The sequence below is a fragment of the Geotrypetes seraphini genome, chromosome 7, assembly GCF_902459505.1.
Source record: "Geotrypetes seraphini chromosome 7, aGeoSer1.1, whole genome shotgun sequence".
NCBI classification, from domain to species: Eukaryota; Metazoa; Chordata; class Amphibia; order Gymnophiona; family Dermophiidae; genus Geotrypetes; species Geotrypetes seraphini.
The window spans coordinates 139,714,023-139,819,089 of NC_047090.1; the positions used below are offsets into that span (position 1 = coordinate 139,714,023).

The following is a 105,067-nucleotide window of genomic DNA, read 5'->3' on the forward strand; positions in this document are numbered from 1 at the left end:
TCTAATCGTGTTGGTCTCTGTCTGCTTTCTGCTTTCCTCTGTCTTTTCTTAACCTTTATACCAGGGTTTTGTGTTCATTTTGTCATTTTTCTCCTGTCTTTTTCATCCCCTCTACTACATCTCTAACATTGTTTTTTTTCCTCTGTGTTCTTCAGTTTATTTTTCTCCCTCTCCATTAATTCTTACTCTGTAGTCTTCAATTTCCCTCTTTTTACTGTCTACCTACAGCTTTCTATCTCTTGTCTCACACCACACTTCTCATTTCCCTTCCTCTTATTCCCCAGTCTTTCACTAACTCTACCCTCTATCCCCTTCCATCCAGCATATCCTTTTCTCGCCCTCATCACCTTGCGCTTAGATTACTGCAACTCGCTACTCTCAGATCTGCTCTACCATCTTTCTCCCCTTCAGTCTGTCCAGAATTCAGCTGTATGACTCATATTCCTTGAGAGCCGCTATACTTGCATTGCCCCTCTCCTAAAATTGTTTAATTGGCTTCCCATTTACATAGTAACATAGTAACATAGTAGATGACGGCAGATAAAGACCCGAATGGTCCATCCAGTCTGCCCAACCTGATTCAATTTAAATTTTTTTTTTTTTTTTTTCTTCTTAGCTATTTTATGGGCGAGAATCCAAAGCTTTACCCGGTACTGTGCTTGGGTTCCAACTGCCGAAATCTCTGTTAAGACTTACTCCAGCCCATCTACACCCTCCCAGCCATTGAAGCCCTCCCCTGCCCATCCTCCTCCAAACGGCCATACACAGACACAGACCGTACAAGTCTGCCCAGTAACTGGCCTAGTTCAATCTTTAATGTTATTTTCTGATTCTAAATCTTCTGTGTTCATCCCACGCTTCTTTGAACTCAGTCACAGTTTTACTCTCCACCACCTCTCTCGGGAGCGCATTCCAGGCATCCACCACCCTCTCCGTAAAGTAGAATTTCCTAACATTGCCCCTGAATCTACCACCCCTCAACCTCAAATTATGTCCTCTGGTTTTACCATTTTCCTTTCTCTGGAGAAGATTTTGTTCTAAATACAATTCAAACTCTTCATACTGACTTATAAAATGTATTCACTCAGCTGCCCCTCTCTATCTCTCTTCACTTATCTCCCCCCCAAGGTGAGCTCCACTCAGCTGATAAGGCCTTCCTATCTGTGCCCTTCTCTACTAACCCCAGACTCCGTCCCTTCTATCTTTCTGTCTATATATCTGGAACAAACTGCCTGAATCCCTAAGGCGTGCTCCTTCGCTGACAGTGTTTAAGTTAAAAGCCCACATCTTCAGCTCCTAACTCGTCTCAACTTGGGTTCTATATCCACAATACCCCATTCCATCCCCCAAAGCAGCAACGGTAGCAGTCCTGAACAGACAACCCCCCTCTGTCCCTCTATACCAGGGGTAGGGAACTCCGGTCCTCGAGAGCCATATTCCAGTCGGGTTTTCAGGATTTCCCCAATGAATATGCATTGAAAGCAGTGCATGCGAATAGATCTCATGCATATTCATTGGGGAAATCCTGAAAACCCGACAAATACAGCTCTCGAGGACCGGAGTTCCTACCCCTGCTCTATACAGTCCCTGAAGCAGCAGAGGCAGTACTGTAAACAGGCTGCTCGTGGCCAGCCCCAGCAGGGCCTTTCCTCTGTTGCATCACTTCTGACACGCAGAGGAAAGACCCTGCCGGGGCTGGCCGCGAGCAGCCTATTTACAACGCTGCCTCTGCTGTCCGGCTGCCACTGCTGCTTTGGGTGAAGGAGGGGGGGGGGGGTCCAGGAGGCCAGATACGCATGGAGGGAGGTACACCAGAAGTGTGTGGGGTGAGGGTCCAGCAGGGTAAAGAGCAGGGGGAGGGGAGTTGGTTGGATGCTGGACCTATAAGTGAGGGGGAAAGAAGGGAAGGGAGACAAAACAAAACTACTTTTAGAGTATCTCAGCAACCAGAAAGCATGAATTTTAACATTGTATTAGCAATTTAGCATGGATTGATCTTACCTGCTGTCCTCTCCTCCATGGGTCCCATTCCAGGCTAGTTCTGCCCGATTCAGGGAAAAATTTTCAAATTGATTCGATTTGGCCTATTGAATTGATTTTTTTGATTCGCTTTTCCTACCCAATCAGACACTTTTCAGCTACCTATCAAATTTTCATCTCTCCCGTTGCCCATCTCATTCCTTCCTCAGCCCTCCATTCCCTTTCATCTTCAATGTACTTCCATTACCATATTTCTACCCTTTGTTATATCTATCCTCTTATCCATTTCCTTGCCACCCTCTCCTTGAGGTTCTACCATTCTCAGCATCTTCCTTCCTCTATCCTTATAACCAAACATCCTCTCCTCCTCGCCCTCATAGCCTGACAACTCTCTATCTCTTCCTTGCTGCATTCTTCCACTCTCTTCCCTCATTCCCATTTCTAGACATCTCTCCATTTTGCTCCTAGATCCATCTCCCTCCTTCTCTTCCACCTTCATAGATTACAATTAATTCAGAATACTGCTGCAAAGCTGATCTTTAAAAAATGTAAATTTAACCATGTGACCCCTTTGCTTCAGAGTCTTCATTGGCTCCCAGTTTATTTTAGAATTCAATTTAATTGTGCTTATTTCTTTTAAAATCTTCTTATTCCTTTATTTTGGAATGTTTACTGATTCTCCTTTGCAAGAGGTATCCAACAATTTAAATTCTCCCTTCCTTCTAAAAAAGGGATTAAAGGAGTCAACATCTTCAGTCAATCTTTGGTCTTTAAATTCTCTCAACTCAAATGATTCCCTTTTTTTTTTTTTTAGGAGTTCCAGTTCATTTAAATTTTTTCATAAATCTTTAAAAATTACTCTATTTGCCAAACATTTTGAAAATTAATTCTTTTGAAATTTTGCTATTATCTTCTACTTATCATTTGTAAATCATTCCCTGTTTATTTAATTGCTGTAAACCAAGTTGAGCCTTCTCAGAAAGACTTGGTATACAAACTTAGGCTTTAGTTTAGTTTTTTTTCTCTTCTTCTTTTCACCACTAACAATGTAACTTTACCCCCCTCCCCTCTTCTCTAACCCCACTTTCATGTTTGTTTATTGTATAATGTCTTCAATGTTCACTTCCCCTCCTTTTTATAAGTATTACTCTTCTTATTTTATCATATCATTGTAAACCGGCTAGATACCTGTTGATGGTCAGTATATTAAAAATCAATAAACTTAAAATTTTAGTATCTCTCTCGCCCTCATCTACTCACCTGTCCAAAATCTCTCTATTCCCCTCCATGCACCATCTCTCCCTTCTTCCCCTCCGTTATGTGCAATTTCATCCTCTCCCCTCACCATGCATGTCTCCCTCTCCTCCCCCTGTGCCACCATCTTTCCTGCCTCTCGCCCTCCCCTCCCCCGTGCTGCCAACTTTCCTTCCTCTTACCTCTTCCCTCTTCCCTTCCCAACCACCCTGAAGTTCCTTTCACCCCTTCCCTCTCTCCTGTGCCATCAAATGTCCTTTGTCTTGTCTCTCCCTGTGCCACCAGCTTTCCTTCCTGAAGTTCTTTTCATCCCTCTTGCCACCAACTTTCCTTCCTCTTACCCCTTCCCTCCCCCTGTGCCACCAGCTTTCCTTCCTGAAGTTCTTTTCATTCCTTCCATCCCTCTTGCCACCAACTTTCCTTCCTCTTACTCCTTCCCTCTCCCGTGCCACAAACTTTCCTTTCTCTCCTCCAGGTTTGCTTCTACAGGTTGTGGTATCGGCAGTGACTCTCACTTGCTGCCTACCGCTAACCCAGAAGTCTCCCCTCTGCCGCGGAAAGACTTCCTGGGTCAGTGGCAGGCAAAGTGTGGGAATTGCTGCTGATACTACTACATCGTAAGATCAGATTGCTTCTGGCCTGCCTGCTAGGGCTTCCCTCTGCCGTGTCATCAGTGATGTAGAAGAGGGAATGCCCCAGTGCGCAGGCCAGGAGCAGCCTATTCACCACTGCTTTTATGAGGCCCAACAATTAAGATCTCATGCGGGGGGGGGGGGTCAATTGGCAGGTTGCGGCCTGCCACACAGCTGTACCCTGCCGCCACCCCCTGCCTAAAGGTTGAAACCCGGGCAAATAGGAGAGCTGCCTGGAGGCCCTGATAGACTTCCAAAAGGAGGACATGTCTGGGGAAATCCAGACATTTGGTAACCCTAATTATGGCTGTAAGATGGACTTGGGGGGGATGTTATGAACTGGACTTTTTTTGGGCACTTAGATGTTTTTATGAAAATGCCCCCTTTTTGTTCTTTGCAAAGCAATACAACTTTCCAGATTTACAAGTTGAACACACTACTTGAAAAATATCACTCACCCTCATTAGGATGGATCACCCATAAAATTTTTGAGAAAGCAGTGATTTGTCTTTTAGGAGGCCTCGTTCTCTGAAAGTATTTATTTATTTGTTTGTTCATTTTTCTATACCGTTCTCCCAGGAGAGCTCAGAATGGTTTACATGAATTTATTCAGGTACTAAAGCATTTTTCCCTATCTGTCCTGATGGGCTCACAATCTATCTAATGTACCTGGGGCAATGAGGGGATTAACTGACTTGCCCAGGGTCACAAGGCATAGCATGGGTTTGAACTCACAACCCCAGGGTGTTGAGGCTGTGCCACACTCTTCCCCCAGCTGATGATTCTGGTTTTCTGACTCATCTAAGATAATTACATTTTCTTCCTGCATGCCAAATTTGGTCAATTTTCATTCTTTTTTTTAGTGAGTTTTTAAATTTTATTTTTTATAATATTCCATTTGTTGGAAAGCATAAAGAACACTGAAGGTGATGAGCAAGAGCCATTTTGTTATTGGCTACTATTTAAGGAAAAGCACTGAAGAATTAGCAATCCTATCAACCAGTAGATCTGTTCAGCTAAACCTTTTGTTCCTGCCATTATTCCATGGAAAAACCATCCAGTTGGCTCATTCACTCAGTCTCTGTAAAACAAGTGACCCTATTGGCTTACTTGTCTCTTAGCAACTTCTTGTTGTTAAGTCAGGTGATTAGGAAGGACAATGCAGGCTGCTGCAGGAACAGGCATTGGCTCAAGGTAAATCTCTGAAAAGTTACAACTACTCTTCTGGTACAATAAGGCTGGTAGTGCTAATGTCTCTGGGTGTACTGGAATTTAATATAGTAACCCCTTGTGACGTGCAATTAGAAAGTATGTTCCTTGCAACAACTATTACACACGTAGAAAGAATATAGTCATATATCATCATGTTACAATATCCTCATTGAGAGCGTAGTTATTACTGTTCCCGTTCACCTAAGCCAATCAAGATTTTCAGGATATCCACTGAATATGCATGAGAGAGATTTGCATATAATGGAGCCACTGCTCTAATCTGGGGGGGGACAGGCAAGCTCTGCTGGACTTCAGGTAATCTGCCTGTGTCTAGCAATTGAAAATATTGAAACACCATCTCCCACTGGCAATAATGCAATTGGAGGACTCCACCACAACATCGAGGGTAGCTACCATGGTTCCCTTTTGCTATAATAGTGTAGTTGTGAAATTTTACTTGTGTATGAAATAAGCAAGACCTTTTCCTTGTGAACAACTTGAGTTGATTTAGTTATTGCAGGACTTTCTCCTATTTATTTTGACGGGGTCTGAGCCCGCCAGCCTGGCAAAGGCCATCCCTTCATCACCTGCACAAAGTCCAGCTCCATAGAGTGCCAATAAGGAAATATACTTGAAATGTAGAAATTCTCTTATGCAAATAGCTTCTGAGCCATAATCATTGTCCAAACATAAAAAAGGTTTATTTCTTTTCACATATCAAAAACAGGTCTTTCTTCAACCATCTCATGGCCAACAATACCAGACAATCCAAGGCACTAATTTACTATTCAAACAGTTCAGTCTTTTCCAGCTTAGAAAAATAAAATAGAAAAACTGTGCCAACAGCTCCAGTTTATGGGTTGCTGCTGCTTTGTTAGTCCTGATCAATTGGTTCTCAAAGAGACTGTTGACTACCTAAATACTCGTGAGCACACAACAGTGAACTTCAAAGAGTAATTAAGATAATAATATAATTTAATTTAGTAAAGGAGTGCCCTCAGTGTGATAAAACAGCGAAAGGAGCAATGCTCCTGCGCTCAAATCATGAGACAAGGACAACCAGTCCCTGCCCCCACACCATCATAGGGTACTTCCAAGGTGTGTGAAATAAATCAATAAGTGCCAAAAGTGCCAAAAATAAAGCACAAAGCAACACACATGAGTGAAGACAGACAACAGTCTCTTAGAGAACCTCCCCCAAAAAACAACTCCCACAAGAATCAAAAATGCCGACTTAGCTGGAAATGAGTGGTGAAACGGACTCCCAAAAGCAAGAAAGTCCACCAGAAAAGTAGGTCAACCAGGCATGGTTTCGGGAAAAACTCCCTTCCTCAGGAACCAGAATAACTAACTCTGAAGACCATCGAGCTGGCTGGGGGAAAGCGGAGATAACTAAGAAGAGCGCAACTGTGCACTAAAAGGACAAGACAGGAAACGCCATCCAACAGAACAACCAATCAGCAACCCAGAAAGGCAGAACAAATGTCAAACTATCATATGCCACTCCATACTCTCGTTCAGACCGGCTGGTTGTACAGCTTGCAATTGGAAGATCCAAAATTGGGTTGGGTGGTATATGTTATCATTTGCCCCTGTGACCTTATTTACGTGGGCCGAACCAGCAGACAAGTCAGGACAAGGTTGGTTGAGCACAAAAGCAGGATTCGTATGTCTATTAGATCTGCTCCCCTTGTGCCTCATTGTATTGAAAGTAGTCATACTTTTGCTGATTTATCCTGGTTCGTCCTGGAGCAATTACCAAGGGATTTTAGAGGGGACAAGATGTTTCAACTTACCCTCCGTGAGCAATTATTAGTTGGAAGGGATTTATTTTCCCTGCTGCAGATCTTGCTGCACACAGCTCTACTGGCATCTCCTCTTTCATTAACCCTTTGGTTACTCTCTTCTACTGCTGAGGAATTATAGACAGTTTTACTAGTAGCCTTAGGGAAGGAATAATAGGGTCCCTTTGTAGAGTATGGCTTTGCTGCTGCACTGGTCCCTATCAGTTGTCCTTCTGAAGGACCAGAAACCTGTTTGCTAGGCTTTACTACTCTATTTCTCTCTCTAGGCATAGGCACTGGTTTGGTTGAACTAGAGTTAGCAGCAAGGTTTGTGGATGTGACAAGGGCTTCCCTACCACAGTATTCTACTAAACTTTAACAGCATTGAATACTAATTGTTCAGTGAGTAAGAAGAATTAGAGTATACACTTCTCCCTCCATATTCACGGGGGATGTAGGCGGACCATAGGCACACGAATATGGAAAAACCGTGATGTCATTTGCGGTTTTTAGAAAATATCGTCATTTTTATTATTGAAACCGCAAATAACTTTTCTACTGTTATTCACAGTTTTTGAAATAAGCCACTATTACTACTATTGAAATTTGCAAATTTTTATTATACTGTGCAACAACAATACCTGTACAAGCAGCGATTTCAGGGCTTGGAGCAGGCAAGCAGCGATTCCCAGTGATTCACAAAGAATTAAGGGCTTAGAACAGGCAAGTAGCAATTCAAAGAGAATTTAGGGCAAACAGCAGGCAAGCAGCGATTCCCAACAATTCCCAGCGATTGATTCACAAAGAATTAAGGGCTTAGAACAGGCAAGTAGTGATTCCCAGCGATTCACAGAGAATTAAGGGCTTGGAACAGGCAAGCAGTGATTCCCAGCAATTCAAAGAGAATTTAGGGCAAATAGCAGGCAAGCAGTGATTCCCAGCAATTTTCTCCATGCATGCTGGGAAGAAGCCTTTCTCTCTATGGCTGCTGGGAAGCAGCGATTTTGTGGGAGAAAGCATGGAAGCAGCGAATTTGTGGGAGAAAGCATAGTAGCAGTGATATTCAGAGTGAATGGTAAGCGATAAACTTTTTTTATCGGTACAGTAAAAGGAAAAAGAACTTTAATGATGATATAATTTGGGGGGCGGAGTCAGCAGCCAAATCGCAAATAAGCGAATCCGCAGATACAGAAACTGCGGATACAGAGGGAGAAATGTAGAAGCTCTACTGACCCTCTTATATAATTTGACCTTTAATTTTTAGAAGCCCAGAGTGAACTTGCAGTGGAAGGAGAAACCACTCCCCATGACTGTGAGTATCTGGTTTTCCCTTTCTTTATGATCAAAAGTACGATTTTAATCTAACCTTCCATTCCTAGAGGTAGAGAGGTATTTGAGAAAACTTCTGAGAAGTCTCAGAGATGCCTGTATACTGGATAGAGGGCCAGATTAAGTGCTACTGATGCCCTAGACACAATCCAGCAATGGTACCCCTTAACACTTTCATTGCTTAATTGAAAATACAGTAAGATTCAATAAATGCTGAGGAATATCATTATTGTACAAAACAAAGCATCATATAATGATTAGAAAAACACTGAAATTCATGTTGGATAATGGGTGTAGCATATGGGCAATAAAAGAATTAAGCGCATGGTGGCTAGGGAAATAAACTCTGTGGTACCCCTTCCCTCGGTGGCCTAAACCAGTGTTTCTCAACTCAGTCCTGGAGTACCCTCCCCCCCCCCCTTGCCAGTCAGGTTTTCAGGATATCCACAATATCCATTATAAGCAGATTTATTTCATGTATATTCATTGTGGATATCCTGAAAATCTGACTGGCAAGGGGGGTACTCCAGGACCAAGTTAAGAAACATTGGCCTAAATACATGCTTATTTTGCTTAATGGCTGGAAAGGTAAGAGGGAGGAGATATATTTGGCTGCCTAAATGGTACCCAGGAGAAAGAAGGAGCTCTAGAGCATCCCTAGAAGGAGTTTGTACAAAGGTGTCACCCAGATACCAAGAGAAAAGGAAGAAGAATCAGATGGAGCTATCAGTGGATGAGAAGGAATTCACATGGGAGGTGAGAATACAAAATGATATCTACTCCCTTCTGATGTTCACGAAGGTAACTAAGGCACTTTAACAAGAACAAATAATAAGCAAGAGGAGAAAAAAAAGACCTCAAAGCCAATAATGGCTAGGACACCACTGCTAAAGCAAGCACATAAACATGTACAAGAACACACAGAGGTCTCTTCCCAGTCCTTTTCAGACCTATGACTGGAAAGGGACCTCTGTGTGTGCTTGTACATGTTTATGTGCTTGCTTTAGCAGTGGTGTCCTAGGCTTTTTTAGCTTTGATGAGGTCTTTTTTCTCCACTTGCTTGTATTTTTTCTTGTTGAAGTGCCTTAGTTACCTTCCTGAATATCAGAAGAGAATAGATGTTTTTTGTATTGATCGAGTTTCTACTCTTACCTTTCTTTATATATTTTTAGTTGAGAATATCCCTAACCACTCATCCTAAGGTGACCCCAAGAACCAGGAAGGGACATCGAGTGTGGGAGCCGGTTTATGTTCCAAGCGCTCACAGACAGAACTGTTGTTTCTTAAATTTCTGCTTACGAAATTAGCCCTGAGACTAAACTGCTTGCTATATATCTGTTTACCCTTATGCTAAACATAGTTTCTGTAAAACACATATTCTGAAACACCAGTCCAGCCTGCTGTAGTTTTTCATAGACACTTTGTAGTCAGACTCACATTGTCTGGGCCCTGAATTAAATATCTCCTATCCCAAGGAGAATTTACTGCTGGAGCAGAGAGAATAATAGCACATAGAGAGAACACTGAGCTCTATGAATGTTGAGCCTAATTGTGTATGTTTCTTTTTTTGTTTTATGGACTGTAATGCAAATAAAAACCTTTCAATAAAAATAAAATAAATCTGACCATAAACTTAGGGCTCCTTTTACGAAGGTGCACTAGCGGTTTTATCGCACGCACCGGATTAGCACGTGCTAGCTGAAAATCTGCCACCTGCTCAAAAGGAGGCGGTAGCGGCTAGCACGCGCGGCAATTTAGCTCGCACTATTCCGCACGTTAAGGCCCTAGCGCACCTTCGTAAAAGGAGCCCTTAAACAACTAAAGCTTTAAAATTTGAAAAAAATCCAAATTATGAATAAATAAAAATATTTAAATTTTAAAAAGCATAAAAAACAACATCTGGCAAACTGGCAAAAATAGTCAAGGTCAACTATAGAAGGGGCTGCTGAAAAGTTCTCAGCCCAACCAAAAAGAAAATGATGTGGAGCCATGAAACTTAAAAAGTTATTCCACACTTCTTGACACTTTTCATTTACCCCCCCCCCCCCTTCTACAAAACTGTGATAGCAGTTTTTAGCGCAGTGAACTGTGCTGAATGGCCCATGCTGCTCCCAATGCTCATAGAGTTCTATGAGCGTCGGGAGCAGCGCAGGCCATTCAACGCGGCTCTCTGCACTACAGTTTAATAGAAGAGGGGGTTAATATCATTGAAACAAAAAGTGTCAAGAAAATTGTGGAATAACTTGTAAGTTTCACGGTTCCACATCATTCTCTTCTCAGTTGGGCTGAGAACTTTTCAGTGGCCCCTTGTAATCTGAATATACTAACAAGCTTAGGCAATAAAGAAGGCCTTGAATTTCTTCAGGAAACTCATGAGATTTCCCTAAAGCCTTAATGAATTATCCAGGAAGAGAATTCCATAGGGTAGGACCTGCTACAGCAAACATATGAAAACGTGTTTCCATCAATCACAGCGGCTTAAGAAGGGACTAGCAAGTGAATACAAGGAAATTTATATATGAGCTCTAAGCCCAACTAACCAACTTCCTAAATTCTGAGTGTTATTTTGCCACTGCAGCTGAAAAGTGTTGTTATCTTATTTCATTAAGTGCCAATTTGCAGAAATTAAATTCTATGTTTTTTGACATTGTTTCAGATCATTGATTAAACCATATCCAAGTCATTCTCTTTTTGGTTGGCCGGAGAACTTTTCAGCACTCCTTTTAAGCTTCAAAATAGAATTAATGCAAAAAAGAAATACCTCACTGTTTTAACACTCATTGAGCTAAAATAAGAATTTAAAATGTTATTTTCTAGAAGATAGGAAGCCAGAATGAGAGTATAGGATAGAAGGTAGATCAAAATTACCAGGCACTAGTTAAAATTCAGGTGGCAGGTTCTATGGAGTTCCCCATTTGAATTGTTGCTTGGGGCCCTGGTTCGCCAGGGCTGTATTTAGGGTCTGTATAAATCAGGGATCTCAAAGTCCCTCCTTGAGGGTCGCAATCCAGCCGGGTTTTCAGGATTTCTCCAATGAATATCCATTGAAAGCAGTGCATGCACAAAGATCTCATGCATATTCATTGGGGAAATCCTGAAAACCTGACGATTGCGGCCCTCAAGGAGGGACTTTGAGACCCCTGGTATAAATGGTTACATAATGTTAGCGCTCAGAAAACATCCTATATGAAGACCTGGGAGGGGGATACTGGGGAGGAATGGGAACAGATAGCTCTGCAGATTCACCATGTAGCGGTGGTGCCACAGTTGGTGGAGAATGCTATTAAGTTATTAGTGCGGTAGTATATTACACCTGTGGTGCTTAGTAAGATGTATACTTCCTGTACAGAGGCGTTATTTGGATTTTATAATATAGCCTCGCCCAAACCCAGGGGAATGTCAGCACTTATCTCCAGAGCCCTTTTGATGGGAAAAAAAGCCATCCTCACTACCTGGCTCCAGTGGCGTACCAAGGGGGGGGCGGGAGAGGCGGTCCTCCCCGGGTGCCAGCCCTGAAGGGGTGCTCCCGGCCTTGCCGTTCAGTCCCCCCACACCCCCGAAGGACCACTCGCCCCACTGACCTTCCTGCACCACCTGTGAAGCAGCAAGCAGCAGGATCGCGAGGTCAGCTATCCCTGAGCTGCTTGGGCGCTGCTTCCTGCGCCGCGGTCCCGCCCCTCCTCTGACATCAGAGGAGGGGCGGGAACGCGGCGCAGGAAGCAGCGCCTAAGCAGCGCAGGGATAGCTGACGTCGCGATCCTGCTGCGGCTGCTTCATAGGTGGTGCAGGAAGGTCAGTGGAGCGAGCGGTCCTTCGGGGGTGGTGGTGGTGGTGGTGGTGGTGGGGACTGAACGGCAAGGCCGGGAGCATAGGTAGTGCTGCTTCATAGGTGGTGCGGGGAGGCCAGGGGGGCGAGCGGTCCTTCGGGGTGGGGCGGGTGGGCAGGCAGGCAGGCAGGCATTCAAGGGGGAGGGGGGGTGACAGGCAGGCAGGCCTTCAAGGGGGGGGGAGACAGGCCTTCGGGGGGGGTGCAGACCTTCAAGGGGGAGGGACAGGCCTTCAAGGGGGGACAGGTCTACAAGGGGGTGGGCAGGCCTACAAGGGGGTGGGACAGGCCTTCAGGGGGGTGCAGGCCTTCAGGGGGGGTGCAGGCCTTCAAGGGTGGGGACAGGCCTTCAAGGGGGGGGACAGGCCTTCAAGGGGGGGGGACAGGCCTTCAAGGGGGGGGACAGGCCTTCAGGGGGGTGCAGGCCTTCGGGGGGGTGCAGACCTTCAAGGGGGGGACAGGCCTTCAAGGGGGGGACAGGCAGGCAGGCAGGTCTTCAAGGTGGGGGGACAGGCCTACAAGGGGGAGGGACAGGCCTTCAAGGGGGGGACAGGCCTACAAGGGGGTGGGACAGGCCTTCAAGGGGGGTGCAGGCCTTCAAGGGGGGCAGGCAGACCTTTAAGGGGGGACAGGCCTTTGGGGGGGACCCTGGTTTAGAAGTACACGGAGGGAAGGGGGTGTTCAAAGAGACGTGCATATGCCAAACTTTGGGGGGGGGGATGAAGAAATAATGGGTCTGAAAATAGAGGAGAGGGAGAGAAATGATGGACCATGGGATTTAGGGAGGGAAGGAACTGAAAGGGAGAGAAATTGGACACAAGGGATGGTGTGGAGGAGGGATAGAGATACTGGATAGGAGGGTAATTGGGAAAAGAAAGGGAGAGATGGTGGACTCTGGGGTGGTGGGGAAGGAGGGAGAGATGCCGGATGAAAGGGTAGTTAAGAAAAGGTGGATCTGTGGAGGGAGATGAAAAAAAGGAAAGATACCAGACTTCCTGGGGAGGGAAGGGAAATGGAAAGGGAGGACAGAGTTGGCAGATGGATGGTTAGCACGCAGAAAGAAGAAAGAAGGAGACCCTGGCAAGCAAGTTATCAGAAGAAAACCAGAGCCTTGGACCAACAAGATTTGAAATATAACCAGACAACAAAAGGTAGAAAAATTAATTTTATTTTCTGTTTTGTGATTATAATATGTCAGATTTGAAATGTGTATCCTGACAGAGCTGGTGTTGGACTGCAAACGTGAGCTAGGATTTAACAGAGAGAGGAAAAGTCCTTTTTGTTTCTTTATTTTATTTACACCACAGCGCCAGTGTGGTTAGGAGAAGCCAAAGGGGGTGAAAAAGCTATAAAACCCACCAGGAGTTTTGAAAAAAATCACCCAACTGGGCAGGAAAATCGAATTGAAAAACCAATTCAATAGGCTGAATCGAATCGAAATTTTTTTTCCTGAATCTGGCAGCATTAGTTTGCGCTACTGTCTTAGACTTTAGGACCTGGGATTGGGGAGAGATGGCATCCTCAGTACTTTATAATGCAAGTGAAACGAGGATTTGGTCAGACTTTTGAAGGGTCTGCAGAAAAAAAATATTGTATAGGCCGGGGACATGAAACAGCAGGAAATGGGAACTTTTCTTCCTTCTATTTTTGTGAATGGAAAGGCTGAGGATGTCAGAGAGTTCAGTTAAAATATGTGCTTTATAAGAAAATATAATAATGTGTTTTATAAAGTTTATAGCATAGCTGGCCTACCCAGTGAGGTGTTCCTAGTGGTGGTGGTGGCAGCGTGTCAATGTGTTGAGAGGAAGAGGTGGTCTGGGAAATTCTGCTGAGCAAACTCCGGGCCCATTTCCACCCCCCAGTTAGTCCACTCCACTCAACTGGTTCACACACTGAGTGGGTCTTTGGGTGTTGTTTTGGGATCTCTTCCAGTGGTTTATCAGTATCTCCTTCTGGTCCAAGGAAGGAAACTTTGTAATCCTTAGCATTGACCTACAGAATATGTTTGTAACAGCGCTGCTTGTGTGGCATTAGGCTATGTAGTGATCGAAAGAAAAAAACAGACCTTTGCACATTTTTGCACTATATGGTGGGAGTATGAGGAGATTCACATTTCCTGCACAGCTAAGTCCATGTGAAGTTACCTTGTGCTGTATTTGACATCTAGCAAGGTCTCTGTTTGAAAGGAAAGATCTAAACTTAAAAATGAAGTGGCCAGAAGTTATGGTAAAAGCAGATAGTGTAGCTGGTTTTAAGAAAGATTTGGACAAATTCCTGGAGGAAAAGTCCATAATCTGTTATTAAGACATGGGGGAAGTGTCTGTTTGCCCTGGATCGGTAGCATGGAATGTTGCTACTCTTTGGGTTTTGACCAGGTATTAGTATCCTGGATTGGCTACCATGAGAATGGGCTACTGGGCATGATGGACCATTGGTCTGACCCAGTTAGGCTATTCTTATGTTATGTTCTCATCTGTAGGGGCCTTTGTTTTCACTTCTTATTTTAATGTATTTTTTTTCTGGGAACTTAGTGTTTTTTATAATGGGAACAAAAATGGAAGAGAATTAATGTGTGTGGGATGAGGGGGTAACTAATTTCTTCAGCTAAATAATTCAATCCACTTCAAACAGACATAGGAGAACTCACGCACCATTCACACACCCTCCAACCAAAAACGTCAAAAGAAAAAAACTGTTCGACAACCTCCTAGCCATTCGAGCTGCAACACTTGACCCCCAACCCTACAACCAATTGACATCGATCACATACTGCAAAACCTTCAAAAAAGAAATAAAAACCCTTCTATTCAAAAAACACATAAAACCGAACTAACACAATCAGAACTGTCCCAAGCATCACCTGCAACTACTCCATATGTACTTCTGATGTCATGACAATTCAGACATAATTTATGTTATGTTATGTTTGGAATATAAGAAAATTTTCACTGCCTGTTTCTATTCTGACCATTTATTCCGTTTCATGGTAATTACAAAAAATATTTTTTTACATGGGGGGGAGGGGTGTCAAAAAATGATGGGCCCCGGGTGCCACATACCCTAGGTACGCCACTGCCTGGCTCTCCCGTGATCCCCCGTCATATGCACAATGGAGATCCCTAATGATAGTGCACGCAACACTGGAGAGACACATAGTGGGAGACTTGACTCTTGGCCCGGGTCGCAAATTTTGTCAGGTGTGGGAGCACTTCTGGCAGGACCTCACACCATGTGCTCGCAGTAGACTTTTGAATCTTTAAGATTTTATTCCCACTCTCAGCTGTTGGACTGGCCATGGAATCTTGGGGAGGGGGGGGATGGGAGGGGAACTGATTATATTGTTGAAAATGTTATTTCCTGAATGGTACTACTGTTTGTATTTGCTTCTTACTGCTGGAATAATAAAAATCATTTAAACATACTTCCTGTACAGATGAATGTTGGAGAGGGTGCAGCCAGCGGGGCACCTTTTTTCCATATGTGGTGGGAGTGCCCCAGACTTTTTGGGTACTGGACTCAAGTTTTTGGTTATATGGGGCAACTATTACAATGTCTGGTGGTAGTGAGGGCTGAAAGTGCATTACTGGGGGTGATTCCCGGAGGAGTGGATGATAATCAAGACAAGCTGGCCCGGCTGGCATTCATGGCAGCCCGGTTGGTGCTGGCTTCCTTTTGGAAGAGTCCCCAGGTGCCTACCTTCCACTGATGAGGGAAAAATTGGGGTGGGTTTATGAGAAATATAGACTTTCTGCTCTACTGACCTGTCATTGGCAGCAATTTCAGGATATCTGGGGTAGATTCCTATTGGTGGAGGGTAATAAACCATGTTGATTATGGGGGTCCTCCTGGTTTTAGTATTGCTTTACTTTATTATGTTGTGGTATAGGGCTAATAGTATTACAGGTGGGAGGTTCTATCAACTGTCTCTCGGGGGAGGGGAAGGGATAGGGGGAGGTCTTTTCTGGTTTTGTGGTGGGGGGGTCAGGGGAGATATTTCCTTGGGGGTTTCAGTACTGATGGTACTCGGGCGATTCTTGTTTCCGTGCACTGTTTATGGACTGTACATTATCCTGTGTAAGTTCTTGAAGTTGTATTTGCAGTGTTTAAATAAAGAATTACAAAAAAAATTTAAAAATCTGGTGGCAGTATTTTGAACAATCTGCAAATGGAATAAAGACTGTTAGGCATGCCTAAATATACTGAATTACAACTGGGATCTGTCAACAATGACATTTGCAAAACGATAAGAAATTAATTGAGACATCATAATACCGTAGTTTGTCTTTTCAGTACATGAAATGTTGAAAAACATTTTCTTTTTTTTATAATTCTTTATTCATTTTCAAATTTTACATGAAGTGTACAAAATATTGAATTACAACTAATGAATACACAATATCACTTTTATATCTAATACATAATATTCTAAACATATTTTTATCCCCTCTCCCTCCCCCCACCCTTCAAGTACTTTCCAATCACCCCATACATATTGTATACCATATTATAACATGTTGTGTAAAAATTATTTTCACTACCCCCCTCCATGTGTGCCACAAAGACATTGAAAAGAAGAAGAGAAATCCTACTATTCATTCACTACAATATTTTGTCAATGGCCCCCATATTTTTATAAATTCAGGATATATCCCTCTTTGTATTGCTATTGCTCTTTCCATTTTGAATATATGACAAATTGTATTCCACCAAAATGTATAATTAAGGTTACTATGATTCTTCCAGTTATTAGTTATATGCTGAATGGCAACCCCTGTCATGACTAGTAAAAGCTTATTATTTTCTGGTGAAATTTGACTTTTTTTCTCATCATCATTCCAAATAACACTGTATAATATGATATTGCTACATGATTTTCCATCAATTTGTTAATTTGTGGCCAAATTGCATTCCAAAAACTTTTAATGTAGGGACAATGATACAGTAAATGATCCAACGTCCCAGGTTCCAGATTACAGTGCCAGCATTTATTGGACTTAGACCTATCTAATTTCTGCAAACGTGTAGGGGTCCAAAAAGCTCTATGTAATAAAAAGAACCAAGTTTGTCTCATAGATGCTGACACTGTACATCTCATTCTCCAAGACCAAATTAGTGGCCATTGAGATGCAGTAATTTGATGCTTAATCTCAATGCTCCAAATGTCTCAGACCATTTTTTGGTTTTTTATTCAAATATCCAGATATTAATTTATACCACAATGCGGCTTGATGCCCTAGGAAGTCTGCTTGAAAACATAAGAACTCTAAACTATATTGATTATTCAATGTTTTCCATTCAGGGAACCCAACCTGAATGGCCTGCTTCAATTGCAACCATTTAAAACTTTGTGTTTTACTAAGACCAAATCTATGTTGCAATTGTGAAAATTCCAGCAGTTTACCTTCTGAAATAACATCATTTAGAGACCGAATGTCTGCAATAATCTAGTTCTTCCAAAGGATTTGAGCTAAATTGTGAATTGTGGCTAAATCTGAAACTACATGGGCAAGACAGAATCCTCAACCCCAAGATGTCCTGTCTGTCCAAATTAGATTGTAAACTCTTCTGAGAAGGGGCTATCTATTTAATGTTAAAATATATAGTGCCTCGTATGCCTTTCAGTGCTATAGAAATGATTAGTAGTAGTAGTAGAATCAAGCATAGTTCCAAGATTCCATACTTGAGCAGAAATAGAGATGAACCAAGTACCATTGTTAATTTGTGAAGGGAAAAGCTGGATAGATCCATCGAACAATTGGTATTTCAGTTCTAAAAAAACCGGATCATTTTAACTTTAAATATTTTCATGTTCCTGGATTATTCTAAATTTACGAGATAGATTGGTCTGGCAAAGCGTACTTCCAGTCCACAAAGGTGTCGTTTTGCTTATGTCTGCGTAGAATTACTCTTGTCTAACAGCCTGTTTAGCTAGCATAGAACCTCTCTTTTGCTCCGAACAATACACACTGCATTAGAGAAGAAGCATTAGTGGCCCCTGTTACTCCCCTCACCCCATGAACCAAGCATGTTTCTATCTTATGAAAATAAACTGTGGTGAACAGATGTTTGAAACAATATGATTGTTTGTTTATAGCTTCTGAAATCATGCTGCTGCCTCTACTGTTCCTCTCTGTGATGATGGGGTAAGTAAAGAAAGAATCAAGTTTAAAGAATCATCGTACTCGGTTTCGGAAATGCTTTTGTGGTATCACTGTTAGAAGAATGAGATGGTGGAATTTAGGGGACTCTACATTTCAGAGAATGCATATGCGATTGAGATGAGATTTTTTTTTGTAATTTGAATATAAGAAGTGGGTATGAGAAGAGATTCTTTTCTCTGTAATCTGAATATTTTCTGGGTGGTGGCTTTTGGATTGGATTCCTTTTCTATCAATGATGGAGTTTAGGGACTTATCCAGTTAGTGGACTAAAAATTGCTGATAACCAGGTAGATTCCAGCTCTACCCTGAACCAACCCAACATTAACCAACCTAGTGCCATGGCAGTCTGCTCAGATTTTCAAAGGTGCTATCTGGTTATGTGCCACTGAAAATCCAGTTATGACATAGTCAGTGAGAGATAAGCAGGTTGAAGCCTCTTCTACCCAATTATCTCCCTAAAGTCACTGGCAATAAGAACTTTCTATGTACATTCAGTGCCACTACCTAATCATATAAAGATGCTGAATATACCGTATTCTCTCTAATAATCGACTGGGCTATTATTTGAAACAATGGGTTTTTGAAGTCTAGGTGGGCCATTAATGAAAGCATCATTTCTCTCCTCCACCCTGTTCCCCTACCCAGATCTCCACTTTCCACCACCCCCCATCCCCCATGATGACCGGATCTCTCTTCTTACCTCTCCTCATGGTTATGGTACTTGGCCAGTATGAGGCCTTGAGCACTTGTACATGTTCCAAGCCTTCAAATCCCTGCACTGACCCAGTGCTAGAACTATGAGAAAAGATAAGAAAAGGGATCCAGTCATCGTGGTGTGGGGATAGAGAGTGAAGGAGAGCAGGGCTAGTTACTATGAATTCTGGGGGAGATGAGCTATTATTGGAGGAATCTAAATTTGGCTTTTAAGAAGAAATTTACAGGACTTTTCTATTCTAAAACAGAGGGGTGGACCATTATTAGAGGTGGACTAGTATTAGAGAGATTGTTGTTAGTGTCATCGACTTATGCTTGAGTCCTAGCGACTTGATGAATTACGGATCTAAAAGAAATCAGTTTTGTGCTAGTCCAGAAAGGACATCCAGCGTCATCCCTATGGTGGTTTTCAACGTGTCCAGCCATCTGATTACAGGTCGCCCTCTTCGCCTGGTTCCTTCGATCTTCCCAAACATAATGTCTTTCTCCAGTGATCTCTCTCTTCTGAAGGTGTGACCAAAATAAGACAGTCGTAACTTCATCATTTGGGCTTCAAGTAACACAGCCGGTTTGATCTCTTCCAGAATTGATTTGTTAGTTCTCCTGGCAGTCCACGGCACACCTAAAATCCTTCTCCAGCACCTTAGCTCAAATGAGTCAATCTTCTTTCTTTCTTGTTTCCGTAGCGTCCAGCTTTTGCATCCATAGCTAACCACTGAGAAAATTAACATTTTATTGAAAACCAATCAAAGTTGCCATATTCAGTTCTGACTGCAGTTTCTTGATTTTCATATACGCTCTCTATCAGCTGAGTTATATGTTTGGGTATTCCCATTTGCATTAGTTTGATATAGTTTATTGTGATCCACACAATCAAAAGCTTTGCTGTAGTTGATGAAGCAAAAGTATAAGGGGTTTTGGAATTCTTTGTTCTTCTCCAATATCCATCTAATGTTGGCAGTAATGTCTGTTGTTCCTTGACCTTTTCTAAAACCAGCCTGAACTTCGGGTAGTTCTTGCTCAATGTATGTGATTGGAGCCTTTGTTATATTATTTTCACCAATATTTTGCTGGCATGTGGAATTAATGCAATTGTTCTGTAGTTGTTACAATCCTTGGCATCACCTTTCTTTAATATAGGTATGAACAGTAATCTTTTTCAATTGGTTGACCATGTATTTTCCTTCCAAATCTGTTGACACAGTCGAGTGAGGGCCATGATAGCACCTTCTGAGCTTTTTATTCAATTGGAATACCGTTGATACCATATGACTTGATAAACTTTAATTGCTGCTATGACCTCTTCTTTTAAAATATCTGGTTCTTCTTTGGCTTCATTTTCCAATTCAATTTCCCTAATGTTATCCTCATTGTTTTGTTTATATAAATTTTCTGCATATTCTTTCCATCTCTTTTTAAAGCTTTCTGGATCATTCAATATCATTCCTTTGGCATCTTTAATCGAGGTTGGAATTTCTGCTGTAATCTCTTAATCTCCTGAAAAGCGAATCTGGTTTTTCTATTTACATGTTCTGATTCAATTTTCTGACAAATATCCTTGAGATATCGTTCTTTGTCTTGCCGAACTTGACATTGAAACACTTGGTTCATTTGTGATACTTTTCTCTATCACCAGATAGTTTTGCTTGTCTTCTTTTTTTTTTATATATCATTTTATTAGTCAACAAGAGAAACAAGCATGACATAATAATAATAATAATAACAATTTATATACCGCAGGACCGTGAAGTTCTATGCGGTTTACAATGATTAAAGATGCTACAGATTGAGTGGAATAAACAAAGTACAGACTTAGTGATTGACAGTTCTCAAGATAGTTTGTTGAGGACTAAGACTGTATAGGTTGGTTTCCTAAGTATTTCAGGAACAAATGTGTTTTGTAGGCGTTTCCTGAATTCCCTATAGGTAGTAGGCATGAGTAATTGTTCTAGGTCTTTACCCCATAGTGCTGCTTGATGTGAGAAAAGATGTTGGTGATGTCACTTTTAAATTTACAACCTCTAACCGGTGGAGAAACAAAGTTCGGGTGTGAGCTTCGCTTGTGTCTGTTGGTTGTGAAAGAGAAATGCTCTGTTATATATTTAGGGGCTAAGCCATAAAGTACCTTGAAGCAAAAACAACCAAACTTGAATTTCACACGTGCCTCCATCGGCAGCCAGTGTAGAAGTTGATAGGAAAGTGTTATGTGATCAAACTTCTTCAGTCCACAAAGTAGTCTAACCGCTGCATTTTGTACCAGTTGCAATCGCCGCAAATTCTTCTGGGGGAGTGCCAAGTAGGCAATGTTACAATAATTGAGTTGACTCAGTATTAGGGATTGTACCAGAATTCGGAATGATGAGACATCGAAATAAGCTCTGATGGACCGAAGCTTCCAGAGGGTGAGAAAGATTTTTCTAATCAAGGAGTCTACCTGGTCTTTCATGGTCAGGCTCTGGTCAAGTGTTACTCCCAATATCTTCATAGTGGGTTGAATGGGATAAACAAGGTTATTGATGCACATTGATGCTTTAGAATCAAGTGGGTGTGGTGATGCTATGAAAAAATTTGTTTTCTCTGAGTTTAGTTTTAGTCTGAATTCAGTCATCCATTGCTCCATCCGACTTCTGTTGCTTTGGGGGTGACTTCTGAGACAGAGTTAGTGAATGGGATAATTATCGTGAAGTCGTCAGTGTAGCTAAATAGTTTTATCCTCAGCTGGGACAATAAAGATATATGCAAACAGAAGCATCAGTTGAAAATACAATAGTCGTCAGCAACAGCATATAATGTACCAGCAATACAGAGAACATAGAACAAAAGAGAGGAGGAGAAGGAGCCCAACACCCTCCACCAAAAATAAATCATGTGCAGAAGCAAAAGAGTATGGGCTCACTGAACATAGCAAGCTCCCCATGCAGAAAAGAAAATAGAGGCACAAAGCTCAAAACCTCCCTCTCAGGACGATCCAACTACAAGAACATCCTGTTTCCCTTGTCGGCCCCATAAAATTTTGAATGTGTAATACCTATCCCCAATAACCCCCTACTCAAGAGGCGACACACACACACCAGGTAACGCAAACCAGACAAACAAACATGTATACTCCACGCACACTCCCCATTAAATCTCCCCCCCTATCCCCCCATGTCAGGAGACTAGAGGTAGCCACAGGAACACCCTCCACAGAGAAAAGTATGCCAGCACCTCTGGGTTAGTGGAGCGTTTATGATAGCAAAGCTCAAAACGTGCCAGTTCAGACATCTGACTTAATGTAATGTAATGTAATGTAATGTAATTTATTTCTTATATACCGCTACATCCGTTAGGTTCTAAGCGGTATACAGAAAATATACATTAAGATTAGAAATAAGAAAGGTACTTGAAAAATTCCCTTACTGTCCCGAACTTAGCCAACTTTCCAAAGGAATAGACCCAACCTGAGTCCAATATTGTAAGATCGTTCATTTAACTGTCAACAAGGTCAGATAAATCACTGCTGAGCTTCCAGCAGGGTCTGATCACCGAGAAGCAGTGTTTTATAATCCCACTCCAAGTCGCGCTGTAAGACCAATTGAAGCTGCGCAAAGGAAGAGTTCCATAAGGAGAGTTCAGGACACTCCAAGAAGGAGTGCAGTAATGTCCCAGGAGCCTGCCTGCATTTGGTACAAAGAGCCTTCCCCCACAAACCCATGCGAGCACACCTCTCTTTAGTAATTTAAGCCCTATGGAGGATTTTAAATTGGGTCGCCTGCCAAGCTGCGGATTTCACAAAAGCATGCAAGTTGTAAAAAAGCTCCAGGAATGCATCAGGGGTATAATGTGCAGCGAGGTCCTGGTTCCACATGTCCCGAAGATGGGTTAAATGCCCCTGAGAAGCGGAGGAACGAACCACCCGATACCATACCAAAAGAGAACTCTGGGAGCCTGGCACACAAAGTAAATACTCATCAAGGGGACCGCACGTCCACTCCAGGCCATACTGCTGGTGAAGACTCTGAAAATGGTGCGGGCTTGCAAGTAGGCAAAAAATTGGTGATGGGGGGATTTCCCACTGATCCTGGAATTGGGCAAACGTAGAAAAAACACCTGTGTTCCCATCAATCATGTGGGAGAGAGTCAAAGCCCCCCGAGAAGCCCAAGCAGCAAAAGGAGAATTGCCGAGGCCTGGCAGGAAACTGGGGTTATCATGCAGTTGCAAAAAGGGAGAGGCGAGGGGTGACCAGGCCTATGCCCTACGCCACCAGGCCATGCAAAAAGGTTGCAAAAACTGCAATTTAGAGGTAAAGGGCGCACACCAGCCCGCCATCCCCCCGGAGGAAAAAAACGAGCAGTCCCTGTCACCCCCTCGTGAACGAAACACAAAAGAGCTCCCACATTGTATGCTCGAATATCTGGGAGACCCAGGCCCCCCTCCATCTTAGAAAGGGTCAACTTCACATAGGCAATACACGCCGAGCAATGACACCAAAGAAAAATGGTGAAAAGAGAACGAAGTTTGCTGATATCTCGCTGTAACACCCAAAAGGGTACTGTCTGTAGGGGGTATAACAGTTTGGGCAATAGTATCATTTTAACCAAGGCCGCCCTCCCCAGCAAGGACAACGGGAAGTCTTGCCAAGCTGAACAGAGTGCTCGAATTTTGTCAATAGCAGCCAACACGTTGCACTTATACATAACCTGAGGATTCGTGTGCATGTAAATTCCAAGATATCGCATCGGTTTGTGCACTGGGGGAATCTGCAACGCAACATTCCATGGCTCCCAGTCAAGCCCCATCAGAGGTAGCAGTTCAGATTTCTCACAGTTCACTTTAAGACCTGAGAGGGTGCCAAACTCTGCCACCAAACGTAACACCACCAGCAAGTAAAGGGGGGCCTGGTCCAAAAAGAGCAAAATATCATCCACGAACAAGGTGATATGACACTCTGCACTCCCTATTTGGATACCAAGTAACTCAGGACTAGAGCGGATCTTAATGGCTAGCAGTTCGATGGTCAAGACAAACAACAGTGGAAAGAGGGGACATCCCTGGCGCATCCCCCGGCAAAGCTGAAAGGGATTCGATAAGCCACCATTAATTATAAAGTGTGCCTGCGGCTCAGTGTAGAGGCCCCTAATCCAAGTGATAAAATTCCCAGCCAGGCCATACTCTTGCAACACCCAGAAAAGGTACTGCTAGGAGATGCTATCAAAAGCCTTTTTCATATCAAGCCCAATGATCGCGTAAGTGCCACCCCCACCCTATGCTCATGAAGCGCCGTTAACGCCTTAAGGAGATTCATGGAGGCATAACGCTGAGGAACAAACCCTAACTGATCATACCCAATGAGCCGGGGCAGGAACAAATTCAGCCTAGCCACCAAAATAGAAGCCAACAACTTGACATCATGGTTTACTAACGAGATCGGGCGATAGGAACCAACCTGAGTGGGATCCTTCCCAGGTTTTGGGAGCAAAGTAATATGAGCTAAATTATACTGGAGGCCCGAAGTAGTATTGGAGAGGAAAATGAAATAGTTCCCCAAGGGCTGGGCAAGAAGATCAGGCAAGGCCAAACCCATCAGAGCCCGGAGACTTGGTAAGATTCAGCTTCTTAACCCCAGACGGACCTCCTCCAGGGATACGGGAACATGCAACTGCTCCACCTCTTACCTGGAGAGTCGCGGAAGACGATGATCCTGGAAAAATTGATCCCGTTCCCCCTCAGTGAAGTCCCTCCATGCCTAAAGAGTGCTATAGAATTCTACAAATTGCTCCCGAATTTGGGCCTCCTGAGTGAAACTCTCTCTCCGAGTATTCTTTACCATTCAAATAATTAGTTTTTTCCGATAGGGCCGTACCAGGTTTGCAAGAAGTCCACCGGGATCCCAGCAGTCAGCTGAGAACATAAGAACATAAGAAGTTGCCCCCGCTGAGTCAGACCAGAGGTCCATCTTGCTCAGCGGTCCGCTCCCGCGGCGGCCCATCAGGCCTAGTGCTTGAACAGTGATCCCTGATTAATTTTATAACTTACCTCTAATCCCATCCCTATAATCTACCTCTACTCTTATCTGTACCCCTCAATCCCTTTGTCTTCCAAGTACCTACTAAACTTACTTGCTCCACTTCATCACTTCATCATGCTTCTATTCCTTTCTCTCCTCTCTTCTACCTTCCAAAGTATTTAGATCAATGCTGTCTTGTTAAAATGTTTATTTTATTTTTATTTTTCCTCTAACTCTACTTTTCACTTCTCTATTACCCTCCAGGTGCTTTAGTTAGATTGTGAGCCTTCGGGACAGTAAGGGAATTTTTCAAGTACCTTTCTTATTTCTAATCTTAATGTATATTTTCTGTAAACCGCTTAGAACCTAACGGATGTAGCGGTATATAAGAAATAAATTACATTACATTACATTACATTACCTATCCAAAGCTTCTTTGAACCCCTGTAGCGTGCTCCTGTTTATCACATCCTCCGGTAGTGCGTTCCATGTATCCACCACCCTCTGTGTGAAAAAGAACTTCCTAGCGTTTGTTCTAAACTTCTCCCCTTTCAATTTCTCTGAGTGCCCCCTTGTACTTGTTGATCCCCTTAATTTGAAAAATCTGTCCCTGTCTATTTTTTCTATGCCCTTCATGATCTTGAAGGTTTCTATCATGTCTCCTCTAAGTCTCCACTTTTCCAGGGAGAAAAGCCCTAGCCTTTTCAGTCTGTCAGTATATGAGAGGTCCTCCATACCCTTTATTAGCTTAGTTGCTCTTCTTTGAACTCTCTCAAGTACCTCCATGTCCTTCTTGAGGTACGGCGACCAGAATTGAACACAGTACTCCAGGTGCGGGCGCACCATAGCACGATACAGTGGCAGGATGACTTCCTTCTTTCTGGTCGTGATACCCTTCTTAATGATACCCAACATTTTGTTTGCTTTCCTTGAGGCTGTTGCACACTGCGCCGACGCCTTCAATGTTGTGTCTACCATCACTCCCAGGTCTCTTTCAAGGTTGCTCACCTCTAGCGCTGATCCCCCCATTTTGTAAGTGAACATTGGGTTTTTTTTCCCTATATGTACAACTTTGCACTTCCCTATGTTGAAACTCATTTGCCATTTTTTGGCCCATTCTTCCAGTGTTGTCAGATCTTTTTGGAGATCTTCGCAGTCCTCCATGTTATTTACCTTGTGATATAGTTTGGTGTCATCCGCAAATTTAATAACCTCACATTTTGTTCCTGCCTCCAGGTCGTTAATGAATATGTTGAAAAGTAGTGGTCCCAGCACCGACCCCTGTGGAACTCCGCTCGTGACCCATTGCCAGTCTGAGTAATGGCCCTTTACTCCAACCCTCTGTTTCCTGTCCGCCAACCAGTTTTTGATCCATCGGTGGACCTCCCCTTGCACCCCGTGGTTCCATAGCTTCCTTAGAAGTCTTTCATGTGGCACCTTGTCGAAGGCTTTTTGGAAGTCAAGGTAAATGATATCTATGGATTCCCCTTTATCCACTTGGCTGGTTACCCCCTCAAAGAAGTATAATAAGTTCGTGAGGCATGACCTGCCCTTGCAGAAGCCATGCTGGCTCGACTTTAGCTGCCCATAGTTGTCGATGTGTTCCCAGATGCTGTCTTTAATCAGTGCTTCCATCATCTTTCCCGGGACCGAGGTCAAGCTCACTGGCCTATAGTTTCCTGGGTCTCCCCTTGAGCCTTTCTTGAAGATGGGCGTAACATTTGCTATTTTCCAGTCTTCCGGAATCTCTCCAGTTTTTAAGGATAGGTTGCATATTTGTCGAAGTGGTTCAGCTATTTCGTTCCTTAGTTCCTTGAGTACCCTTGGGTGAATGCCATCTGGACCTGGTGATTTGTCGCTCTTTAGCCTGTCTATCTGCCGGAGGACATCCACCTTGCTTACCTCTAGTTGAACCAGATTTTCATCCTGCTCCCCCTTTACGATCTCCTCAGGTTCCGGAATGTTGGTTGTGTCCTCCCTCGTGAAGACTGACGTGAAGAACTTATTTAGCCTGTCAGCTATCTCCTTTTCTTCTTTTACCACTCCCTTTCTGTCCCCATCATCCAGGGCAATCTTCGGGCTGAGCAGCGTTCGCGCAGGAGGTGTCTGTGCCGCCATCTTGGCAGCAGTAGAAAGGCCCTTTGAAAGCTTAGTAGGCTTCGAGGCTCGAGCCGGCATGCCTCAGAACTGAGCAAAAAAGATATAGGCTGGTAGCCCATGCAGCACCCCAGTTGCCGATGTTAGGGGTAGGCACTCAAAGAGGTATTGCAAGAAGAAAACGCTGATAAAGCAGCACCGGGGGCGGGAGAGGTGTTCTAACACATCTTACTAGGTCGAGTGCATCACGTGACCCCCCCCCCCTTGTCTTCTTTCTTCTGCTACTTTTCTGGTTTCTTTTGAGATCCAAGGTGATAGAGAGAATACAGTATATATTTTTATAAACCTTGTGGCCGGTATTTAAAAAAATATATTTGCTGCCTGGTCTAAATATTGACTCAACTATATATCCGCTTCAGATAAATGAACTCACCATCCTGTTCCATTTTTGTTTTCTGCCTGCCCCCTGTCTTCTTCCTTTCTTCTCTTATATCTGACATCGATCTCTTGTTTCAACTTTTTCTCTGTTTCTCTCAACTGCATTTTTACCTTATAGCTAGTTTTCATTCTTTATTGTTCCCCCATCTTTCTAGTACCCCATTTCTACCCTATGTACTTATTCTCTCTCTAGCTTCATGCAGCTTCTTCTGCCTTTCTTCTCTTTACCAACTTCAGCTGCTACCCTATCACTCAACCCCTTTCCACTTTTTGCTTCCCCCATTTCTACCCTCTCTCAACTCGTTTAAATCCACATCCTTTGTCTCTCACCTTTTCTGTAACCTTCTGTTTCTTTCAATTGCCTCCGAAACCATCCAGGTCCTTCAAACCATCTTCCTTTCCCATTTGTGTTTACTCAGTCTCACAGCCCTACTCATACCCTTTATTTAATAACCCAAACCACATTGTCCTAATTCCTGCTCAAATTCTTTAACACTGCTTTTCCTCTGCCTAATCCTCAAAGCCCCATTCTTCTATCCTTCCTAGACCCTTATGCATAATCCCACCTAAACCGAGAGTCCCTACATAGATTCCCAATATTCAACCAATCATAGTCTTTTCCTACTTTCCCATTCAATACTAGAATCTCTGTCTGAGTTCCTGTTCCCTTGCACCCCTATGTCCTCAGATCTACCTTCTGTTTCTTTTCCCTATTTCCTAGGTATACTTTGACCATATATATCTGTTTCCTCCCCAACACTTACACCTACATACGCCATTACTTCTCCGTCTCAGAGAATCTATCCTCCTCTCTCCCCAGCATCAGCTCCAAGTCCTTTCCTACTCCCAATCCCTAGCCCCAACATCAGACTCTTGCCTCAGCCTTAGCCCAGCACTGGCCTTCATCTCCTTCAAGTATAAGTTTATTAAAATTTGATATAACACTAATTAGTATGCTTTCTGAGTGGTGTATGTTAACCTAAAATATCAAAATACAAAACAGGAGTAAAGAAAAAGAAAAGTTACAAACTGCAATTCAAACAGAGAAATGTAAAGTCATACTCATGCACCCAGAGCAATGCCCAGGATCAACCTCCAGCCTCCTTCTAGCTCTAGCATCAACCTCCAGTCCCTTCCCCTCAGCCCCAGCATCAACATCAGTCTCCAACCTCTAGTCCCCTGCTTTATCTCCAGCCTCTGATCCTCAGCTTCAACTCCTACACATTGTGGGCATAGTGGTGGGAGCACGTTCTTCCTCTTTCAGCTGTGCTACTGCTCTTCCTTAGGCTATCCAGCAGGTTTGAAACATGAAACAAGGCATTTCCTGTTACTCTCAAGAAACAGGAAGTACCTCATCTCCTATTTCAAATCTATAAGATAGCTCAAAGTAGAAGTATAGCTGGACTTCAGGAAGGGACAATCCAATGAAGCTGACTTTTGGTGCTGCTAATCGTGAGCACCCTGAGCCATGATTACACTGGCTCAACCCTTAAACCACCCTGGGTATTTTTTATTTTGTGATGACACTCCTCTGTTTTGGTAGCATATGTACATATACCCAAATGATGTGGAGGGGAAGGGGGTATCACACAAGTAAAATACTTCCCACAACCAATGTATCTTTTCAGTTCATTTTATGTCATTTACATATTCTACAATTAAAAGAACCATATCACAGGCACTTTTTCTCAAATGGCGCTAGAGCTTTCTAGTTCTGATTTTGAGAATTCTTCAATATAAAATGTATTTGGACTGTACAAATCAAGGTAATGGCCACTTGAGTATCACAACAAGAGTTTATTCAATCTAGCAACCATTAGGTGTTTTTTTATTTAAACAACAGAAGCAATTTTAAATGGTTTTTGTATTGTTCTTCAGCTAAGGCAGAGGGTGTTTTACAGTTTTGTGCAAGCATATTTGACTATGAACCTATGCCAAAGATGATTATTTTTTTCTTTTCTAAATATTAGTGGTTCACGGTCTTCCTTGGTTTATTTTTATTTTAGATTTTAGTTGGCAAAAATGTACATACCTTTATTTCTGCTCCCTTATTAATTTTTTCCTTTTACTTCCCTTTATATTCCTTTTTCCTCTTTCCCCTTTCTCTTCTCTCTCGTTTTCTTTCCTTCTCCCCTTTCTATGAGCATCAAAACTTTTACTGCAGCAACCAGCAATAAAAAACCCTAACGCAGCTTGATAACAGGGGGCCTTAGTGTTTTCCCTTTTCCCTCTCTCCCCCTTCCTTTTACCCTTCTTTTCTATTCCTTTTTTCACCTTTTTTTCACTCTTTCCTTTTGTATTTTTTCTTGTGTTTCATATTTGGTATAGAAAATCCATATGTTGACCCTCAGTTGTGTTCCTTCTATACTTGTATATAGACTACTATCTTTACCAGGTATGATACTGCAACCATATGTTGACCCTCAGGTGTGTTCTGAGCAGCCAGGTTTGCTCATGGGTGGGTAAAATGAATATGACAAATGGCACATGACGTAAAAGGTTCCAAAATATTATTTTTTATTAATTATTCATATTAATTCTCAAAAGGTTATAACGTCACCGGGAGATCTTTACAGATGCCAAAACGCTGGCCTTCCTGACAAAGATCTCAACTCGATAATTCGTTGCTCCCCAATATGTACCTTTTGTCCTGCATTACTTGTCAGCCAATCCATTAACAGAGGTTGTCCTTAAATTTGGACAAAGAACTTCCTTTTAACATGAAAATAAAAGTTTCAGAAATCATATTTTTGTTTACATTCATTTCTGAATATGCAAAACATTTTATTATAACATAGCCAAAGAAATCTAAACCTTTAAATCTAAACCTGCTTATCTGTTTCAAGAGAACCTGCATTTGTTAAAAAGTGCTGAGAAGTTCTTGTCTCTCCCTGTCAGTACCATAGAAAGGAGGAGGGATATTCCCCCCCCCTTCTCTGAGCTTTACAAAAACTGACAGTTGCAAATTTCACTAACACACAGACTCAGAAAACCCCAGATGTTGCCTCCCAGGCTCCCTTTAAGTTTCTTTAGGTTGCAAATATATAAAATATGTTTTTCAAAACCCACTCTCAATTAGACTAGCTGAGTAAATTTTCAGGGTTTGTTATATCACAATTCTATATAAAATCTACAGACCCCATGAGTTCATAATGTATTTTATAATAACCACAAATTGCATTGAAATGTTCTTAGTGACACTCAAACTTCATCCATTAGTGTTTTAGAGCCATCAGAAGCGGCACTCCAGATATACAAAATATCAAGTTCATGGAGCTTTCTGCCGCTAATGTTTCCTCATTGGCTCATACACTATAGATTAGAATATAAGTATTAGAAATTTAAATTCTCAAATCCAGCTTATAGGCTTAAATAATTTGAATGAGACTTATCTTTAAAACCCTGGTTTAAACATTACCTAATACCGGGGACAGATAAACGCCAATACCTGCAGCACATATTTGGGAAACCCTAAATAGAGAGTGTTGCAGTGTTTGATATATATGTATTATTTATATTTTAAATTTTAATTAATGTGTAATGTTGTTATTAATATACATGGATTGATTTATATGTATTCATCTATTTTTTATATATTTGATTGATTGATTGATTTAATGTTATGCATTTGACACTTTTTGGTTCACATTAATAGGTTTTAATCCTCCTTTCTTTTATCAAATGTACCTTGTTATAATTCTTCTGCCTAATAATTTGCTTTTGTATTTTTCAGTTGTGGTTGTATTGTGACCCATGATGCAGGCAATTGTATGCCGAAACCTGGCTGTGTCGGATATTTTTATTTTTGCTACTGGTTGCTGGATTGAATAAACTCTTGTTGTGATACTCCAGTGGCCATTGCCTTGCTGTGTTTCTACTGTTTCCTCACACAAAAAAACAGTTTATCCTTCTTTTTTTGCTGCTTTGAATTGTACAGTTCATAGAAAATGTAACTCTTTTAACCTGAGATTTTTATTTATAGTTTCAGGCTCATAGAAATTGAAACTAATGCTGTAAGTATTCTTTATTTGACCATATTTATTGGGCCTTTTTAAGAGTAGAGGAGTATTCTAATCATAGAATCCTGATTGCAGTGAATACCACATACCACTCCTGTGTGTGACCCCCACCAATCAAGTACTGGTTGCATAAATAGCAGCACAATTTAACTCTAAGAGAAAGGAGAGGATGGTAGATGGCATGGTTAGGCAGACTAGAGAGGTCATATCTGCCTTCAGTTTTCTCTGTTTCTTATGAAAAAGAGACCTCAGTCACTACACCTGAATGTTATCTAATGCCCTCTATGATACAGTTATCTTTATCGGTACTCTTAAAAGCCTCTCATTTTTATTGTGTTGCTTTAAATATGTTAAGCTAAAAAGAAATCCAACACAATCTGTAGTGAGGTAGAAACACCACAAAGGAAAAATAAAGAAAAACTGCAGACAAACATACAAGATGCAGGCTATGTTTATTATATCAGTTATTGATTGTGGTTAATGTTACCACCTTTTAACAAACCAAGGGACCCGACACAGTCCGTGTTTTGATTAACACGCCTTCATCAGGGGTCCTAGGTTGACAAGGTATCAAATCAAACTGCAAACAAAAATAAACAAAAGCCTGTATAAATTGAAGATAAATGCTGATCCAAAGTCTCTGTGTGAACTTGCTACGTAGCAAAAAAAATATGTTGCCTGAAATTTCAATATGTGATAAGGTGATTTTCAATTCATTGTCACCAAATTTAAGTAACTCAAAAACTTCAGAATGCCTAATGTAAAAAACGAGCAGCACTTAAACCCAACAGGATCCATTTCATATAACTACACTGGATTTTTCAGGGCTGCAACAATTCAACATCTCATGCCAATGCTTCTTCTTTTGTCTTCAAAGGTTCTTCTTAATCTCAATGCTTAAAATAAGGTTTTATTTATTTTAAAAATGTATACACCGCCTGGAGTATCAGCGGTTTCCATGTAACAAACATACATAATAAAAAATATGAATCGTACAGTTGACAGATACACAGCATCCTAAAGCAGTAACTCTATATACTAAAAACAAAACATTACAACCTAAAAAACTTCAATATCATCCAAAAACTAATTATAAAATACGGGTTTTTGGATGATATTGAAGTTTTTTAGTTTGTAATGTTTTGTTTTTAGTATATAGAGTTACTGCTTTAGGATGCTGTGTATCTGTCAACTGTACGATTCATGTTTTTTTATTATGTATGTTTGTTTCCTGGAATCCAACCACCCTTGAAAGTGATCGATTCCTTCTCTCTTTAAATTGTGGACTTTAGTCATAGTTACTGTGTGCTTATTTTATAATTGGTATTTGTTTTCTGTATTTTGATTGTTATATTTCCTTTCAAGTATTAATTGATTTGTTAATTTGTAAAAGTAAAATTAAAAAAAAAAATCATCCAAAAACAAAATAGAACAGATGAACCAGAACAAATCCAAACAAAAGTGAATGAAAATAAACATCTACAAACAGAGTACCTATAAAGATATTGTACTGCCGAGTGCATTAGATCAGTGTTTCCCAACCAGCCAGTCGGATTTTCGGGATAACCCTAATGAATATGCATGAGAGAGATTTGCATATAATGAGGTGAAAGGCATGCAAATCTGCTCCATGCAAATTCATTAGGGCTATCCACTAATTCCACTATATATTTTTTGAGATATTGTGATCAAACTTGAATGCAGTACTTAAGGTGTGTTCACACCTAAAAAGCGATACAGAGACATTATAATATTTTCAGTCTTATTTACCATACCTTTTCTAATAATTCCTAGCATCTTGTTTGCTTTTTTGGATGCTGCCACAGTTTGAGTGGAAGGTTTTAGTGTATTGTCTACAATGACACCTAGATATTTTTCTTGGGTGATGACCCCTAAGGTGGACCCTAGCATCTGGTATCTATAATTTGGATTATTTTTCATCACTTTGCATTTGTCCACATTAAATTTCATCTGCCTGGTCTTCCAATTTCCTAAGGGCTAATTGCAATTTTTCACAGTCCACATGCGTTTTAACAACTTTGAACAGTTTAGTGTTATCTGCAAATTTAATTACCTTACTCGTCATTCCAGTTCCAGATAGAAACCTAGAAACATGATGGTAAATAAGTCCAAATTGTCCTTTCAGTCTGCTCATCCACAGGATCAGGACCATAGCCCCCCCCAAGTGCATGCTGGTGATGCACTAGGAGGAGCCTAAGGCCTCAATTGGCTCATGCTCCTAAAGCCCCTCCCTTAGGATGCACCGGGAAGGGGAGGGTAACCATTTTGAATAGGCAGTCCTTCAATGCAGGAGGGAGTGGCATCCCTCCTGCCTGATTTTTGATGAAAGGTATAGGGTGGATGTCGAGGGTGGTGGATTCTCGAGTTGGGGGGGATCTGATATAAAATCCCTCCAGCCCACTAGACAACCAGGATTTTGGGAGAGGGTGAGGGGTGATCAGAAGTCAGGGGCGCTTGATGTCAGGGGAGCCTGGTTTTGGCAGCGGGAGAGGGGCACAAAGGCAGCGGAGGGGGAGGGGTGCAGAAGTGCACCTCCATCCCAGGCAACCCCTACCCTCACTATGCCACTACCTTTATCCATATATTTATTCACATCTTCAAAGAAGTCAAACAAATTGGTGAGGCAAGATCTCCCTCAGCTGAACCCATGCTGACTCTGTCTCATTAAATCATGTTTGTTTGCATGTTCCATAATTTATTTTTTTTAACTAGTGTTTAAGCCTGTTACATTAATGGGTGCTAGAATAGATTAGTCTGATCCAGTATGGCTATTCTTCTTATGTCTTATCCCCATATTCAGGCTTCCATTTCCCCTTTTACCTTCCCTATTTCTACCTTTTTTCACCAGCTTAAAAATCTGTCCCTCCCCTCTCTCTGTCCTTCATCTCCATAGAACTCCCTTTCCCCATCAACCTTTGCTTCTGCATCTTCACTTAATCTTCTAGTTCCTATTTTCAGGCCCTTTCTCTCACATGCCCCCTTTTTAGCCCCCAGCTTTAGTCCCAGTCCTTTTTCTCTCACATCCCCTTTTGTAGCCCCCTTCTCCCACCTCCCCCTTTTTTCATCCCCAGCTCCCTACTTTCACACATTCCCTTTTTATAGCCCCCAACCCTAACCTCCTTCTCATACCTGCTCTTGTCTTCCTTTTCAGCCTCCAAATCCAGACCAAGACCCCTTCTCTCACAACTCACCTTTTGCAGTTCCAAACGCCAGCCTTCTTTTCCGAACTGTCTTCTTTTCATAGCCTCCTACAGCCTCTCTTTTCCTTAGAACCCCCCTTTAAAGCCTCCTTCCCTCACATGTCCCCTTTTTACAGCCCCATGTGTTTTTTCAGCCCCAGCTCCGAACCCCTTTTTAGTTCTCCAGCCCCCTTCTCCCATCTTTCCCTTTCAGCCTTCAGCCATAGCCCCCTTTTCTCACATGTCCCTTTAGCAGCCTCCTTCTCACACATATCCCCTTTTCTGCCCCCAGCCCCCTTCTCTTACACATTCCCATTGTCAGCTCCCAGTTCCTTTCTCTAACATGTTCCCTTTTTACAATACCGACCCCAGCTCCAGCCCCCTTCTCCCACCTACTCCTTTTTTTCAGCACCTAGTTCGCTTCTCCTATTTGACCCCTTTTGCCTCTGAAGTGTGGCTTGGACCCTGGTCCAATGAAATGAGTTCAACCCACCAGAAGACCGTTGTACATTTTTTTCACCCCCCCCATTCAAAGTCGCACTCAAACCCTTCCCCATTTCACCAATGCTCAGCAAAGTCCCAGTTGACAAAATCTTCCCTGTGCCCTCATCATCACCCCCCCCACACACACACACTAAAAATAAGTAACCCTAACATACCAAAAAAGCCCAAGACGGTTATCAGAAACGCAGCAGCAGAAAAATTTCACCCCTCTCCCAATGCCACTTCTTTTGAGAAGTGCGGACTGATTTGCGACACATTGGAATTTTGGGGATTTTTTTTTTTTTTTTACCGCTTTCTACTTCTTTGTGCCTGTTTTCTTCTCATTCCCTCCTGTTAAGCCACTGTCACATCACTGAAAGTGGAAAAAAAATCTCTCGCAAAATGCCACCTCAAAAACTTCATGTTCAGAAACTCTCTCCTCCTCTCCAATAACTTCACAAACTCTCTTTAAATTCTGGTCTCGAGATCCCTCCTGGGCTTTTCTATTGTATTGCGCATGCGGAGGCATGGAGTGTCAACCTAGTGTGCACTGTACATGCACTACTAAGGGTTTTATTATAGTGGATAATTGTTTCCACTATTTTGCCCAGCACTTAGGTCAGGCTTACGGGTCTGTAATTCCTCAGATCTTCCCTGGAACCCTTTTTAAAAATCGCAGTAAAAAGTTTTTACTACGTTAGGCACATATTAGAACCTAATGTGGCTTAGTGAAAGAGCCCCTAAGATATTCCAATAAAATATTTTGAGATATTAGAAGTTTGCATCTGGGACTGTTACAAGAAAACTGAGATATCTGGTCACCATAGTTCATAGTTTCTCAAATCTGTCCTGAGAATCCCATGACCAGTATGGTTTTCAGAATATTTAAAATGAATATGAATGAGATATATTTATGAGTGGAATCTGCGCATTCAGATCTCTCTTGCATATTCATAGTGGATATAATGAATAACCAACTGGCTCTTGCGTCCCTAGGACAGGTTTGGGAAACCCTGCACTAATGAATATTCTTTGCCTCTTTCTTTTAGGATCAGGGTGTGATACATGCTTTAGCTTTCACATAAGGGGTCTTTTTACTAAGGTGCGCTAACAGATTTAGCGTACGCTAATTGATTTAGCGCATGCTAATTGATTTAATGTGTGCTAACAATTAGCACACGCTACATGCTAACATTACATTAGTGATTTCTATTCCGCCATTACCTTGCGGTTCAAGGCGGATTACATTCAAACTAAAAACAAGAATTACATTCAAATTAAAAGGAATAGAATAAGCGATGACATATAATTTTTTAAGGTAATAAACATTGGGTAAAGAGTTACCAAAGGGAAGTGGAGGTCTTTAGGAGATAAGAATAGAGTGAAATTAAGGGTTATAGATAACGTTTGATAGATAAAAGAGTATTAGAGAGATCTAAGAGTAAATAGAGTGTTGGATATTGGGTTGGGATTGGTTGTGCTGGATAGATTTTATGTGTTTTTTGAAGAGTATGGTTTTAATATCTCTCCTGAAGGCTTTGTAGTCTGAAGTCATAGATAACAGAGTAGTGATTTGTCTGTCCAGTTTAGCTGCTTTGGAGGCTATTAGGTTGTCATAAAGTTTTTTTCGTTTGACATCTTTGGATGATGGGTGAGAGAAAAGTGAGTGGGATCTTCTGTGTCTGATTGAGGAGGATTGATTTAGTCGGCTGTTCCAGTAGGTTGGGCCCTCTCCATTGAGAGCCTTGTAAATTAAGCAGTAGAATTTGAAGTGTACTCTCGCTTCTATTGGAAGCCAGTGCGAGTCATGGTATGCCTCTGTGATATGATCATATTTTTTTAGGAAATATACAAGTCTCAGGGCTGTATTCTGTATTGTCTGCAATTGCTTCATCATGGTCGCGGGACAACGTGTCCATAGAATATAATGGGGGCATTAGCATTTAGCGCACACTAATCGTTAGTGCACGCTAAATCAGCTAGCGCACCTTAGTACAAGAGGGGGCAAGTTTCCAATCAAATTAAATCTCATTTCTCCTCTAGTTTTTTCAGAACGTACCATTAGGGACTTGAGCAAATCCAAGAACTTCTCATTCCTTTCTTATCTGTTTCCTTTCTACTGTTCTTGAGCTAATTCAGGTATTGCTGGTTTTCAATTGTGATTTGTCCCCCATATGCACATAAGTGCATCTGACTTCATCATAGGTACAGGATTTTATCAAATATATGCATACATGAGTAAAATAAAATTGCAAATCTCCCTCAGAGCAAATGTGAATATGCACATGTATTTTCCATGGGATAGCTTTAAAAGGGAAAGTACCGGTATGTACATACTTTTCCTCTGGGCAATTCATCTAACCCTTCATTATCCCAAGCACCACAATTAAATACCTAAGAGTACCTGATTACTATTCAATGTACAGTCGACCCTCCAAATTCACAGGGGTTATGTTCTTAGGACCTGTTTTACAAAGCCACGCTAGCGGCTGTTGCGCGGTAATGGCCCCGAAGCCCAGGCTTTGTAAAACAGGCTCTTAGAGTACCCATGAATTGTGAAAACCCACAAATATTTGGTGTGGTCAAAAAAATGCCTATTTTTACAGTTTAAACCCTAAATATGCCCCCCAAATAATTTAAGGTAAAATGTACATGTACTCACCAATAATGAATGATTAGTGTTAAAATTATATGTTGCCAAGAAAAAAAAGTCATTAAAATTGCGGAGGGAAAAAACGTGAATCACTGAGGCCGCAAACTCTGAACCGCGACTTTGTGGGGGGTAAACTGTATTGTAAACTGCTGTGGGTGAATCTTCTTAAATGTCTTGTTAAAATGTTTATTTTATTTTTATTTTTCCTCTAACTCTACTTTTCACTTCTCTATTACCCTCCAGGTACTTTAGTTAGATTGTGAGCCTTCGGGACAGTAAGGGAATTTTTCAAGTACCTTTCTTATTTCTAATCTTAATGTATATTTTCTGTAAACCGCTTAGAACCTAACGGATGTAGCGGTATATAAGAAATAAATTACATTACATTACATTACATTAATAAATCCCAATAAATAAATAAATAGTGCACATATATTTTTAGGTATAGTTAGAGGAGGCATTCCAAGTGATGTCATTAGCTTAAGGGATGAAATGACACACAAATTACATGTTCAAATCCACTTTATCGAGTTTCCATGAAAAAAGTGCCTGCACAGAAAGCAGGTACTAACAGGGATAGTTTATAACTGCAGCATACATTTCAAAATGAAAGAATGCACCTACGTTTGCTTTGAAAATGAATGCAAAGCCCTCATGCTTTGTACCTATGTGATCTGTTCAAAAACAGCCCCCTAAACGGGACAAGCTGAACCTCTTTTGGTATTACACTTGCATTCATGGAAGTATCCTGCTTTTTATTTGAGAACTCAACATGACATCTCCATTCATTCAATAGTATGGCCAAGACTGGCTCAGCCTCACCGTTTTGACAGGTCATTAACCCCTTCTTCTATTAAACTGCGCTAGCAGTTTTTAGCGCAGGGAGCCGTGCTGAATGGCCTGCGCTGCTTCCAACACTCATAGGAACTCTATGAGCGTCGGGAGCAGTGCGTGCCATTCAGCGTGGCTCCTTGCACGAGAAATTGCTAGTGCAGTTTAATAGAAGCCCTAAGTTGAGACAGTCCCAACCATTGAACTTTCCCTAACCCAGACCATGCCATTTGATGGCATGCCAGAAGGAACTTTTCCTCCTACTGGATCAAAGTACTTTCTTTCAGGAAGTTTTTACTGAACCTTCAGGTGTTAGCTGTCCTGCTGCCTAATACTAAAATAAGCAATTTACATATAGAATAAGGCTTTAATAGTGCACACAGTGCTCCATAGGAGGGGGAGGAGTGGCTTGCTCCCTGTGACTATCCTTCCCCTCTCTACGCGGTATTCTCTATGCAGGTAAACTAGGAAAATCTCTTCTCTTCAAAATCACAGGTCTCTGGAACGACCTTACTATCCCGTTGCGGAACCTGGGCTCTCTCCAACTATTCCACAAGCAACTGAAAACTTGGCTCTTCTCTAACATGTAATTCTATTTTCCCCCTTACTCTACCATTCTATATATAAGCTCATGTAAACCTTTTCCTTTCTCTTCTTATATTTTAAGTTCTTGTAAACCGTGCCGAGCTCCACTTCCGTGGAGAGGATGCGGTATATAAACGTAAGGTTTAGTTTAGTTTAATAATTTTTTTTTTCCTTGTGACATTTATATTTCGGAGTCCCAGACATAACAATTCTTATGAATTTATGTTTATTTTTTTTTTGCAATCTTGTGTTTTGCTTGCACAGTAAAAAGTGAGGATGAAAGGATAGTCTTTTCTTAGGAAAACATAAACTTTTTTAGAGAATCACATAAGACGGATTACAGCTCAGCTCGACATGTCCAGTTTTTTGATACATAAATAATGTGTCTTCATCAGGAGTCTATAAATTTAAAATTTAATACATCTATTTATTTTTAAAAATCCATATATTATCAACATATATAGAATTTTACTTATCTTTTTAAGATAATTTTACATATGTTGATAATATATGGATTTTTAAAAAATAAATTGATGCATTAAATTTTAAATTTATTGACTCCTGATGAAGACACATTATTTATGTGTCAAAATGCTGGCCATGTGATTCTCCAATAAAGTTCGTGTGTTCCTAAGGAAAGACTATCATTTCATTCTCACAATTTTCTGCTTGTGCATCTACTGCGTGGGATACAACTTTCCTGTTTCTTTTTGGTTGCTTGCAGAGTAGGCGATTTGTGAAAATACTCGGTCCAGAATTTGTTCCTCCTGCATTAGTGAAAATTCAGGGTGTAGTTAATCCATTTGCAAGGAGGTAAATGATTTTCTTTATTAATAGTTATTAGCTGGTTTGGGGTAAATTCTATTTATGGTGCTTAAAAAATCAGCCTGTGCTTAAGTTGTGCGTGCATCGAGTGAATTCTATAACAATGTACCTGAGTTTGAGCAACATCCACGGTCTGCCCATAATCTGCCCCAGCCATGCCCCTGTTTCAGCTGTGTGCACTGAAACTAGCGTGTACTTTTTATACTATTGCACAGGAAAATGTGTATATAACTTTTAACGAATACCAATTTCTGTTAATTGTGATGTGTTAATGGACAATTATCAGCGCCAATTAGGCCAATTCAATTAAATTGTACGCACAATTTGGGTGTGCGCACCAGATTTATGCGCACATCTTAGGCGCCATATACAGAATTTTGGGGGGGTTTGTTTTTTCTTGTTTTAAATTAGTTCAGCTGACTGTTGAAACAAAATAACCGAGATCACCATTTTATGATCTGATTTATATTTCATTTTGGGCAAAATAGATAACGTGTTTAAGTATTTGAAAGATTCTGATTTGTGGTCCCACTCAGATTCCCCATCTCCAAAGGCTCCCACTCCAGAGTATATGATGTAAGAGAGTAAGCACTCAGAAATTATAATGCGAACATTCTATGGAGCAAGGACAAGATCTGCACTCCTGCACATATTTTTTTTTTTTTTTTTAAATAAAACATACACTTATTCATACCGGCACATATATGCACAAAATTACACCTATATAAAACTTTGTTGTTGGTGCTTTCAGGTAGGCTGTTTTATAAAAAGGCACATGTGTAGGTTCATATGGTACCTCTAAAAAACAGGTGGAACATATGTCTTTTTCCTGCCCAGGCACCCTGTTATACAATTACGCTTATAAAATCTATTTATAAATGTAGGTGCAAAGTCTGCAGGTACTTTGTACCCACGGCAAGTTTCAAGTGAAAGTACACGCTTACTTTCCTTGGAAAACTACTTGCAAATCTGCAAATAATAAGTATCCACAGAATTTGTCCAAAAGCAGACATCGTACTTCCTGGGATAGAGAGGAGAGTCAATGAGCAGGGATGGAGAATGAAATGGAATTGCCATAGACTGTCTCTCTTAAGAGGCATTGCCTTCTAGAACACCTCTGTGGATAGAGTCAGGGCCGCCATCAGAAATTTCTGGGCCCCTTACTGAGCAATCCTATTGGGCCCCCTACACACCCTCTTCCATGGGCCGAATATACACATACTTTTCTCTGTCGCTGCACTCTTTGACCAAAAGATTTGTAAGCCTGCAACCACGTCAAGTTAGACTCTTTCAGAAGGGCCCTAACCTAACCTAAACTAATCTATACCTATCTATTCTAAACTAACATATGTCTTATACTGAACTAATAACAAACTAACAAACATCTGCATAATAAATAACTAATAAATAATAGTGCTAGTAGCTATAATTCACTTTTGAATGTAAAATCTCAGTTAAGGATTTCTTTTGACCTTTGTAGGCCAGAAGTAGATCACAATTGCACAATATTTTTTGTAACAAGTATTAAATGTGTTTTTATAAATACTGTAAGCTTAATAAATATATCAGAAAAAACTACACATCTGAGCGCATATCTAAACATACACATCTGAACATACACATCTGTATGATCCCATCCTCCTCAGCTTGCCTATAGCTGCATCATGCATGTTAAAAATGTACGATATGTTGATATGTGCACCTTCCTTCCTTCCTTCCCATCCATCCTCCTCAGGCTGTCCTTACACATCCACAGCTGCATGTTAATGATGATGTATATGTTATGATGATAAATAAGTGCATATGAGCACATCATTAACATGCAGCTATGGATGAATATATAATATTATGAGTGTGCACCTCTTCCTTCCCATCCTCCTCAGCATATCACATACAGCATGTTACATTACACATTGTGTAATGTAACATGCTGTATGTGACATGCTAAGGAGGATGGGAAGGAAGAGGTGCACACTCATAACATCATTATATATTCATGAATCAATCTGATAATCATCACCACCAGGCTGTGTGTGTTATGGGATGGAGGAAGAAAGGTGCATGGGATGGAGGAAGAAAGGTGCATGTTTAAATTGATCACTGCCTTACTGGTTCTGCAGCTCCTCGTGCTGCTCCTCTCGTCCTGTCCTCCTAGAGACGTGGTGACGTCATCCGGCCGACCCGCTCTCGCAGATTCAGTGGCAGGCAAGTGGCAGGCACCCTAAGCCCAAGCCAATCGGAGTGGAGACAGGGCGGGCCTTGGTGAAGGAGTCAGGAGACGAGAGGCACGCACCTAGTATATCGCCGGCTGCGGCCGCGGGCCAGGTAGATGGATCCACTTTTGTCCGGGGGGGTGCTATCAGGAAATCGGCAGGGGACAAAAAAAAGTATGACAGCAGTGTTTATTGTTGTGCACAGCAGAAGCATAATACAGGAATTTGTGCTATGGTGGCCTAGGACCCTGGGGTAGAGAGTTGCGCGGGGACAGAAATCCCTCCCGTCCCCGCCAAAGTCCCACCCGTCCTCCCCGTCCCCGCGAGGAATCCCTCCGTCCCCACCTGTTCCCACGAGGAATCCCCTCCATCCCCGCCCGTCCCCGTGAGGAATCCCCTCCGTCCCCACCCATCCCTATAAACTACAGAAATAGTTATTTCATTTAATTATGTTACTGAATTAAAAGCTCTGGTAGAAACCCATTTAAAAATAAGCAAAAAGACTTTATTAATTTGGAAATATTAATTGGGAAGAACACATACTTTGTAAACGGGTTTCTACCAGAGCCTCTAATGTTTATAAATTTTTATCAACACAACTAATATACTACTTTATCCTGAAGCAAAAAAAAGAATTTTTTTCCTACCTTTGTTGCCTGGTTTCTGCTTTCCTCATGTTCTCATTTAATTCCTTCCATCCACTGTCTCTCTTCTTTCTGCGTCTTCCATTTGCTCTGTTACTGTGCCTCTCCCTTTCTCCCCCCTCCAAAATTGGTCTGGCATCCATCTTCTTCCCTCCGCTCCCCCCATAGTCTGGCATTTCTGTCTTCTTCCCTGCCAGTGTCTTCTCCCCACTCTCTCTTCCCCATTTCCTTTCAGCGTCCTTCTCCCCCCTCTGTCTTCCCCATGTGCTTTCAGCGTCCTTCTCCCTCCCCTGTCTTCCCCATGCCCTTTCAGCGTCCTTCTCCCCACATCTTCCCATGTCCTTTCAGCGTCCTTCTCCACCCATTTGTCTTCCCCATGTCCTTTCATGGTCCTTCTCCCCCCTCTGTCTTCCCCATGTGCTTTCAGTGTCCTTCTCCCCCCTGTCTTCCCCATGTCCTTTCAGGGTCCTTCTCCCCCCTCTGTCTTCCCCATGTGCTTTCAGCGTCCTTCTCCCCCCCCTCCCGTCTTCCCAATGTCCTTTCAGCATCCTTCTTCACCCCTTTGTCTTCCCCATGTCCTTTCAGCGTCCTTCTCCACCCCTTTGTCTTCCCCATGTGCTTTCAGCATCCTTGTCTCCCCTCCCGTCTTCCCCATGTCCTTTCAGCATCCTTCTTCACCCCTTTGTCTTCCCCATGTCCTTTCAGTGTCCTTCTCCACCCCTTTGTCTTCCCCAGTGCTTTCAGCGGCCTTCTCCCCCCTCAGTTTTACCCATTTCCCTTAAGCGTCTTTTCTTCTCCACTCCACCTTTTCTCCCTTTCTCCCTCCCTGCCCCTTACCTTTGTGGCGCTTCCCCACCCGACCAACAACAGAACAGGCCCGGTCGGACAAACCTCCCTGCCCTGTAACTGCGAATCTAAATTACTTTCTTACAGCAGCTGGAGTATTGAAGCTGCTGTAAGAAGGTAATTTAGATTCGCTGCTACAGGGCAGGGAAGTTTGTCGGCCGGGCCTGTTGTCGGTCGGTCGGGGGAAGTGCCACAAGGCTAAGGGGACCTGACCGGCTGTGCACACTCCCCCCCACGGCTGCACCCAGGGCGGACTGCCCCCCCCCCCCTTCGGTACACGACTGCCTTTTCCCTAACTGCCTTGCCGCAAGCAGCCGACCGGAAGTCTTCCCGATGTCAGCGCTAACGTCGGAGGAAGGGAGGGCTTTGCTTAAGCCCTCCCTCCGACATCAGCGCTGACATCGGGAAGACTTCCATTTGGCTGTGTGCTGCGGCAAGGCAGTAAGAAGAAGGAGAGGAGACTATGCTTGCGACCCTGGGGGAGCCCGGGCCCCCTGTCAGCTCCGGGCCCCTGAATGCAGGACTGGTAGTACTGCCCTGATGGCGGCCCTGGATAGAGTTGCCAGATTTTCCAATCGGAAAATCCAGACCCCCCTAAACCTGCGCCTAGGCCCACCCATCCCTGCCCCTAGTCTTGCCCTAGCCCCTCCCCCACTGACTGCTCTTGTCAGGCAGGGAGGAAGTCTGCGCATGCGTGTGATATCATGACGCAGCATCCACATATGCGCGGACTTCCTCCCTACCCGACGCAATGTGAGGATGCTTTTCAAAACTCGTGTCCGTGGAAATCTGGACATCTGGTAACCCTATCTATGGATTATAGGAATGTAACACAGCAAACACACACACAGGATGCGAGTTGGGAAGGAGGCGCTGCCAGTGGCTAGCTCCAAGTTCCTTTTATTATGCTTCTAAGCTAATGACATTATAGTAACTCCCTCATTTACACAACTAATGATTGGTTGATACAAAGGTACATGCTTTTACATCGTGATCACCCTCCCTTTACCTTGTGCTTTTACCTCGTGATCACCCTCCAACTCAGCACTTAGACAAGGGCCTGATTAACACGTGGACAGAACCTGAGTCTTTGCACATATGCAATGCAATGCCTGTCAGCTGATGTCCTTTCCAAATAAGGACAGCTTAAATAAGATAAGGGTTAACATGTGACAGGGGTCTTGTGACAAGAGGGGAGGGGGGAATGCCTCAGCATTCTGTCACAAGGTGCTAACATTTTCCTTTGCTTAGAATGGCTGCGTGGCAAGAAAGGAGAGGGAATGAGAAAGGATTAATACAGTACTTTTTTCACAGGGCCTTAGATCAGTGTGCTGACCTTGCCCTGGTTCATAACTGCATCCCTTCAATGGATCATGTGCACTTCCATGTTCTCTTTCAAATCACTCCCTGGTCATCTGTTTCCATATGAGGAGTAGGTGGACATGCACCTAGAAAGTCTGTTTTTTACCTCACCAGCCAGTAATAGCCATGTCAGACCTTCGAGATCTAAACTAATATGTTTTGCTTTTCATTGTTTTATGCCTTCTTCTTTTTACAAATAACTGGTTTTCATATCTCTTCTAGAATTCATATAACTTTCGAGAAAGATAATGAAAATTTTATCTTCCACATGAGCATTCGATTTGACGAAAAAAAGAATGTAGTTGTTATTAATTCGCAAACAAATGGTACCTGGGGAGAAGAAGAGAGGGTGTTGTCTTACTTTCCATTTGCGCCTTCCCAAGGTTTTGAGGTAAATTAAATTTAAAACAGAATTTTGAATTAAGCTCTGATTGATGATTATAGCAATGGAATTGTAGAACTGAAATGTAACACAGTAACAAGATAGCAGAAAAAGACCTTCACGGTCCATCCAGTCTGCCCAAAAAGGTGGCCAGGTCATCCATGTTTCAATGCTGGTTGTGAAGTCATCAATCATGATGGGGATGATATGTGGTGTATTGCTGAAAGTATTCAGGTTATTAGTCAAGATGCCTTCCCTTCCCTCCAAAGCTGCACAGTTCCCCAAATCTCAATATATAACAATAAAATGATCAATATACTGGAGTTGTCAAATCTTGACCTGTCTCTTGCTACTTGTGGGACACAGACCATACAAATCAATCCGGCATTGGGCTCTGTTCCCCATGCTGTATTTTCTTTGTCTCTCGCCAAATGACAAATACAAGTGAACCTTACTACTTACGTTATAATAGGCATCCCACAGCATAAGCTTCTCAGATATCACTGTTGCTCCATAATTTGGACACTGCTCCAACTATATAATCAATCCCAGAGGTTAGTCAAATAATTTTACACATAAATAGTAGCAGAACATAGAAACATGATATCAGATAAAGGCCAAATGGCCTATCCACAGTAACCATTATCTCTTCCTTTTTTTAAGAGATCCTATGTGTCTATCCCAGGCTTTCTTGACAATCAGAGATAATTTTTAGCAGCATTATATGGATACCAAAACTGAAAATTGATAGATAGTAGACGTGGAGGGACATTTTCGTTATGACATCTATGTCCAACTTTGAATGTTTTGTGAAGCACATCCCAAAATAGGGTAGAGGAAATATCTATTTTTGAAATGCAAGACACCCATCTTTTTTTTTTTTTTTTCTCAAAAATGACCTTTCCAGATATGTTTGCCCTTATTGCATCTATCTTTTTTGGCCATTTTCAAAAAACAAAATGTCCAAATGAAAGACATACAAAGCAAGCTGTTTGCATGTAGGAGTGGCCAGCATTGTTAGTACACTGGCCAAACAGACATGTCAGAAGAACAGTGGGCCACCCAAGTGGGCACTACAGTGAACTTCACATAAAGGCTCTCAGGGTACAAATCTAACAGAACACCCTTACATTGTATGAGGAGCCCTCCAAAACTCACCCCAAACCAACTGTACCCAACTGTCTAACTCACCGACAGCCCTTATACCTGCAGGTATCACCTATATCTCAGTAAAGTAGATTTTGGTGGGCTCACACTTTTCACCACAAGTGTACAAGTTAGGGCAGCATATGGGCCTGGGTTCCCTTCTATGGAGTTCACTGTACTGACCACCAGGCTACTCCAGACACTTGTTTGATGCTCTAATAGGACTGGCCATTACATCTGTTGCTGTCAGACAGACAGATATATACTATTTCATTCTGATATTGGGGGGGATGGGAGGAGGTTATGCCCTTATTCCTCCAGTGGTCATCTGATCAGTTTAGGTACCTTTTTGGCCCTTATTCATTTTTAAAACAGGTCTAGTTCCAAACATCTAAATGGTGCCCTAGACATTTTGTGAAATGTTCAATTATCATTGCAAAACTTCCAAGCCCTAATCTTGCTTTAATTCCATCTAAAACGCCCCCTTGAGATTTAGACACAAATGGTGTTTCAAAAATGGCGATTTGGCTATTTTAAAAATGCTACTTTGTCATTTTTTGGATGTCTCTATGTTTTCAAATTGAGCCCCTTAGTCATATGAAAGGTAATTCTGTAATAGGGTGCTTGGTAAGAGCCTATTCTCTTAAGGAAAGTAGGTGCCTATCTTCCTTCATAAAATACTTGCTTAACCAGACATATATGAGCATAAGGAATATTGACACTGTATAAATGCATATTTATGTATTTGTTTATTTTATATACCACCTTCCAAATGAAGGTGATTTACAATACAAAGTTCGGTTTAATGCAACAAAACTAAACATTAACATGAAACTAGAACTAGACTAAATGACTAAGAAAATAAAACCAAAAAAAAGGAAGGGGAATGAGTTGCACAACAATAAATTTCCAAAACTCTGTTTAACCACAACACAGAGGGGAAGGTCAAATATAATAATTATAAAAATTTACAAATTCCAAAATTCCTATATGGCCTCCAAAATACCACCTTACACCACAAGCCAGCAACTTTACCCACAAGAAGAAAAAAGACCATGCACATTTTCTGGATGCTTCCTTTGCCTTGAGAAAACCTGGAAAAGATTCTACTAACACTGCCACACCTCTGGAACCAATTACCACCGCACATCAGATTACTAGAAGGACTGTTGAACTTCAGGAAGGCAATAAAAACTCACCTCTTCCTCTAACCCAGTGACAGTGAGGGTGAGAGGTGCCCAGGGCAGTGGTGCCCCTCCCCTGCCCTCTTCTCCTCCTGCCCCCATCTGCTTCTTTCCCACCTGTTCCTGCCATGTGTGTGTGCGTCTTAGGTACGGGTCCAGGAAGTGACATCAGAGAAAGAGCCGACGCTGACATGAGCGGCAGGTTGGGTTGAGGGTTTCTGGTCATGCCAGGAACATTATAATATCAGTGGTGCAGCTGATGAGAGAAACCCAATCTATCCAAATCAGAAAGGCCTCAACGACTTGATCACCAAGTCCAATATCGAGCTGTTGACGTCTAGGCTCAAGAAGTGGAACTTATTGGATGAAAGTGTGCAAGTCACAGATAGAGAGAGTGTCACCAAGCTTTTTCTACCTTCTTCACCCATCAAGATGGATTCTGCTTCTGCCACAATGAGACCAGTCTGTTTGAGGCAATTGAAATCACCTGCAACTCAAAAGAGTGGCATCTCTTCATTGACAGTTCATCCTGGAGCATCAAAGTCATGTTGCTCCATAACAGGAACAAGTACCCATCTCTTCCATTGGCCCAGTCAGTACACCTCAAAGAAGATTACAACAGCATCAAACCTTACTAGATGCCTTAAAGTATGATGAATACAGTTGGGAGACTTCAAAATGGTGGCATTCCTAATGGGTCTCCAAGGCAGTTTTACCCAAGTTTCCCTGTTATCTTTGCCTTTGGGACAGCAGGAACACAAAGGCGCACTACCATAGGCAGGACTGGCCACAGCAGTCTGTGGGGAGAAACAATGTCAGATGGAAGCCACTGATGGACCCTCAGAAGGTATTGATGCCACCACTGCACATCAAATTGGGCCTAATGAAACAATTTGTCAGAGCTCTAGATAAGGAGTTGGCAACCTTAAAATACCTTCAAGACATCTTCTCTAATCTGTCTGAGGCAAAGGTCAAAGCTGGTATCTTCAATGGATCATAGATAAAGAAGATCTTGGAGTATATGGAATCTCCCAAGAAGCTAACTAGGAAGGAGAATGCAACTTGGAAACAGCTTTGTTGTAGTGGTTTAGGACTTCCTGGGCAATCACGAGGCCGAAAACTACATGGAGCTGGTTGAGAATCTGATGAAGAATTATAGTAAAATTTGCTGTAGGAGGTCTCTCAAAATCCATGTCCTTGATGCTCATCTTGAGAAATTCAAGGAGAGTATGGGAGCATACTCAGAGGGGCAAGGTGAGCATTTCCGCTACTAAGGACAATATACTCCCCTCTTACAAATCCATAGTGTGGTTTTTAGTACCAGCCGCGGCAGTAACAGCTCCTACGCTCACAGAATTCCTATGAGCATTGGAGCTATTACCACCGTGGCTGGCGCTAAAAACTGTGTTATGGTTTTGTGAAAGGGGGGGGATAATGAGAACATGATGGGAGACTACGGCTGGGGGCTGATTTATGAAAGTGACTTACAATATAATCATAAACCTTGAAAAACTCACTTCTAAATCTTTTGTGGTCATTTTTATATAACTTCAATATATGCTAATTGTGATTGACGTTGCTTTTTATGACTTTATAAGAATGAAAACATGAAAATTCTGAATTTGCACATTTTAAATAGCTAAATTGTAAAATTTGACTATCCTAGTCATAAAAACAAAGTTTTATGAAAATAACAGACATTTTCTATACTTTTTAGGCATGAGCAATTAGGAAATTATACTTATTGCCCAGGAACAAAAATTGTGTTACATAGACAGCCATATCTCCAATTTACTGATTTCAGCACCAAACTACAGAACCTTCAGGAGGGAAATAAAAACCAGGCTGTTCAAGAAATATGTCAAGCCAAACTCCTGATACAACCAATATCCTCACTCCAACACCAGACTCCAAATGTTCCAACCAATAACTTCTCTGTAATCTTCTGGAAATGACCAGAATTTCTTCCTTTTGTAACCCACCTAGAACCGCAAGGTATTGGTGGAATAAAAGACACTAATGTAATAGTGTAATCAGTTCCCTAAATCTTGTTAAAAATGTTTGTGAAAAGTAGCAAAGTTTCAAAAATTATTTGTGCAAAAATTGTGTACTTTGAATAGTCATAATATCTGGCTATGGATGTCTTCATCTTAGAATTTGGAACAGTTGGTCTGAATCATACTGTATTGTGGTGTCTGTGTACCTGTCTTTTTACTGCTGAATGTTAAAATGAGCCCACTTTGTATAATTTTAGATGGAAATTCAATATGAAGAGAAGTATTTCAACGTTACAGTAAATGATCAATTATTGCTAGAGTTTGATATTCGTGATCCAACACCAGTAGAGATCAACAAATTGATTGTGGAGGGGGATGTCCTTGTTTCCGAAATGCGTGTTGAGACTTTGCCAGGAGAAACAAATAAAGAGTGTGAAGAACTATCCTTAACTGTATGAAGTCAAAGTACCATAATCTGTGGAAAGTTTATTCTCAAAGTAAGGAGTCACAGATTGTACATAGAAGCCATATATTTCAAGGCAAAAATAAATGTACTTTACAGGAACTAGCATTCAGAACATTATTAATAGTTCTCTATTCAGCTAAAGCTTTGCAATGTGAAACATCTGGGTTCTTGCTCCAGAGTAGTGCCAGTCAAACTAATGAAGGGGTGGTCTATTCTAGGGAAGCAGCCCAATAACAGCAGATCCTCAGGATTTGGAGGGATGTATAAAAGCTGTATTCAGAGTGTTGCTCAGGTCTTCTTTCTTTCCTTCCTGTAGGGAGAAGTCACTATGGAGCTCATTTTGGAAAAAGAAAAACATCCACAAAGCAACATAAAGGGGCAGATGGAGGGTTTTCTCACCAAACCCTTCCAATTCACTATTTTCAAAACCCATTTTCCAGATGGACTTTTATGGTGGTTGGCCGCAGTGTATCTGAATCAGAAGGGGGAATGTTAGGTGAGACAAGGGCGGGCTTATGAATTGGATGTTTCTCTGTAATAATTTAACATTTTTAGAAAACATCCAGGGCACAATTTGGCTGTTTGGGGCTAGACTTTTTTTTACAGTGAATAAGTGCCAAAAAGTTGCCCAAACTGACCAGATGAGTAATGGAGAGAGAAAAGCATGCCCTCCCCCCCCACACACACATACATACACTTCTCCCATGGTCAATGACTCTCTCCCACTCCCCCAAATATGTGAATGAAATAATACGTGTGCCTGTATAAAAGCGTCAGATGTTATGGCCAGTCCTAGTAGAGAAGCAAGATGGTTCCAGGCCCAAAGCCCATTCTAACTACTACACTTATGGTGGAAGATGTGAGCCTTCCAAATTCCACCAAATCTGACTACCTACATCTAAGTGATACCAGCAGGCATAAGTGCTATTGGTGTGGTGTTCAGTTGGGTCCATCAGGTTTTGGAGCATTCACCATACACTATAAGGGGATTATGGTGATATGCATACCTGGGCCTTTTTATATGAAGTTCCCCCTAGGGTGCCCCACTATTCTGCTGGGATGTCTGTGGGGCCAATCTACTAAAATTATAGGCCCGTCTTACATCCTAATAGCTTTTTTTGTGCGCATTTTCTTTTGGATGTATGTTTGTTTCTTTGTTTTTTTAAAAATATTTTTATTGAACAAATTTTTAATATTACAAACATACACTCCAAACAGAACAACAGTACAAAGTCAACAGCAGACAATGCAAGGACCTCTGTGTTGATCTTTCACGGAGGCCTAAAAGACCCAAAACACCCCCCCCTGCCAGAAAAACCCACCCAGCCCAAACCCCTCCCCCCAGCACTCCAATGTCAAAAGTTCAGGAGAGAACTTCTGGCTCTGTGGGACAGGCCTTCCCACACAGGGGCCCAAATTCTCTGAAATTTCCTCCAGGGACCAGGGCCACCCTTGTACATCCAAGTATTCAAATTTCAATAAGGTAACATTTCATTTCTCCACATCATTACCATAGGTGCCTCATGTTGACGCCACAACACAAGAATACATTTTCTGGCCAATAAGGATTCTTTGTGTAACAGCAAATTACCCCCTCTGGACAAGCCCAATGTAATAACTTGGGGAAAAAACTAAAATATCCGCCCGCAGAGGAATCCGCTTACTCAATATAGTTTGTAAGTACAAAGCAACAAAAGACCAAAAGGTCTGAAGTCGGTCAAGGACCAAAACATATGAAGCAGGCCTGCCGGGGTGGACTGGCACTTAGGACACCAGGCATGGGATGCAAACCCATAGGCCCGATATGGAGACATATACAGCCACAGAAAAAACTTGTATTGCTGTTCCTGCAAAACTATAGAATGAGTCAGTCGAGGCAGATGTTTCATAAGAAGGCGGAGGCCCTCCCCTGTGACTTGCTCAGAGGGAGACAAATCCTGGTTCCACACAGCTGCCAGTGTTCCCGCTAAGCTGCGCTGGGGTGCGCTGGCGCACAAAATATTACCTCGCAGCGCACAAGTTTCTCGTCACAGCGCACACAGTGTAGAGCACAGTTCTTCAACCGCCGGTCCGCAAACAAAATCTTGCCGGTCCGCGAAGGATTCGGTCCCCGCCGCAACGAAAGGCCGGCGTCAGCTGACTTGCAACTTCCTGTTGTAGTCGCTGTGCCAGGACTCCTGCCTTCGCCGGGACTCCTGCCTTCCACCGCGTTTGCCTCCTGCCTTGTCTCCGCACCTCCAGACCAGCAGCGGCAGCTGTGTATGCTTTTAACTTCGGCACAGAGCTGCCCCTAATCAATAGTTTAGCGCGGTTTCATAAGGCAGCCTCGGGGCCTTTGCTAGGCCGGTCCACATCGCATCATCGAAGCGGGCCGGCTATCAAAGGCCCCGAGGCTGCCTCATGAAACCGCGCTAAACTATTGATTAGGGGCAGCTCTGTGCCGAAGTTAAAAGCATACAGAGCTGCCGCTGCTGGTCTGAACTCTTGGGCCGCTGAAGGAGGGCAAAAAGCAGCTGTCCTGGAGGTTTCCCTTCCTCTCGCCTTTACAGGTTCCTTTTTTCCACCTTTTTTTTTTTCCTTCAAACGGCAACGGGCCCCAGCATCGACATCAATCAAGTAAGTTCCACTGTCAATCAAGCGGTTCTGCTTGGCCAAAGCTTCCCCTGTGACATGAGCCACCCTCAGGGGAAGAAAGTGACCCACAAAGGTGAGGGGAAGGGGGGCAGATGATGGAAGTTGGGGGGGGGGAGAGAGAGAGAGAGAGAGAGAAGGGGCAGATGATGGAATGGAGGAGATGAGAGAGAGAGAGAAGGGGACAGATGATGGAAGTGAGAAGAAGGGAGAGAGAGCAGAAGGCAGATGGATGTCAGTTGAGAAGGGAGAGCAGATGCTGAATGGAAGTGGGGAAAGAACACATACTGGATGGAAGGAGGAGATAAATAAAGGGGGAAGAAAATAGTAAGATAATGGAGGGGTGAGGGAAAGGGGTGACAAGCTGTGTGTAGACACAGTGAAAAGAGGGAAACGGGACTAAATAGTAAGAAAGAATTTAATTTAGATGGAGGCAGAAAATAGAGAAGGAAGACCAGAGAAGAAAAGGGAAGAGAGAGGCAGAGAATGATCAGATCTGAGTGGAGGAAATGAGAAGAGAGATATGCTAAAAACCACAGGGGGGAGGGAAGGATAGAGATGCAGTTATTTTGAAGCTACACTGTTAAGTTAATATGCTGTTGGTAGAGTTGCAGTGGCATCCTAAACATATTTCTGGCAAGCCAACTGTATATGGTGACATTATTAGAAGATGACTGTGTGAAACTTTAGGGAACTTGGATGCCAATTCAGTTTTTGGAAGCCAAAGGAAAACATACATTTTTTGTATGCTATACTGTATGTTTGGCTCGTTTCTACTTCATTTTTGTTCTTGCCTTTTCGTTTTGTCTTCCTTCCACCATCTCTTATCTGCCTTCCTTATCATCCTTTTCAATGTGATTTGGCAGCTCCTGTCAATCATAGGCTGGCTGTGCAAGATTGCTAATTCTAGATGCCTGGGTGACCTAATGCCTGTGCATGTGATTTTCTGTTTTTGTGTTTAAAACATTTTGCTGAAAGCACAACAGTGCAAAAGAGTAAAACAGATTTTATGCTGTTTATTCTAGGAATAAGCAGTGGCTTTCCTAAGTCCATCTTAATAATGTCAATGCAGATTTTTTAAGGAAATTATCCAAATCTTTTTTAATTACATGTTGAATGAAAAATATTTTCCCAGGTTTGTTTTAAATCTACTACTTAAAAGCTTTATTGCATGCCCCTTTACTCCTAGTATATATTTATTTTTATTTTTTATTTTTTAGTATATATATATTTATCTTTTGGCATGGCCCATCAGTTATAGCATTTGCTACATGATGGGCCATGCCAAAAGATAAATGTAGCATTTGCTACATGAATTGATTTTTTGTCACGTATGGTTAAGGGGGCTGGAGGAGTTGCCGTACAGCGAAAGATTAGAGAAACTGGGCCTCTTCTCCCTTGAGCAGAGGAGATTGAGAGGGGACATGATAGAAACATTCAAGGTACTGAAGGGAATAGACTTAGTAGCTAAGGCAGGGAGAACGAGAGGGCACTCTCTAAAGTTGAAAGGGGATAGATTCCATACAAACGTAAGGAAGTTCTGTGGTAGAAAGCAACATATTTATTTGGCTCATAACTTGCTGGCGCCCGATATTTTTAGCTCACAGTGAAAAAAGTTTGCTCACAACACCCGCCCGCTTAGAGGGAACACTGGCCTGCCACCCCCTCATAGTCCCAGGGAGCACTAAAACTCCCCAAACTGGTTTGATGGAAAGACAAACTAGTCCTGGTCCATGCGAGATAGAGTCAGAGTCTCACTCACTATATCCGCCCATGTCGTCATTCAAAGTGGAACATCTAGAGAGAGAATGTAGTGAGAGACTTGACGATAGTAAAGCCAATCAGTGGCCTCCAGGATTTCCGCCACTTGCAAGTCCTGAAAAGAATGAGGCACTCCCTCCATGCGTCACCACATCATGCACCATAACAAAGTCCCCGAGTACTCCAACACTGTAAGTACCTCTTTGAAGCATCAGAGTCTAGATTCTCAATTACCCCAGAGGGGCAGCAAAACGTGGATGTAAATGGCGAATGCATATGCTTGTACAACCATTGCCAACATTTGTCGCATGGATCGCAACAAAGGATGACTTCTAGTAGGAAAAATTCGGTGTGTGGGCGCATCGCATGAAGATAATAGAGCAGATGAGTAGGTGCCATCAATTATCGTTCAAGAGTGACAGGAGTGTAATGTTGGGTATTTTTTATCCAGTCAATCAGGTGTCTAAGAAGGCAGGCTATATTGTATTGCCTCAGGTCCGGCAGTACTAGTCCCCCCCCCCCCCCCTACAGGCAGAGACAGTTGAGTAAGCATCATGCGGGGCTTTCTATTATTCCAGAGAAATTTGCACAATACAGAGTGATATGTACCAATGTCCTTATTAGTAATATACATAGGAAAAGTCTGCATTACATACACCCACTGGGGAAACAGAACCATTTTAAAGAGCGCTATATGCCCCCTCAATGACAGTGGAAAACGGTTCCACAGACCGAAAAGGTCTCTGGTTCTCCCCATTAACAGTGAAATTTTCTCGGTAAGCCTGAGCTAAATGACAAGTAATATAAACCCCCAAATATTTTAGTTTATGTGCTACCTTTAGCAAAGGGAAGGGGTGAGACCAATCCGCGTAAGCATACCCACCAATGGCCAGAGCCTCCGACTTATCCAGATTAAATTCGAAACCAGACACCTCCCCATGAATCCCAATCAACTGCAAGACCTGCAGGAGAGACCAGCCTGGCCGAGTCAGCAATAGTAAGATATCATCCGCAAATGCCAGACAACGCACCTCCTCCTGCCCCACAGACAATCCCGAGACCAACCCATCCTCTCGAATCCGTCGCAACAAAGGCTCCAAAGAAATAATAAACAATAAAGGGAGAGGGGACAGGCCTGGTGGGTACCATGCTCCACAGAAAAAATAAGCTGAAACCAGACCATTAACACCACCACCGAGCTAGGATATGTGTACAAGAGGAGGACCATATCCAGGAAAGGACCCCCAACCCAAATACCGCAAATAAATAGTCCCAATCCACACAATCAAAATGTTTTACAGGCGTCAAGACTGATCATAAAAGCTGGAAGAGAATGAGTAGCACTATGGCCCAAAGCCACCAACACCTTTCGAACATTCCAGACCGTCTGCCTCCCTCGGACAAAACCAACCTGATCAGGGTCAATTAACTCAGGCAGTAAAACAGAAAGACGATTGGCCAAGATTTTAGCCCAAAGTTTCAATTCATAGTTAATCAATTAAATGGGACGATAAGAATCCACGAAGGCCGGGTTCTTACCAGGTTTAGGAATCAACACAACATGTGCGCGATTAGCATGGATAGGAAAAGCCCCCTGAGACATCACCCTAGAGAAATAGGCCTCCAAGGGGCCCTCAATATGATCCAGCAAAATTTTATAAAATTCCGAAGAGAAACCATTAGGTCCAGAGGCCTTCACAAGCGGAAAGTCCCAAATAACCTGCTGAATTTCCAAAGCCGTGACAGGAGCATGCAACGCCTCACCCGTGTCCCCCAAAACCCGAGGCAAGTGCAAAGAGTCCAAATAGAAGGCTGTGGACACCTGACGACGATGACCTCCCAGAATAGAAGTCCTAAAAGTGACGATAAAAAAATCTCAGTAAGCCGGTCCTGGTCTGTAATAAAGGACTGATTATGCCAAAGCCCCTTACAAAAATGAGGGCCCTGCCAGGGGTGGACCATCCTTGCCAACAATTTGCCTGAACAATTCCCATATCTATAATATCGGTGTTTAAAAAATTGGCGGGATTTTAGAACCTGAAGAGAGTCCATATCCACTAAACTTCTAGAAGCAGCCCATTTACGCTTACAAACTGCAATGTTGCGATGTAAATATAACAATTCCCGCGAATAGGCTTTCCACTTCCAGGCCACATAGGCAATGGTTCTCCCCCTGGAGAACCGCCTTTGCAGCTTCCCATAAAAGCAAGGGATCTGATGTCAATGGAGCATTGTCCAACAAGTAATTGTTCCCAACATTTAAGAATATGCTCCCTGTAAATTCGGTATCCCAATAGAGATAACGAGGAAATCTCCACTTACCCGCGAGGCCCCAAATTGAGCACCCTTAACTTCCACCCACACAGGAACATGATCAGATACAGTAGGGGTCCCAAGCTCTGCTCGAGTCACCTGAGGAAGAAAAGAAGAAGACATCAAGACATAGTCTATGTGAGACATAGTGGGATGAGCCCGAGCCACAAGGGTGAAATCTTTATCCACTGGATGGTAAAGCCGCCAAACATCTACCAAATCCAACACCTGATAAAACTGGGCAAAGCCCTGCGCCGGTCGAAATCAGAGTGAGAAGCCCCTCCAAAACAATCCATATCAGGGTCAAAACCACATTAAAATCACCAAACATCAGAAGAGGAAGATTTGGAAAGGTAGCACATAAACCAATAATCTGTTGGAAAAAGTCCATATTAAAGACATTTGGAGCATAAACATTAGCAATCACCAATTCTTGTCCCTGGACCTCCAGGTGAAGAAACAGGTACCCTCCCCCCAGAGTCAGTAACAACCCTATGAACAGTATAAGGAAGATATTAACTTAATAGGATTGCCCTCCCGCGCTATGGGTAGTGCCCGTGAAATAGTAGACCTCTTTAATCCAACCCCGAACCAATTTGTCATGTTCCCCATCAGATAAGTGAGTTTCCTGAAGACAAGCAATATGCATATGTTGTTTTTTAAAAAGTTGTAATATTTTGGAGCGCTTCACTGGCAAGTTGATACCCACTACATTCCACGAACAGTCTTGTAATGCGGAATCAGCCAGTATCAAACCACCAAAGGACAAAAAGCAGATACCAAGACAGGTACAAAGGGGTCCAATACCCAGCTCTCACCAGACCCCCCCTGACCAGCAGACCCACAATAAACCCCTGCAGTTCCTCCCAAGACAACCAAACCCGGACACTGGAGTGCAAACCCCCCTCCCCCAAACCCCACAAACCTCCAGGGCCCAACCACAAGGGGTCCCCTAACACACACCCTTCCCAACAGTTACCCCAAAAAACCTAACTTCATAGCAAACGTCCCAACCTCACCCCCACACATAGAAAACTCAGCCAATTGCCCAAAGCTACAAGAGCACCCCATCACCCCAACCATCACATGCTCTATTCATTCAAAACTGCTCACCAGCACCAACCAGCCACTCATGTATACAAACCAATTAGCATACAAGCAAGAACATCAGTGGCTCACCATCCATACCATACCATACCAACCACTGCCAGTCCACCATAATGGGAGCCAACCAAAAGTCAAGGGTCCCCAGTAGAGAAAGCTACTGTCTCCGGCCGCCTGCGACAGTCCACCTGGGAGGGGGGGCCACCACAATACCCAGCGTGGAGACAAAAGCAAGGGCCTCACTGGGAGATTCAAAGGTTTGTGCTTTGCCCTCCTGTTGGATCCGAAGGCGAGCAAGGTAGAGGAGAGCAAACTTCACTTTATTGTCAAAAAGCGTGGAACAGATGGGGGTGAATTCCTTCCTCCACGCCGCCACCAAAGGTGAGTAGTCTTGGAAACACAGAATTTTTTGATTTTCGTGGCGCAATCCTGTGCCTGCCCGGATCGCCTGTAGAATCGCAGTTTTATGGGCAAAGTTTAAGATTTTAAAGATTACCACATGGGGTCAGGATCCCTTGGGGCCCTTAGGCCCCAGCCAATGAGCGCATTCCACTCGAAGCTTCCCCAAGCGGGGATCCAGAGAAATGGACTGGGGGAGCCACACGTCTAAAAACCCAATCAACTCTGCGTCAGCAATATATTCAGGCAGCCCTCCCAACCTCAAATTATTTAGGCGGGCTCTGTTGTCCAAATCATCCACCTTTTGCGTCAGCTGGGCAATCTGCTTCTCCATACTGGCAGTGCTGGAGTCCAAGGGAGAAAGCTGATCTTCCATAGCAGTCACCCGGGCCTGAGTCTTATCAAGCTCCAGTCCCATGCTGTCCAGCCTTTCATGAGCCGTGTTGATCTTGTCAAAGAACTGTTGCAGCTTTTTGTCGATAGCAGTCTCCACCACCACCGCTATTTCCGCCATGAGGTCGGTTGTCCACAGGGGGTTAGCTGCAGGGCCCGAAGGACTGGGAACAGATGCCATCTTAGGCTCAAGGGGCTTACCGCGCTCCCACTCCCTGCGGATCGGTTTAGACGCCATAAATAGCCTGGGGAGCTAAAAAAAAACAGGCAGCACCAGCAAGAAACAATCTCTTCACTGGCACCACCAACACTGCGGCAGTATTGTGGTTTGTAGCAGACAATTAGGGGGTCGAGGACGGGAGCAGAGCCTCTCAGCGTCTTCACAGCTGCATGACTTCACCAGAAGTTCTGTGTGGTTTTTTTTATGGTTCAAAGAGATAGACAGACCAAGGACAAGCACAACTAAGAAATGGGTGATTTTCAAAACAAAAAGACAGACTTTCTGTTTTGAAAATGATCGTTCACAACTTGGTTTTTGTGTGTGTTCCGCATAATTTCAAACTCAAATTTGGATGTCATATCAAAAATGCCCCTCCATGTAAAAAGGTAGTGGAAAAAATTGGAATGTTTCTTACCCTGGGACACATCAGGACCTTAGCCTTTCATTCATTTTTTTTTTTTAATTATTTTATTTCTATTATTCAACAAAATTTTATAAGAATACATCTTGTTACAATAAACACAGGAAAGAAAAACAATACAGAAGTATTACAGATTCATACTTATAAAAATAAATAAATTTCCTTTCTTAGACCACTATAGTAGGGGGATGGTCAATCAAAACTTTTTTGAGAGAAATTTAAAGAGCCTTTCATTCAAGAGGCTAAAGGGAAGAGGTGAGAAAGAAGGGAAAGGCCAAAAGTGGAGTCAGCTCCCAGGAGAAAAGAGGAAGTCTGAAAACTAGCTGAACCTAAGGACACAAGAAAGGTAATTCTATAAGCTGGTATCTAGTTTATAGAATAACACTTACACATGTAATTGGCACCAAGTGCTAGGAACTATTCAATAAACAGTTTGGTAATATTCAGCCCATGGTGGTAAGTGGCATCAGCCACAAGGTTGGACTAACCCCAAATCAATACTGGGGCTTGTGCAGCCATCAGCATTGCCTTTTAGAAAAGGAGTGAGAACTATACTGTTTGGGAGAGTAGATAAGTAAGTTGGTTCATGTATTGCAGGCAGCTTCTTTTAACTTACTGCATTTCCACCAAAAGAGTAGAACAATATAACAGTATAACAGTAGGTTATATAAGTATATAAGGGCTCTTTTTAAAATTATTATTTATTGTTTGTTATCATTTTATTATGTATGTTTTTATGTAACCCACTCAGAACTGTAGATGTAGCAGGATATAATTAAAAAAATAAATAAATAAATAAATAAACATCTGGGTATGTGTGTTGACCTAGAAGTTAACCAGGCACTGGAGCCTGGTTAACTTGGCACATAATGTTAGAATGCGTTTTGCCATCCTATTTGCAATTACTTAGGTGGTTAGCAGACCAACTATCGCTACTAACGAGCTAAATTATGGCTCTGCCCAAACTTCACTACCAGATCCTAGTCACTTAGGGAATGGCTAGTTAATAGAGATATTCAGTAGCATACCTCATTAAATGCCACTGAATACTGGTGGCTAGCCAACTCAGCGGGTTAATTGGGCAGGTCCTTTCTCCTGCCTGGTAAACCCCTTTGAATATCAGGCCCAGTGTGCCTAAATCACAACTGTCAGGGGATATACATGTGGGCAGGGCATGGACGTGTCACCAAGCGATGCAGTTAACTTATAGAATACACATTGGGGTGATACTGAATGGCCACTTGTCCTTCTCCACCCACATCTCGCAGGTAGTCTCCACCTCCTTGTACTACCTGCGCCAACTATGAAGGATCAAGCCTTACCTCTCCAGACCTGACTTAGCCCAGCTCATCTATGCCTATGTACTCTCTAGAATGGACTACTGCAACTCTCTATTAATGGCATCACCAAGAAAGAACTCAAATACTTCCAGCAAGTCCAAAATGCAGCGATCCACCTCCTATATGGCCTCAACTACTGTGACCCCACCTCACTGGCTCTCCATGTGGAACATTGGCTACCTGTCAAAACATGCTGCATATTCAAGGCTCTGATAATACCTCACAAAAGATTCCACAATATAACATCCAAACTACACCAGTACACCCCCAACTGCCCCCTCTGCTCTGCAGCAGAGAGACGATTATGCATCCTCCAGGTAAGATCTCTCCAGATGGAAATGCCTCATAAGCGCTCCTATAGCCACTTTATCCTTCAGCTTTGAAACTAGCTGCCTGAACAGATAAGATCACAGAACTCACTGATGACATTCCTAAGAGCAGTAAAGACCCTCCTCTTCAGCTAAGCGGACACCAGCAGACCGACTTCTCTTTAATTCATTCCTCATGTACTCCATATTTTATGACCAGTCATGTCCTTAATATACTGTAAATGTCTTTTTTTGTAACCCGTTCTGAGTTTCCGGGAGGATGGGAAAAAAAATTGAAATAATAAATAAACATTGCACGGCTCACTTTTATGAGCCCATTCTCACGGTGGCCAATCCGGGTCACTAGTACCTGGCCAAAACCCAAAGTGTAGCAAAAATTCCATGCTACCAATCCAGGGCAAGCAGTGGCTTCCCCTATCATGTCCTCCAAAAGCATCTCCACCTTCTCTGTTTCTTTCTACTACCTGCCATCTATCATTTCCTCCTTCTCTGTCTCTCTCTACCACCTGGCATCCAGCATCTCTGTCTTTCCCACCCTCCTCCACCACAATCCATTATTTCCCCTCTTATCTCTCCTGCCACCCAGCATATCCTTTCTTGTCTTACTCTCTCCCCCTGCCATCCATCATCCCCTCTTTTCTCTCTCCATACTCCACCAACCATTATCTACTGTTTCTCTCCCCTGCCCTGCCGCATTGCTCCTGCCTGTGTGTCTCTGCACTGAGCATACAACATTGCCCCTCTCTCTCTTTCCTCCCATCGCCCCCTGCAGCATTCAGCATTGTCCTTATCTCTTTCTCTCTCCTTACAACTAGCATTGCTCTGTCAGTTCACCCCATACAATATTGTCTTTCTTGCCCCTCTAACATTTCCTCTGTCCCCCTTCATCATCCAGCTTTGCCTATCTCTCCCCCGGCATGCAGCACTAAAGCCAACCTCTCTACCCCCCCCCCAACTATTCAACATTGTCTCTGCCTATCTTTCTTTCCCCCATCCAGCATTACTCCTCTTTCTCCCTTCCCCATGCAGTATTTCTCCTCTCTGCTGTTTCTCAGTCTCTCCAGCCCATCCAATATTATCTCTCTCCCTTATCCAGTATTATTGCCCTGTATTCTCCTATCTTTTTCCTCTCCCCTCTTGAATGGGGTGCCTATGCTCTCTGGCTCTTCCCCCCTTCCCCTCCCTTAGCTCTTGAAGCATCCTATTTCTCCTACGTTATAAGAATCCACACCACAATTGCTTATATAGCATCTATTCTAACTTCCAGCAAAATGTATGATTCTGCAATTCAGATGTTGCTATTTCTGTCATCAAAGCCCACAAATATTAGGCTGGAGGTTCTACATCATTCTCCCAAAGCTTCAATAACTTCTTTACCAACAATACTGCCATCTGTATAAACCATACAGTCTGGTTTAGATAAGAACATAAGAATAGCCTTACTGGGTCAGACCAATGGTCCATCAAGCCCAGTAGCCCGTTCTCACTTTTTAACTTGTCGATTTGGCTCAGGACATCTTCCAGATTCACCGAGATTTTCAGTTCCTCCACATCATCACCCTTGAAAACCATTTCCGGTTCAGGTAGATATCTTACATATTCTTCCATAAAGACCGAAGCAAAGAATTCATTCAGTCTTTCCACTATGACCTTATCCTCCCTGAAGATCCCTTTCATTCCTTGGTCATCCAACGGTCCCCATAGATTCCTTCCACAGGTTTTCTACTTCTGATGTACCTAAAAAAAATTGCTATGAGTTTTTTGCCTCTTTTGTAAGTTTCTCTTCATATTCTTTCTAGCTGTCTTTATCAATGCTTTGCATCTAACTTGCCAGTGCTTGTGTTTCTTCTTATTTTCTTTATTCGGATCCTTTTTCCATTCTTTAAAGGATATTTTTTTGGCTCTAATAACCTCTTTCACTTCACCTTTTAACCATGCCGGCTCTCGTTTCCTCTTCTTTCCACCTTTGCTGATATGTGGATGTCTGGACTTCCACAAAGGTATTTTTAAATTACATCCATGAATGGTTTACAGTCCTAACCTTTGCAACTGATCCTTTTAGCTTCTTTTTAACCATTTTCCTCATTTTATCATAGTCGCCCTTTCGAAAATGAAACGCCCCTACAGTAGATTTCTTTTGCGACGTTACTTCTGGTATCAGCTCAAATTCTATCATGTTATGATCACTGTTTCCCAGCGGACCCAACACAGTTAACTCCCATACCAAGTCTTGCATTCCACTAAGGACCAAATCTAAAATAGCACCCCCTCTTGTCAGTTCCCAGACCAGTTGCCCCAAGAAGCAGTCATTTATGACATCTAGGAATTTTACCTCCCTAGCACTCCCCGATGTAACATTTAACCAGTCAATGTTGGGGTAATTGAAATCAAAGAAAAAGCAAAAATTATGCTTAACACAATAACGATCACTCCACTGACCACTATGTAGTACAATATAGGGTGAGAGAGAAACGCAGTATTTTGCACTAAGCTAAACATATTTATATGCTGTGTTTAGCTTAGTGCAAAATACTGCATTTCTCTTTCACCCTATATTGTACTACATAGTGGTCAGTGGAGTGATCTTTATTGTGTTAAGCATAATTTTTGCTTTTTCTTTGATAATTGAATTATGCTCTATTGAAATCACCCATTATTATAGTGTTGCCCATTTCTCCAGCTTTCCTAATCTCTGAAAACATTTCTTCATCTGTCTGCTCATTTGGTCAAGGGGGACGGTAGTATAATGCCCTATTGGAAACCATAGGAGGGACCTACCTAGACACTACCAGGTCTACCCACTGTACTCATACAAAGACCCGCTCATTCACTTAACACACAAACAACAAGAAAAAAAGTGGAGAAAAAACCTCAGTTCATCTTCATATGGCAAAAAAACTCCTCTTATAAACAACCATTAAGCAAGGTTCAAAATGTATCAGTTCACTCAGCAGTGAGAAACACTATAGAAGCCCTCGTAGGAACCACCTCAAAAAAATCTAGCACGTCAAATAACAAAACTTCAAAAAATGTGAGTAAAGCAAGCAGCACATATATGAGTCTCAAACACAGTCAATGGTAAGCAGGAAAAAACAAACACTTAGCTGCAGACGGTGTCCAGGCTGTCTTCCATGCATCCAAAAAGTGCAAGCCTGCCTGGCCCCGCAGCCACTCTCCTGACGGGGAAACCTCTGTTTCGCTGAGCTGCGTCAGGGGAATGATTCCAGCCTACTCCACCAGCAACTGTAGAGACTTACCATTGACTGCTTACCATTGAATGTGTTTCAGACTCATATGTACTGCTTGCTTTACTCACATTTTTTGAAGTTTTGTTATTTGGCGTGCTAGATTTTTTTGAGGGTGGTTCCTACGAGGGCTACTATAGTGTTTCTCACTGCTGAGTGAACTGATACATTTTGGACCTTGCTTAATGGTTGTTTATAAGTGGAGTTTTTGCCATATGAAGATGAACTAGGCATTTTCTCAACTTTTCTTTCTTGTTGTTTGTGTGTTAAGTGAATGAGCGGGTCTTTGTATGAGATACAGTGGGTAGACCTGGTAGTGTCTGGGTAGAGTCCCTCCTATGGTTTCCAATAGGGCATAATTCATTAGTTTTAGGAGTTTTGTATGTCCTTCCTGAGATTTGTTTTGGACAGTAGTATAACCCAACCTTTATATTCCTTCCCTTCACACATGGAATTTTCTATCCATAAGGATTCCACACAGCTATCTATGTCATGCAGAATGTTTATTTTATTTGATTCAAATTCCGTCTTTAACATATAGCGCAACCCCCCCTCCAATTTGATCCACTCTATCCATGCGATATAATTTGTACCTAGGTAACACAGCGTCCTATTGACTGTCCTCCTTCCACCAGGTCTCCGAGATGCCTATTATATATATCTCATCATTCAGTGCTATATACTCTAACTCTCCTATTTTATTTTTTAGGCTTCCAGCATTTGCATACAAACACTTTAAATTGTGTTTTTTCCTTGCAACTACAGGCTTATGAGAAGACAAGGAAAAATTTGAGTCTTTTACTCTGCCTTTCAAACCCGCCTGGCTATCTTTCACTATTATATGGAACCTCTCTACCGGGACTCCCTAAATATCCTGTTTTCAATAGTATCCTCCAAGGATACCTCACTCTGAACCATCCGCTCCCGGGCGACTGTCGGCTTTTGATCCTGTAGCAGCATCTTCTTCCCCAGAAAGCTAAAGGGGCAATAGCATCAGGTCAGGTTACATCACCCCAGACTTAGTAAAAAATAAATAAAATAAAAAGAGTGAGTGTCAAGGCCACTTTTTTCCTTTTGCATATTGCTGCAGCATGTGTAACAGCCTCATGTGTAATCATTTGAATGCAACATGCAGCCATGTATGGCATGCAAATTAAACCCACACTCAACCTCATTACCCCACATTTTGTACGAGGCTGAGACCAGTAGCTTTGTGCATCAGCCCCAGAGTGCTATAATCCCATTCAGTAGTCACCCTAGGACAGCAGTCTCAAACTCAAACCCTTTGTAGGGCCACATTTTTGATTTGTAGATACTTGGATGGCTGCAGAAAAAATAGTTAATGTCTTATTAAAGAAATTACAACTTTGCATGAGGTAAAATTCGTTATAGTTTATAAATCTTTCCTTAATTGCTTCTGATAATTTCAGTTATACACAGCTGAAAGCAGTGCAACATGCAGAAAGTGAAGTTTAGTTAGTTTTTTCACTTTCTGCATGTTGCACTGCTTTCAGCTGTGTATAGCTGAAATTATCAGAAGCAATTAAGGAAAGATTTCTAAACTATAGTTTTTACCTCATGCAAAATTCTGATTTAGATTCTAATCTAAAGTATCAACTGCAAGAGACAAGATTTTGGTGTAGTCCTCTAGTCTTTTTTTGTAGAGGGGAGAATCAAAATCCAACTTGTGCCTGGAAAACTTGTGCCTTAAGTGTCCAGTGGTCACATCCACAACCGCCTTCAGCTCTCACCTCCTCCAACACCGGACATATACACAAGCTGCACTGCCTTCAATGGTTACCCTACGTTCTGGAACGTTGTCCGCCTCACTGCTGTAAACTCACGCAAGCGCTTTCCTGCGTCTGTACGTGATTGTCCTCTCCACTCCACCTCACAATCGCGTACAGACACAGGAAAACACTTGTATGAGGTTACAGCAGTGAAGCGGGCAACGTTCCAGAACAATAGTAACATACCGAGGGCTTCAAAATAGTACCTGGTGGGCCACATGTGGCCTCCGGGCTGCGAGTTTTGAGACCACTGCCTTAGGAACATTTCTAATGCCTCAGGGCTCTGGACTATAAACCCGCCAGCTTGGAACAATCTAAAAACTGAGTGAATTGCTTCGTGTGTATACAGAGCCAGGGCAAGGGTGGTAAGTATCCTAGACAAACTCTCAGCCTTATCCCCTTGCCCACATTAACTTTTAGGCCTGTAGTCTGGAGCAGCACCACCCCCTCCCCTCAAGATTTTAATATTGTATCCTTACCCTTTTTCCTTTTGTTTCAACGTTCCGTTTAATAGTTGCTTTTAGTTTGTCCATTCCCCTGACTTTTAATGAATTTTTATAATTCTTTAAGATGTAAACCGCCTTGGTACTTAAAGCGGCATATCAAGTTATAATAAACTTGAAAATTGAAACTTACAGTACAAACTCCAACATACAGAAGCTGAAGGACGATACTGAATGAGTCAGATGCTCTTGCTAGAGCTGTATTGAGTCCGGTTACAATTGACACAAAATACAGCCATAAAAATTATTGCAAAAGAAGAAAAAATTTGATCATGTCACTCCACTGCTAAAATCCGCTCATTGGCTACCAATCCCACACCGTATCATTTATAAGATAGCACTTCTCTCTTTAAATCTTTAGACACTAAAGAACTGGCCTTTATTCATAAACTCCTTATCCCGCATGAACCTACACGAGTCCTAAGAGCCTCCTTGCAGTACCTTCTCCATATACCATCATTGAAAATTATTGGCTCTCGTCGGGCTACTTCCTTCGCATGTATATTAGGGAGGAGAAAATTTAGCCAAATTTAAGGGAAATTTAAAGACTTACCTTTTCCAGGATGCATATGACTCCTAAATAGATCTTAAATATGGTCAGATTTCTTTGATAAGTCTAACTGCCTCCCCTTCCTATTGTGGTCTCCCTTTTTTTGTATTCTTTTCTTTAAATTTGTAGTTCTCCCACCTTTCCTACCTGTTTCTGTTAATCAAATGTTTGTTCAGTGGAAATCTGTCAAATTATGCCTCCCTCCTTTTAATATAACTTGTAAACCGCTTAGAAATCTTGATTTGCGTCTAATCAAAATGTTAATAAACTTTAAACTTGTTATGGTATTTTCCTTTAGTAAAAAGTGGTTTATAGAAATGACACCTCTCTGTGTTTCTATGCAGTAAATCCCTTTACTTTGCACTCCAAGGAAGCAAAGCACAGTCACTTTTTATAGATCTTGCATGTAGTTACATGAGCAGACATGATCCTTTGACTGAAAGGTGGGGCGAGCATTACTCATACAAAAACATAGTTAATCAGTATCAGGAAAACCATCAATTTGCTGTTATCCAACATTTGTTATTCCAGCCACATACGGTGGATTAAACTACACATCTAGAAAGCAATTATCATGGTGAGCATGTTTTGAAGAATATTTGTGCAAACACAACATCAGGCACTGTGATTTCTTGGGCTGCATCATATCACTATCGGTTAAAATCCTGTGATCCTGGTAAAACTGTAAAACAGTTTGTAGCATTCCAGCCATACTGGAAAAAGTTAAGAATAAAGGCACTCCTCTAAAAAGATTAACAACCTTGTACACATAAGCCAGGGGTAGGGAACTCCGGTCCTCGAGAGCCGTATTCCAGTCGGGTTTTCAGGATTGCCCCAATGAATATGCATTGAAAGCAGTGCATGCAAATAGATCTCATGCATATTCATTGGGGAAATCCTGAAAACCTGACTGGAATACGGCTCTCGAGGACCGGAGTTCCCTACCCCTGACATAAGCATTAGACTTCTCATATATATATATAATTCAAAGGCTGAATATGCTCAGAGACAGAGGAAAAAACAAGGGGTATTTACCCCAAGAATATTGACTTACCACCCAATCATCGCATATGCTTAAAGTGCCTTTCAAACACCTTTGAGTGCTGTATATCACAATGTAATTATTTTTTTTAAATGTTCAGTTAGACTGCAGGGGTAGGGAACTCCTGTCCTCGAGAGCCGTATTCCAGTCGGGTTTTCAGGATTTCCCCAATGAACATGCATGAGATCTATTTGCATGCACTGCTTTCAATGCATATTCATTGGGGATATCCTGAAAACCCGACTGGAATACGGCTCTCGAGGACTGGAGTTCCCTACCCCTGAGTTAGAATGACAAGACACTTATGGCTCCTTTCACTAAGCCATGTTAGGGCATTAACGTGCGGAATAGCGCGCGCTAGACGCTAATGCCAGCATTGAGCTGGCGTTCGTTCTAGCCGCGTAGCGTGGGTTTAGCGTGTGCTAAAATACTGCGTGCGCTGAAAACACTAACGCAGCTTAGTAAAAGGAGCCCTTAGCTTTGTCAAAGGTACATATATGGGAAGTCTAATGCTTATACGCACAAGGTTGTTAATCTTTATTCTTGATATTCAACCAGTTTGGTGCACCCTCAGTCACAAACAGTGATTCATTTTTTTCCCCATTGATATTTATACTGGAGAAGGTTGGCAGACTGTGGAGCTGATGCGTGCAAATTATAGAATAATGAGAGTTGCACATATAACTTAATTTAATAATGATCTGCTAATCGACATTAACCACCAATTATTGGCTAAATTGATATTAATTGATGCTAATTGCATTAATTAGCTGCTATTGCTAAGCATGATACTGGCTTTCAGGATTCTGCATATTTATTGATTCATTCATTTATTCAGCCCGTCTTCCCAAAGAGCCCAGAATGGGTACAGGAGAACCTATACAGCATAGTCAAGATAAGACATGTTCGGAAAGCTAGTGCACAAAACCATAGCATGCAACGCAAAGGGGTGTGGACCTGGAGGGGGCAAGGGAAGGGCAGGGGGCATGCCCAGCACTTTTGCGCATAGGTTATAGAATACTAGCAGTTACACATCTATAGGGCTAGTCTTAGCAATTGTGGGGCCCTGTGCGAACAAGTTTGGTGGCCCCACCCTCAAGATTCGAAATGAACCACCACCTATGTTCTGTTGTCTGCCCCTCTGTCAGAACCATCCTTCCCCCCCCCACATTCCAGCATCTCCCCTTCTTTCTAACTACATTTCCCCCCCCCCACACACACACTCACACATTTTACTTAAACATTATCTCTCTTTGAGACTAAGCTCACCAGCAGCTGCAATGATTTACCTGTGCCACTGGGGGCCAGTCCTAGAAGTATCCCTTTACAGCAGTGGTCTCAAACTCAAACCTTTTTGCAGGGGCCACATTTTGGATTTGGAGGTACTTGGAGGGCCGCAGAAAAAATAGTTAATGTTTTATTAAAGAAAGACAATTTTGCATGAGGTAAAACTCTTTATAGTTTATAAATCATCCCCCACCCCACCCCGAAAACCTGCATGTTCCCCCACTTCTTTGCAACGTCCTCACAGCTTCCCTCCTGGCCTCCCAGTCTTAATTTCAGCTAATTACCGCAGCATGCAGAGAGGATCTCCGGTTCTGTAGCGTTCTTTGCAGGCTGCCATCGGCCTCCGCAGCACGTTCCCTCTGTCGTGGTCCTGCCCCTCCTCTGACGTCAGGGGCAGGATCGCTGCAGAGCGAACATGCTGCTGAGGATGATGGCAGCCTGCAAGGATTGCTACAGCACCGGCAATCCTCTCTGCAGGTTGTGGTAATTATCTAAAGGTAAGAGCGGGAAGCTGGAGGACGCTGCAAAGAGCGGGCAGCACTAGTACAGACAGCGGGCTGCAAAATAGTACCTGGTGGGCCGCATGTGGCTCCCGGGCCATGAGTTTGAGACCACTGCTTTACAGCATCTCTCCCTTGTAGAAACAGGAAGTTACATCAGAGGGGTGGGATGTGTAGGGGAAAAGTTCCAGAACCAGCCTCCAGCAGTGTAGGTGAATTGCTGCTGCCAGCAAGCTATAGATTCAGGAAGAGACACCATTTAAAGGTACAATATATAGGGGGGAGAGAAAGAGGGAAAGATGCCAGACCATGTGAAAGGAGGAGCCCAGAGAGGGGCAGACACTAGACCCCAGGCAGGAGGGTTGAGGGAGGGGTAAGATGCCGGGCCTGGGGGTGGAAGGGAGGAAAACAGAGGTGCATAGTCAATTAAGTGCATTTAAACCAGCCTTTGAGCTTATGCCTCAAATAAAATGCATAACTTTGGACTTACACTAGCATTCTGTTGATGGAAGTTATGCACATAACTGCAGTTAAAGAATTTACACTTACCCCCTAATTCTAGAAAAAGTGCTGAAAATTGCATGCAATTTTATTAAATAACAAGCAAATTAGTGCCAATAATTGATGTTTCAACAAACATTGCCACTAATTAGAATTAATTACAAGTTACATTGGAGGCGTGACCTAGTGGTTAGGGCTGCAGCCTCAGCACCCTGAGGTTACAGGTTCAAGCCTAGCACTGCTCCTGGTGACCCTGGGCGAGTCAATCTATTGCCCCAGCTACAATAGTCAGATTGTGAGCTCACCAGACAGATAGGGAGAAATACCTAAGTACCTGAATGTAAACTGCTTAGGCTATTAGCAGTCTATACACATAAAATAAATAATAATAATAACTTTATTTTTGTATACCGCATTACCATGGAAGTTCTATGCGGTTAACAGAAGAAGAGACTGTACATTACAGCGAAGTTACCCTTTTTTTTTTTTTTTGGCATAGCTACATTTACATTTTCGGCGACGCTACATTTGCGGTGAAGTTATTTAAGGCAGAAAGGGGCACGGAAAGAAATACCCAAAACATCTGGATAAAATACCCCTCAGTTCCTCTCTGCCAAAAGGAACTCACCCATTTCAACATCATTCTCAATAAACCCCTAATCAAGATTTCATTATGATCCTGGTCAAAGACAATAGCCATGTCTAACCAAATTAGGCAAAGTGGCTCCTCTTTATCCAAATGTTCAAAAATATATTCTGAAACTGTTGTCAGTTCCAGTCTTGCCTGGCAAAGATCCAAACCACCTACCTCTAAGTAGGGGGACCAACTTGAATCATTTTTACTTTCTCTATGGTCTGCCACACAAACTTCTAAGGATCCAGACAGCGTCATCTGTGGCCGAGATCAGCCTTTCACAGATCTAAAAGTTGACTCCAAGCAACCCCTCTTCTCTGGCATGAAACGTAATCACAAGTGATTTAACCACATAACCAACATTCTTCCCCTCCATCCTGCACACAACCTCATATTTTCCCAAAACTTCTTACAAAAGTACCTACAACAGCTAAAACTATTTCCTCCCAAGCTTTTAATTGCCCAAATCTAGGGGGCCGGGGGGAACGGAGCCTAGGCCTTGCTTGGGATAGGCCGGGCCAAGGCTGAAAATTCTCTCAGTCTAGACTAAAGCATGATCCCGCTTTAATATCAGGTTATCGGAGCACAACGCAAGACCCGGAGGGGATTTCCACGGCATCAACCACAGATAAGACTTTACTGTCTCTCCTCCTCGCACAGGAACGCAAAGAATTCAGTTGAGGGGCAGAAATATATCTTTTTTTTCCCTCTCTCTCTCTTTCTTAGAATGTGATCGGGAGAAGAGAGATCAGAGGAAGAGCTTCCGAGCCGGTTCTGGGCGGGAGAAGGAGGGGAGAGGCTGACTGGGTGCAGCAGGGCGTGGGTGGACAGGTTGGAGGCAGCTGTTCCGACTCGGGCTGCTCACAGATCTCTCCATCTCTTTCCTTACTGGTGAACCCAGCGGAGGTGAGTATTGGACGCCGACTGTCAGATACCTCTACCCACATTTCTCTACCATAATCTCCCCAACCCTGTAATGTCCTGTCTAAATAGATTGTAAGCTCTTCTGAGCAGGGACTGTCTATTGTATGTTGAAATGTACAGGGCTGCTATAGAAATAATAAAAAGTAGTAGTGGTAGTTTAAAGGTATCTTATGTTTGGGGGTCGCGGAGTGCCAGCTCCACTCCAGGTTTCCATTGCTTTTGTGAGTTAAAAAGGCTGTGCTGAGCCGTCCTCGGGAGAAAGGAAACTGGAGGGATTGGAGCCAAGTTTTCACCGATTTTTGGAGGTGTTAAATTCAAAAAGAAATTGCCTCACATTGGATACAGGGAGGGAGTTTGCTAAATCCTGGGGGTTCACGGAAGCGGCATCACCTTCTGCTGATCTTGTAGGGCAGTGCAGAGTGTTATCAGGACTGACATAGTAACATAGTAGATGACGGCAGATAAAGACCTGAATGGTCCATCCAGTCTGCCCAACCTGATTTAATTTAAATTTTTTTTTTTTTTCTTCTTAGCTATTTCTGGGCAAGAATCCAAAGCTCTTCCCGGTACTGTGCTTGGGTTCCTACTGCCGAAATCTCCGTTAAAACCTATTCCAGCCCATCTACACCCTCCCAGCCATTGAAGCCCTCCCCTGCCCATCCTCTACCAAACGGCCATACACAGACACAGACCGTGCAAGTCAATATTTAATATTATTTTCCGATTCTAAATCTTCTGTGTTCATCCCCACGCTTCTTTGAACTCAGTCCACAGTTTTACTCTCCACCACCTCTCTCGGGAGCGCATTCCAGGCATCCACTACCCTCTCCGTAAAGTAGAATTTCCTAACATTGCCCCTGAATCTACCACCCCTCAACCTCAAATTATGTCCTCTGGTTGTACCATTTTCCTTTCTCTGGAAAAGATTTTGTTCTACGTTAATACCCTTTAAGTATTTGAACGTCTGAATCATATCTCCCCTGTCTCTCCTTTCCTCATAGGTAATACATATTCAGGGCTTCCAGTCTCTCCTCATACGTCTTCTGGTGCAAGCCTCCTATCATTTCGTCCGTCCTCCTCTGGACCGCTTCCAAGGTCTTCTTACGTCCTTCGCCAGATACGGTCTCCTATTAGAGAATGACACGGGACAAAGCGAGTTTTGCCGCTGTAGTCCCTGCCCCTTAACCGCACAAGCCTCCGATACTTATAATTTTAAAAAGTGTTTGAGGCTTGTGCAGATGAGGATGAAACTTGCAGGGAAGGGGGCAGAGACAGGAAAAAGAACTCTTGGGGACGGGACAGGGAAAAATTTGTTCCCATGTCACATTCTCTAATTAGGACCTCAGGTGAGCTGGAGTTCGCTAGGAGCTGAGGATCTGTCTGTCTAGGGCACTCATAGCTGCTTCCATCAGGTTTGCGTGGAAGATCATTGGGAAATATCTGAGAATTTGTGAGGCTGGATTATTCAGGAAAACTCTTGGCTAAGTTGTGTGAGTCCCAAAGCAGAGAGGTAAAACTCAGCTGCCTATGAAAGGGCTCTATGTCTGGGAAGGACAGGGCGGGGAGGGAGAAAGAGCCTAGTACAGAGGTTGCAGTATATTTCTGCAGGCCGCTGTTGTCAACAGTTTGGGTGTGCTTGTTCCATATTTAGTGCAGGATAAACAGTGGAAAGAGTCCTCTGAACCTCCTGAAAGTGAAATACATTTTAAAGTGAAGTCATATGTAGTTTCTCCTGTGCCTCTTCCCCTCTCTAGGATATACATATAAATGGTTTTTATATTTGTGATATTTTTTTAACGAGTCCTTTTATCCTAATAATATGTGTATTAGGAGGATAATGGTGTGTTGGCCGTGTTAGTCCACTTTCCAAGCTAATATAAAGAAATAAAAGAAAAATAGCATCTCCTTCTTATCTATTTCTGGGCAAGAATCCAAAGCTCTGCCCAGTACTGTTCTTAGGTTCCAACTACTGAAGTCTCCGTCAAAGCTCACTCCAGTCCATCCACACCCTCCCAGCCATTGAAGCCCTCTCCAGCCCATCCTCCACCAAACGGCCATATACTGTGCAAGTTCACCCAGTACTGGCCTTAGTTCTTCAATATGTATTATTAGTTTCTGATTCTAGATCCTCTGTGTTCATCTCACGCTTTTTTGAATTCCGTCACAGTTTCTTCTCCACCACCTCTCTCAGGAGCGCATTCCAGGCATCTCCCAACCCCTCTCCGTGAAGAAGAATTTCCTTACATTGCTTCTTGAGTCTACCACCCCTCAATCTCAAATTATGCCCTCTGGTGTTATCATTTCCGTCTTCATTGATCATTAGTTTGCCACTTATATTTGAATCATGCATAAAGGAAATTGTTGATACTTAAGATAAAAAAAGAAAACCATGGATCAATGAAGAAAAAGGGCTGTGATTACGAAAAATAAGAAAATTCTTCAACAATAGAACAATATAGGATCATAGTCCAATCCCTTGTACTAGGACTATTGGACTACTGCAACATCCTCTACCTACCTTGTCCAATAAACTTAATTAAACAACTACAGTCCCGTTCAGAACACAGCTCTCAGGCTAATCTATTCACTCGGAAAATTTGACCACATCACCAATGCCTACCTAGACTCACACTGGCTACCCATACAAGCCAGAATCCAATTCAAATTATTCATTCTATTATACAAAGTAATAAACGGAACTGCGCCTACCTACATAAACAATCGCCTAAATCGAAACCTTTCATCCAGAATTAGGAGAACCCAGACACCATTCTCCTACCCAGTACTCAAAGGTACCCAACGCAAAAAACTATACGACAGCCTCATAGCTACTAAAACAGCGAAACTTGACCCCTCCATATCCAACCTATTGACTACAACAACAGACTATAAAGCAGTTCCGAAAAGAAATAAAAACACTACTATTCAAAAAAACATATTCGGTTAACCTAACCTAACATGAATCCCATCATGCTGGAATACAGTGGCGTAACTAAGGGGGGGAAACGGTCCGCCCCAGGGTGCAGCCTTAGGGGGGTGCACAGCCGGCCATGTCCGGAAAACTGGTACCAGGGCCGATCAGCCTGCCTCTCCCCGACGTCAATTCTGCCGTCGGAGAGGAGAGTTTGGGGCCAGCCAGATCGCTGCCTAGCTGGCGGAACTTCTCTCCGACGGCAGAATGGACGTAGGGGGGAGAGGGAAGGCTGGTCGGCCCGACGCAGGAAGATGAGTTTGGGTGGTGGCGGCTTTAGAAGGTGTCACTGAAAAAAAAAAAGGAGGCCAGAACTGGTCACTGAAGACAGCATGTTTACGATCATTCATGCTGCCGTGGCCCGAAGAGTTTGCAGCAGTGCTGCTGGGAAGAACAATGAGCAAGCACCAGATCCTGCCCTTGGGTGGGGGGGGTGGGGGGAGGAATATAGCATGGGGAGGGGTAAGAGAGATGCGGAACGCGGGGATGGGGAGAAAAGATGCCAGACATCCAAGGGAAGCAAGGGAAGGGGCTAATAGAGATGCCAGACCACAGGAGGGAGGAAGGAAAGGGGGGAAGAAAGATTGGATGCACAGTCAGAAGAAGAAAGTGCAACCAGAGACACATGAAATCACCAGACAACAAGGTAGAAAAAATGATTTTATTTTAAATTTAGTGATCAAAATGTGTCTGAATTTATATCTGCTCTTTTTATTTTGCACTATGGCCCCCCTTTTACTAAACCACAATAGTGGTTTTTAGCGCAGGGAGCCTATGAGCATCGAGAGCAGCCCTGGGCATTCAGTGCCGCTCCCTGCGCTAAAAAACTGCTATTGTGCTTTAGTAAAAAGGGAGGGGGGTATTGTCTATTTTTGTATGGTTGTTTACTGAGGTGACAGTGCATAGAGTCCATCTGCCTTGACCTCTTTGAAAAAACCCCAGAATAGGAATGATAATTAACATTTTCTCAGTGTACAGTGTGCTTTGTGGTTTTTTTTTAAATTTTTTTATTGTTGATAGATCATTTTGATTTGGTCATTTTAAATGTAGCTCACATGCCCAAAAAGTGTGGGCACCCCTGAGCTAGAGCATTGAAGTTGTGTGTTTCTGCCGTAAAGGTCATCTCTGATGCAACCGGAAGTTGCATCAGAGACAACCTTTACAGCAGCCATATGCAACTACAACGCTCCGGCTGCTGTAAGAAGGCAGTTTAAACATCGCCGGCCACAGGGCAGGGAGGTTTGTCGGACCGGGCCTGTTGTCCAGTCCGGGGGGGGGGGGGAAAGCACCATGAAGGTAAGGGACAGGGAGGGAGAAAGGAAGAAAAAGGTGGGTGGAGAGGAAAACGAGGTAAAACAGAGGGGGAGAAGGTCGCTGAAAGCACATGGGGAAGACAGAGTGGGAAGAAGATGCTGAATGGAAATGGGGAACAGAGAGTGGGGAGAAGATGCTTAAGGGAAATGGAGGAACAAAGAGTGGGGAGAAAATGCTGCAGGAAAAATAGGGAAGAGAGAGTGGGGAGAAGATGCTGAAGGGAAATGGGGAAGAGAGAGTTGGGAGAAGACGCTGGCAGGGAAAGAAGACAGAGATGCCAGACTATGGGAGGAGCGAGGGAAAGAAGATGGGTGCCAGACCAATTTGGAAGGAGGGAGAAAGGGCGAGGCACAGTAACAGAGCAAATGGAAGATGCAGAGAGAAGAGGGACAGTGGATGGAAGGAAGAGAGTAACAAGAAGATGAGGAAGAGCAGAAACCAGAGAAGACAAAGGTAGAACAAAAAATTTTCTATTTATTTATTGCTTTAGGAGACCTGTGTCACTGTTTCTGTGGTGTTGCACTGTATGCAGAGTCCAGCTTCTTGCTGGTTCAATTTAACCTTTGTCTATGTATTCTATTTTATACCCTCTTTACAAATCTGTGGAGCGTTTTTAGCGCCAGCCGTGTGGTAGCAGCTCTGATGCTCAGAATTCTATGACTGTTGGAGCTTTTACCACCGTGGCTAAAATTCACACTACAGTTTTGTAAAAGGGGGAGGGGTTAGTTTGTGATGACATATTCCATACTAGGCGAAGGTGTTTTCTGTGTTCTGTGTGTTCGAAAGACATGGTTTTCTGTTAGGATTGACGCTGTAGGATTGATCTGTACTAGTCTGGCTTGTTTAGTTTTACAATGGGTGTATTGATGTTGTACTGCTCACTGCAGTATGTAAGATGCTGTCTTTTCCTAGGTACTCATGTGTGACATGTGGCTTGTTACTAAAAATCATGTTTTTTGTACAGAAGGGGGGGGTGCCAAAAAATGATGGGCCCCGGGTGTCACATATGCTAGGTATGCCACTGCTGGAATCTTCTTCTCTATGTCACAAAATAACCTGAAATCTCACTATGTAACTTGAAACCAACTACCTTCTAATGTAATGTAATTTCATGGAAATGTCCAACTTTCTTCCAATGTATCTTCCTGGAAATGTCCAGCTATCTTCCAATGTAATGTAACTTCCTGGAAATGTGCAACTATCTCCCAATGTAATGTAACTTCCTGGAAATGCCCAGTTATCTTCCAATGTAATCCGCTTAGAACCGCAAGGTACAAGCGGAATAGAAATCTGTAATGTAATGTAATGTAATTTTGTTGAACCAAATTTGCCCACCAGGTTTCTCTCTTCAGTGCCGGTAGGATATTGGGTAAGGGAAGAGGGAGGGCTGCAGTTTTTGAAATCAGAAGGGGAATGGAATGGGGAAGCTTTGTTGGGAATGGTGGCTGTGAAGGGCCTTGTTATTTAGATCTATGAGATGGTTACATATCCAAGTACAAGATTAATTGCTATTAATTGCTATGAAAGGACTGTTGTAACTGGTTGCTGAACTGGTTTGCAGTTTTTTCTAGTCTGGTGGTATGTGGAAACTGTACAGTATCGATGTGAATTGAGGTGACGAAGGATTAGAATGCCCATTTATTGAGGGAATGAGTGACCTTTTATTTTATTCACTATGTCCAGGGCCCCACCCACCAGCAGTTGATCTTATTTGCAGTCATTAGGGAGGAGGAGGGCTTAACAATTGATGGACTGCTGAATGAACTGGGTGGTATATTATTCTGCTCCGGCATGTTTCCAAAATCTTTGGAAAGTTTACCTTCCTAATCATAGATTACAATCTCAGGGTTGTATGAGGTTTGTAAATGATAAGGAAACTAGGCTCTACCACAAGAGAATAAGAGATATGATGTTTTCAGTAGTGGGAGTACAGCTCTGGAACTCACTTCCCGGAGTTATGAGACTGTGTAAAGATCGTACATGTTTCAGGAAACAGTTGAAAACTCAACTGTTCGTCGATTCATTTATTTAATATGAATAGACTGAATGCTGAATAAATCTGGCGTTGCATTTTTCCTATGAGCTAATGTAGTGATGTCGCAAGATGAAGTACGAACTCCAGCTTGATAAAGATTGATTGTTAATGTTAATTTTGTTTGATGTATAATTTGTTTGTCTTTATAATATGTACGAGACATCAGAATTGACGTCAGAAGGAAGACTTGTGGGCCAGCCATGTGCAGTGTGTGAATCGCTGCATGTGCTGTCCCTGCACAGAGTTGCTGCTAGGGGAGGATGGAGCATGTCTGGCTCAAACAAAGTAACAGGGTCAGCGTCGGCTTCGGGAGTGGGGGGAGGGGGTACGGCACGCAGGGAGGGAGGCATGGAGGAATCCCCAGCAGCGGCTTCAGCAGGGGGCAGGCAGGGATCCTCGGCAGCACCTGTGGCTTCTGTGGACGGGTCAGCTTCGGGGTATTGGTGTACAGGCGGGGTAGGCAGGGATCCCTGGTGTGCAACTTAATTTTGGGACAAAGCTGGAAGGCAGGGAGGGGAAGGGGCATGAACTCGACACAGAAGGAAGGGAAGGGGCATGAACACGAGACACAAAAAGGGAGGGAATAGAAAGGGAGAATTGATGGGTGTGAGTGAGAGATGGTGCACATGGAGTGATGTAGAGATGTATGGGGAATAGAAGGATGAGAGGGAGAAATGTTGGATATGGTAGTGGAGAAGGCAGATTGAATGGAGACACAAGAGGGAGGAATGTTGGACATAGTTGTTACCGATTGCATATTTTAAAGTCATCTGCCTTGACCTTTTTGAAAAAAACCCTGAATATAAATGATAATGTAACATTTTCTCTGCGTAGTGTGCTTTGTGGGTTTTTTGAAATTTTGTAGTTACCATTATGCATTAATAAGATTATACTGTGTGAATATGAAAAATGGATGGAAGAAATTGATTTACAATTAGTACTATTATTATAGGGGTGGGGTCAGGGGTGGAGCTTGGTCAGGTCTGGGGCGGAGTTTGGGCGGGGGTACTCGGTTGGTATTTGTTAGGCTTAGGGCAGTGGTCTCAAACTCAAACCCTTTGCAGAGCCACATTTTGGATTTGGCGGTACTTGGAGGGCTGCAGAAAAAAATAGTTAATGTCTTATTAAAGAAATGACAATTTTGCATGAGGTAAAACTCTTTCTAGTTTATAATTCTTTCCTTTTGGCTAAATTTTAATAATAATATTGTAATTTATAGCTAAAGAGATATGATCAAGAAACTGTTTTATTTTACTTTTGTGATTATGATAAACATACCGAGGGCCTCAAAATAGTACCTGGCGGGCCGCATGTGGCCCCTGGGCCGCGAGTTTGAGACCACTGGCTTAGGGGGAACTTGGCTTGAAGAAGTTGAGAAACATTGTTCTAAGTAGTGAAAATTAGTTCTATGTTTAATCACTCCTTTATTGCATGTTTTAAAAGAATAGAAGGATGTGTTATTAGAGTAATTGAGTACTGTATTTGTTTCTTCTCTCCTGAGTGGGATTAACTAATTGTTCTCTGGAAGAAAATTAGAACACGTAAGTTTCCTGTCAAATGGGTGGGGGATTCTGAAGGTCATGAATCCAACTCTACCCACCATTCGGTTCAAGGAACAAGGAACAAAAAAGTCCTGTTTGAGATTACAGATATAGAGCATCAGACTACCACATTTGTCCAAGATATTAATGTTTCTGTAAAGGAACACTTGTAAAATTTAGCATAGCTTATTCTAAAGCTAACTTAGGGCTCCTTTTACGAAGGTGCGTTAGGGCCTTAACATGCGGAATAGTATGCGCTAAATTGCCACGCACTCTAGCCGCTACCGCCTCCTTTTAAGCAGGCGGTAGATTTTCAGCTAGCGCACGCTATGGCACGTGCTAATCTGCGTGCGCTAAAACCAGTAGCGGACCTTCATAAAAGGAGCCCTAAATGGCAGTAAAGGGTTCTACCGTGGATCAGCGAGGCAAAAACTCATAGAAGTCTAATGAACGTCAGAGCTTATACCTCGCTGGCCCACACTAAAAACCTATACCGCCATTTAGTAAAACCCAGCGTTAAGCAAGAAGGAAGATGAACTGCTGCTTGAAATGAAACTTGTGGCCTCAATTACAAAGCCGCGCTAGCGGCTGTGCTGCACTAACGGCCCTGAAGCCCATAGAGATTTAAAGGGCTTCAGGGCTGTTGCTGCGCGGCTTTGTAAAAGAGGCCATTGGTATACTTTAAGTTCCATCTGCCATTCTCCTTTGATTTTTTTTTTTCCTGCACTTTTAATGGTCAGCTCTGCTACTTACCTTTTGATTCTGATTTCCAATCAACCACTCATGAATTGGAATTTTTTTCTGCTGCTTCTTAAATAAAATAATAATATTATTTTTGTTTGTTTCAGGAAAATGGCGGACGACCTCTCTGTAAGTTTGTTATTCTTTCTTTTAGTAATGTTGCTTTCCTTGCTAGTCTCAATGATAAAATCAATGAAAATGTACTCCATTTAAATGGTCAAAATTATTCAGTAGCTACTACGATAAAAATATTAGGCATTACACTAGATTGCTCGTTATCTTTCAACGACCATACTGATTAAAAAATGCTTTTCAGTACTATGGAAGCTCACACTATTAAAAAATATTTTGATTTAACGTCTTTCAGGTTACTGGTTCAGTCATCAATTTTGTCTACTCTGGACTACTGTAATATTGTTTATTTAGGATCTCATTAAAAAAAACTCTTAACAGACTCAGAATAGTACAGAATACAGCAGTCCGTCTGATTTTTGGCCTCAAAAAATATGATCACGTAAGCCCCTATTATCTAAAGCTCCGTTGGTTGCCATTCGAGGCTAGAGTTTTGTTTAAATTTGGTTGTATTTGTAATAAAGTTTTATTTGGATTGACTCCAATCTACCTCTCTCCCCACTTTGAACTTTATAATTCAAACAATAATACTCGAAGAACCTGATGGATTATGTTTCCATCAGTCCAAGAGTCCTACCCTGAATCTGGCCCCCTAAAACATTTATCATATCCCATGAAATAGACCACCCAACCCCACCTCCACTCTAGAACCTACCAAGGCTATTCCTGATGTATAGCAGAATTGGAGGATGTAGGTGTAATCCCCAGTCACTCCTGCTCCTATATTGCCAGCATCAATGGTACTGGTTGATCACTAGTAATAGACTCACAGCTTGACACTCCCCCCCCCTTAGCAATAGTACCACTAGATGACTGCTAGGCTTTGTCCGGCACCATTTTGATGTCGGCTACCTAAGGTGTAGAAATGACTGGAGATAGCTCTTATGCTTTCCCCTGCTAGACACCTAAAATAATCCAGTTGGTCCTGCTCAGGAAGAGAGACAGGGACAGATTTAGGGTGGACCCTTGGAACATAAGCCTGTTCTGTCCAGGGGGAGTGGTAGGTATGATCATTGGGAGGTCACCAGCCCTTGAAATGGATAACAGGCCTGACTTGGAGCTGTATTTCTACAGCCAGGAATGCACGATGATCCCAACTGAAGCAATACAAATTCAAATTTAACACAGGAGTCACTGACAAGTGGAATAGGGGATGACACGGGGACAAATGTTTCCCCATCTCCGCAGGAATTCGATTTCCTCATTCTGTCCCCATGAGTTTTGTCACTGTGCCTGTTTCTGCCCCATTCCTGTAAGTTCTTGCTTAACCGCACAAGCCTCAAACGCTTATGATTTTGAAGTGTTTGAGGCTTGTGCAGATGAGGACATAGAAACATGATGGCAGATAAAGGCCAAATGGCCCAACCAGTCTGCCCATTTACAGTAACCATTATCCCTCCCTCTAAGAGATCCCACTTGCCTATCCCAGGCTTTCTTGAATTCAGACACAGACAGAGCTTGCAGGAATGGGGCAGAGACAGGGACAGGAAAATAACTCGCCAGGATGGGATGGAAAAATTTGTCCTCGTGCCATTCTCTAATGTGGAACTGTGATATCATTGCAGTAAAATGTGTTATACTATGGTTTAGTAACTACTTCCCCTTCATCTATGAGTTTTTTCAGAACTCTTGGATAAATACCATCCAGTCCTGTTGATTTCTTACTGTTGAGTTTGTATAGTTGCTTTATTACACCTAGATTTACAGTGATTTGCTTTAATTGTTCTGAATAATCACCATCAAAGAAGGTATCTGGTAGTTATGACCCCTATCATCCTTCTTGGTAAGACTAAGACAAAGAATTAGTTTAATATTTTTGCTATTAACTTATCTTCATGAATAGCCTTACTGGGTCAGACCAATGGTTCATCTAGGCCAATCCAAATCAAAAGTACCATGCCACCAATCCAGGGCAAGCAGTGTCTTCTCTTATGTCTGTCTCAACAGCAGACTATGGACTTTTCCTCTAGGAACTTGTCCAAACCTTTTTTTTAAACCAGCTACATTAACTGCTCTTACCACGTCCTCTGCCAACGCATTCCAGAGCTTAACTATTCTCTGAGTGAAAAAATATTTCCTCCTATTGGTTTTAAAAGTATTACTCCGTAACTTCATCTAGTGTCTCCTAGTCGTAAGTCTCGTAAATTTTTAATTTGTACTCCTGATTTGTCTGTGATGTTGTTACAAGAAGGATTTCTTTTTTTTCACCATGACGACATCCTGCATTAGCTATTTTTGAGGCTTATTCTAAAAATAAGCATGCTACTTCCTTTCTATTCCTTAAGGTCACAAACATTTTTCAATTTATGTATCACCAAAGAAAAAGGAGAAAATACCTCACCTCAAAATGCAACCGGTACAGCAAAAGAGGCAAGAGAGGTTACCAGACAGCCAAGGCAATTAGTCTTTATTCAAATAGATAGTCCCAACAAGGATCCTAGATTTGGCGTCTAAAAATGCCTTCCTTGTTTATATGTTCGGCGATATAGTTTCAGCGCATTTTACAAGTATCAGTGTCAGTTTCATGTCCCCTGAGGAAAGCGTTTTTAGACGCCGAAACTAGAATCCTTGTTGGGACTATCTATTTGAATAAAGACTGATTCCCTTGGCTCAATTTATGTATGACATTTTCATTTGCATGCCACGATTCCCTTACCAGGTTGATCTCATCTGATGGCTTTCAATTCTTTCTTTAGCTCCTTTCAAGTGTAGCTTAAAAGCCCACTTTTTTGAGGCTGCTTTACTACTATTATTTCTATAGCGTTGCAATAGGCGCTATCCATTAAACACACAAGAGACGGTTCCTGCTCAAAAGAGCTTACAATCTAATTATGGACAAACATAGTGAATCAGTATCTGCTGTTCATGTAGGGAAATTCAAAAGAATGAAGAGGTAGAGAGAGTAGAGGACTACAGAAGCAATGACAAACAAATATGGTGGTTTAGAAGTGGATAGGATTAGGACTTAAATGTAGCTTTGACCAAGTGGGCTTTCAGCCTGGATTTGAATACTGCCAGAGAAGGAGCCTGACTTACCAAATCAGGTAGGTTGTTCCAGGCATGCGGCACAGCAAGACAGAAGGGACAGAGTTGGGAGTTGGCAGTAGAAAAGGGTACAGACACGAGAAATTTGCCCCAACAAATGGAATTCCTGGGGTATAGGGAGAGATATTGAGGAGCTGCAGAGTGAATACATTTGCAGGTTAGTAGGAGGAACCAAAGGAGTGACTTGAGAAGAGGGTTAATGTGAGCACGACTGGTTGAATACAAGGTGTGTGGTAGAATGGGTCTTCCTCGGGGCATATTAAACATGCGTTGCTTCTCAAACAAAATATATTTTCCGAAAGACAAAGCTCTCCTACTGAGGATCTTGGAGTGATCCCAGAAAAGATATTTTATTTTAGAGGCAATGCATGTTCAATATTCCTTGATGAAGACCCATTTTTGGGTTGAAACGCTCATAAGAAGAAAGGGCGTCAGGAGTCTTTACTACTTGTCAGCGTTGACAGTGGCAGGATCCACTAAGATAAGTGTTGCCTTATATATAAAAAGAAACATTTCTCCAGTTATAAGGTCTATATGAATGGTTTTACAGATACGTTATTTATGGGTAACAAAAATTAAAAGGTTGGGTTATTAAACAATAGATAAGAAAAAAAGATGAAGGTGGTAGTGGGCATACATGATTATAAAGATATACAAGATGGGGACTTGAAATGATATATAAATCATAAGAGGTTCTGAAGATTGACTTCTGTATAGTTATGATATGCCCGCCCTTAGTTTAGTTATTCAAAAGGGAAAATATGAGTAGTTATGATAAAAATACTAAACAACATTTATGATAACTTACAAGTTGTGATGACAATTAATATTTAACTGTTAATTCACTACGAAAAGATATTTGATCATCCTGGTACTCCCTTTTTCTGCTATAAAAGATTTAGAAAAGGGTCTGATGTTTTGAAGGCTTAAATCTTTACTATTTGGGTTTCTGCCAGGTAGTTGTGATTTGGATTGGCCTCTGTGAAGACGGGATACTGGGCTAGATGGACCATTGGTCTGACCCAGTAAGGCTATTCTTATGTTCTTATCTTCAAAGACATTTCTTTCCTATAAACCTTTTTGTCATCTTCTACCCAAAACAACATACCCAGACACCACATCTCCCCAGGGCCGGCTCAAGGGACTGTGGTGCCCTGAGCCAACTTTTGCATTGGCGCCCTCATCCCAATCCATGATCTAGCTAGTTCCCCCTTTATCTCAAGCCCCCCCCCCCCATCACTGGTCATAAAGGGCACTAAAATTCCAAATCCCTATCTGTCATCTCTCCCTCCCCACCCACAGAGAGGAGGGAAGAGAGAGATGCCTGACTGGGATTTTGGCATCCCATATCACTGGTGCCCTGGGCCAGTGCCTTACCTGGTCCATAGGTTGAGCCATCCCTGCATATACCCTCTTCAACATGAAAGATGAAGGGAAATCTTGTTCAGAACAAAATTTCAGAGCTGCTTTCCAAGAGAGTGTAGCTGTATAAACATAAATATAGCAACCATCCAATTTGACACTAATATTCCTTACTATTATTGTTGTTTTCTTCCTCTCTAGTTGTCTGATGCTTTATCTGGAAATACTCAAAATTCAAATCAACAACAACAAAACCCAGGATGGCCATTTGCTCCTTGGGGACCCCCAAACCCTGGTGGTTGGCCAGCACCAGGTCAGCCTGGAATGTTTCCTGGGCCAGCACCGGGTCATCCTGGATCATTTCCTGGGCCAGATACTGGCCATCCTGGATCATTTCCTGGGCCAGTACCGGGCCATCCTGGATCATTTCCTGGGCCAGCACCGGGCCAGCCTGGATCATTTCCTGGGCCAGCACCGGGCCAGCCTGGATCATTTCCCGGGCCAGATACTGGCCATCCTGGATCATTTCCTGGGCCAGCACCGGGCCATCCTGGATCATTTCCTGGGCCAGCACCGGGCCAGCCTGGATCATTTCCCGGGCCAGATCCTGGCCCTCCTGGATCAGCACCAGGCCAGCCTGGAGTTCCCCAACCTCCTAATCCATTCGGTGTACCAGCCGGACCCACACCTCAGCCTAAAGACCCTTGTATTCCACTGGTGAGATTATTTCCCTACTTGTATATTCTTTATATTTGTTCATGATTCAGATTACTGTACTTTTTTTTAGTGAATGAAAAATAGGTTTTAAGTAAAAATTGATACTAATAGCAATGAACTGGAAACCACTACCTTAAAAATAGTTTGCACTACTGCAACACTCTTTACGTCATGTGCCCCCATCCTCAGTACCTCTTCAAAATCTTTGCAGGAAGTCATTTCTGAAGGAGAGGTGAGGCCAGCACAAGCAGCAACTAGGCAGTTACTCACTGCCACCATTTTACTAGTTTGAAAATTGTAATTTTTTTCGCTACTGGAGTTTTGGACTTTTTTCCCCCAAAATTTTCAAAATCAGTTTAGACATCATAATGAAGATACCCCTCCCCATCTTCATGATCACTATAGATCTGCAATGTAATGTTTCATAAATGCTATCCTTTGTTCACAGACCATACCCTATGTGCGACCACTTACAGCAGGCGTTATGCCTCAGTTATTAATAACAATTCAAGGTAAAGTGAAAGAAAAGCCTTCCAGGTAAGAAAACAACATGCATAATTTTTACAATCATATAATGACTCAGTGGATACGATCAGAGTTATTTTATAGTGTTCTATAAACTATAGCTCTCAAAGCCTGTTTTTCTAACCTACTAAATTTTCTCTGCCCAGGGCCTGATTGGTCCATTTTGCCTGTGGCCTATGGGCAGTAGAAGCTGCAATATGGTAAAGGTTGCCAACCCCTGCTAGCAAGAGATAAGGACATGAGAAGGGGGGAAAGGAGAGGGGAGGAAAGCAGGAGTAAAAATGGATGAGGGGACAGGTGAGTGGGGAAAGTATTGACCAAGCTTTGCCTTAGGTGTGCCCTGTCAATGGAGGGGAGGATCTGCCTAGTGGTTAGGCCTGAGGCTGAAAGTTCAATCCCAGTATGCTCTTTGTGACACTGGGCAAGTCATTTAACTCTCCATTGCCCTAAGTACCATAGTTAGATTGTGAGCCTGCCAGGACATAAGAATAGCCTTACAGGGTCAGACCACTGATCCTTCAAGCTCAGTAGCCCGCTCTCACAGTGGCCAATCCAGATCCCTAGTACCTGGCCAAAACCTAAGGATAGCAACATTCCATGCTACTGATCCAGGGCAAGCAGGACAGATAGGAAAAATACTTAAAGGGGGATGGGAATTCTATAACACTTTTTCTATGTGGTTTATACAATCAAAGTTTAAGTTTCAAGTTTTATTAGGATTTTATATACCGCCTATCAAGGTTATCTAAGCGGTTTTTACAATCAGGTACTCAAGCATTTTCCCTATCTGTCCCGGTTTGCTCACAATCTATCTAATGTACCTGGGGCTACGGAGGACTGAGTGACTTGCCCAGGGTCACAAGGAGCAGCGCGGGGTTTGAACCCACAACCCCAGGGTGCTGAGGCTGTAGGTCCAACCACTGCACCACACACTCCTCCTTTATATATTTTATACAGGTACTTATTTTGTACCTGGGGCAATGCGGTGTTAAGTGACTTGGCCAGAGTCACAAGGAGCTGCAATAGGAATCAAACTCATTACTAGTCAATGTATTGTAAACCACTTTGGGTGAATGTCTTCATGAAAAAGCAGTTAATAAATCAATAAATATTGCAGATTGCTTGCTAACTTCTGTAATGTGAGATGCAGGATTTTCACTCACTATCTCTCTCCAATAAGTGTGCTAGCATTGAGAATACCAGCCCAATAGATACAACTAGTCATTTGAAAATGAAACTGGGCTATGGTTTGGTAGATTTTACTTAGATGAGTAGAAAGTATTGATTTCAGCAAAAATTAAATATACAACTTATCACCAGTTCTAAGGCTTAGAATAAGCAAACTTAGGAACTGGCCCTAGAACCAGAGTAGAGTTAAACAAAAAACTAACCTTATCTAAACTAGTGTTTAAAAAAAATACATAGCTGTAGATAAAAAGTCATGCTCGAATAAGTTGGCACTGCATATTTTGTGGAAAAAATGACTATTAGAGTGAATACTGAAAATCTACATTTCTTGCAGATTTTCCATCGACTTGAGAAAGAACAATGATATTGCATTTCACCTCAACCCACGCTTTGATAAGAAACCTCACAGTATTGTTCGTAATAGTATGATTAACAATATTTGGGGAGAAGAGGAAAGACATACTCCAAAGTTTCCTTTTCACCATGGAAGTCCATTCAAGGTAAAAAGAATAATTACTTTTACCAGATAAACTCTTTTATGTTATATTCATACTAGACAAGATGAGGTGGGTGTATCAGCACTGATACCAGCACTTTAGAAGAGCTTTGACTGCGACTGACTTTTCCCTAGAGAATGACATGGAGACCGTTTCCGCGGATAGTGAACAGGGTAACCTACCAAACCCTGCCCTCAGTTGCCCAGGAATAATGATAATTGCACAAATGTTTCCAAGCCAATGTTATTTTTTATTATTAAAAATTAACAGCAAATCTTGATTCATTAGGCAATTTGTACAATGGGGTCATAGCCAGGCATGTCAAAATACATCTTTCCTGGCGAATATGAACTCCGAGGATCAAGGTTCACTTATATACTTTTGAAGTGCTTAGTTTGATTTCACACCTGTCAACCAATCAACCAAAAGAGGTCCTTAGGTTTGAACAAAGAAAATTCCTTTTAACATAGTTACCAGCTCAAAGAAAAGTTTTACAAATCATACACAGCAATTTTTGAACGCATAACACATTAGAAGAAAAGTTTGAATCCAAAATCAACTCTCTCTCAAGTGCTTTGGAGAAAACTGACAGTCTGGGATTTCACAGACAAGAAAAAAATCATATATAACCTCCTCTAACAAGAACTCCCAGTAAGGGCTAAAGAAGCCCTCCTTTAATGGCTACAGACTGAAGAGAGTTTCTATGGTAGGCTAGCTGAAAGGTCAGATAGATCAAACTGCAGATATTGTCTTTCAGGATTTCTTCAGGTTTAAAAAATATATAAAAATACAGTTTTCAAAACCAATTCTCATGTTTAAACATACATTCACATACATAATCAAACACATTCTCTCACACATTTCAGGGCCCCAAATATGCCACACTCATTTCTAGCATATATTCAATATTTGAGAACATATTCACTTTCTTCTATACCCAGTGTTGGAATGCCAGGACCATCTGTTAATACTTAAGAACATAAGAACTGCCATCTCCGGATCAGACCTTCGGTCCATCAAGTCCGGTGATCCGCACATGCGGAGGCCCAGCCAGGTGTACGCCTGGCGTAATTTTAGTCACCCATATCCCTCTATGCCTCTCATAAGGAGTTGTGCATCTAGTTTGCTTTTAAATCCTAGAACGGTGGATTCCACAATAACCTTCTCTGGGAGAACATTCCAGGTGTCCACCACTCATTGCGTGAAGCAGAACTTCTTGATATTTGTCCTGGACTTGTCTCCCCTTAGCTTCAGTCCATGTCACATTGGACATTGTTGGTTTTTTTTTAAAAATAATTTTTATTGAGAAAGCAGTCAATACATCTTGAGGCCGTTTTGATTGCACCTCTCCTGTTGCATGGCATTTGTATATACCAATGTTTTCTTCTTTTCACATTGGACATTGTAAATAATCTTTTTTCCTGCTCTATTTTGTCGATTCCTTTCAGTATTTTGAAAATCTTGATCATAACCCCTCGCAGTCTCCTTTTCTCAAGGGAGAACAATCCCAGTCTCTTAAGCCATGAGGTTTCATGACAATCCAGACGAAGAACACTAGAAGCCTAGGCCTTTTTTAAGCGGGAAAAGTTCAGTACAGTGGTGCCTCACACAACGAACTTAATCCGTTCCAGGAGCAAGTTTGTTATGTGAAACGTTCTTTGTGTGAAACGCGTTTTCCCATAAGAATACATGTAAAACAAAATAATTCGTTCTGCAGCCCTACATTTCCCTCCCTCCACCTCACCTCACATGCAGAGCCTGCCAGCCTTCTCCCTCACCCAGCCGCACGATCTGCAGGAGGCTAAGAACTTCGGGAACTGGGTCAGTTCCCACTGCAGCTCCATGTGACTCTAGGCAAATCACCTGACCCTCCAGTTGTCCTAGGTCAGTGGTCGGCAAACCGCGGCTCGCGAGCCGCATGTGGCTCTTTAGCCACTTGAGTGCAGCTCTGCACTTGCCTAGGGCCCGAAACTGTCAGAAGGGTCCCAGGGCTGGCGTAAGAGGGGGGGAGCATAGATCTAAGGGGCCCTGCGATCCAAACTTCTTTATTAAACACCTAAATTTTCCTTTTCAGAGGGACCCCGACATGGCAGCTGTTCTCATAAACTGCCGGTAGCTGCCCCGAAGCTTTCCCTTTGCGGCGATCTGCCCTATCAGAAACGGGAAGTTGCAGCAGAGGGAAAACTTCGGGGCAGCCGCAGGCAGTTTGTGAGAATGGCTGCCATGTCGGGGTCCCTCTGAAAAGGAAAATTTTGGCTGGAGAGGGCAGTGATCTCTTGCCTTCCCTACTGCTCCTCCCCCGTACTGTCCAGCTTTCCCCTCCCCTGCTGGCCAGAACTCCTCATCTTTCCCCCAAGAAATTCAACAGTTTTCCTTCCTCCCTCTTCGGCTGTACCAGCAGGTTAGTTTGTCTGCACAATATTCACTGCTGCTGTGCATCAGCGGGTCTGGCTCCTGGCACGATCTCAAAAAGCTGTGCACGCGCAGCTGCTGGAGTTGATCAATGTTCTCCTCTCAGAGGAGAAGATTGAACAACAGAGCATGCGCGCATGTGCTGCTCCCTGAAAGCGTGTGGCTGGCCGAAAAAGAAAGCCGGAAAACTCGGCATCCGAGGTAAGGTGAGGGTGCTGCTGTTCCCGGCTCACATTAGGAAGCGGCGAGAGTAGTTCCGCCCCCCCCCCCGGGCCCCTCGGGCGACTTCGTTGTGTGAAACGAAGTTCGTTATAGGGAGCAAGACAAAAAGTTCGTTATGCGCAGCGTTCGCTGTGCGAGGCGTCCGTTATGCGAGGCACCACTGTATTTTAGACAAAGAAAGAAAGATGGCAAAATGGAGTCAGATTAATACCTCTATAAGTGTGTTATGTATATCTACCTGATTTTCTCTATGATCTGGCTTAATAGCAAAATACTTATAGTAACCCCTAGTGTTTTCCTGTTATTCTCTAATGTCATTTTTCTGGCCTTTGCCGCAATCCATATTCAATTTGTTTATATTTGTGTACCAACTTTTCATAAGTTTCTATTGGGTGTGGCCTTAACTATCACATATGCATCTAACTAGATTTACCCAGAACCATATGAAATGCAGATGTCATATGTAGAAAAATTGACAACATACTCCACAAACATGTCTTGCACACTATCCATTCCATTACAGTATTATACTGCCCCCTACCAGCCAGCCAGTGCCACTACTCAATAGCTACAGCTAACCCGCAGGAACGGTTGGGGGGGGGGGGGAGGAATTGACCTTTTGTCACAAGAACAAGTCTTTCTCCGCCCTGTGGAGCAATAAATGGCCTTGACCTTGCAATGGATCTGCTGCGAGTCGCCTCTCTTCCCACCCCTCCAGGCCAGCAGCCCCCACCTCATGATTGCAGGACCAACAGTCCCTCTCCCTCACTCCCAATCACTGGTCAAAACCTTAAATAAAACACCTGCCTTTGTACCTCTTAGAAGTTTCGTGGAAGAAGAGGCAACATCAGCAAAACCGGAGTTACATTGGAAGGAGGGACTCGGCTGGAAGAAGGTCCTGCGGTGCAGCCCTGCGTGCAATATTGCCTCTTCTTCCATGAAGCTTGAAGAGGCTGCTAGGCCTGCCCCAGGAGTCCTGCCCCCTCTTATGTAATTTCCTATGGACAGGATTTGGTAGAGATAAGATCCAGGGACTGGTCAAAGGTAACCTGTCTTCATGCTGCTGCTAGCAACCCAGAGTGAGTGAGTGTGAGTGAGTGTGAGAGAGAGAGTGAGTGAGAGTGAGAGAGAAAGAGTGAGTGAGTGTGTGTGAGAGTGAGTGAGAGCGTGAGAGTGAGTGAGTGAGAGAGAGTGAGTGAGTATGTGTGAGAGAGAGAGAGAGAGAACATAAGAATTGACATACTGGGGACAGACTGAAGGTCCATCAAGCCCAGTATTCTGTTTCCAACAGCAGCCAACCTAGATCACAACTACCTGGCAAGATCCCAAAGAGTAAAACAGATTTTATGCTGCTTATCCTAGGAATAAGTGAATTGTTCCAAGTTCATCTTAATAATGGCTTATGGACTTTTCTTTTAGGAAATTATCCAAATCTTTTTTAAACCCAGCTAAGCTAACTGCTTTCACCACATTCTCGGCAACAAATTCCCGAGTTTAATTAAAAGTTAAATGAAGAAACATTTTCTCCAGTTTGTTTTAAATCGACTACTTAGTAGCTTCATTGCATGCCCCTTAGCTCTAGTATTTATAGAAGGAGTAAACAAGTAATTCACAGCTATCCAGACCTACCGGAGAAGCAGAAGGGGGGGGGGGAGGGAGGGAGAGGAGATGGGGAGGAAGGGAGAGAGAGATACTGAACCATAAGGAGTCAAAAGGTAGACAAGGGCACTGCCAATGTAGGGTGGAGGGCACTGAAGCGAGATGGTTCAGCGCACCATAATACCTTGAGCAAGCCTCTAGTTTAGTGAGACATCACAGATTTTGGTGTTTGAAAATAACTAGTTTTGTAGGCTTCAGTGCCACAGTACTCTCCCACTTAGCAGTGAAATCCTTTGAGGCAGAGGTGCCTTTTTGATCAGGTCACAGAGAACAAACTTTTCCCAACTTGTGAAACAGGGAGGTCCTTTTCAAGTAAAATTTAAAACATTTCTTGACAGTAAAAGAATGTTAGGCCTTTTCCAACTATTACTTAGAATTCAGTCCGATTTGGAAGCTCCATCTCCTCATTTATGTGAAAGGCTAAATTGACCTTTGGAATGAAACTGAGATGGTGAGATGGGACCCAACTGCCATCTCTTCTGGTAAGAAAAAATAATTGGGGTGGGGGGAGGGAAGAATTGCAGTATACTGATCCTTATCTTGTGGAGGATTCATAGATCAGGACATTTGCTTAACCAAGTCCAGACAGGCTTTTCAGACTGTTTTAAAACAGGCACTAAGGGTTGCATCTACAACCATGCCTACTTTTGTTATTTATAAACTTTTTATTCCCAAGCAGCTTTCAGTTTCCACTTCACTATGCCTCCAGTGTAGAGAATGGCACAAGGACAGGTACCCACGATTAACTAAGAGTCAGGGACAGAGAGAGTCCACGAGGTGGGGATAAACTGTCTGTCATTCTCTAAAAACTTGAGACTAGTATCAATATGTAAAAACTTCACACATCTTAGACAATTGGCAACTGAATTCAATGATAAAAAAAACCCCTGCAGAAGTTGATTTAGGCTTTAAATGAACTACTGTCACTTTGTGTCTTGTCTGCTTTTGATGTGTCAACAAGAATCTCGTTTGCTGATCAGACTCTTCCATCTGCAACATCCTTCCATCATGTGCCCAGCTGCTTAAGAATCTTACTGTTACTGCAACATCATTGCTGGCATCAAGGAACATTTCCAGTATTTAATAGACACTTATTTTCCTGTTCATCGGCCTGCACAGTTTAGGTTCTCTTCTACATCCATATCTGAAAGACAATCCAATTACCTTTCCAGATGATGTAAAAACATAACTGAATACAGTCAAATCTCGGTTTGCAAGTACCACGGTTTGAGTGTTTTGCAAGATGAGCAAAACACTCCTGCAAACTTTGACTTGCAAACCGAGCGTTGACTTGATATGCGAGCCCCCACCCCAGGAACCAGCTTCGCACCCCTGCAGCCTACCCCTAAACCCTTACCTCGAGCGGACACCAGTGGGCCACTGGGAGTGTGAAGCTGGTTCCCAGAGTTGGCGCAAGCAGCGCCAGTGGCCTCGGGGGGGGGGGGGGGAGGGGGGGTGTCTTGGGATGTGGAACAAATCATCTGCATTTCCCTTATTTTCTATGGGGAAACTTGCTTTGATATACAAGCGCTTTGGTCTACAAGCATGCTTCTGGAACAAATTATGCTCGCAAACCAAGGTACCACTGTATTTGGAAAGGTTGTGCCCAAACCAGGTCAAAATGGAAGGCTCTATTTGTGATTTATAGACAGTTGTACAGAATATTGTCCCTTTTAATACTTTAATAAAAAGATTTAAATACAAAAGACAACAGAGTCCACAAGGACAGGGACACAGCACACAGGGAGGGAGCCTGCGGGGACAGGAAAAAAACTGTACTCATGTCATTCCCCTCCCCTGAGTTGCATGAAGATAATGTTTAGTACTTCCAGCAAGATCCTCTGTCGGACAGGGCAATGAAATTGAAAACAATTCAGGCAAGGAGGCAGAACCCAACTGGCAAAGGAGACTGACATGCTCTCACTTGGGAGGAGGAAGACTCTATGGGATGAACAAACATAAGACCACTATACTAGTACTGTAATTATCTGAGACATGATATCTTTGACCTTTAGGTAAAGATTGCCAGCTTGACATAACAGAGGTAATAATATGGAAAAAGGCTAGCAAAGCCCACACCTCCACTCAATTTGCAGGCACTTGCCTCCAAGTCATCATGTATCTCAGAAGAGGTATCACTGTACTTGCAAAAAAGTGGTTATGTTAGTTCCACTAAAACCTGAGATCTCATGCAAAGTCCTGCATTTCGGCTGCAGAAGCCCAAGGGAACAGTACAGTCTAGGGGGGGTGAAGAATTTTTGTGCACAAAAGAGGAGCAGGACTTGGGTGTGATGGTATGTTATGATCTTTAGATCTTTAGGTTGAAAAGGTAATGGCAAAAGCTAGAAAGATGCTTGGGTGCATAGGGAGAGAAATGGCCTGTAGGAAAAAAGGAGATTTTGATGTCCCTGTATAAGACTCTGGCAAGACCTCATTTAGAATATTGTGTACAATTCCGGAGACTGCACATTCAAAAACAAGATGGAGTCAGTCTGGAGGAAGGCTACTAAACTGGTTGGAAGCCATCACAAGGCATACAGGGACAGACTTAAATATCTCTATATGTGTATACTTTGAAGGAAAGGCGGGAGAGGGGAGATACAATAGAGACATTTAAATACATATGTGGCATAAGTACACGAGGCGAGTCTCTTTCAATTTAGAGAATGACAAAGTGGCTGTTATCCGCAAGTAACCCGCCGAAACGGTGGGAAAAAAAGTCGTCACCGCGGGTACGGGAACAAGGCCATTCACTGCCCCATGGAGCAGTGAATGATCCTTGTCTCCACAGTTAAGGTCGGGAATGCATGCAATCACCGATTGGGCATCTCCCTCCCTCCCTTTACCGTGGCGATTTTCTGGGGTTTTTCCATCTCCCAGCTGCCTGAGCCGGCTTTCATTATGAGAAGTCTTTAATCAAGTCGCATGTGGCTGCCGACACTTTTCCTCTGATGCAACCGGAAACAGGAACTTGTATCAGAGGAGAAGTTTTGGCAGCCACACACAACTTGATTAAAGCCTTTTTGTGATGAAACCCAGCTCGAGCAGCTGGAAGACAAAAACCCCCCAGAAAAATCGCCACAGTAAGGTGAGGGAGAGGAAGGAAGGGAGATGGCCTCAGATGATTCTGAGATGACTTCGGTGATGGGGAGGAAGGATTTCTGGCAATTGGGAGGGAGGGAAGTGGGCTGCTAGACCCCGCGCGCTGAAGGGAAGTGGAAAGAGAGAGAGAGAGAGAGGGGGCTGAAGATGCTGAAAGGAAATAGGGAAGAGTGAGAAGACGCTGAAGGGAAATGAGGAAGAGAAGCGGAGAGTGAGAAGACGCTGAAGGGAAATGGGCAAGAGAAGTGGAGAGTGGGGATAAGACGCTGAAGGGAAATGGGCAAGAGAAGCGGAGAGTGGGGATAAGACACTGAAGGGAAATGGGCAAGAGAAGCGGAGAGTGGGGAGAAGACACTGAAGGGAAATGGGCAAGAGAGAGAAGATGCTGAAGGGAAATGGGGAAGAGAAGTGAAGAGTGGGAAGAAGACGCTGAAGGGAAATGGGTAGGAAAGAGTGGTGAGAAGACACTGAAGGGAAATAGGGAGGATAGAGTGGTGAGAAGGCGCTGAAGGGAAATAGGGAAGAGATGCCAGACTATGGGAGGAGCAGAGGGAAGAAGAAGGGTGCCAGACCAATTGGGGGGAGGGGGGGTAGAGGGAGAGATGGAAGGGAGAGAGAAGGCAGACAGTGGATGGTATGAACTGAATGAGATGAGGAAAGCAGAAACCAGACAACAAAGGTAGAAAAAAACTTCTATTTATTTTCTTTTTTTTTGCTTTAGGATAAAGTAATATATTAGTTGTGTTGATAAACATTTATAAACAAAGCTCTGCCAGCTAAACATCTTTCTCTAGTTCAGCAGCCAGAATTTTGATTTATAAAATGACAATTGTACAGAATATTGTTTCTTTTTATACTTTAATAAAATAAGTCCAGTATAAAACTATTCAAGGCTTGTGTGGATGGGATCAGATGGTTTGCGGGGACAGGGCAGGGACTGAGCTCACGGGGACGGGACGGTGGCCGAGCTTGACGGGGACAAATTTTTTCCCCCTGTGTCATTCTCTATTTCAATTGAAAGGAAACTCCAGAATGAGCGGGCATAGAAAGAAGAGGTGATAGGCTCAGGAGTAATCTAAGGAAATACTTTTTTTTACAGAAAGGGTAGTAGATGCGTGGAATAGTCTCCCAGTAGAGGTGTTGGAGACAGACTGTCTGAATTCAAAAAAGCGTGGGACAGGAACATGAGATCTCTTAGGGAGAAGAGATAGTGGATGGTCAAACTGGATGGGCCATTTGGCCTTTATCTGCATCATGTTTCTATGTAATGTTGCAAAGGGAGACATATTGATTGCAGCCATCATGTGCCCTGACATTTTGAGACTGCTTTAGGCAAATTACGTAGTAACTTCACAGCAACTCAGTGCCCTGATTGCAAGCAGTTTAGCCTTAGGAAGTAGAGAATGACACTGTGACTTGTTCCCACAGTAAAACTGCATGGGGTCTGGAGACTTTCCTGCCATGGTCTGTGGGTAGGTGCGGCATTGCTGCTCTGGGCTGGCGGGACCATGGTAGAAGGCAGGCAGATTAGCTGATTTCAGCTCTCTTTCTCCAGGCAGCCACTGCACTTGTTGATTCTGCGTGCCATCTACCGGGGAAAAGGAAAGGTCAATTGCGTCAGGGCATCCTGCAGATTAGAAGGGGAATGGGAAAAGCAGAGAGGGCTCCCAGACCACTGCCGACAGTGGCAGAAATGGGAATGGACCCCAGCTGGATGGAGGCTGGGGTCTGGAAGACTGTTGGGCTATGGCTTGGGCCCAGTCAGGGCAGGGTCCCAACGAGCTTGCCAACAGATTGTGGGAGCTCCAATTGATTTTCAGGGGTGGTGGAGGTCCTGCAGGACTCTGGTGAGGGGCAGGCCAGGGTCATTGAATAGATTGTTCCAATAACCGTCCGGATGCAGCGATGGTATAGGTTATAAATAAATTAAATCAAATAAATGGTGCATCTACAGATCATTCATAGACATCTGCAGGGAGGCCTGACTTTCTGATCCCAGCATTTTATCCTATAGCAGCAGTCCTGCAGGACATTGCCCAAGACTAACAGATGGGGCATATATGGCAAATGCTACTCTTTTTGATGTTGGTGAGCTATGAGCGTGCATCAGGGGAGTGATCAAGAGGTCTAGCTGGTCTCACAGTGCCATTGAGTGAGGGGCTTTAGCATACAGGCAGAAGTAGGGACAGGTGATAACTGCAAGCGGAGGTGATAGCAAAATCTTTCTTCCCACCAAGAGTCATCAAGCAATATTACTTACCTATTGCCATCACAATAATCTCCAAGACAACAAAAAAGTGAGAAAAGAAATACCTTCTCAACAGATAATTCAAATGGAAAAAGAGAGAGGGTACTATACAAATACGGTGTATATTTTACTTATAATAGTTTATTTATTTATTTCATTATTGTTTTGAGTGTATTTTCTCAAAAGCTAAAAATCTATTGCACATATCCATAACATGATCAAAAATTAACACTTAAACTTATTGAAATCCAAATGGCTTGTACCTTAATAAAGTCCTTTTGAAGTCCTAAAGTGCATATGTCCATATCAAGATCAAAAAGACATTAAATGTATAGTAATCCAAAAGCTTGTAACTTGTTAGAGTCCTTTAGAAATCTAAGGTTTCATTGAAATCCAGTCAAAAGTTCATTGGAAGTCCAACGGCACCTCTACTGTTTCAAAAGTTAATTGCTTCATCAGGGACGAGTTGTTGAAAGTGATAATTGTGTACAATATGCAAATTGCCAGTAAACTTTATACTCTTCAGTGTTACTTTAAGAGAAACATATACTGTACACCATATTAATTTAAGAAAAACATATGCACCATATTAATTTAAGAAAAGGATGGAGATACAGGTATTATTTCCATACAAACATCATTGCAAACTTCATAACATTCAACACATTATCTGTTCTTCATTATAAATCTTAAATTTAACAATGTCACTTATTGAGCTGAGAGTTAGTACTCTACATATTATTAATGTACACTCAAAACAATAATGAAATAACTTAAATAAACTATTATAAGTAATATATACGAGGGCTGTTTAAAAAATATCAGACCTTAATTTTTCTTGCATAAACAAATAAAGCTAGGGAGGCGTGGTTTGGTGTACATATGTAGGCGACCCTAATGCGCATGCTTGAATTTATTCCCGCCTACAGAAGCTGTTAGTTGCCGACCGATTTTCATTTTTGACAAAATGACAGAAAAAGTTGAACGCTACCGCATTAAATTTTGTGTAAAGCTTGGAAATTTCCAAGTGGAAACGATCCGTAAGATTCAACAGGCCTTCGGGGATGAAGCAATGGGTACCACATAGATAAAGGAGTGCTACAACTGCTTGAGAGATGGCTGCACATCAGTGGAGAGTGAGGCACGTTCTGGTAGCAATGTCAAAATCATGCTGACCGTCTTCTTTGACTCCAGTGACATGGTTCATCCAGTGGCACAACCATCACCAAGGGGTACTACCAAGAGGTTCTGCGTCACCTTCTTAAACGCTGTGAGATGCAAAAGGCCGGACCTGTAGGCAGCTGGCAGCTCCGTCACGATAACGCATCTGCCCATTCTTCACATTTGATACGGAGTTTCCTGGCCCCCTACATGTCTCCGTGTAACTTCTGGATTTTCCCCAAGCTGAAAATGCCTCTGAAAGGACCAGATTTCAGTCAAGAGAAGACATCATGCAGAATGCGACGGACCAGTTGTGAGCAATCTCAAGAGGCGTTCCAGTGCTGCTTCTAACAGTGGCAGAACCATTGGAAGAAGTGTGTGGCAGTCCAAGGGGACTACTTTGAAGGAGATTAGTATAAGATTGTTGTATCTGAATATGAGTATTTTTTATGAATAAATGTCTTGATACTTTTTGAACATCCCTTGTACACCGTATTTGTATAATACCCTCTCTCTTTTCCCTTTTTTATCACAATAATTAAACCAGTGCAGGACCAGGTGTTTCTAAAACTCTTCAAGGCCCTATACATTTCTGACTTCAAAAGGAAGATGATAAAGCAGCAGCAGTCAGCAAGATGCCTACTCACCTGATTTGTCTCTAACCGGAGGTGATAGGTGGTAGGAAGAGGGAATGAGGTGGTATTCTATAAATAAAACCTACTGGGTGTGTCATTGTTACAAGGAATACATTAAGCTGTAGCCAACAAATATATAGAAACTAAAATGTTGAACTTAATAGTAGGTGATGTGAAATCCGCGGCTTGGCAGGAGACCCAATTTAAAATTCTTCACCAGGCTTATATCACTAAAGAGCGGGGTGCTCGCATGGGTTTGTGGGAGGAGCCAGTGTGTACCAAATGCAGAGGGGCTCCTGGGACGCTCCTGCATTCCTTTTTTGGAGTGTCCTGAGTTCTCCCTATGGAATTCCTCCTTTGCGTAGCTTCGCCTAGTTCTGCAGCACACTGTAGAGTGGGACTACAAAACGTTGCTTCTCGGCAACCAGACCCTGTTGGAAGAGCAAGGCTTTACTATCCCTCAGAGGCAATTTATTTATTTGACTGTTGACGGTTAAATGACTGATCTTACAATATTGGACTCTAAGAAGGGCCTATCCCTGTGAATTGCTGACTTGATCAGATGATTGAGCTGGCATGTTTTGAGCTTTGCTATCAAAAACGCTCCTCCAACCTGGAGGTGCTGGCTTATCTGGCCCTGTGGAAGGTGTTTCTACGATTACCTCTGGTCTCCAGACTTGGGGGGGGGAGTGATTGACTGGGGGGTGTGCGTGATGCATGACTGTGGGTGTGGCTGGTTTGAGTAGTGTGGTATGAGTGCTGTCCCTCGAGTAGGGGATTCTTGGGGTTGGGTATGTTATACTGAAAATTTTTTGGAGCTAATGAGGGAAATGGGCTGTTCTTGCTCTTGAATAGTCCTGTGTCTTATTGGTGTTCTATGTGCTATTGTTGGTGGACATTGTATTCTTTTTTGTTGCTGCCTTTGTTTGACTATTTCATCCATGTACCTCACTTGTTTCTCTTGTTGACTCCTTAATAAAAATGATTAGAAAAAAAAATAGTAGGCGATATGGTTTCATTAAATTCTGTTTACCATTTCAGATCCAAATTCTGTGTGAAACACACTGCTACAGAGTTGCCGTTAACAATGAGCATTTGTTCGAGTATAAGCATCGTATCAAAGAACTGAAGGAAATCAACAAACTTTGCATCAATGGTGATGTCACTCTGACAAACATTGAGGTTACAATGGCATAAAATATAAAGCAATTGATATACTTTGGCTAAAACTTAACAAGGCTACTGTTTAAATTGGATTGCAAATAGCTTAGAGCTTCCTTTTGCTATTTACATTTCTACTGAAGCATGTTCTTTCAAGTATAAATGCAGCTGTATTATAATCATTTCTGCTTTATCTTTTATAATAAAACTTAACCCAGCTGATCCATTTAAAACTAATTTTAAATGTTACAAATTATTTGGAATTGCACAATTGGTAAAATGAACTCAGTCAGTCAGTCAGGCAAAGTCAATCAGAGGTGGGCTGGAGTACATGATTATTATGAAACTAATTAGGTTAGATGAACCAGACATGATGCAATATAACTAGCATGGGCTTAAACATGTACCAAACACAGTGGCGTACCTAGGGTATGTGGCACCCGGGGCCCATCATTTTTTGACACCCCCCCCCCCCTCATGTAAAATTTTTTTTTTTTTTTTTTTTTTGCAATAACCATGAAATGGAATAAATGGTCAGAATAGAAACAGGCAGTGAAAATTTTCTTTTTTTTTTTTTTTCCAAAGTATTTTTATTGAGAATGGCAAAAGGTCCAGACAAGCAACCATGGTCTGTACAGAAACTTATACATTATCAAAAAGAACACAGAATGAGAGTAACAGCAACAACAAGCATGAACAAGCCTCTCCCAAGAGAAAATTGCCAATGAGAGGCATAGCAATACACAACAAAAGGCCAAAACTTGGGGCAAGCAAACAAATCCCACCCCAGAACCCACAAGAATAATAAGCCGGACTAGACCCTCAGCCATATTTTATAATGAAAAAAACCCCCACAAGCAACAACACCCAGACCGCTCACCAGACACACCAATCCGCACAACAAGCACCCAAGAAACACCCAGCCACCACCCAGACAAAACTACCAGACACACCTACCCCACCAAGCCCAGACCCAACCCCCCCTCCCCAGAGAGTGCAAGCGCAAAGTGGACCGTGAAAAGGGCAGCTGCAGAAGTGGAAAGCCCCAGATAAGTAGGTTAGCTAAAGAAAGCCCACAGATAGAAGAAATCAGGATAACAGAAGTTCCAACAAATGCTCCCACAGAAAATTTTCTTTTATTGAACCTCATTTATGTAACCATTATTCCAAACATAACATAACATAAATTATGTCTGAATTGTCATGACATCAGAAGTACATATGGAGTAGTTGCAGGTGATGCTTGGGACAGTTCTGATTATGTTAGTTTGGTTTTATGTGTTTTTTTAATAGAAGGGTTTTTATTTCTTTTTTTAAGGTTTTGTAGTTTGTGGTCGAGGTCAATAGGTTGTAGAGTTGGGGGTCAAGTGTTGCAGCTCGAATGGCTAGGAGGTTGTCGAACAGTTTTTTTCTTTTGACGTTTTTGGTTGGAGGGTGTGTGAATGGTGCGTGAGTTCTCCTATGTCTGTTTGAAGTGGATTGAATTATTTAGCTGAAGAAATTAGTTACCCCCCCCATTCCACACACATTAATTCTCTTCCATTTTTGTTCCCATTATAAAAAAACACTGATAAGTTCCCAGGAAAAAAATACATTAAAATAAGAAGTGAAAACAAAGGCCCCTACAGATGAGAACATAACATAAGAATAGCCTAACTGGGTCACACCAATGGTCCATCATGCCCAGTAGCCCATTCTCATGGTAGCCAATAGTGCTGCCCGATTCAGAGAAAAATATTTCATTCGATCCGATTCACCCTGTTGAATCGATTTTTCGATTAGATTCACTGTTAATGACACCGCTTTTTAAGTTTAAACAAAGTATAACAATAAATTTCACAACAACAATAAATTTCACAAAGTACTTAAAAAAAAAAAAATCACATTTTTCCATTAAAGCAGTTCTGGAGACATTTGCTTGAACAGTCTTTTTTCCCAGTCCATAAGCAAGCAATATGAAAAAGATTTCCTTAATTATCTACTCAAACATTTTTGCTATTTACTTTCATTGTACCTATACTATTATTCAGTAGAAAAAATGGACTTAACTGTGCAGGAAATGAATCTCCTCATACACCCACCATATAGTGCAAAAATGTGCAAAGGTCTGTTTTTTTCTTTCGATCACTACATAGCCTAATGCCACACAAGCAGCGCTGTTACAAACATATTCTGAAGGTCAATGCTAAGGTTGACAAAGTTTCCTTCCTTGGACCAGAAGGAGATACTGACAAACCACTGGAAGAGATTCTAAAACAACTACCCAGAAATAACACCCAAAGACCCACTCAGTGTGTGAACCAGTTGAGTGGAGTGGACTAACTGGGGGTGGAAATGGGCCCAGAGTTTGCTCAGCAGAATTTCCCAGACTACCTCTTCCTCTCAACACACTGACATGCTACCACCACCACCAACACTAGGAACACCTCACCGAGTATGCCAGCAATGCTTATAAACTTTATAAAACACATTATTATATTTTCTTATAAAGCATATATTTTAACTGAACTCAGCCTTGCCATTCACAAAAATAGAAAAGTTCCCATTTCAAGCTGTCTCATGTACACTTTTCAAATCTAACATATTGTAATCACAAAACAGAAAATAAAATTATTTTTTCTACATTTTGTTCTCTGATCAATATTCAAATCTTGTTGGTCCCAGGCTCTTGTTGTCTTGCTTGCCAGGGTCTCCTTTCTCCGTGCTAACCATCCGTCTGCCATCTCTGTTCTCCCCTTCCGTTTCCCTTCCCTCTCCCGGAGATCTGGCATCTTTCCTTTTTTTTGTCTCCATCCACAGATTCACCTTTTCTCAACTCCCCACCACCCCAGGATCCACCATCTCTCCCTTTCTGTTCCCAACTATCCTCCTATCCAGTATCTCTATCCCCCCTCCACACCATCCCCTGTTTCCAAGTTCTCTCCCTTTCTGTTCCTTCCCTCCCTAAATCCCATTATGCACCATCTCTCTCCCACTCCTCTGTTTTTAGACCCATTATTTCTAACCCCCAAAGTCTGGCATATGCATGTATCTTTGAACCCCCCCTTCCCTCTCTCCCTCTGTGTACTTTTACACCAGGACCCCCCTCCCCCGAAGGTCTGTCCCCCCTCCGAAGGGCTACACCCCACCCCTGAAGACCTGCACCCCCCGAAGGACTTTACCTCCCACCCGAAGGTCTGTCCCCCTCTGAAGGCCTAAACCCCACCCCTGAAGGACTGCACCCCCCCCCCGAAGGCCTGCACTCCCTTGAAGGTCTGCACCCCCCCGAAGGCCTGTCCCCCCCTTGAAGGCCTGTCCCACCCCCTTGTAGGCCTGTCCCCCCTTTAAGGCCTGCCTGCCTGCCTTTCCCCCCCTTGAAGGCCTGTCTCCCCCTTGAAGGCCTGCACCCCCCTTGAAGGCCTGCACCCCCCCTTGAAGGCCTGTCCCCCCCCTTGTAGGCCTGTCCCCCCCCTTGTAGGCCTGTCCCCCCCCCTTGTAGGCCTGTCCCCCCCTTGAAGGCCTGCCTGCCTTTCCCCCCTTGAAGGCCTGCACCCCCTTGAAGGTCTGCACCCCCCCAAAGGCCTACACCCCCCCCCCCCGAAGGTCTGCACCCCCCTGAAGGCCTGCCTGCCCCCCTTGAAGGCCTGCACCCCTTGAATGTCTGCACCCCCCCCCCCGAAGGCCTGTCCCCCCTTGAAGGCCTGCCTGCCTGCCTGTCACCCCCTCCCCCTTGAAAGCCTGCTTGCCTGCCCGCCCGCCCCACCCTGAAGGCCTGATGCCCCGACCCACCCCGAAGGACCGCTCGCCCCCCTGGCCTCCCCGCACCACCTATGAACAGCCGCAGCAGGATCGCGAAGTCAGCGTCGGGTACCAGCCCTAAGGGGGTGTTCCCGGCCTTGCCGTTCAGTCCCCCGCCACCCCCGAAGGACCGCTCGCCCCCCTGGCCTCCCCGCACCACCTATGAACAGCCGCAGCAGGATAGCGAAGTCAGCGTCAGCGATCCCTGCTGCTTCCTGCGCCACGGTCCCGCCCCTCCTCTGACGTCAGAGGAGGGGCGGGATCGCGTCGTAGGAAGCAGCGCAGGGATGCTGACGCTGACTTCGCGATCCTGCTGCGGCTGTTCATAGGTGGTGCGGGGAGGCCAGGGGGGCGAGCGGTCCTTCGGGGGTGGCGGGGGACTGAACGGCAAGGCCGGGAACACCCCCTTAGGGCTGGTACCCGACGCTGACTTCGCGATCCTGCTGCGGCTGTTCATAGGTGGTGCGGGGAGGCCAGGGGGGCGA

The 105,067-nt window shown here is 42.9% G+C and overlaps 2 protein-coding genes and 1 long non-coding RNA gene across 6 annotated transcripts; 2 read left to right on the forward strand and 1 right to left on the reverse strand.

Moving 5' to 3' along the window:
- Nucleotides 1-5,001: 5,001 nt before the first annotated feature.
- On the forward strand, nt 5,002-50,587 carry LOC117364305 (galectin-9-like). Of its 4 annotated transcripts, XM_033953385.1 has the most exons (8): nt 5,002-5,060; nt 8,127-8,174; nt 18,112-18,160; nt 31,397-31,427; nt 39,910-39,998; nt 45,298-45,466; nt 50,042-50,281; nt 50,567-50,587. In XM_033953385.1, exons 3-7 carry the CDS (start codon nt 18,123-18,125, stop codon nt 50,240-50,242), a joined length of 528 nt encoding a protein of 175 aa, XP_033809276.1. In that variant the 5' UTR covers nt 5,002-5,060; nt 8,127-8,174; nt 18,112-18,122; the 3' UTR covers nt 50,243-50,281; nt 50,567-50,587. The 4 variants fall into 4 exon arrangements, with proteins under 4 accessions (XP_033809276.1, XP_033809275.1, XP_033809278.1 ...); XM_033953384.1 differs by lacking the exon at nt 50,567-50,587 and having other exon boundaries at nt 50,042-50,338; XM_033953387.1 differs by lacking the exons at nt 50,042-50,281; nt 50,567-50,587 and adding an exon at nt 49,505-49,564.
- LOC117364306 lies at nt 42,136-71,705 on the reverse strand. Its single transcript, XR_004540205.1, has 3 exons — nt 71,388-71,705; nt 45,920-45,991; nt 42,136-42,366 (listed from the first exon to the last, which is right to left on the reverse strand). It is a non-coding gene; the product is annotated as an uncharacterized LOC117364306 (long non-coding RNA).
- A 276-nt stretch (nt 71,706-71,981) lies between these two features.
- Nucleotides 71,982-101,042, forward strand: LOC117364304 (galectin-3-like). The gene is made up of 6 exons (XM_033953383.1): nt 71,982-72,119; nt 80,847-80,868; nt 85,480-85,995; nt 86,444-86,532; nt 88,043-88,208; nt 100,686-101,042. The coding sequence occupies exons 2-6, from the start codon at nt 80,851-80,853 to the stop codon at nt 100,839-100,841; spliced, it is 945 nt and encodes a 314-aa protein (XP_033809274.1). The 5' UTR covers nt 71,982-72,119; nt 80,847-80,850; the 3' UTR covers nt 100,842-101,042.
- The last annotated feature ends 4,025 nt before the right edge of the window (nt 101,043-105,067 follow it).

What these genes read in the sequence shown, in the direction of transcription:
- LOC117364304 (XM_033953383.1), top strand. An exon ending in GTGAAAGAAAAGCCTTCCAG is followed by an intron (nt 86,533 to 88,042) that starts GTAAGAAAACAA and finishes CATTTCTTGCAG; the next exon opens with ATTTTCCATCGACTTGAGAA. An exon ending in ACCATGGAAGTCCATTCAAG is followed by an intron (nt 88,209 to 100,685) that starts GTAAAAAGAATA and finishes TTACCATTTCAG; the next exon opens with ATCCAAATTCTGTGTGAAAC.
- LOC117364305 (XM_033953385.1), top strand. Translation starts at nt 18,123, where the DNA reads ATGCTGCTGCCTCTACTGTTCCTCTCTGTGATGATGGG. An exon ending in GTTAATCCATTTGCAAGGAG is followed by an intron (nt 39,999 to 45,297) that starts GTAAATGATTTT and finishes TATCTCTTCTAG; the next exon opens with AATTCATATAACTTTCGAGA. An exon ending in CGCCTTCCCAAGGTTTTGAG is followed by an intron (nt 45,467 to 50,041) that starts GTAAATTAAATT and finishes GTATAATTTTAG; the next exon opens with ATGGAAATTCAATATGAAGA.